General features: G+C 43.3%; 1 protein-coding gene, 1 long non-coding RNA gene and 1 other non-coding gene across 4 annotated transcripts; 1 reads left to right on the forward strand and 2 right to left on the reverse strand.

Annotated features, from left to right (window-relative positions):
- Positions 1 to 9228: 9228 nt before the first annotated feature.
- USP31 (ubiquitin specific peptidase 31) lies at positions 9229 to 88833 on the reverse strand. Of its 2 annotated transcripts, none has more exons than XM_043914512.1 (16): positions 88064 to 88833; positions 51109 to 51246; positions 49753 to 49841; positions 49565 to 49657; positions 48758 to 48893; positions 46333 to 46477; positions 40759 to 40939; positions 37753 to 37864; positions 37055 to 37149; positions 35606 to 35683; positions 34893 to 35022; positions 28914 to 29033; positions 26270 to 26495; positions 21206 to 21364; positions 19527 to 19679; positions 9229 to 17429 (listed from the first exon to the last, which is right to left on the reverse strand). In XM_043914512.1, the coding sequence occupies exons 1-16, from the start codon at positions 88685 to 88687 to the stop codon at positions 15862 to 15864; spliced, it is 4047 nt and encodes a 1348-aa protein (XP_043770447.1). In that variant the 5' UTR covers positions 88688 to 88833; the 3' UTR covers positions 9229 to 15861. The 2 variants fall into 2 exon arrangements, with proteins under 2 accessions (XP_043770447.1, XP_043770448.1); XM_043914513.1 differs by lacking the exon at positions 88064 to 88833 and adding an exon at positions 56399 to 57564.
- On the forward strand, positions 32464 to 32595 carry LOC122702357. The gene has a single exon (XR_006343225.1). It is a non-coding gene; the product is annotated as a small nucleolar RNA SNORA22 (small nucleolar RNA).
- LOC122701511 lies at positions 44192 to 46313 on the reverse strand. The gene is made up of 2 exons (XR_006343089.1): positions 44874 to 46313; positions 44192 to 44784 (listed from the first exon to the last, which is right to left on the reverse strand). It is a non-coding gene; the product is annotated as an uncharacterized LOC122701511 (long non-coding RNA).
- Positions 88834 to 116000: the final 27167 nt, after the last annotated feature.

A 116000-nucleotide genomic window follows, 5' to 3' on the forward strand; every position in this document is an offset into this window, starting at 1 on the left:
CTTCTGATCGCATGTTTATCTTCATTTGAACCATCCTGGGTAGATGTGTTTTAATTGCAAGCCACTTCCATTCTTTTTCTGGAAGCAGGCAGGGCATAAATTATAAAATAAATAAATGATTAAGAAACATCTAATTATTGTTATTAGTTTCTTACTTGAAGGTACTTCTAAGCTGCTTCTTATTAAAGTCATTCATCAAGGAGCCACTGTGCCCTTTCTGGAGGCGCTGCTCCCAGGACCAACTCGAGGCTCGCTGCCTCCCGAAACCCGCGTTGCTTAATAAACACGGGAATATTGATGGCTGTGAATTCCTCCCTCAGCCTAAACTCCAGCTTGATGGATTGATGCTTCCTAAACATGGCGACTATTTCTCCGGCCATTCATCAGCCCCACCACAAACACAGGTGTCAGCCCAAACAGACGTCAGCCTCTAACTGCCTCCCCCAGAGCAGACGAGGAGAGAAAGCCTGCGTTTTCCCACACAGGGACCTCATCCATTTTTCATGTGCTGCAGTCCCTTGACTTATTAAATATTTATAACAATGTCATTATTTACCAAACAAGCTACCAGGCTGTGTCCGAGGTCCCCAGGGCTTGGCCCCTGCGTGTTCAGAGCAGGGCTACCCCCCCGCCCCAGCACCCCTTTTCCTCTGGAGAACCTTCTCAGTAGAGGACATTGGGTCTGGCAGACAGGTTTCTCTGCCTTCTTGCATGAATGCCTTTGTAGGTTCTCCCCAGGCTTGCCTGGACGGGACCGAGGGGCTGGAGGTGTGTGACCCTGCTGGAGACCGATGCGTGAAGAAGCTAAGGCGCTCTGAGCCGGGGACTCCCACCCGGCCCCCCTTGCCATTCCGCCATCCTTGCCATGCTGAATTCCCCAATCCCCTGATCCACTCTCCATGTCACTCTCTTCTGTCTGGGGCCCCCGTCCCAAGCTCTAATGCTTCCAGGTCATGGCAGATTGTGTCTGCAGCCGTGAGACAAAGAACTCACAGGCTCCACAAGGACTGACCGAGTGCCTGCAGGTGTGGGGCGTTGCCTTAGATGCCGGGGACAGTGCAGCGCGGCCGACACGGGGCTCTCTCCACAGCGCTCACCACCTCCCCTAAGTTTCTTCTCTGCTGGAGCCCGCCCTCCCACACCTCCTCCCAACACTGGCTAGAAATGGTGGCTAGTCACTTCCTTCGCTTTCCTTGTAGCTTGGCCGCGGGCAGGTAACCAAGATCCTGGTCAATGGATCCGAGGGGAGGGTTTCAGAAAATGGTGAGGGGTGGGGGGCAGATCTGAGAAACATTCCCCTCCCTGGTCAAGACACTCTGGTAGAGAAAGGCCCCATCTTTCTCAGCTGGATGTCGTCACTGAAGGCCAAATCTGAGGACCTGCTGAGAATGGCAGAGAGAAGAGCCTTGGTCCAGGCTGAGGCACTGAGCCAGCCCTGCACTTCCCTGCTTCTGACCTTCTTATTAAGTGAGGTTTTTACCATGTCTTTCTTTCACCACTAGAACACCCCCATGGACCTCGCTGGGAGCTCAGTGGTGAAGATTCCACCTGCCAACGCAGGAGATGTGGGTGCCGTCCCTGGTCTGGGAAGATCCCACAGGCTATGGAGCAACTAAACCTGTGTGCCACAACTACTGAGCCTGTGCTCTAGAGACCAGGAGCCACTTAACTACTGAAGCCTGCACGCCCCACAGCCTTGCTCCCCAGCAAGAGAAGCCACCGCAGTAAGAAGCCTGTGCACCACACCGAGAGAGTAGCCCCTGCTCACTGCAACCAGAAAAAAGCCCACACAGCAGGAAAGACCCAGTACAGCCAAAAAATAAAAAAGTTAAAAAAAAAAAAAAAAAAACTTCCTTACGAAAAAGAAAAAGAATACCTCTGCAATAAAAAAAACTTGTTGCAGGCAAAATCCACTGGTGGATGCTGAAATTAATGGGCAACAGGAGGAGAGATGGGACAGTTGCATGATCTAACGTTACCTCCCCAAGACATTTATTAAGTCCATAGGGAAAAACAGCACCTTTACAGTGGAGACACCCAGAAGATATCACCTTAACCAAATGGCCAAGGTTTTAACAACACCAGTAAAAGGACGTATCAGTCACCTTCTCCCTCTGATATGTTGCTTTTGGAATATTCTTGCCAAACAATGCAAAATCTCAATCTGACCATGAGAAAGCATGAAATAAATCCAAACTGAGACACATGCTATATAATAACTGGTTAATGCTCTTCAAAATTGCTAAAGTTGTGAAAGAGTGAAAGTGAAAGTCGCTCAGTTGCATCCAACTCTTTGCGACCCCATAGACTATACAGTCCATGGAATTCTCTAGGCCAGAATACTGGAGTGGGTAGCCTATCCCTTCTCCAGTGGATCCTCCTGACCCAGGAATAGAACTCGGGTCTCCTGCATTGCAGGTGGATTCTTCACCAACTAAGTTATCAGGGAAACCCCCTGTGAAAGAGTGAGGTCTGTCAGTTTGGAGGAGACATGTCACTTTAACATAACATGGGGTCTGGAATTGGTTTCTGGAGCAGAAAAAAAAAAATACATTAGTGGAAAAACTGGTAAAATTAAGATAAAGTCTGTAGTTTAGTTGATAATATTAAACCAATATTAATTTTGAGTTTTAATAAGTATTATGGTTCCATAGTATGCTGACGTTAGGGGAAGCTAGGGAGGAATACATGGGAATCCTCTGAGCTATTTTTGCAAGTTTTCTATGAGTGTAAAATTAAGTTTTAAGTTTCAAAAAATTAAGCCAAGAACACTCTTCTAAATTGTGTTTCCAAAAAGTAGCAATTTCCTCACTTCTGGAATTTGCTGTAGTAAAAATTTACTCAGAGACTCCATGCACAAGAGGACTTTATACAGTGTACGATTCCTCTTCTAGTAACTGCATTACTAAATGCAGATGTATAGGTTGATTATTAAATTTCCTTATTTAATAACAGTATAGGGTATTGGAGTAATAATTAAAAAAAAAAAAAAAGACAAGTTTTGAAGTAGTGGGCCTAGGTCTGTATCCAAGAAATACCACTTAGACTGGTGTGATTGTTAGGTAAGTTATTCACTCTCTCTGCACCTCAGCATGCATGCATGTAACACTGAAATAGCAGAGTCTAATTTGGTTGTACATCTTGTTCCTTAGAGCTGAAAACATACAAAATGACATAAGTAACAAAGCAAAGACAAAGACTCAGCTTTCAGTTCATTTCAGAATATGGTAAACCACATTCTGGTGGGGAAGACTCATGATAAATTAGTGCCAGTGAAGAAATAAGTAAGAATATCAGAGACTGGAATGTGCTATGAAAATACAATAGGGTAATAAAGAGTGAAAAGAATTAAAGAATTGAAAATAAAAAATCACTTTAAAAAGTCACTTAAAAAAATGACTGCAGAGTCAGGTGACAATGACTCTGGATATGGGACTCCATCTGGGATGAGAAAGAACTTGCCACATGGACATGCAAGGGAAGAGCATTCCTGGCAAAGGAAACAGCCAGTGCCAAGGCCTTGTGGTCAAGACACTCAGGTGGCTTCTATGCCTGCAGTGAAGGAGAGTGACATAGGACAGGATTGGAGAAGTGGACAGATTTATTTAAGAGGCTGATGCAGAAGCTCAGTCAGGAGACTATAGTGACCTGAAAGCAGGTGTCATCGGTGGAAAGAAAGGCGGGCAGATTCAGTACATAATTGTGGGATCATGGTAGACGGTGACTGCAGCCATGAAATCAAAAGATGCTTGCTCCTTGGAAGAAAAGCTATGTCAAACCTAGACAGCATGTTAAAAGCAGAGACATCACTTTGCCAACAAAGATCTGCATAGTCAAAGTTAAGGTTTTTCCAGTAGTCATGTATGGATGTGAGAGTTGGACCATAAAGACTAAGCACCAAAGAATTGATGCTTTCAAACTGTGGTGTTGGAGAAGACTCTTGAGAGTCCCTTGGACAGCAAGGAGATCAAACCAGTTAATCCTAAAGGAAATCAACTCTGGATATTCATTGAAAGGACTGATGTTGAAGCTGGAGTTCCAATACTCTGGCCACATGATGCAAAGAGCCAACTCATTGGAGAATACCCTGATGCTAGGAAAGACTGAGGACAGGAGAAGGGGAAGACAGAGGTTAAGATGGTTGGATGGCATCACTGACTCAATGGACATGAGTTTGAGCAAACTTTGGGAGATGGTGAAGGACAGGGAAGCCTGGCGTGCTGCAGTCCATGGTCGCAAAGAGTCAGACACGACTTAGCAACTGAAAACAACAACAAGGCTTAGACAGGGTTTGCAGATGGATTAGATGTAAAGATAGGGTCTCAGTGGAAAAGCAGAGTAAAGGATGGATCCCTGGTTTCTGGACAAATCACCTGGAGTGGATGGTGATGCCATTTACTGAGCCCTAGAAGCAGATGGAAAAATGGGTCAGAAGCAATATTTAAAGATAATGGCTGAAAACTTTCCCAAGTCTGATTCATGAAGTGCAGGATAGAAACAAACCAAAAAGTAATCCCACACCAGACCCATCATGATGAAACTGAAGAAAAACAAAGAGAGGCATCTTCAAAGCATTTAGAAAATAAATACACACCTTCAAAGGAACTGACTTATCTACAGAAATAATAAAAAGCAAAAGACCATGGAAAGAAAATGAAAGAAAATAACTTCCAACACAGAATTCTATTCCCACTGAAAATACCCTTCAAAAGCAAAGGCAAAATAAAGACATTTCCAATCAGGTAAAAACTAAGAGAATGCATCATTAGCGTGGGCTTAAAAAAGAAACACGAAAGGAATTCTTCAGGAAGAAGGGAACTGACCACAGAAGGAACACTGAAACGCACGAAGGAAAGAGGAGTGACGGACAGTAAATATCTTGGTAAGTCTACGTGAATACTGGCTTCTAATATCAATTATGATCATGTCGGTTAGGACTTCCTTGGTGGCACAGTGGATGAGAATCCACCTGCCAATGCAAGGAACACAGGTTCGATCCCTGATCTGGGAAGATCCCACAAGCCAAGGAGCAGCTGAGCCAGTGAGCCACAGCTGCTAAGCCTGTGCTCTGGAGCCCAGGGGGCCGCAACTACTGAGCCTGCAGCTAGAGAGCAGCCCCTGCTCCCTGCTACTGGAGGAAAGTCCACGCGAAAGCAACAAAGACCCAGCACAGCCAAAAATAAATGAATGCAAAAACAGGATAGGACAAAATAAAACAATAGTAATGTTAGTTGTATAAGTTGTATGTACAGCCATCCCTCAGTATCACGGGAGACTGGTTCCAGGACCCCTACTCCCACCTCGTGAATACCAAAATCCGAGGATGCTCAAGTCCAAGGATGGCATAGTACTGTCAGTCCTCCATATTCACAGGTCGCCCCAGCTGTGGAGTCAACCAATCACGGGGTAGAACCCACAGAAGGGAGGGCTGACTGCATATAGATGCTGAATACACATTGAATCTGAATACACAGCAAACAGCAAGTGGCAGAAAGGGTAAAATGGAATTAAAGTGTTCTAAAACCCTGAAGGGGTAAAAATTACTAGTTTTTCTTACACTCTTAAAAATCAAGAATGCATACTGAAATCACAAGGATAACCAATGAAAGAAGGGCAAAAGAATGAATAACAGAAGTGAAAAACTGGAATTTAAAAAATGGTTGATTGATCTAAAAGAAGAGAAAAAGAAACACAAAACAGATGGGGTAAAACTAAACACATTAGTGATCATACTAAATGTAAATAAACCAAGAACACCAATTAAGCCAGCCTACCATCATATAGATACTGTTAGCCATAGCTACAGGTAAAGAATTCGAGGCACAGAGAAGTGAGCAGCCCAAGACTGTCCAGCTAGGAAGTCATGGTACCAGGGTTCAAACCTAGCAGCCTGCCCCCGAGGCCCAAGCATGCCACCTCCTGTCCGTTCACCCAACACTGTTTTAGGTCAGCCCTTCCACAGGACTCTACCCAGATTCCTGCAACAAGTCCCTATCCAGGGCTTGCTGGTGCCACACCGTTGCCATGGTGACCACGCTAAGTCACAAACTGGATCTCATCTCTCTTCCAAATTAAAATCTCTTCCTGGATTCTCATTTACTTCAGGACAAATGTGTATGGTCATAACAGGTCCTTCCAGATGAAGCCTCTGGCAACCTCCCTCCCCCTTCATCCACCGCCTCCCGCCTTCCTGTCCTACATTCCAGGAAGCAGTTTCCCCAGCCTGGGATGCGCAAGTTATGCTCTGATGCCCGCTCCTCCGTAGAGGTCCCATGAAGGTCAGGGTCAGCCCCGCCTCCCCATCCCCTGAGCCCTTCCTCTGTGCCACGCCCTGTGCTGAATGCTGAGGGCATCTTTCCATTTAACTCCATGAAGTACCATCACTCTTCATCTTCTAGATAGAAAGCCAAATGCAGAAAGGCTAAGAGGATTACCCAAGCAAATCCACTCATCCAGTTGGTAAATATTTACTTAGTAACTACTTAGTAGTTACTTACTTGTGCCTGGCACTCTCCTAAGTGGGGGGAAAAGAACAGAACAAACAGCCCTGCCCTCCTGTGAGCACACAAACCATTTTAGGTATACACACTGTATCCCACACATAGCTCTAGTGGTGAAGAACCCGCCTGCCAACGCAGGAGATGCCAGGTTCAATGCCTGGGTGGGGAAGATCCCCTGGAGGAGGGCATGGCAACCCACTCCAGTATTCTTGCCAGGAGAATCCACGTGGACAGAAGAGCCTGGTGGGCTACAGTCCATGGGGCCACAGAGTTGGACACGACTGGAGCGACCCAGCACACACACACGACTGTGTGTCACCAGAGAGTGACTGTTGGTACTAAGTGACATGAAGCAAAGCGGGGAGGAGGGAGAGAATGTGAAGCTGGCTGCAGTGTTTTAAAAGGTGGCCAGGGCAGGTCTAGCTGAGAGGCTGACATCTGATCAAAGACATTAGGAGATAAGGGAGTGAGCCGTGGGGCACCTGAAGAGAAAAGGCTTCTGAGCACAACAGCTGGAAGTGGCTGGAGGTGGGGTGGGAATGCGGGGGTGCCTTGAGGGAGGAAAAGCAGAAAGCACACACTGAAATCTTCATTATCTATCCACCAACCTGATCCCAACTAGACAGCGAGCTCCTCAGAGAATGGTCCTATCTCCAGACAGACAGGAGGCGTTGCTAAACAAAGAAAAGTGAAAGTGAAGTCGCTCAGTTATGTCTGACCCTTTGGGACTCCATGGGCCGTAGACTGCCAGGCTCCTCCATCCATGGGATTTTCCAGGCAAGAATACTGGAGTGGCTTGTCGTCTCTTTCTCCAGGGGATCTTCCCAACCCAGGAATCGAACCTGTGTCTCCCGCACTGCAGGCAGACTCTACCATCTGAGCCACCAGGGAAGCTTGGGCTTTAATTTTGAATCAGACAAAGGGGCACCTCCCCCAACACACCCTTTTATGGATTTGGAACCCTGAGGCTGGCACTGACAAGGCATCATTGCCCACCCCGTGCCTTCTGTTCCCTGCTCTCTGGAGAGATGAGGACTCTGACACGACGCCCCTGTGTCCTAGGAACTGGATCTGTACACTGCAGGCCTCTGTGAAATCTTCCTAAACCAAGGAAAGCTACAGGAGAGCCTGCCAGCAGCAGGCAGGCCCGATTCTGACCGCAACACTGGTTTCACTCACGTTGTCTTCCCATTTTCTTAAAGAAAAACTGAGCTGTTATAAATCCAAAGAGCAAGTCAAATTAATGTCAGCCTACTGCACGTGCTAAGAAAGGGGGTACCAAGCTGATGGGTTATGCAGCATCAGGCAAAAACCTGTCTGGGAGAGAAGGGCTCTGGTCCTCTGTGAGGAAATGTGGGGAGGGGGTGAGAAACATGGCCGAGGCCAGACCCAGGCAGGACTGGGCTGCAGAGGGTTCTAAATGAGGCAGACCCAACCCACCCAGAGAGGGCACACCTACCAGATGACCCGTCTCAGACAGAACAGAGCCACAAAAAGAAAACCCAAGACGTGGGAGAATTCAGGAGGTGCCAGGGAAGGAGAAAGGGCATCCTGGGGGCTGAGGGTGGCTTCAAGCCACACCCTGTGGAGTGACAGTAACCTGGAATCAGTCACAGGACCCACAGGAATACACGCTCCAGGGAGAGGGGATTTATCAGGCCTTTGCTTCTTCCAGGCAGACCGATAGAGAGGGGAAACATGTGTGGGGAGATACTGATCATTCAAATACTTGAAAATCATCTTCCAAATTCTAAGGAGAGAGTGATCTTTCAATACTCACCTTATTATTAAAATGACTACGGTATCTATGTATTTTACAACACGTGAACATTTTCAGACATAAAGACACCTCTCAAATGATCAGTGTACTACATGGTTACATTCTCTCATACAACCTAAAGCACAATCTTACCAGTTAAAATTAGGTTTATGGTGCTGTACTTTTAGGTTTTATGGTTCACTCATCCTTGGTTAGGAATGGCCTCCCAGCCCTAACCCTAAACCATAATGCTATGCCGTACGAGAATAAGATCTGTCCTGTGATCTGTATCCAACAATTCTCAGGAAGAATGATGGCTGGTGGTACTTATGTAAACTGAAACCCCTATCCACTTATAATGCTCCTCAACTCATATGGAATAAGCATTCCCACATAGGTTAAGAACTTGAAGGACGGACTTGTAAGACACCTTTGATAATGGTGATCTCTAGTGCCCCCAAGTGGTCATAAGTGATGTGACATCCTCAATAGGGAGTCATCCTGAGAGGTGGCAAAACCTGGAAATTTTTATCACAACGGGATGGCTGAAAACGAGGATATCAGGGGCAAAAGAGGGTCCAGAAAAGATGGCTCCTTTTATACCGCTGTTGCTTCCCATCATAAAATCTTGGTAGAAGAGAGAAATAATACAAAAGTTTGAAAGCCCACTGGAATTGAGTTAAAATGTGAATTTTTGTCTACTTCCATGGCCCAGGAAAAACTGCCTCTTGAAGAAAATGGCTGCATTTATTTTTCATTATGAAAATTTAATAAGCATGGATGTGATTTTTTTTTGCTTTAAAATGTTACTTACAAAATGTATGTATCCTTCTGTAACTTGTTTTCACTTAATACTACAACTTTAAAGCATTTTGTATACATCAGTGTAGTACAAGTACCTGTTTAATTTCCAATGTTAGTTAACACCAAAAATATGAAGGTTGGCAAGGGGAGAAAGAGGAATATGGCTTGAAGAGGGCATCATGTAATAAATTTATTATATTTTATTACATTTTTCCACTTTTCTCTTAAATTCCAACTGTATACTATATAATCAACTGCTGTTCCAGAAATAAAACATTTTAAACATAAAAATATAAATTCTGCTTCTTAAAAGTGCATACACTTTGAATAATAAAACATACAAATAAATAACAGAAGTCAGTGACACATCTCATGCACTTGTTCTAAAATAATTTAAAATGTATGATACACTTTGTTTCCAGCCTCAAGGAAAGACATCCTGCCTTCCATATTACTGTACAACTAAAAAAGAAAATTATACACAAATCACTATGAATGGTGCATGACCACCACCAAAGCATTTTGTTATACAGTGATATGACATGCAGCTTTTATGACGACTATAGAAATTCCACTGTAAAAACTTAAAAGAGTTCAATCAATAAACTACTTTTGTAATGGGGCTTGAATTCAATTTTAACCAGTGGTGAGAGGCACAGTTGGTGAGCAAAACCAAAGGGAACATAAATGCATATTTGAAAGGCCGACAAAGAGAACTTCAGCTCCAGAAACACGGTAACTGCCTCCCCATTTGGTATAATGACACCTCACCATTTAGAATAGCACCTAGGGGATTTCATATTGCATTCTCACCATTACAACAGGTATCACTGCTCAGGGCAGCCTTTCTAAAGGAGCATTTCCAACTTGGGTTTTTACTTCTAACTTATTCCTTGAAGTGTTGAAAAACTCCGGTAAATTGTGTTTTCTTTTTCTGCAGGCAGCATCATGCTTAACAGGAAGAAACCACCTGAGAAGCACAGCATCTTATTTTGAATATATTTGGAGTGCATTCAGCTCACCACAGATTAAAACTAAATTTCATTCGCCTCCACAGGTAACATGTTTTGCCAAATTTTTGGATCAATATTCATTTTTTTAGTTACATGAAAAAAATACTGAGGGTACCCACACCCCCCCCCCCAAAAAACCCAAATAAAATGCTTCACATTCATTTTTAAACTTAAAAAAAGGAAAAAAAAAATTCCTGAAACTACATCCGGGATAGTAGAGAGTGAGCTAAATGTTCCTAAACAGGAAACTGTGCAGCAGCCTAGGGTTTGCTACTATAATTATTGCAAGGTGACCATGGTCTATCAGAATCAGGGACAGTGTTTTCAAAGCCACTGGAGGTTTTACTTTAGCATTTTCTAACTCAGAGTGACCGCCCTGCTCCCTGCCAGGGTCTGGCCTTGCTGTGGCCTCCGGCGGAGAGGCTGTGGGAAGGAGGCAAGCCCCACGGGACACCGACTGCTCCAGCGAACTAAAGACCCCCGGCTCCCGCCAGACAGGCAAGTGCTGAGGTACACAGTGTTCCGAGCTCCTCACATCAGAAAGGCCCCCCCCCTTATTACAAACGGGAGGTTGATCAGTAACTCTTATTTTTTTCCTTGTCTCTCCAAAGCAACAGAGGACTCTGAGTCATTTGTGAGTACCTCACACGGCAGTGATTCTTGCCACAGTTCTCAGCAAAGGGAAGGTGTATCACAGTGCTTCTCAATTCTGCAAATTAGAAACACTTCAGAGCTTTAAATACATTGATGGTAGTTCCTGGGACCTGCCGCTACACTAATTAGATCAAAAGCTGAGGAGTGGGACCGAGGCATTTTTAAAAGTTCCCCAGACGATTCTAGTGAGCGCTGGGTATCCGAACCTCAGACAAGTTCTTCACAAGAGGCTTGATGGAATCCGGGAAAATACGTGAGATCTGAAAAGAGCCTCCCAAGTCTGGATCTCCCTTCTCCCTCAACTGGGAAACACCAGTCTTAGATGACTGTGAGCAGCTCTAGAACCTAACCCGCTGTGGACGCTACTGTACATCTCAGTCTCATTATGACCAGTGGTGGGGAGGCGCCAAAGCTTTCCAGAACAGCTCTAAGTCTCTACAAAAGTGTCTGAAAATTGTTAGCACTGTTAGGAGTCACATTCTTTCCTTGTGACCACGATAGAACCCTAGAAGATATAAAAAATTAAGATCTATAGAAAATGGCAGGTTATTTTTAGAACAAAATACTTTAGGAAAGTCTTCTGGCTAAATACAGTATATAAACCACTGTGTGTTCAACACACCCATTTCCACTCCTGCTTGTAAAATACTTATTTTACACACAATCTTGCCAATGATTAAAAAAAAAAAAAATCAGCAAAGAGAAACACATGCAAAGCAAAACAAAACATCACATTCATGCTTTTCAATACTGATTATAGAATTACAAATTCAAAAATAGAGCTCCATAATCTAAGAGATGTCTTTTTTTTTTCAAACTTACATTGAGTGTAAGTAGTCTGCATTTTTTCTTAGTTGCTTGCATAGGTAGTAAGAGCATGCTTTCTGGGTTAGATGGAGGCCATGCAAAATTATTTCCATTACTTGGGGGGAAAAATGATTCGGTCATGCTCAAAGTGCAGATGCAAAAACACTTTGAGAGTTGATCAAAAGGCAGTATGGACTGACTGTTCATTTAAATAAAAGCATGGGATCCCCCCCCAAATATGGAGTTAGCAATAAAATTACTCTTTAAGAAGCTGAAGACATACAGCCTGCACAGTCACAGCTATTTCTCGTGTTTATGTTTATGATATAGGCACTGGTTTGTCAGCAACTTTTGCTCTTCTCAATTCCAAGTAATACAAAGTTCAGTGCGCCTCACAGAATATGTGTTTTTTATTGAAGCTGTGCTTGTGATTTACATACTATCTCAGAAATCCAACCCGGAAACACTATTAATCTTTGCATCAATAATTATTATAACCTACACAGGAAAGCAGCATCTCCAGCTGCTCAGAAATTTGTCAGAACGAAATTTAATGTCGGATGTCAATCTACTTTTTAAAACACCTTTATTTGACACAAATGAGCCTTGTTCACACCTCTTCTGTTCCTTTTTTCGTAAAGGCTGTCACCTGTTTCTGTCCTGTTTTCTTCATGATAGGTTATTTCAGAGGGATGACCATTTTTCTCCCCACCCACCCACAGAAATCCCCACATCCACCTCACACAAATGCAGATGACCAAATTCTAATGAAGAGTGACTTCGGATCGGATTTCCAACCTCTAAGCAGTAGAGACAGCACAGTCTGAAACAGAGGATGTGACAGTAAATGTCTCCAAAGATGAAGAAGGGCACTTTTGGTTTCCAGAACAGAACAGACTTGTTCAAGAGGCCCACAAGCCTCAGCCGATCACCAGGATCCACTTGATCTTTCTGCTTGGGAGGACTGTCGCCCTGTCTAGGACGTCACTGGCACCCCTGATTCATCAGCTGTGCTCCCAGGGCTCCTCAGCTACAGCAAACTCCCGAAGCTCTCAGCTTGCCTTTACAAGCAAAGCAGGCCCTCAACAAATGTTTGCAGAGTGAATGATGAAAGAAGGATTACAGAAGAGGTCAGGGCAGCCTCACAGACAATAAGAGTATTTTGCTATACCACAAACACTCCCACACCCATTTCTATTGGTCCAGTGGAGCATTCCTTACTTTCAGTTAGGCTGCTTTTAGGATGAGAAAATACACAAAAAAGGTGGGAGACAGCCTTGAGGTGTCATGAGATTAAGTTTCTTTGTGCTTCCACATTACATTAGGGGTTACAAAGGCAAGGTGCAGGGCTGTCGGAAGGAATGATGAAGACTCAGTGCACTCGATGTTCACAGGACAAGAAATCAAGAATAAAGGTTTTAAAAAGCAAAAAAACATTACAGATGCAACGCTACTATTGGTGATTATTTTGTGCCTATCAGGAAATATGACTGCTCTAATCAGGCCCACCTGGTTGTCAACTAGGAACCCAGGTCTACCATCTTCAGCAGATGATTTTTAACCCCAAAACACATATAAGCTCATGGTGCCAAACATCACTAAGAGAGAAAACAGAACACCAAGTCCCTAACTCTACCAGAGAACCAAACTGAACCAAGTATAATTTTTCTGTAAGATACTTCACACCAAAAAGAGCATCTCCAAACTTTTGGGCAAAATATTCTTTTTCTGTGGCTTAGGTTGCAACCTAATAATTAAGGATGAAATTTTCATTGCTTACCAAGATGCCTAGACAGTTCCATAATACTTCCTGATTTTTTTACCATTTAAATCTGAAACAGGAACTAAATTCCATAGACATACAGTTTATAGATATGCAAAGTTTATTTCTAGATCCCATGGAACTTTAATAGTTTTCATAGATTTGGGTATTTTTTTTAATTATTATAAAGACACTAAACACAACAGAAAATCCATTCTTGGAGAACTCTGGAATAAAAATATTTACCACTGGGAAAATAAAATTACATTCTATTAATGCTTAACTGTTTATATTCCCCACCCCCCAAAAAAGTGTTATTAAAACAGTGAGTAGTCCAACTATGATTCTAAGACTGTTTCAGAGCTTCAGATAAAAAGATTTCAAATGAGATTTACCTATTAAAGAAAGATGAGAGGTTCTAATTAGACAAACACTCAATTGCAAATATTGACAACCCCACATCTGGTGCAATCTTTTAAGGAAATAGAAGTGATACAGGAAAACTCACGGTGGCTAAACACTGATGGAGCTGTCAATGTGCTGCCCGGAGCAACAAGATCAAGACGGAAGGCAGTCAGCCCGGCAGCGGAGAGTGAGGCCGCTCTGGGGAGCCAGACGCCTGCACGGTGAGATGAAGACTCCTGGCAGAGTGGGAGAGTCAGGATCAAGCACAAGAGGCTCAGAGGAAGTGGATTTCACGGAGCACTAGCATAAGTCTCACAAGGCCCGGTGTGCTGTCTTAAACGTCGCAGGGGTCTAAAATTCCAGCTTACCCTCAACACACATGGCCTCCAGACTTGCAAGTTAACCTGCTAGTGCTCAAATTAGCAGCAAAATAAAGTAACCTACTAGAGGCAGTTCCCTAGAGGTATTCAAAGAAAACAAAGGGGAAAAAAAGAAAAACAGGGCAGCTCAGAATTCATAGCTATGCATGTAATGTATGTTCTAGTTACTTCACACACAGCAATACTGAAAAGGGAGACTATATAAATGGATCTGTGTACAAGGTGTTCAGGAAGAACCTGAAGAGTCCATGACTTAAAAAAAAAAAGTTAATATGTAAAAGCATATAAACTTAGCATGCTATATTTCACAGCAAAGTGACAAATGCTATTCAAAGAGAATCAGAACCATGACTCTCTTTGACATTTTAAAAAATGGAAAAAAAAAACCACTAAAAATCCCAGAACACCTCCTAAAAACTTGAAATAATCTATATACATATCTTGCTTATCTGTGAATTTCTTGAGGTTCCCTTTTACTCGAAACAAGAAACACAATTTTCACTGACAATGCCAGATGAAACAGGCTCCATCCTGCTTGTGAGTTTCTGGGTTAGGGATTAAATCTTCAGCACAAAGAAGAAATAAATGCATTCCTGAAAAACAATCACAACGAGGCCTGACAGGCAGGACCCGAGTGTGCAGGTGACACTGTCACACATCGCTCGAAAATACCATCACTGGTTGCTGGCGTCAGGCAGCTTCTTTCCTCTCCCAGTTACAAGATGAGGAAACACGGGTGTGCGTACTCGGGGCAGCATGGAGCTTTCAATTTCTAACATAGAAAAAAAAGCAACACCAGAGAAGGAAATGGCACAGATTTATGCATCCAGTCTAGAATTCATTTCTTTTTTTCCAGGAATCTTCTCTAGTCCATTTCAAAACCCTAATGACCTTAGTGAGCAAATTTACAAGGGAAAAAAAAAATAATTTAACTACTAGTGACTGGCTTTCTGGCTATCCGACTTGCCATCTCTTAGGACACATCCCACAGGTCAAGACAGCTTCTGGCAACGCACGTCTTTGCAGATAGGAAGGTGGTGAAAGACTTCACTTCTACCTCTAAAAACTTCTCTCTGTGGCAGGAGGAGAAATAAGAGCCACCCACAGGCCACCTTCTTCTTTGATCCTTTCACAGATGTGCAACCGTCCTCCACTCGCTGAGAATATACCTGAGAAACATTAGTGTTAAAATATCGCCCTTGACAAAGACAGGTAAGATGGGGCCAAAGTGCAGAAAGCGACAGTTCTTCCCTCGGTCTGTTTCACTGTTAGCGTCACAGTTTATAAGAGTTCCTGGTGCCACATGACAATCCACAGTCGACGACAAATTCCGCTCAGATGAAACCCAAGCCAAGTAATTCATTCTTCTACAGAGCACATTAGTGATAGCTTAACTGGTTTCACAGGTTTCAAATCCCCAGTGTCCAATGAGAGTCACTGAGTTCTCTAGAAAGAAGTATGTACAGTTGCTAAAGGGACCGTCCAGGGTATCGTCTATAATTATTTCAGTTAGCTTGGTGTCAATGCTTTGCCTATGGCTGTTATTTGGTTCAATGGCAGAATAAGGCGACGCTTTTAACAATTTGCAATTGAATTCTCCACATACACACACACACACACACGCGCGCGCGCGCGCACACACACACACACACACACACACGGCAGGCACGTGACCCCAAAAAAATACAAAACAGAAGCATAAAGGGCTTTGGTGGGAGGGAAGGGGTTCTAAATAAATTACCATCTTTACAGACAAAACACTTGGACTGCAGGAGTATCACTGAGGTTTCTGAGAAGGCCGTGCAGAGGTTTGCATGCTAGAAGGTAACTTTTTGGAGGATTTCTCAGCAGACTGCCTGCACCCAGGAGATGAGGGTGCCATGGAATCGAGCTGGGAAGTCTTGGACTTGCGAGCGGACAGCAGGGAATGTTTAGCAGAAGCGGGGTCCTTGGAGGCAAGCGGCTCTTTCCCAACCGCACTGGCATTTGGCTGCTGGGCGCCTGGCACCTGGGAGCCCTTCTCTGCCTTGTCATCCACTGTGCTCTTACACACCGACTTGACGGAGCCCCCGCCCGGCTTCTTGGACAGCAAGGTGGTCTTGCCCAGATCTGTCGACCGCCGGGTCTCCTTCTGTCTCAAGGCCGACTTGAAGAAGGACAGCCCCTTGTCCTCGGACTTGCTGTCCCTCTTCAGACCGGCCTTCACACTCATGCTGGGGGAGCGCAGGCTGGCCATGGAGGAGCTCCGCACGTGCTTGCCGTCCGCCCGGCCGTCCCCGGCCCTGGCCTGGCTCACACGCGGGGAGTTGGGTTTGGAGCTGGAGGTGACGCTGGCCCTGTCGGAAACCAGGCTGTGTCTGGAACCCTCTCGGCTTAAGCTCCTGTCTGAAGTCCTGCTCTTCCCAGGAGGGAAGGGGCCCCTTGGGGCGGGGCCTGAGGCTTTCTTGGCAGATGTGGAGGAAGCAGTGTAAGCGAGGGAAGAGGCCGACTTCTGCTTCTGGAGCGAAGGGGATGACACGGACTCGTGGGATTTGGGGGAGGACTCCTTCTTTGGGGTGGGGGCAGGGGAGGAATGCCGTCCGCTGGCCCTGGAGGAAGACTCGGCTTTGCTTCGGGAGCGGGAGGGCTTTCCGGACACTTTCACGGGAACGGGAGAAGAAGGGGACGTACTGGAAAGAGAGGACTCCTGGCTGGCCAAGGCTGGTCTCCCCTTGCGCAAGCTTCTGTCTGGCTCAGGAGCGCCTCTGGTGCCGGGGGATCTCTTGGTTGTGCTCTCTGGTTTCTTTGCAAGGGAGCCTGGGTGGCTTGGGGGTTTCACCTCTTTGACTGGAGAGCTGTCTACAGAATCACTCTGGTCCACGTAAGCAATCTGGTTATTGTTATCAAATGGATCAGAGACGGGGGGCAAGTGGTCCCCGTGTGCCGAGCTTCTGCTCTGGGCGTCCGCCACACTGGAGTTCAACTTGCGGGAGTCCGACTCGTCTCTGAACACACCTTCCATGACGGCCAGAGGGGCCCGACCCACAGCCTTGTGCTCCCGCCGACTGTGACTGTCGCTCGAGTCCTGGTGGCTGCTGGACAGGTTCCTCAAGCTACCGAAGCAGGAGATGGAGACCTTGTCATCCACGGCCTCCCCGATCTTCTCCAGGGTAGACGCAGAGGTGTGAATTGGAGAGTCCCCTGAGAAGCGGGAAGGGGAACTGGAGCGCATTTGCAGCTTGGCAGACAGGGACCAGGAAGGCCGGATGCAACTTTCATTGACGGCCAAGGGGCTGGTGACAGACGGTCTGGATGACAAGCTCTGGCGCTGGACACTTCTCACAAACGGACGAGTTGAGAAGCCTCCTGAATGCAGCAAAGAGATTACCATTAAGCCAAGCCAACAAGACGTGCTGGTAACATCTACACACCAAAGGAAGGCCAGCCTCAGGGGACGACGGGAGCGTGACCTTCAGAGCCAGTGCGTCTGGGGTCAGTGAGTCGTCATGCGAGTTTAACTTCTCTAAGCCTTTACCTATAAAATAGGGGCGTTCTAACTTGGGGATCAGCAGACCATCTTCTTGCTCGACATCAGGGCTCAGCAGACTTTTCCGCTAACGGCCAAGACAGTAAATATTTTAGGCTTTGTGGGGCAGCTGTTCAACTCTGCCACCCTAGTGCAAAAGCAGCCACAGGCGACACACAGGCGGGCTGTATTCCAACAAAACTTTTCTTGTTAACAAATAAAGACAAGGACCATATTTGGCCTGTGGGCCGTAATTTCCTGACCCTTGTAACTCACAGAGCTACTAGGAGAATTAAATAAAATCTTCAAAGTCCTGTGCCCGGCAAGGCACCTGACATTGCATACTACTCAATAAATGTGAGCTACTTCATTTATGGCTTCTTCATCTTACTAACGACACTGGGGCCCACAGCAGCGAGGTCCGTGGCCATGACCACACAGGTAAATAGAGGTAGAGCCAACACCAGAACCACAACCTCTTGCCCCAACTCAACATCACAGGCAGTGGGCCTGTGATCGCTGACTGTGAAAGCCATCAGTGGAAAGAACTAGAGACAATACGCTTCTACCCTGAGTGCCTTAAAATCTTCAAGAAAAATATTCATAATTAGAGCAGTAAGTGACTTTAAACTTTCAAAGAAAATATCCTAAATGAAATTCTCCACACACTTGCTACTGGAGCTGTGGTATTAAAACAACTTCATCTGGATGAGACCCTGAGATCTAGGCCCTGATCCATGGGCACCACCCAACACAACTGTATGATGACCCTAAAGAGGATACCAATTCCCCCAACTCTGCCATTTAAAACAGGCTGGGGGCAAACCATATCTAGGCTCACTGTTGAAACAACAGTGAACTCGAAGTTTAAAGGCTGTGCTGAAAACCACCTCTAAATAATAAACAAGCCAAGGGGCTCAGTCAGTTTTTTATAAAATGTCAGGAGCGCCAGCCAGGAGCTTGGTGGTTACAGCCCAAGACTCTAAGGCCACAAATGAAGAAGCAACAGTCAGAAGAAGGGGCAGAGCTGGAGGTGGGTCGGAGTTCTCCATGTTGGGCCTTCTACAGACTCCTGCTTTCTTCCTGCAGTTCATGTTCTCAGATTTACCCATCACCACTAGCAAGTAGCGGTTTACTGGAAGCGATGGAAATGCAGGCTGCAGACTGAGACCTGCTGGGGGTGTCACCGAGCTCATGGTATTCCATAGAGGCTGAGCGCACTCTCTCCCGCTCCCAACGCTCAGGACTCCAGCTGCCTGACCACCTCCCCCCAGCCTGGGGTCCTGGGTGGAGCGGAGGGCTGTGTTGCCACTAGTCCAGCAGGAGCTGAAGGCAAAAACACCAGAGCTCAATTTTTATCAGCTTTTCCAAGCTTGTATACTCTGACTGTTTTCAAAATTCCCCCAAAGAGCTTTACGCAAAGGCAAAGGCTCTTCTTCTAGCTGCTTCTGTACTCCCCAAGCACGCACCACAAGTCCCTCCAGGGAGACAGCGTGGTGGGAAGGTGAGAAGCCGAGCAAGTTGGGGGCCCCCACACCAGGCCCCACACAGCAGCTCATCCCCAGGCGGCCTCCCGCAAAGCCCTCGGCCAATCACAAGCTCACTGAGTCCCCTCACAGCTAACTCTGAAGAGTTTAAAAAGCAGTTTGATTAAACTGTACCCATTACCGTACAGTTAAAACTCTAACCTCCACATTTAGACTTTAAAAGTGGAAAATGACAAAGTGGAAGGAAAAAGTCCTGAATCCCAGAGGAAAAGCAAAAGGCCCTGTGATATAAAAGGTTACGTACGATGCTGACCACAGCCACGCAACTCCCTGTCACCCCCTTTTATGTTCTCCCACCTCCTTCTTGGGACTTGGCTCCTCAAAATGAGGGAGCCTGAGCGCGTCCACGAGTGGCCATTTTGGAAATCTGTCACCGAAACCCAGACCCACCGTCGTCTTCACTCCTCTCCCCCGTCATCTCCACGGACTCGGACAGCGAGGCCAGGGAAGTGCGTCTGGAGGAAGCCGCAGAGGTCACGCTGGCTTGCTTGCTCCCTGGGAGTCGGCTAACCCAGTGTTCACACAAGGAGGAACTCGTGGAGCCTGCAGGAAACGAAGTGGGCACCAAGGTCAGGCCAGAAGCCCAGGGACCTCACTGCCGGGCCAGTGCTAACTCCCAGACCCCACACCGTGCCTGCTCGAATGCCCCCTGTGAGGAGCAAAAAGAGGGCAGACTCCCACACACGCCTGCAGCCGTAAAATCCAAGTACAGGGACGGACACTTCATAAAGCAAAGTCTTAAGTGCCGGCAACAGAATGGAACAGACAGAACTGTTCATACCTTCCATCTACCCTACAAATGTTTACTGAGCACTACCCCCCAGGCACTGTTCTAAGTACTTGCAGTAATCCTCCAGACAGAGAGACGAAAGCAAGCAGCGGTGTACTGTTACTTTCCTGGCCTATTTGGTGAAATTTTTAAATCATTTAAACCACAGTATTAATATACCACAAACACACACACACAGGGCCACGTGCCGTTCTGTCTTGTCTGTTCCAGGAAGGCCCTTAAATATGAGAACAACAGAAACCACTCCTGAGACGGAGAATGTGCAGCAGCATGAGCATCTTGAGGAGACCTCAAGGGGGTGTCAGGTCCGAGCACATCTCAGACTCTGGAAAGCATGGAGGGCTGGCACTGGAGTCCTGGAGTTCCCACCTTCTGTGAACTGAGAGTGCAGCTACAGACTGAGAGCTGCCCTGCATGGGGCGTGAGGCCCCAGGGGTCTCTCTGCTGCAGCGCTGCTTCCTCTGAGCGGCTTCCAGCTTACCCCTCACAAGCTTCGAGGGGCGCAGGGATGAAAAACTGATCACACACTGCCACGTCCCAGTCCTCTGTCCTATTCTCTCAACTCCAACTTGGCATTGAGATGCATTCTCCCCGTTTGGATTGTGTGTGGCTGCATCAATATCAAGTGTGGATATTGCTTCTTGTGTTTGTTAAAACACTACAGACTAGATCTCATCAAACTAAACCCAAGCCTTCTAAGATTATTACAGCCTTCAATCCTTCCCCTAACAGAATAGGCCAATCTTACTGGAAGAAAAAGAATAATTTCTAACAGTGCTTTACCCTTTACAAAAGGCTTTAATGCAAGTTTACCTGATCTGCTGCACACAACGACCCCATGAGGTAGGTAGTATTATTACACTCATGTTACGGATGACAAATAAGGTGGCTTAAATGGGACATGCTCCAAGATAAGCCGAGCAAAGGGTGGCAAATCCACGCCTGGTTCTATTTCCAAATCGCTTGGCCCCTTGACTCTGAGAGCACCTGGTGGTGCTCCTTCTCAGCTCCCTCGCTCATTGACTTGACAAGTAAATACACGACCCTGCCCTGAGCAGGGCTCCACTCCACTCCATGGGAACTCCTGGCTCACAGCGGCTCGTACATTCCAGCCCCGTTTCCCTGACTGCAACCATTCTGCCTTCCAGATTAAACGCCAGTGTGACAATTCACCCGATCCAACCAGCAGAATCAGGGGACCCTCTGGAGAAGTCCTCTGGGTCATCAAGTACCCCCTTCTGTTCTCAGAAAAACCACCCCTGGAGTGGAATGGCCTTACCCGCCACCGAGCTGTTGGCCGACCATGATGGTATAGCCGTCCGCCTCTGGTAGAAGAGGATGTACGCCGTCTGCGTGCAGACCTCATCTTCCGACAGCTGCTGCACGTCGCTGTCGTCGAAGCAGTACCAGAGGCCGTCCACGGAGTTCTTGCAGAACGCTGCCAAAGAGAGCCCACGAGCCGTCAGCACTGGGGTGGCCACCCTGGCCGCGCCACTCCACCCACAGACACCGTTTCCCTGCCTCACATAATTCAAGAACTTTTTAAGGTCGCAGGCAGTAACGCAGAGAAGGGGTAACAACAACAAAAAAAGCCAAATTCCAAATCATACACAGGCAAGATGCTTCAAGAAATTCCAACCTATTCCAAATGGATAAAATTCTACTTAATCTTAGAAAATGAGTATTTAATTAAACGAGTGGCTTTCAACCAGAGATGATTTTGCCCCAGGGGACATCTGGTAATGAACGGAGACATTTTTGACTGTCAAAACTTGGGGGGCGGCGGGCAGGTAGGATACTAGTGATGACTGGGGGGTAGAGACCAGGGCTGCTGCTAAACATGCTACCGTGCACAGGATGGCCCCCACAACGAAGAGTTACCAGGAAACATGCTAACGTGCCAGGGCTGAGAAGCCCTGTTTTAAGGATGCCGTAGCATTTTAGTGTTTCAAGAACTAGAAATAATGATATTAATAACAACAGCAGCTAACATTTGTTTAACACTTGTTATGTACATCTCACTTGAGTCTATGAAATTTGTTCTATTATCACTCCCATTTTATAGAGGCTCAAAATGATTAATCAGCTTGCCCAAGGTCACAGAGCTGGTACAGCACAGGGTCCAGTTCGTTTCAGAATTATCTAGTCCTCGAGCTTGGTTTTAAACCCCCACCCTACCCTGTCTCCCTCAGAGGCAGCACAAACGGTGCCTCATGGAAGTCCCCCGGCAAATTGAGAACAGGGGCTCATGAATGCATGCGGCCTTCTCTCCAGATCAAATTCTAAGCCTGAGATAAGAATAAAGAGTGTTGAAGCACCAGCAAGAATAGACAGACACAGCTTAATGTGCAGTGAATCGATCAGGGAGTGTGATAAGCTTGATCCAGAAAGTTACATGCGTACCATTACTTTCTAAAAAGATCCATTTATTGGGGCGAACATAAATGAGTGCTACAATATTTGGCTGAATGCTGGGACAGACTCAGTAGGGCCCCGGGGGCAGGACACATAAGGTCCCCGAGTAGCACCAGGAGTGACAGGCTTGACAGGCCACAACCACTGGGTAAGTATGGATTCTGAGATGAAAGGGACCAGGCGTGGCAGGGCTACACCAGAGAGGTGTAAGACAAAGAGGAGCAGGCGAAAAATCTATGACTGCAGGGCAGGAAGTCGTCTGCAGCTGTGGACGCACTGGAACCAGAGGGGAAAGGGCCAGTGGAGGCGGTCAAACAGCAACTGTCTAGTCAGTAGCATGGTCAGGCTTGCACTACGGCCCAGCTGGAGAGGGGGTGCCGTCCGGGAGTGGGAGAAGGGGTGGGAGGAAAACCGTTAAGGAGGAACGTGCCCAAGAGAAGGTGGCAGAGCAACCGTGTACGAGCTCCAGCCTGCTTCCGCTCGGGATGCTCCGTCCTCAGCCACAGCATGGAAACTCTCAGGGGCTCGTCAACGGGCTAATGACGTATTTATAAGATAAGTCTGTGTGCTTTTCTTCCCAGCACCATTTTCTAAATTGTTTTCTAGACCAGTGCTATGCAAATTGGGTTTCACAGACTGGGGCCAGTCCACAAGAGAAGCACCAAAATGGGGTAAGCCTTTAAAAACATTCTTAGTAGTCTGATATTTTTATTGTGTTTTTGCATAAGTTCTGGCTTGCGAAGGACTGGAAATTTTTTAAAAGGTTTACGAAATCTTTTAAAAGATTCTTCATCGCAGATGGTTTGAGAAGCACTGCTCTGGAATCATTACAAGTCAGCCATACATATACCATGTAACTATAGGTAGAACCAGTGCAAAATAAAGAACACATTAAACATCCCAAGTGAAAGCTTAGAAATAAGGTATTTTTAACTTAACAATGCTCAAGTACTTAAATGTTCTTATGAGAGAAGCAATGGTATGGTCTAAGCATGGGAAAGGGGAAATAAATGCAGAATATATCTGAGTCACTCCTAGGTAACAGGCCCCAAGAAGCAGACATGAACACCTTCAGCTCCCTGCATGGCCACCAGGTTAAAATAGGGTTATTTGCCTTACGTCACAGAGCTAGGAAGATGTGTCTAGCTTCTAGCCCACATTCCTCTAACTAATTGTACTGCCTCCAAGGTAGTTATGGGTTTCCAGGCATTCTCCAGTCTATTCTATAAAAAGAGCAACATGATAGGCTAGCACTGTCCTATTTTCCCCAACAGTTTCTAGCTAGAAACCACACAACATGCTTGTCCATATTTTCTTGAGAAACAGTGTTCTGCATGGAAGACTCTTTACCAAAGCTGAAGCTACACAAACACCACCAGAGATGCTGGAGAAGGTGTTACTTCACCAGCTAATGAGTGAAATTAAATTCCCTCTAAGTCCCTTTCAATTCTCAGGATCCCTGAGTATATAACTCTGTGACTTAGTATCAAAGAATGGAGATATGACCAGGAATGCCACAAGAGGAAAAATCCAACTAGATACACAAAGTGGTTCCCACAGAATATAAATATAAAATATGTAAGATACAAAATCTATTATTAAAATTTGTCTTTAATAGATTTTTCAGTAGATCCTCTATCTCCTTTTTCTCCTAGAAAGTGCTTCTGAGGGCAAGTAGAAGCCATCCAAAGCGCTCCACTATGAGATACACTCTATGACATACACCCCAAGTTGGATCATTCCTTTCACAAGTGACTGCAGCTTGCAGCATCTAAATATTGAAAGAATTTGAACTTAATGGGTTTTAAGAACAAAAGGTCGTGTCCAGTCACACTCAAGCTCTTGCCTCCTGGAGGAACAGCAAGTTAAGAGAGGACGTACGCAAGGCCAAGGAGGGGTTCTGGGACCCAAGGCTCGTTCACCATGTTATGGGGCTAACTGCCAGGGAAGAGTCTCAGAATGCCTGAAAGACCAACCGGCAGGCCAACCCTCCTCTATCTCCCCCTGCGTTTATGAACCAATAGCACCCTGGGGTAGAAACCATTGAATTGAGGACACAGGAAAGTCCCAGAGAAGTGTTTCTGCCAAACGGACTGAGTGGGAAGGACGCAGAAACCGCGCTGATTGGGAAGGACGCAGAAACCCAAGTCCTGACCACCCACACATCAAGTTTCCCCCACACACAGATGTCCAGGCAAGAAGCCCCCAATATACGTGCCTACCCAGCATGCATGCATGCCCTGAACCCCATCACTCCATTTCTGAGACTCAATCTCAAAGAGATACAGAATTAATACACAGAAAAGGGGACTATGCACAAAGATGTTCACCAGTATCATCTTCAAAGTTAAAAACCAGAAATAATGTATGTGTTCAACAACAGGAAATGGTTATATATCACATTTGAGTTTCATCATCAGAATATCCTGCAGTCATTAAAAATAATGTTTACAAAAAGTAAGCATCTGCCCCATTAGTCTGGAAGGATTTCACGTGTAGGTAGCAGGTTACTAATCACAGCTTCCCCTGACCCTCCAGGAATGGGGTGCTCCGGCCACTCTCTCCTCCCGGCTCCTGTTCTACCCACAGTCCACACTTCAATCACAGAATCTAATACACACTTCCGCTCTTTCATATTATGTGTGCCTATGCTGTCCCAACCACTTGCTTACATTCTTGGAAGACAGAGGCTGAGATTGTTTTTCGTTTCCAACATGTCTCTGATATGTTGTGGCCTATGGCAAGCAAGAGACAGAGGAGGTGCTCCACAGAGGTTCACCTGAACAGAGCACATCAGTACAAATCACAACAGTATAAAGTAATGGCTGAAACTTACAGGAAAACATTGGAAGTAAATACCACTCATCAAAATGTGACCTACTTACAATGGGATATTATTCAGCCTTAAAAAAGAAGGAAATTGTTACACACGGTACAACATGGGTGAATCCTGAATACATTACGCCAAGTGAAAAGCCAGACACAAAAGGACGCATATTGTATGATTCACTGACACGAGGTACCCAGAGTAATCAGTTTCAGAGAAAGAAGGGTGGCAGACACGGATGGGGGAGGGGTCAACAGGGAGTTACTGCTTAATGGATGCGGAGTTTCAATTTGGGAAGATGAAAGAAACTCGAGATGGACAGTGGTCATGACTGCACGAAGATATAAATGAACTTAATGACACTGAACCATATGCTTAAAAATAGTTAAAAAGGAAAATTCCGTTGTGTGTTATTTATGACAGTTTCTAAAAACTATTACTATTTTTTTTCTTTTAAAGTTTTCGGCTGTGCCACACAGCATGTGGGCTCTGAGTTCCCTGACCAGGGACTGAGCCCTCACCCCCTAGAGTGGAAGTGCAAAGTCTTAGTCACTGGACTCCAGGGAATTCCCACCATTTTCTGAGTAATAATCTCACAGATTATTTTGGAGTGATATCCTCATGGGTTGATGGCACTATTCTTTCTGTCTCTTTCTAGTCTCTAAATTTCATGATGAGTGCTACTGCTTTGACAAATAAAAAAAATAAACTTGAACACAAAGCAAAAAGAAAAACCCTCACAAGTCACTTTAAAGACACCATTAAAAAAAATGGTCCACAACCACTCCAAATCAGGGAGATGCTAGGCCCTCACGGAAGCAGAGAGAACCTTAAACAGGGCTGTTCAGGTGAGGTCAACAAGGCAAGTCCTGGGTGAGCCAGATGAGGCACCCCTCTGCACAGGCCACCACTCCCCGCTCGGGTCAGAGCCTGGCCAGATGAGGCCAGGGGACAGAGAACCGGAAGGTGAAAGCCGCCCTCGTGGTCGGCACACGTCCCGCTGGAAGAGAAAGCAAGGTTCTAAAAGCACAGCCACCCTGTCGCAAGCACAACACGTCGGGGGACCGTCAGCACAGGCGCCCGGCCTCTCGCGCTGCAGACCTGTGTAGTGCCCCCCTTGCATGGTGCCATGATGATTGCACACGGCATACAGGTCATAGATGTAGTCCTCAGGGTCCCGCCCGAGTCCGTAGGGCCGTCTCCACGGAGACCAGTGCGATGGCAGGCTCCAGCTGCTCTGGCTTCGCTTAACCACGTGAGGTGTCATGTCCAGGCCAGTCAAAGGGAACTTGACCATGTTCTGAAGTTTCATACGCTTGTCTCCTTCCTGTTGCAAGAAGAAAAACAAGTCCTGATGGGATGTTCATGCGAGCAGAGGGTAGGTGAGTTCAGCGTGAAAGGCAGACTCTATCAGCTGAAGTAGGCTTAAGTTTCCTATCTGATGTTTCCAAAGACATAAGACACAGGTAACAGCTTAACACTGTTAACTACTGGGGTTGGCCAAAAAGTTCATTCACGTTTTTCCGTCAGATGCTATAGAAAAACCTGAACGAACTTTTCCAGGACTAACAAACTTGTTCCTCCAATACCTGGAGGAACAGGTTTTAATATCACCAAAAATGGAACCAGCGATTAACTAAGGGGATAATGAGCCTTCTGGTCCTTATCTAATAAAGGTTTTTAACTTGCAAAATGACAATTTCCAGTGGTTGATCCAGAGGCGTGAAAAGGAATGGAGTAACAACATGTGTCAAGGGGAAGCATGGTGCTGGCACCAAACTCACGGATCAGGGCCTCTTCCTGCCCCACCTCCTCCAGCAAGCACACTCAAAGCTTACTATGTTCACTGAGCTGACAACCTTAGGCAATCTGGAAATCTGGCCATCAGTTGAATAGATATGTACTGAATGTTTCCTGTATCTATAGTGAAAGTCGCTCAGTCGTGTCCGATTCTTTGCAACCTCATGGACTACACAGTCCATGGAATTCTCCAGGCCAGAATACTGGAGTGGGTAGCCTTTCCCTTCTCCAGGGGATCTTCCCAACCCAGGGATTGAACCCAGGTCTCCCGCATTGCAGGTGGATTCTTTACCAGCTGAGCCACAAGGGAAGCCCTCCTGTGTCTATGGCTTTAAAAAAAATGAATCATGTACAGATAATGCCCATTCTAAGGGGAAAAAAAAAGTTCCTAAGAGAAAGGCAGGTGAGTCCGGCATGCTCAGGCTAAAGAACCTGGATCCTGCTCCGTAGTCAAGGGGGAAGCACTGAGGCAGGGGGTGATGTCATCAAAGCTGTCACGAGTAGTGCCCAAAACGTGCTCGAGAGGGAAGAGCAGTGTAGGTTACAAAACCAAGAAAAAAACACTGCAACTGCAACCTGCTAGGAAGGAGCGGAAAGTTGGAAGTGGCGGGATGACAGCAAGAACGGGGAGAAGGGGACACATACAGGAGGAAGTGGGGAGGAACAACCAAGTCTAGGTGTCAGGGACAAGAAACAGTCAAAGATGACACTACAATTTTGAGCTGGGGCACTGCAGGGGTGACTATACGTCTTCAAAAGAAACAGAAAGCAAAGGACATCAGTCTGTGTGTGTGGAAAGAGACAGAGGGCTTGGACACACCCCCAACAGGCCGGCCACCCACAGACCCCAGTGGAGGCGTGCAGCTGGGACACTCAGGCAAATGCTCATCCTCACTAGCACAGAGGCTGGACTCCAAACCTCCGTGTGCAAGCCCTGCCCCGGCGAACACGTGTGCGCCCCCAACATCGTCACTTCAGCAGCGAGTCCTAGACATCTCCCAGATCTATCCACTGCCTCAACTCAAATGCCAGCCATCAGCCGGGCCTGCCCTGGATAAACGGCCTCCTTTAGACCTCCCCGTCTGCGTCCTCGTAGCCTCTAGTTCTCCACACAGCAGCCTGACCGGTCTCTTCAAATCACGCCTTTGGTCACGTTGCCTCACTGGTTCAGAATTCCACTCTGCCTACAAGGGCTGGACGACCAGCCACCGCCAGCCTCTTCTACTTGACTCACGCCTTTCTCCCCGACCCCCTGGACCTCCAGCCACACTGGCCTCAGCTCTCAGCCTCCTGCCCTGGGCTCTGCACCCACTGTGCCCACGCACGATACACAGGCCCCTCCCTTACTTGCTGCAGGCCTCCTCCTAATCTTTCAGATCCACACCTTCTTGCAGCCAGGCTCAGAGACTCCCCCAGCGTTCACCTCTCATTTACCTCCCTTACAAGGGGGCCACCCGGGACAGCTCTAACCTCAGGAACAGACAGCCTTTTTGGGAAAACTGACTCACAAAGCCATACAATGCAAAGCAGATTTTCTTCGTATACATGTATGACTCATCTCCCCAACTGTACAACAGCTCCTTGGAAGCAGGACAACAACTGTTATTAATTGAGGTAGAAACAGAATTCTTCTCGCCCCCAGAAAAGAGCTCAAGTTTTTTTTTTAATCCCAAAGCACACTTACTTGAGCATAACATTTACAAATCTAAAGCAAATCCTCAGGAACAAAGTAAAATATCTGCCGTATGAACTAAAATGGTTAGGATCACAGGACGCTTGAACTTTGCTTTGGGAAAGAACAAAACAGGGCCCCAAACACAGGGGAAAATGTGGGTCTGTAACAATTCAAAATCGTGGGCTCACACGGGCACACCCCCAACAGCCCGCCCGCAGGGGGCGTAAGACACCTGGTCACAGCGCTCTTCCCTGGGACAGAGGATCTTACCTGTCGAAACCTCTTCAGATGTATGATCAGCACGTCGGGCAGAGTCCAGAGGCTCAACGTAATGCTGCCCTGCTGCAGCTGCTTACAGTGCGGGCACCGCCAGGCGTCGTCAGGGGCGAGCTGGAAATAAGGAGCACGACGCTGTTAGCACCGCTTAAGACAGGCCCCCTACAGGAGACAGCTTTGCGTCCTCACTTCTGGGCCAAGGCATGGCTCAACTCTGAATCCCTCCACAAACTACGTTTAACGGGAGTCAATGGAAAAACACAATCAAAGGGCTAGGGTTGGCACCCAAACACTGGCCGAATAGCTGTTGTTGTTGTTCACTCGCCAAGCTGTGTCCGACTCTGCGACCCCGCGGACTACAGCACGCCAGGGTTCCCTGTCCTTCACTAGCTCCCAGAGTTTGCGCAAACTCATGTCCATTGAGGCGGTGATGCTATCTAACCATCTCGTCCTCTGCAGCCCTCTTTTTTTGCCTTCAATCTTTCCCATCATCAGGGTCTTTTCCAATGATTGCTGAATACTCTCTCTCAAAAAGGAATGACCAGTGAGGTAAATAAATACTGTATAAAGATAAATGTCACAGAAGCTCGTCATACTCCCAAACTCAACTCATTGCCTTTCTGTCAATACAGTTCCCTTTTCTCTTCCTCCTGTATGTCCTTCCCCAGCAAATATCACTACCACCTGTTAAGAGCACAACACAGGGGTCATCCCAAAGCCTCAAATCCTTCCCTCTTCCTCCATTCCACGTCCATCCAAGATAACACCCCTCTAACATTCCTCACACCTGTCTCCTTCCCTCTCCATCCCCTCAACCCAGCTTAATTCAAAGTCCTCACTCACTCCGACCTCTACTTCCTCCAGTCTCGTAATTGCTCTTCCTCCCCAAACATCAAACTGCTCCAGACAATCCTCCCCCTCCTGCTACCACCAAGACCTTTCTCAACACCAGTCTGAGGCCTCAAATCCCTGGGTGTCCCTTCTGTAGGCAAGGGTTTCACGAAGGAGACATAAAAATACTAACAGGACATGTCTGGTGAAAGAGGTTTTTAAAATTCATTCTGGATTTCAGGAGATGCGTCAGATCTGGGACCATTAACCTGATGAAGTGAGGGAGGCCATGGGAACCGAATGGAAAGCCATGCCCTCTGAGATGTTAGAGAAGCCAAGGGCAGAACCTGGGGGGATGCAGATTCTTAAGGGAAACAAAGATTGAGAGACCACCGGAAGCTGAGGATGCACAGTCAGAAACAGGCAGGTCAGAAGCATTCCTTTCATGCAGACCAAGAAGAGAGTGGCAAGAGCAGGCTGGTTTATCAGAACCACATCCCATGGAGAGGGCGAACACAGGCTGAGCAAAGACCACTGACCTGAGACCAGGAGGGGCCCCGAGAGCTCTGGACAGCTGTCAGAAACCCAAGTCAGACAGATGACGAGAGGTCTGGGAGGGAGGAAGGAGAATACGCTGAAACCACTAATGATCAAGTTAGGCAGAAAAGAAGAGAAAGATTGGCATGACAGCTTGAAAGGGAAGCAGAACTGAGGGAATTTTTTTTCATGACAGGAAGACCCACGTGTGTGTGCAGGAAAGATGGGGAGTGACAGGGGTCTGGGTGGATGGAACGAGTGACAACATTAGACGGGAGGGACCTACACTGTCATCTGGCGAGTCCACATCTTGGCAACATGCCAACTGTCCACCTAAGTATGTGGCCACCCAGCCCAGCGCTTCTGGTAAAGAAGCAGGCCGTTTGTTTTTTCATTTTCAACACATCATGAACAGACACTGTTTTATAAGATACAGTAAGAATGTCATGATGACAATGTCTGGTAGTTTTGACAGTTTCTCCAACAATGCTCTATTCCTCTGAGCTCGGCAGGAACTGCCGCAGAGCTGCCGGGTCTCTGCGTGCCTGCGGCACAGCCGGCCTCGCGAACGCCTGGCAGGGAAGGCGCTGGCTCAGGAGGCAGCTGCCCCATCTTCAGTCTGTTACAGAGTTCTTCCTCATATTAAGGTGAAATTACCCTCCCTGCCATTTCCAGTCTCTAATTCTGCTTTTTAGTGAAAAGAAGTCCAAGCCCTCATCCACAAGATGAAATGGATGAAAATACCTATCAGATCTTCACTTAAGGTCTCCTTTGTCAAAACACATTCAGCCGTGCCAGGATTTCCAGACGCACCATCCATGACCCACACTCTCTGCCTGTGCCCTGGGATGTCAGTCTCTTAACAGTGAACATCCAAGGTGATGAGGAGAGAAGGGCTGTCACCACCTGAGATCTGGACACTGTTTCTGAAGCATCCTTAGGCAGCCAACAGGACTGACACTCGCACAACACTGCTGACCATCACTGAGCTTGCAGACAGCTTGACCCCAAAATTATCACCATGCAGCCTAAGTTTGACCTTTTCCTCTTTCCTATCTGAACTGTTATTTCTGGACCTAATGACCAAGCTTCCCAAGGAACACTCACTCATTCATTGCAGGATATATTTACTGAAAGCCCTCTATGGAAGGGCTGGACACTGCAGTACTTGCTAGGGTTATTTTATGACCAGGACAAAGTCTCTCACCTGCCATGCCCTACCACATCGGTCTCATTTCTGTTTCCCAACCTTTCTTCTACCCCAGGACCTTTGCTTCTTCATTCACTTGTTTATCCCCACTACACTATAACAGCCTGAGGGAAAAAATGCTGTCTGTCTTGGCCCCTGCTATAACCCCAGGCCAAGCACAGTACCTAGCATATAGTATGTACTCAACAAACAGGTACTGAATGAACAAATCCCAATTACAAGATAAGTGAGATGTTTTGTAGACTACCAATGTTGTCATCTGGGCTTCCCTGATAGCTCAGTTGATAAAGAATCTGCCTGCAATGCAGGAGACCCCAGTTTGATTCATTGTCCTCTAGTAGATCTGCCCAACTTTAAGCTTTGAACATCTCCCAAATCAAAAAAAAAAAAACAAAAGCTAAATAGGATAAGGGGCTACACAGAGCATATAATCATCAGTCAGATTTAATGTCAGTTGTTTTATATAAGCACGAGATTAGAAAAATATATCGAATGAAAAACTAGTAAAGGAACTAGCTATTAACTGAGTGGAGGAGAAAAGGCTTAGTGAGAAGATTTTCAAACATTTGAAGGATAAACAAGTAGCAGAAAACGAAGACCTGTTCTCAATTGTTCTTAATGACCTGAGAGTTTGCCTGTGGGTTGTAGCAACTGAGGACGTATTTCAGGGTTAACATCAGTCACCATCAGAGGTATCCAAAGAGGAAATGGTGTCTTTGACAAACAGCAGCTGGACAATCATCTATGTGAAATTAGGTAGAAGAACTCAATCATTAGAAAAAAGCTTTAAAGTCCCCTCCAACTCTGAAATTCCATGATTGCTTACATGCAAGAATGAGTAGTAACAATCAGTAGTTGGAATTATGATCTTAAACATCAATTCAAAATCAGATGAACTCTAAGTGCTCTCATCAAGGTTTCTCAAGGTGTCTAAACCTGAAAAGGCTTAAAAACCACACAGGCCTATAGCACAGTGAGCACCAAGAGTGCTTTAGTTCCTTGGTTCTGACTCTGCTACTGTAATGTCTGTTCTTTTCCTCTACACTGAAAGGGCTATTTATTTATCCTTTTAAAAGTATTGAGAAAGTCAGCACATTATATTAGCTCCATGAAAGGGTATGAATGATTCAGAATATCCCTCCATAAATTTGCTTTATCACGAACTATAGTCACATCTAACTAAAGATCTTCAAGTTAGCGGTAGTTTTCTAACTGTGTGTTTAATACACGGTTTTCATCTCAGAATAATAACAGAAGGATTTTAACAAAACTGTAAAGGAAAAGGCACTTTAGCTTTGTCAACAAATCAAAATACGCAAAGAGATGGACAGGAAAACACTTACTGACATAGCCAAAACATCTCTACATACTAAAATTCATGCTAAACTTGCTGATGTTTTAACAGAAGTGGCAGTAGATTCTATCTCAGTCATTAACAAAAAAGATAAACATAGTGACCCCTTCATGGTTGAGATCATGGAGATGAAACATAAATCTGAAACTATAAGCTTAATCAGAGGTCTTGTTTTGGATGATGGGACATGCCATCCTGACATGGAAAAAAATAAAGCAAAGATGCATATATCCTTATATGTAATGTGCCATTAGAATACAAAAAAAACAGAAGTGAATTCTGGCTTTTTTAAAATAAGAGTGCAGGGGAGAGAGAGAGAGAAATTAGTAAAGGCTGAAAGAAAATTCACTAAAGATGGAGTTTTAAAAGTAATAAAACTTTACAAAATAAAGTGTGACTGTGACTTAAAGGATGTGCTACTGTTAATCAAAAGGGAACTGACTCCTTTGCCTTAAATGCTCTTGCAAAGGAAGGCCTAGTAGCTCTGCACAGCGCTAAGAGCAAGGTGGAAAAGCTGACTCTGGCCTACAGTGGGGTAGCTCTAAATTCTTTTGATGACCTGAATTCTGACTGTTTGGGACATGCTGAACTTGTCCATGAGTACACACTGGGAGAAGAGAAGTTCGCCTTTATTGAGAAATGCAACATCTGTGACATTACTGGTCAAAGGACAAAATAAGTACACACTCATGCAAACCAAAGAGGCAATAAAAGATGGCTTGAAGGCTGTTACAAACGTATGGATGATGGCTGTGTCATCCCCCAGTGCTGGTGCAGGGGGCATGGCAAGGATAGCCTTGATTGTATACAAGTCCAGTGTCTAAGGGGCACGGCCCAACTTGGGAGTCCAAGTATTGCTAATGAATTGCTCACTATTCACAAGGTTCCTGTTCAGAACTTGGGTTTTGACCTTCAGGAAACACCAGTTTAACTTCAAACAGAATATTCAGAATCAGATCAGCTTGTGGGTATGGGCTTGAACGCAGCTGAGCCAATGGAAGGCACACGAGATGACCACTATGTGAAGAATCAGCTTCATCACTCCTGCACTGTAACTGCCACCACCATTCTCCCGGTTGATGAGTTTATGAGAGCTGGGATGTCTCCTCTAAAAGGAAAGTTGAATTGAAGCTTCCCTTGTATCATCTGAATCATGAAGACTCTACAGAGTGATCCTAAGACTACAGGTATGGAATTTTGATCCAAGCCTCAGATGATTTTCAAAGGAATTTTCTTTTCTCGTATGAAAAAATGAGACAACACTGGCACCTATTCAAATTCTGAAGTTTTGAAATTACAGTGTATTTTAAACTGCTCTGAATTATACACACATACAGCAGGCTATATTTATCCAATGAACAGGATGTTTTGCTTTAGCTTAGCTATATAAAAATATGTTAGATAAGCATATGTTATCTACCTTGCTATTAAATATTCCTGTTGAAAAAACACACACAGGCAAGGGCCCCAATCACTATCTTAATTACCGAATCCCTACAACCTGCAAAGGACCATGCTAAGTGGTCTAAACCAGGTTGTCCTACACAGTACAGATTTATATCTATATCTACACTGTCCAAAACAGGAGCAACCAGCCACAGTGTCTCCTGAGCCCTTGAAATGTGGCTAATGCAACTAAGGAACTGAATTTTCAATTTTAGTTAATTTTAGTAAGTCCTGGCATCTATGTTCTCACTACCAAAAAGTTGAGAACCAATGACCTAGTTACAAGGGAAAATAATTTAATCTCTAAGTTAAAACAAATAACTTAATCATTAACAATTAAAAAGGAGGAAAAAAAAGAACTATTCAAAGATTGGTGTCTAGAGCATTTTTTTTTCAGAAATTCCAGAAACTTAAACTGCTTTTTGTTAAAGTCCTAAAAGGATTAACACTAAGACGTACATCACGTGTGCAGAACCTACATAAATGCAACCAATCCTTGGGTTCTTCTGGGGCATAATCTGCTCTTCTCCATGGTCATCCGACCCTGATGCCTCCCTACTACCCTCACCAGCCAATAATCACTGCCCACCCTTACCCGCTCCTCTTTGGTGTAGAGTTGGAAACACTGGGATAAAGTGCAAGTTTGAGGCTGATGGTGACGCTCCCTCTGCAGCCGGACACTTTCTGCATCAGGGATATACTCATCTTCAGTATTTACAAACAAGCTGCAATGAGGGGCAGAAAAGCATGTATCAGAGACGGTCTTGCAAAACTGACACAGGAATAAAATTAGCGGCTTCACAACATGACTATAAATTCATAACTGAAAAGATCAATATGTAAGAGAGCAAAAGGGGCAATCCAACTTTTCTAGGATCCAAAATGTTCTTGAAAAGTTCTCAATCTAAAAAGTCACTTTCAAGAAAAAATTTGGAGTTGGTTTTTTCTAGGACTGGCCACACACTATGCTGATTAATTCATATATTCTTATCCTTTTGTATTAAAGGGCATGCTTTTGGCGTAACTTGGGAGGGTTAATGGGCCTGTAATAATAATCAAAATAATTTGAATACATAGCTGCTGTCTCGTTAGCAGCAAACAAATGTTCTAAGATTTTGGGATCCAGACAACAGTATGTATAGGAGAGAAATAATACATTGCTTAAATAAAGGATTAGCAACACACTTGGATAGTTAGCTAAAGAAAAGAGAGGTTTGTGTTTCAGCTAAGTTGAAACATCAAACGTATGCTATTAAAATAACCATCAAGACAACTGACTATATAAACACTAAGTAAGAAAATACTTACAAATCTTTTGTCTCCTTGTCCCATTCTACTACTAACTTCACATGAGCAGTACCGCCTGGTCCACAAGATTTCAGTGCCCTATGGGATAGAGAAGAGTCACATATTACTTTCTAAATAAATGATTTTACTTAAATATGCAAACCATCTGAAATCACAGTGTGATTGCTGAAAACCTTCATCACTGGTCCCCATCAGAAAAGGTTTCTGACCATTATAACCTCATGTTTAATGATTTGATTACAACTGGACTGAAAAATCCTTAAAGTATTCAACATGGAAATAAAGATATGGTAAGAAATTTAGTACCACACTATAAGGCTATCCATGTAACTCTTAGAGGGTATCACTTTCCAATTTTTGTCTAATTTCTCACCAAACCAGAGACCAGACGACAATCTCTTTGAGAACAAAGTCTGCCTCTCTGCACCTCCCTCCATACACCATGCCTGGTCCGTGGACTGCGCCCACACCAACGTAACCTGTGCCTTCCTGCGAGGGACCCTCAAGCTTTACCTCATTTATTGCTTCTGAGCTCCTTGGCCTCTCGGGCACCTTCTGAAACACTCAGCATTAATAGTCAGTATTACTTACCAAATACTTCTTACTTTTTGTGATGTTTTAGATCATTATCTAATCTATTAACTCTAATTTCTAAAGCCAAACAGTGAATTCCTTTCGAACAGAACTATGTTGTATAATTCTTTGGAATCCTGAAATGCAGGCACTTCAACATTTATTGGAAAAGGCATTATAATAGAGGCAATACAGTGTTTTATATGTATCCATATATGTGTAGTGTGTCTATGGACACATGTCTATTATTTATCAATACAGTAGAGTGTTGCAAGAGAACAGAAGTGTGTAGAAAGCACAGAAGTAGCATAGGGGAGAGACTAATTCTGGGGGCAGATGGGGGAGGGGACAGTGTGAAGAGAGGCTCAAAGGGAAGGAATTATCAACAGAGGAAGCTGCACATGGGAAGGCGCATGTAAACCCCTGCTGTTATGTTCAAACAACCCTCAGAACTTTGATGCTGCTGAAGGTCTGAGACAGTGGGGAGAAGATATGAGGCCTGACAGAAAAGAAGCAGTCGGGATTGAAACTGTAGAGAAACTGGGCTTATCATTTAAGGATTTCAAGAAGTAAAGTGTTATGATTAGAATTCTACTTTGGAAAACTTCAATCTTGGTGAATATGCAAGTGTAATTCATCTATCATCCTGAGACATAGACCAATTTAGTTTCCTAACATAAGTACTCTAGGTTTTCCTGATTCCAAAAATGATCATAAAACATATCCCACTCCAATATGAATCAAAAGTAAAGTAAGGGTTTACTTTCTAAATGAGCCTGAAGAACCTACCACTCATATGGAAATTACATCAGACATCACTAGAAATTACACACAGGCATACATGAAATCCTAGAAGGTGATTTTTTTTTTTTTTACCTTTCTACTGTCGGGTGGCACAGAGGCTGCTCCTCCTGGGGCAGCAAGTACGTTATTCCCACAACACTGACCACACGCAAACTGAATGGACACACCTGCATCAAATGGCAAAGGCAAATCAGGTTCGGTTTCTCTTCCAGGGCACGTGGCTCACAGGGGCACTTCCCAACCAGGTTAGTGGGAAAGCAAACTGTTTACAAAATGCTTCTCTGCAATATTCCGTGAGGTTGCCAAGCCACTATAACACACTTTAAATATGACTGACCCAAATGCAATTTACATATCAAATATGTTATGCAAGACAAGTAACATGTTGCTTTAGCTTAACATTAAGTTTTCCATGGATACCTTAACAAAGTAGTCAGAATTTTGAAAATATATAGTTTGTCCACAAAATCTCTCTCTCTACAAAAGCTGATCATGTGCCCAATTTATTAGACAAACATAAAGGAATACCCGGCAGTTCACAGAAAACCTTGCAAGAGCCAGCTCCCTTCATAAAATAAGGAATAAGTTTTCAGTCTGGAAAACCTGAATGCATATTCTGCTAAGAAGCCTTTCTCTGGGGCTCCCCAACACTCCAGCACAGTGTCTAGTCTTTCCTAAGGTCAAAGGTCTGAACTTCCCATCTCACTGTGGTGACTGTTTCTGCATGGGGTATACACGTGCTATTCTGGAGTATCAGAAGGCTTACACACCTGAATGCAAACTGTGGGCCTCAAGAAGTACTTCATCTTCTCCAAGATTTCCTTCTGCAGAAGGTCCCATGCTATTGTCTTCTCTAAGTGCAGCACAAAAGGTAGTCCAAATCTAACATACACAAATAACTGTCATCACCTTAAAAAGTACGATAGTTTCTTCAATACTGTAACTCCTTTTTCACAATCTTTTTAAATAGAATCACAATACAATTAGTTTTAGGGCAGTTTTCAAAAGAAAGCAAATAGGAAATTTAATACTCCTAAGTGGATGAAAAGAGTCAGAAGAGAAACTGAGATTTATAAATGAAATTTAAAAACTTATATACCAAAATGGCTTCCAATAAAGTATGGTACCATGATATTATGTGTAAGATCACAGAATTAGTGGAGACAGTGAGGAAAGCAGGTGGGAGTGGGCATGAGTTTAGCAAATAACATGGATCAAACACGTAAGGGGTTAGGGGCCAGAGGAATAGACAGAGAGGGCTGGGAGGTCTAGCAGGGAGGCGGCCATATCCTGGTGGTCTGACAAGCAAGACACTGGCAAGCAAGTAACACTAAAAGTCAGCTCTAGTCAAGCAGAGAAGCCATGTGGCCCCTGCCAGGTTTTCTAGCTCATGCTGAGCTCACAGGTGTTAGAGAATGAGAGACAGAGCTGTGGTTCTCAGCCACGGATACAGGCTGATATCAGCAAGGGAGCTTTAAAATACAGTGATGCCCATGAGGTTCTGCTGTGATCCCCCTGGCCTGTGGTTTGAGCACTGAGACTGTTTTAAGAGCCCTCCAGGTGGTTCTAAGACGCAGCCACAGTAGGGAGCTCTGGTCTAGCCTTAACGCTCACCCAAGCCCCAGCCACCCAGACCTACTTGCTGTTGCCCTGAATGCATCCAACTCACACCCTCAACAGGCAGCCAGTTCTCTCAGCCCGGAAAAGCCTTGTCACTCTTAAGCTATTTCCTACCCGACCATATAAGGGCCCAGTGGCACCCAGGGGATGCGCTCCCTGAGCCTGGCGGACCAAGCACTACTGCACCACGCATACCACCTGCTCATTCTGCCTCCACCACCAGACTGCGTTACCTGACAGCAGGCACTGTGACTGACTATCTTACTAGTCCAAAGAGCCGGTGCCGAGAAAACAGATGCTGAATGAATGAATGAATGAACAAATGAAGACACAAACCAACCCTGACTCAGGCCAAAGGAGAGGTGCTAATGTCACCAAGAAACCCGCTCCTAACAAGTACCAGCTTACTCACAGTAGTATTCAACAGTAAAAGCCTGCCTGCCTAAAACAACCGTGATGTGAAATACGTTACAAGCATAATGCGTAAATCAGTGGCCATATTTTTTCATGTGATGATGTCTTTACTTTTAAGAGACCAGCATCATGAAAGGGATTCCATAAGTTCTTTATTTTATAGAAATCTGATGAGCTGCCTTTCCTTCTGTCCTTAAACATGCCAAGCTCCTTCTAATCTCAGCATCTTTTTAAAAAAAATTTTTATTCTAGTATAGTTAATTAACAATGTTGTGTTAGTTTCAGGTGTATAGCAAAGTGAATCAGTTTTACATATACATATATCCACTCGTTTCTGGATTCTTTTCCCACGTAGGCTACAGAGTAGAGCGTGTTGTACAGCAGGTCCTTACCAGCTATCTATTTTACATACATACTGGTAGTCGTAGGTGTATGTCAAGCCTGATCTCCCACTTTATCCCTCCCCTTCCCTTTCAGCCAGTAACACCTGGAGAAAACCTAATCCAAAAAAGATGCATGCACCCCAATATTCACTGCAGCACATTTACAACAGCCAAGAATGGAAGCAACCGAAATGTCCATGGACAGGGGACTGGATGAAGATGTAGTGTATGCATACAATGGAATATTACTCGGCCATAACCTCAGCACCTTTGTACTTGATGTCCCCTCTTCATACGATCCTTTCCCCAGAGGCTCACACAGCTCACAACTTCTCACTTGGCTTGGCCCGGCTACCACCTCCTCAGGGAGGCCCTCCCTCACCTTCCTCGTTAATGTAGTTTGCCAGACCCCCACCAGTGCATTCTATCATAACAGCATATTTTAATATCTTCAAAGTAACAATGACTGTCTGAAATTAAATGTTTACTTGTCTTCAGTGGCTCTGATCTAACTAGGTTGCAAGCACCAAGAGAACACAGATCCTGCTGTACCCCTAGTGTTTAGAACAGTTCCCAACACACTCTAAACACTCGCTAATGAACATGATAAATATACAAATCAACACATTTTGCATTTATGTTATTTACCACTCTTAAATAAAAACTTATTTCAAAGCCACATTTTAAAAGGTTAATATAAATGCTACTGTAATATTAGAAACACTGTATCCTTCCTCCCTGAAATACATCCATATGTTGTTTTTACTCAAGTAACATTACTAGTGTAATAAAGTTACTTTAAAAGACAGTCTAAAACTCCCATAAATTCTTAAGAGAGGGAAACAGATTTAAGAGAGATTTCTAAGTCCCAAATGTCTGACTAAATACAGCTGAATGAATAGTGGGGCCCTTTGCCGAGTCAGGAAATGATGGGAGGGTCAGGTTTACAGGGAAAGACAATGAGTTCAGTTTGGAACACAAGACTGAGGGGCACATGCCATCCAGGCAGCTTTGTTAAGATTTTTTTTTTTTAAAGCTGTAAAGAAAGTAGCTGGATACAGGTCTAGAAGTCTAGAGCTCCAGGAGGATCCCGAGCTGAAAATACAGATAAGAAATGTGCCTCTGAAAACTACATGAGCTTGAGAGCCATCCTAGCTCAGACCCTATCATCCTAATTTTATATTCTCCCCGCGTCAACCCCTCAAATCAGGTCAACTTACACACATGCTCTTTCTAAATATCAGAATCAAAAATTCAGTACTCAGGAGTAAGGATTTTTTAATCCCTGATTTGTACAACATTTGGAAGCGTTAGACTTGTGATGTCTCAATACGTATTGGAAAGTAAGCCGCTGGTCACCTTCTCCCCTGCTGCCCAGCGCAGGCTCGGTTACACACCAACAGAACGATCTTGTCACTTCCTGCTCGTGAGGGCGGCAAGTCCGCCTTCCCCTGCTTTGCTGCTGCTTGTGCAGGAGAAGACAGTCTGTAATGATCCAAGCCAAACTTCAAGTGGTTTAGGTTGTTGTTTAAGTGAATTCCTAAAATAAAATGAAAACTTACTTTATCTCTTCAAATGTCTTTATTCTTTCATTATAAAAAATATACCCATCAGAGAAGTTAAGTTGTCATTATGTTATTTACACTGCAACTGAATGAGGTACAAATGATTGACTTTGAGATTACTCATCCAGGCCTTAAAAAAATTCTTGGCACCCGTTATATCATTTAAACTAGCCTTACCTACCTTAAAAACTGAAAATTAAAACGATTCACTCCAATGAATATTGGTTTTAGAATGGCAAGTCTGAAGGATGACCCTCCAGGACAGACTTAAAGCGAGTACATACAACCAGCAACCAAATTTTTTTAATAAACAATAAAGACCAGTATATGTGGAACAATCTTCAATATTCCAAAGGCAGCTCCTTTTCTTTGATTTAGACCCAGGCGTCTAAGATACTCACAGCCATTACAGAATTTTAATCAACTAGACTGGACTGATCTACAATAAAGTGAACAAAAACGTATGTTTGACAGGCACAGTGCTGGCAGCTAAAATCCAGGTCTTTGAACATGCCCCAAAGCAGAGATATCTGTCAATCAGAGGTACTAAGGAATTCAGCATCTAGCGCAAGGTCTTACACTTAGCTCAATAAGTGCTTGACCAAATAACTGCTCATTTCCTTAATCCTTTGGAAGGACAGCCTAAGGAAATGATACTGCGACTGGATAGAAGCCCTCCATCACCACCACACCAAAGAAATAACAACAGTATTACCAGAAGAAGAAGAAAATAAAAGCTGGTTTACACAAAAGTATTCATAGCAAAACTCCAGCAATAAGTGAAATACCCAGCAACAGGTATTCAACAAATTTATTTTGGTATTAACCATGCATCTGTTGAATCTAGTTAATACCAAAATAAATTCCATATTAATTAGAGTCTAAAAATGAGAACACAGAAACTAGAAATAAGGAAGAATTGAATCTTCACCAAGCTAGTAGAGGAAAGAAAGCTTTTTAAGCTTAAATACCATAAAGAAATCACAAAAGAGCAGGAGGTTTCACTTCATAACCATTTTAAACTTTGGTATGAGAAAATACTGAATTTGAGACAATTAATAGGCTCATTTCCTAGGTTCTTAGCAGAGGTAAGGCTGGAAAGACCTGTTCTGCTAAAAGTGATCAGGATTCCTAATGAGATGAGAGGATACACTCAGTTGCTCAAAAATCAAGCTCCACATTCAAAGTCTCGGCCCACCATTACCAGCTGTGTGACCTGGGCCCCTGACCTAACCTCTCTAAGTCTCAGCTCCCTCCGCTGTAAAACGGAGAAAAGAATAGCCTCGCAGGCATCAACGAAATACTGATGAGGCCTTTGTAAAGAGCAGAGGCTTACACATATTCGCTAAGTGGTATATTCTTTCAACAAAAGCACTTATATAACCATGGACCTCACCAAATTCACTTATAAATAGAAACATAGTGTTAACCCTAAGCAACTGGGATATGAAGGGGGATTTGGGGAAAGGCTCTGACCGTGTATTAGGAATTATACTCATCTTTCTGGGTACAGAAAGATGAAACAAAATGGAGTCCCAGCTACAAAGAATTTCACAGTGTGGTAGGAAGGACAGAGAAGAAACCAGCATTTCCACACAACATGCCGGTGTCAGAGATCAGCAGAAGCCACACCGGAACACGGAAGAGCAGGAGTCAGCCAGCCAGTTTGGGGTTGGGGAAGTGAGGACAGGCTTCTGGCCTTTTATTATAATGCAATTAAAATTAGAAAACAACTTTTGAAAAAAACAAAAGCAAATGCCTGAAAATAAAGAAAGAAAACTGAATCCTAAGGAAGCAGTGGGGAAAGCTGACCAACCCACAGTACAGAATTACCACAGGTTCAGAGACCAAAAGCACCAGAGACCTGTGGAAGTAGAGGTGAAGGAAAAGAGGAACAAGAGAAGAACTGTCAACAGGGGCACCAAGGCCATTCAACGAGGAAAGAAAAAATCCCTTCAACAAAACGGTACTGGGACTACTGAACATTCACATGCAAAAGAATGGTACTTCACACCACACACAAAGATTAACTTCAAAAGAATCTAAGACCTAAATCTAAGAGCTAAAACTTATAGCTTTCTTAGAAGAAAACAGATAAATCTTTATGGTCTTGACTTTAGTGATAGATTCTTGGAAACGACATCAAAAGCAAAAGCAACAAAAGAAGGAAAAGATAAACTAGACTTCATCAAAATTAAGGACTTTTATGCATCAAAAGACAGTATCAAGGAAGCGAAAAGATAATCCACAGAATGGGAGGAAGTATCTGCATCATATATCTGACAAGGGTCTAGTACCCAGCAAACATAAAGAACACATAACTCAAAACAAAAAGATAAGCAACCCAAGTTTAAAGGAGGGAAAGGTCTTGAATAGACATTTCTCTAAAGAAGAAATGGCCTAAAACTGCATGAAAAGATGACCAACATCATTTATCATTAGGAAAATGCAAATAAAAATCACAATGACATATCACTTCACACTCACTAGGATGGCTAAAATAACAACTATTGGCAAGAATGTGGAGAAACTGTAACCTTCATATATTGCTGGTGGGAATGAAAAAATGACACAGTTTCTATTAAAAACAGTCTGGCAATTTCTCAGAAAGTTAAACATAGAATTATCATATGACCCAGCATTTACACTTCTAGGTATATACTCAAAAAAAACTGAAAATAGGTATTCAAACAAATACTTGCACATGAATGGTCACAGCAGCACTATTTCATAATAGACAAAAGGTGGAAGTTCAAATGCTCATCAACAGACAAATGGATAAAGAAAATGTGGTATATACATGTAACAGAATAATACTCAGCCATAAAAAGAACTGAAGGACTGATACATGCTATAATGGATGAACCTGGAAACATTATGCTAAGTGAAAGAAACAAGTCACAAAAGGCCACGTATTATATGGTTCCACTCATATGAACATCTAGACTAGAAAAATCTACAGAGACAGAAAGCAGAATAGTGGCTGCTTAGGATGAGTGGGATGAGGAAATTGGAAGGTGTGCTTAGGGGAGACAGAGTAGGTGTTAATGAGACCTGGAGAAATGAATTTTCAGCAGAGCAAACAGGAGGGAAAGTATAAAAGCATGTGGCATATTCAAGAAATAAAGAGCAAATCTGAATAGGGTACACGGGAAAGAAGATGGAATACATTAGGTTGGTGCAAACATAATTAAGGGTTTGGAGCATGAATTTTAAGTCATCATAACTAGGCTCAAACACACCTTTATTAATCAAATAAGAACCATTATAATCAACACATTTTTGCCAACAAGAAATAAGTTTATTCCTATAGCATAAAAATCAGTGCTTCAGGATTCAACAAACTCTCGGAAGGCATTTTCTGCATCCTGTTGGTTGTGGAAGCATTTTCCCTGCAAACAGCTGTCAAGATGCTTGTCGGGTGGTAGCTGGTTGGCGAGAGGTCAGGTGAATATGGTGGATGAGGCAAAAGTTCATAGACAACTCGTTCAACTTTTGAAGCATTGGTTGTGCCAAGTGTGGTCAGGTGTTGTTGTGGAGAAGAACTGGGCCCTTTCTGTTGACCCATACTGGCTGCCGGCATTGTTTTATCAACTTGCTGGGCATACTTCTCAGATGTAATGGTTTCGCTGGGATTCAGAAAGCTCAAGTGGCTCAGATGGGCAGCAGACCACCAAACAGTGACCGTGACCTTTTTTTGGAGCAAGTTTGGCCTTGGGAAGTGCTTTGGAGTGTCTGCTCAGTCCAACCACCAAGCTGGTCGTTTACAATCCACTTGTTGCCGTATGTCACAATCTGATCAAGAAGTGGCTCGCTGCTGCTGTGTAGAATAAGAGAAGACAACACTTCAAAACGACATTTTTGATTTCTAGTCAGCTCCTGAGGTACCCACTTATCACACTTCTTCACCTTTCCAATTTGCTTCATATGCTGAATGACCACAGAATGGTCGACACTGAGTTCTTCAGCAACTTCTCATGTAGTCGTAAGAAGATCTGCCTTGATGATGGCTCTCAGTCGTCATTGTCAACTTCCGATGGCTGACCAGTAGGCTCATCTTCTAGGCTCTCATCCTCTTTGCAAAACGTCTTGAACCACTACTGCACTGTACATTTGTTAGCAGTTCCTGGGTCAAATGTGTTGCTGGTGTTGCAAATTGTCTCCGCTGCTTTACAACCCATTTTGAACTCAAATAAGAAAATCACTTGAATTTGCTTTTTGTCTAACATCATTTCCATAGTCTAAAATAAATATAAACAGCAAACAAAAAAACACAAAGCAAGAAACGCACATTAAAATGATGTATCAAGTATCCACCACATTTATTTAGAATGTATTCCAGTTTATCAAATGGCCAATTTCAACAATGCAAAAACTGTGATTACTGTTGCACCAACCTAATAGTAGATAGGCTAGAAAAAAAGCAAGGCATTCATCCAAGGTATTTAGATTTAAACGCAGACAAAAGGGGCCAGGCATTCTTCCAAGGTGTTTAGATTTAACTGCAGACAAAAGGGAACCACTGGGACATCAATAAGCATGTAACATGCTCAGAACTCTATGTAAGAATAAGCCTAGTAAGCACTGTGAAGAAATAACTGAACAGGAGAAAGCCCAAGGGTAAAGAAATTACTAGAAAAGCCCAGTTGAAACTGATCTGCACCGTGTCAGAAGCAGTAGAATGAAGAGGGAAACAACAGAGTGTTTGATCAGTTGTGAATTTCAGTCAAAATCCACGAGAAAAGTGCTTGGGCCAAGCCTGGGTGAGAAGAAGGACAGTGATGCTCCACAGAAGAAACACAGGAGCAAGAAAGGAATGCTCAGTGTGAGATGGCTGCGGGGCTCTAAGCAGAGATTCCAGTGGGCCGCTGAAAGTCAGGGTACACAACCAGAAGAAAAGTAGGGGCTAGAGGAGAGTTTAGTTCTAAAAATGACCAGTGCAAAAAACCGGTAAGACTGGGCAGAGCAGCAGTTCTCAAACTTTCACCTGCATCAGAATCACCTGTCAATTGACTGTTGGGCTCTGCCCCCCAAATTTCTCACTCAGTAGGTCTGGAGGGGCACCTAAGAATTTATATTTCTCATCAGTTCCCAGGGGACACTGATGCCTTGACAACCACTGGAGTGGAGTAAAAAGAACAGAAGCCCTAGGAGCTGAAGAACCTAAGGCCAGGAACAAAGTTCTTTTCAAAGATTACCTTCTTCCAGGGAAATATGTTACCTAAAATGGATACCATCATAAAAAGATATGTTAAGTGTATTTCACCACAATTTCAAAAAATTATACCATCATACAATAAGCTAAAAGAGTAGACAGTTGTTAAACCTGCAAACCCAGGTGGTATTACGGAAACAGACGCTCATTTACCTCTTTGACTGAGAATTCCTTCAGGCCTAAATATTTCTGGAGTCTCAAAGGCAAAAATGCAGTCACTTTCATGGACTGTTTCCAGGTCGTCTGTGTCACAAAAGGAACGATGGAACCCATCATAGTACATTTCTGTTAACACAATCTAAAAATGGGAAAAATGCAAATAGTTGGGTAACTGGAAAGTCAGTAAGAATTGATCTCCTAATCCAGCTGTGAACTTCTCCAGATCAGCAGGCCTGCAGGGGAGTTGAGGGCTTGGAAACACCTCATCACTCCCGGGGAATCTGCCTTTAATAAGAGAGTCTTGGAAGCACAATATCCTTTCTGGTTTATAACAACAACCTCTGATTTCAGAGTGCTGGGGCACTAAATCCAGAGTTCCTTTAAGCTTTGGTGAAGACAGTCAGCACTTACAAAGTCTAAAGCCCTTGTTTCACAGGGAGAAGAAACTAAAGAGAGATGGAGCGACTTGCCTAAGGTTATACACCTATCCAGCCTCATAGCAATGGTAAGAGTCTACATCTGATTCTGAGATTTTCTACCATTAAATTTTCTTTTCAGATTAAAAAATGTCAAATAACCATGGAGATCTGTACTGGAAAAAAAAGTAAACTGACTCAAATGCCCAACAATAGAAACTAGTTAACTATACTATAGTTCTACTGGAATTATAAAGGTCTTGCGAAGAGTAAGCTACATATATTTGCACTAACATGGAAAGATCTCCTAAGTAAATATTAAAAGTCAGAAAAGAAAAGTATGAGTACACGGTTCCATTTTCATAAAATAGTAAATAAAGTATATGCACAAGACAAAATATAAATGAGCATACAACACAGTATTAAATTTAATAAGCCTTAGTTCTAAGATACTTAGATACAAGGTACTTTCACTTTTACTAACTTTTATTAAGTTTCTGAAATGGTTGACTACTTTATAAAGAAAGAAAAATAAAAGATGGGGAAAAAGACAATGGAGACATGTAGAGACCTCATTACATGCTCAGCAGCACCGTCCAGTGAAAAAGTACTGGACCCTGAAGAGGTTCCAGTTCCGGCCTGCCACCAACCAGCCCCATGACCCTGAACAAGTCACATAGTTTCTCTAGGCCTCCTTCAGATGAGGAGGTTGGACTGGGCTCCTAAGGTCCCCTCTACTATCACAAATATACTATGAGTCAATGAGGTGAAAGGGGCTTGGTGGCACAGTCCACAAACAATCCAAGAATAACAGTCCTCTCACATTTTTCTTCTAATGATTTAATGAACACATTGTCTTCCTGCAGGTGAACATGTAAGTATACGTCACTTTCTCCAGCAAACTGAGGTAAAAAACAAACCCGTAATTATATCACTCACTTAATGCAAAAAGAGCCAAACAGCACTGGAGGCTTTAAAGATACAACCAGATTAGCCTCAGACACACACCAAAGCCTTCCTCTCTCTACCTTTCCCCTCATCTTGAATTTACAAAAAGAGAAAGAATGAATGAGCGAAGTAAGGAAAATCATGAACATTTTATCAATCTGCAAGTACCTGGCCTATGAAAATATGAAATACTTGCTGCATCAGGGCAACACTGCTGGTGGTATTTGTTTTACTGCAATACTTCCCAGATGAGATCACAGGAGGTCAAAGTACAAAACACCTTCATTATTTACATGATTACATAGCAGCATTTAGCAGTTATCTAGGGATAAGTCATTCAGACACTGAATCATCTTTCCTTGGTAAATTTTAAATAGGGAATTTTTTCCCAAATAAAACTCTAACAGTGAATTGAGTAAAAGAGGTGTGTAAAAGTATGTCAAGTCACAAACAGGCCAAAATTATTCTGGGTCAATACAACTGTGTATCAAATATTTACCCAAAAAAGAAAGGTGGGGGGGTCGAGGGGGTTACAACTTTCCTTTCTCTCATCTAAACAAGGTAAAACACTCTAATCAGAAAATAAACCACACTGAGCCCCTGTATGTACAGTACTAGCAATATGCTCATTCTTTTCACCATAATGGGAAGGAATTTTCAAGAACAACTGGTTGGGTTTTCTAAGCCTCCCTGACCTTCAAATACCACAGGATGCTCTTCCTGTGGCCCACATGAGCATCCACAGAATGATTTAAGGTGGTGGTGGTTTAATTAATTATACCTATAAACAAAGCTGAAAGAAGGTCTTGGTGTAAAGTCACAGCTTTTCCTTTTAAATATACATACACACAATTAAATGAAGCATGAAAAGTTTTTATGTATATTTTTCTCCTTTGGATCTTGATGTTTTTATCTTTCCTTTAACAGTAAAAGCAACTAATTTTAAATTTCTATCCAACCATGTCTGACTGAGAACTGTTAAAAAAAAAAATCCAGAAGAAGAGAAAGCAACATTTTTGTGGCTCATGTGTCATCGGTCTTAGCAAGCTTATTACCTGATCAGTGGGGATCTTTGTTTCCACGGACACTGCTTCCCGAAGTCTGGCGACAGTCCCAGACAGAGGCACGGCCACGCCAACCCGCATGCAGTGAGAGCATTTCCCCTGATACACTACAGTGACATAGAGGGGCCTGTGCAGATCAAAGTCAGATCTTCTCATTAGTCACTCACTTCAACTAAAATGAATGAGTAAAACAACTCTGACATGAAGTCAACAACACGGAAGCAAACGCACACCTTCATTTGGACCTATGCAGAACTATCAGGCAATAATCAGTAAGTCTTTCGAGAGGACGAGCTCAAGATGGCAGAGGAGATGGACGTGTGCTCACGGACTCCGGTGAGAGCACCAAAGAACGCTTTGGAAAGGGCGGTATTTATAAAACAAACACACAGCGCACCAGTACTTGGTCCCGTGCTTGTGTTTTCTTTGAAACAGTGTAACTCCGAGAAATTTTGAGGAACAGTTCAAAGAAAATAGCTAATTTAAAAGTGTAATGCAAGGTCTCTAGAGGCTCTAGCAGGCACTCGACAACCTTCTCCAGCTCCCACACCACAGGTGGACGACCAGCTGAAGAGAATACAACCAGACCAACCAAAAAAGACTTGCCCGCCCCATGTACCTGCCAACCCTACAGGCTCAGACTGGCATTTATAAATTTCTGTAAGGCCTTATGCCTGTATTCAATTTATCAGTAATCCTATTACTTGTCTAAATATGTAAGAAGCCCCAATAGAGGAACCTACAGAAGAAAAGGAGCATATAGGAACACAGTTTTAGTTTTATTAACTCTGTTCTTACCTTGTGTGGGGTAGAGGAATTGGCAAAGAAATGCAGAGGAAAGGATCAAAAGTGTTGCTCTGCTTCTGACAATGAGGACACGTCAAAGAAGATCTTCAAAAATAAGAATGTAAGACACTCACATTAAGATCACCTAGAACTATATAAATATAAGCAGACAACATAACGGAAATTTAATTTGCTCATACCTGTATTGGGCTTGAAAAAGTTCTTGTACAAAAGTGCTACAGACAGGAAAAGATGGTCCCTCAGGCATCATATCAGTTTCTGATGGTGGCTAAAAAAAAAATAAAGTACAACTTCACAAACTAGAAGTGCCAGGTCTTGACTGACGATGAGCCTAAAGATGTCACAAACGTCCCAGACCTCCTCTACCAGATCTGCATCAGACCCAGATGTTTCGGGGAAAGGCATCTGCTAAAGGAACCAGAACACAGCTGCCAGGACGTGGGTCACACGGACTCATGGCCTCACCGGCTCTCCTAGACACAGCGCCTGCCCGTCTCTCCACACCGCCCAGGCCCTTGGGCAGTCCTTCCCGGGCGCTGCAATCCTCCTCCGGCTCTCAACAGGCCCCCTCCAACCTCTTCCAGGGAATCATCTCAACCATCCAAAAGTACCAATTCCTGCCTACAGGGAATTTACTCTCTAGCATCTATTAGCTCTGCTGCCTACTTGGGCCTAATCATTCTACTCACATTTTACCTAACCTTTTCATCCCCGCTGTCCCCCCACCACAGTGAGTTACTGAGCATCGGGTACCACGTGCAGAGAGCGCTGCAAAAGGCATAAAGACACAGAGAGGTAAGACACAGCACCTGATCCTGAGTATGTCTCAGTCTGCAGGGAGTCAGCCACAGGCGTACAGTCATGTGACAGTACAGAATGCTCAGGGACAAAGGACCTTGAGTCAGAGTAATTTAACAGCTTACCAAAACTAGAAATTTAAAATCTGAGGTACAGAATAGAATTATCAAAATATTTTAAAGCTATGAGAGGAGAACAACACTTTATTTCCATTACATAAATCATTTTGTCTGTCATATTAAGACTACATAAAAAAAAAAAAAAAAACTGATAATGAATCACTGATTTTCAGTAAGAATATTCTAAGGGTTCAGTTCCTACACTCAAATCTAATCCTAACAGCAGAGACATCCATACATTTCCTCTTTGATTGTGTAGATCACATTCCAGTGATCTACAGACTATGTCTCATTGGAATAGAAGGCAAATTTTTGCTTTAAAGACAGTTCACTGAGTCTAATGTCAGTCTAAAGGTACACAGGCACATGCGTCCCCTCTCGTGAGTGTAACCTCCTTGGAGACAGCGACTCTTGTTCCTGACAACTGCCAGCACAGTGGTGGCGGCAGCCCAGGGGGAGACAGCCTCTAAGTATGCACGAAACTCACTTAGTCAACTTCACAGTATTAACTAACTGCAAACTGCAACAACTACTCAGAGGAGGTTTGGAAGAATCTACTCTCACTCCTTCCTCCATTCAGCTCAGCACTCCCTGACTGCCCTAGGGGCGTGCCCTTACCTTCAGAGGAGGCTGGCCACTCTGCTTCACAGCATGATTGAGGTCTTCGTGAACTCGGTCCAAAAGCCACAGCAGAAACTCCTGGGCATCGTGCTGGGAATTTCCCCGATACTGCAGTGCATTCTTTGACACAATACTCTACACGGGCAGATAAATCAGCATGAATAGTCAGTTTCTGGCTTTAAAGATAAACCATCCATAATCCCAAAGAGGAATGCAAGATCTCAAGGGAGTTAGTGAGTACTTCCTGGGAAGACAGCAAATGTGAAACCAGATGCTCATGAAAGCCCCACCTGTGCACCAAAAACTTTTAAATGCACCGACCCAACAATCCTACTTTTAGGAATATGGATCTAAAGGAAACCATCAAAACAGCATGCCAAGACTTCTAATAGAAAAAAAACTCACTTCTAATTCACTAATAGAAAAAAAAAAACCTGGTAATAACTTGAACATCTTAAATATAAGAACTGTTACAAATACCAAATCATTGTGTTAACCTGCAACTAATATGTTATATGCCAATTATAACTTCAATTTTTTAAAAAGTAAAAGAAAAAATGAGAATTGGTAAAAGTAAGTATTACAGTGTTGGATGATAAGCCAAAGTATAAAATAAGTCCACATAAAGTAAATGACTGAGTGAGTAAATAAGTAGGAAGAGACAAATCTCCCTTAAAGAAGAATTCTAAATAATGTGTCAAGAATCTCTCCTCCAGGAGCTGGAACTTAACCCCCACAACCCCAACCCTACCACCCTGAATATGGACTGAGACAGTGACCTGCTTCCAAAGATTCTAGTCTTTGCAAAGAGAAGCAGCCAGTGAAAGGCTGCAGGTGAAGCGATGAATTAAAATTAAGATCACAGGCTCTGAAGCATATAGCCTGAATTCAAATCTCTGCCCTGCTGCTTACTATTGGTGAGGCCTGGCCTACTCTGCTCCAAAGTAAAAAGGATAAAAAATGTTTAGCGTGATGGTTACGTGTAAATGCATGCAAAACATTTCACATATAAGTGACATATAATAAGCACTCAAATTTGAGCTATCAGGAATGGATTTGAAAGCAGGAAGAAAGAAGGGGAGACAACTGCACAAAGGAAGCACAGTTAGGGGACAAATGAAACGACGAGATGAGAAGAGGGTCTAAGCTAAGTGTGTGAGGGCGAATTTGGGAGAGATTTCAAAACTGGGGCAGCAGAAGTGATAAGATTTGTGACCTAATGAGCGTTTCCCAGGTGGTGCAAGTGGTAAAGAACCCACCTGCCAATGCAGGAGACATAAGAGTCGTGGGCTTTGATCCCTGGGTCAGGAAGATCCCCTGGAGGAGAGCATAGCAACCCACTCCAGGATTCTTGCCTGGAGAATCCTCATGGACAGAGAAGCCTGGAGACCTATAGTCCACAGGGTCACAAAGAGTTGGACATGACTGAAGCGACTTAGCACACACATGAACATGATCTAACGAATGTGGAAAGTGAGGAAGAAGGCATTAGCGTCATTCATGTGTCTTTATCTGGATGACGGGCCACTGCTGGTTCCCTTCATCAAGACAAGATTAAAAAAAAAAAGGAAGAAGTCTGGAAAAGAGAGTGATGCGCTCCTATTAGAATCCACTATATCTGAAGTTCTGTAGACCCTCCAAATGGACATACCTGCTAAGCAACTGAAAAAAACAGGTCTTGCACTCAATGAAAGAGTCTGTGCTCAGGACAAGGATTTCGGGGTGAAGGGATGAGTGGTCCTTGAAATCATGAGTATGACTAGCACTGTCCAGACAAGATCATGAGAGATCCATTCACCAGAGGACAGAATCCAGAGGACTGCTCTATTTAGGAGGACCTTAAAGATGACCAAGAAAAGGCCATCAAAGATGTGGCAAGAAAATCAAGATGATGAAGTCCCAAGAGTCAAGAGCTAAGGAGAGTGTGATCATCAGTGTTACAAGTTGAATGACAAAGTAAGCCAAAGAACTAACATCTGTCCACTGTATTTTCCAATTAAGATAATGATAACAAAGATGAAAAGGGATAAATCTTTAATTGGGAGAAGAACCATCACAAACTGATGATCAAATTCAATGTAAGTAACAAAAAGATGATTTACAAAATTCAAATTTAAGGAGGAAAAAAGTTAAGGGACACAAATGAGAGAAAATATGGAGGTGGCATTGGTAAAACTCACTAACTGAATAATGTGAACAAGGAAGAGGAAGGACCCTGGTAACAAACAAGAATTTGAGTGACCTGAAGGATACCATGCGGACACCGCCTCAGAAGCAGGTGTAAAAAAGGGGGAGTGGGTGTGGGTAAAGAGACCACCACACTACAGAACTCACCCAGAGGTCCGACACCACCCAATCACCGAATCTAATTCCTTCCTTCTCAGTCTTCATTTTCCTCAATCCCCCCATTTCATATACTTGACATCTAAACTCCATTTTGAAATGGTCTGGTTTGTGGCCATAAATTATTTTCGCATTTAGGAAAATCAAAACTAGAGCCATTGTGATGGACAGTGGAAGAATGTGACCCACAGAAGAAAAAGACCTCCTAGCAAAGAAAAATGAATCAGTTAAAAAAAAAAGAAAGAAAGAAAAGAAATCAGCAGCACTAGCAGGTGAACCTGCAGCTGATTCAGGCTGGGAGAGAAACCCATGAGTGATGACGCTATACTGAGTGATATACAGAAAAAATCTGGATAACACCACGGTTCTTAGTTTCTGACTTCAGTGGACAAAGAATTGGGAACAGAGGAAGAGATGGGGGACTGCAGAACTCTGAACAGGTCAAAGTATGAGGGACTCACAGGATCCCAAGTGAGAGAGGCCTGGTGCTCAGGGAAAACATCTGAACTGGCAAGTTCAATCAGAGCACATACACCTATCCTGTGAAAGTGTCAGTCACTCAGTTGTGTCCGACTCTTTGTGACCCCCATGAACTGTAGCCCACCAGGCTCCTCTATCCATGGGATTCTCCAGGCAAGAATACTGGAGCAGGCTGCTATTCCCTTCTCCAGGGGGATCTTCCTAACCCAGGGATCGAACCTGGGTCTCCCATGTTGCAGGCATGTTCTTTACCATCTGAGCCACAGGGAAGACAGCCTATCCTATGAGCATGGAGGAAATAACCCAGGGAACATTTAACGAGAAAAGGTGGGCAGCTGGGACCGAATCTTATAGAATGGACAAGTCCCAGAAAAGAAGCCCAAGAAGACGATCAGAGGGAGCAGCCCGAAGAGAGTGGCACCCCACAAGCTGAGGGAGGAGAAACCTTAAAGGAGATGGAAACGCCGACTCAAAGCACCACAGCAAGGTCAAGTACGACAAGCATGGAGGTGGGTACTTCAGAAGAGCAAATTAAGAGACTGACTCCTGCTCCATTTCAGTGACACAGACCAGAGAGGGTGAAGGAGAAGAAGAGGTAAGGCAACTGAATGGTATCAAGAATACCACTCTTCGTATCCCAGAAGCTTCGTTACAAAAGGAAGGAGGAAAGATGCTCTAATCCTGCAGAGGCAGCACTTACAGGACAGAGGGGCTTCAGTGGTGAGGGAAGAAGCTAACAGAAAGGACATACTGGAAGAAAGGTCCTCCAGTAAGGGGAGAAGGCAGGATTCAGAAAAGAGGCAAGGAACCGCCTTAAGCAGGAGCGGGGAAAGAAGCAGAGGAGGTAAGGATAGTCATGGATTCAGAGAGGTTATAGACAGGGAGGCAGGGAACGTTGTTTTTGTTTTGTGGAGGAAGCAGAGGCCAACTGCCAAGAGGAACTTTTAGGTTCAGCAGGGATAAAGACAAGCCTCCTGGCATACAGATGAGTCACACAAAATGCTGGAAGCATAACCAGCTTCTGCTCAAGAATCTCTCCTTTATTTACTTCCAAAGTAGAGGAGGGATAGTTCTCAGCATATGCGTCCTAAGAAACAAAGTAGCTGAAATAAAATGATTCTCTTTGTGTCAAAACAGGTATTTTATGCAGTGTCCATCAAATTCAGGGTGGGGACAACATTCAATTCTTTATCAAGGTTGCATGAAACTTGATTTATGCTTCCTGCCATTATCACTTCAACTCATCCAGCATTTCTCCTCCAATCACTGCATAAAAGGTGCTGTGCTGAAGCTGCTCAGCAAGATTCTTGTTGGGCACGACTGGACAAGCAACAGGACTTCCACAGCCCTCTGTAACTACAGCCAAAACTGCTCTAGGGCCAAGCCCATCCTAAATCACTGCCTCTCAAATTAAAGGAGATGTTACAGGAAACCTCACTGAACAAACACAACACAAAAGCTCCTCTCCCCCTTCACAGTGGTGACTTCTTCCCACTGCAGAGACCCAAGGGACTACTGCGACCATTTCACTTCTTCCCCAGACAAACCAAAACACAGAATAATCTAGTAACCATCCTTTAATGTGTGTTACAGAAGAAGAAACATAACAGGAGTCAAGAAGCCTGGGCTCCACCGTGGCTCTGCCCCACACCGCTGGTTATCTCGGGGAACTCACTGAACCTGATTGGTGGTCACACAATGAAGCAGTTGAGCTGGACCATCATAGAGTCCCTGGCATCTCACAGCTTTACCCAAACTCTGCCCCTAGAATACCAGCAAGTGATTTGGTTTTTCTTTGGGGCCTCATCGGACACTCTTTTGGTTTGCCTTTTATCATTTTTTTTCCTAATTAAATCTTAAGTTTATTTGATGTTGTAAAATTAATCCTTCTCTAGTTTTGCAGGTTTTTTAAAAGCTGATTATCACTAGAACATGTCATCTGTAAATATTTCTACCATCTGAGAAATCATATAAATTTGTCACTTGTCATGACAGAGCATGAACCTTCTTAAAATTAACCTTACACATTTGTGTCTACTTTGCAGAGTCTGGGTATGAGGCTGATTTGTAAAAACATTAAACTGGAAACTGCTACTTTAAATACTACTATAAATAAATCTAACCATCACTCCAATTTTTCATTCAAGATGATCCCTAACATCTAGTTACTAAACAATGAGTAAAAGCCAAAACACATTTTTAGGGGCTTCAATCCTCTTAAAATTTCTCTTCACCCTTCAAATAAAACCTTAAGGTCAAGAACTACAGAGAATTTTTTTCTCCCTTAAAGGGAAAAAAAAAAGAGTTGGAAGCATGGCCCAGAAAAGAAAAAGAATGACGTCTATCTAACTGGAGTTAAAAAAAAAAAAAAAAATTAGACAGGTTCTTTCATTCCATAGAGCCCAAAGCAGCAGAATCCTGGGCTCCAGAGAAAAGACAGTAACTGGTTCAAGACATCCTTTACCTGACTCCAAAAAGATGACAAAGCAGTGGCTATTGGTGATTTCCTTCCATGGGGAATGGATGTGGCAATATCTGACATGAACGATCAGGAGTTGGCTTACGCTTTTGGAGAAAAGGTAGCTTGCCAAAACTCATCAAACCAAATCACCACTCACTTTCCTTGGTTCTATGCCAGAAGGAATGTAGAATTTACTTTCAGTGATTCTGGAAAAGAACAGAAGAACTTGGGAGGACAATATATTTACATTTTAAGAGAAAGTTCTAAAACTGAAACTTGGTTTCTGGGCTGTGCTGGAAAGAACAGAATGATAAGCACTTGTCCTGAGAAAAGTTTCATCTCTTATATCTGACCTCCTGGACACTTAAGCTGATGAAGAATAATTAACTAAAAACATAGGGGATGCAATTGGTACAAATCGATGAAAACCCTAAAAGCAGATACGACCCATAAAACAGTGACAGAGAAAGTGTAAAACAGAATTCCATGCCAAGGTACAGGACACAGCCACCCTCAACAGGGCTCTCTGTGACCTTCATCTAGCCCTTCCTCCTTGTATTCCCACCTGTGGTGGGAAAGTCTATTCACACAACAGCACAAACGAGGCAGAGAGGCCCTCAGGACTAAGCCAGCCGTAGCAACTACCGCCCTTGGAAAGAGACTGTACGGCTTCCACGGTCCCTACGCCTGGAATGCCCTCCACTCCCATTCCCCAAGTTCTCTGCTCCCTCTCCTTCCTCAGAAAGATGGAGCTGGGACCCTAGGGGGAGAGGAACAAGACAGGAGGAAGGAGGCAACAGGAAAGGCGCTTCCTTCTAGGATGGAAAGACAATTCAGGGAGAACTATAGAGACTGTCACACACCACTGTTCATGTGTTCACGTTTGGCCACAAGGAAGAGTGAGTCGTTCTGGTACAGAGCTCCTTGATCCTTCCGGACTGAGAGCCAAACAAAGGGTAGCTCAAGCACAGGTGTCCCCTGTGTCCAAGTTCTCAAGTTCCAAATTTAGAAACTAAAACAGATTTGGACAGCAAGGGATATTTATAGTTACTAGTTTTCAATGTTAAATTAATATAATACCAGAACAACTTGGCAGGGTCTCACTGATGAAATAAAAATAGGAAAGGGCATCAGTTCAGTTCAGTCACTCAGTCGTGTCCGACTCTTTGCAACCCCATGAACCGCAGCATGCCAGGCCTCCCTGTCCAACACCAACTCCCACAGTCCACCCAAACTCATGTCCATTGAGTCGGTGATGCCATCCAACCATCTCATCCTCTGTCATCTCCTTCTCTTCCTGCCCTCAATCTTTCCCAGCATCAGGGTCTTTTCAAATGAGTCAGCTCTTCACATCAGGTGGCCAAAGTACTGGAGTTTCAGCTTCAGCATCAGTCCTTCCAATGAATATTCAGGACTGACTTCCTTTAGGATGGACTGGTTGGATCTCCTTGCAGTCCAAGGGACTCTCAAGAGTCTTCTCCAACACCACAGTTCAAAAGCATCAGTTCTTCTACACTCAGTTTTCTTTACAGTCCAACTCTCACATCCATACATGGCCACTGGAAAAACCATAGCCTTGACTAGACAGACCTTTGTTGACAAAGTAATGTCTCTGCTTTTCAATATGCTGTCCAGGTTGGTTATAACTTTCCTTCCAAGAAGTAAGCATCTTTTAATTTCATGGCTGCAATCACCATCCGCAGTGATTTTGGAGCCCAGAAAAATAAAGTCAGCCACTGTTTCCCCATCTCTTCGCCATGAAGTTGATGGGACCAGATGCCATGATCTTAGTTTTCTGAATGTTGAGCTTTAAGCCAACTTTTTCACTCTCCTCTTTCACTTCCATCAAGAGGCTCTTTATAAAAGAAAAAGTTGTAATAGAAGGACTGAGAAATGGCTAGTGCATTTCAAGAAATTATAGCTAAGGGTGGAAGTATGGTCAACAGCATTAGAGCCAGAATAAAAGAAATAGACCACAAGTGGTTCAGCTAGATGAACAATGAGCAAGATTTTTCAACAGGTCATAAAGCTGTATCAGCAGAAAACACAGCAACAAAAGAAGACCTCCAAGTATTTAAACACTGGTTGAATAGTTCTGGTAGAAATGCAGTAGAAACAGAAAGACTGGATTCTTAATACCTGGGTTTAAGCCCAACTGTTACTTAACGTGTAGTTTTTCTGAGCCTTGGCTATCTTTTCTGCAAAATGGGGATGATAATACTTTTTAAAATTTATCATTGTGAGGCTTTCATGAAATCACAAAAGCATTTTAAACTCTAAATACCTGTCATCATGTAAGTTTCAAAAGTCAAGAAAAAAGCAAGGAATTAGCCTATGGTATAGTATAATCCTGGAAAATGCCAAAGAAAACGAGAAGAAAATATCTAAGGCACTGGCTCTCAACCCATGGTGGTACAATAGAATCACCTGGGAAATTTTATTTTACAAATGAAAACCGTAAGTGGCAGCAGCCATGGGATACTGACTTAATTAGGTCTATGGTGGGGCCAGTTCATCAACAGTTTTGTTTTTCAAATGTTATTTAACAATTCTATTTCTAATGTGAAGCCAAGACTGAGAAAAAGCATGCCATGCTAAAAAAAAAACCACTAAATTTTCAGTTCCAAAAACATTAAAAATTTACAGGAGGCTCTTTTGTCATAACTGCATTACATCAACTACTACATTTTATTCACTCACCAGGATACATAATCTCATATCTGTCTCTATCACTAGACTGATCGGGGATGTCTTATTCAATATTATTTCCTAGAAACCTAGCAAATACAGTATGTGACACAAAGAATAATAATAAGTTAATATTAGAGTACCTTTAATGTATCAGGCTTTGTACTAATTGTTTTATAGGTGTTATTTCCTATAAAAGTTAATCCCCAGAAATCCCCTAGGCTGTTAAGTACAATATTAACATCATTATTTACAGAGAAAAAACCTTGGGCTCAGTAAAGTGAAGTAACTTGCCCAATGTTATCATTATTCTCCAACCTCATCTGATTCAAGTGAAAGTGAAAGCCGCTCAGTTGTGTCCGACTCTTTGCAAGCCCATTGGCTATACAGTCCATGGAATTCTCCAGGCCAGAATACTGGAGTGGGTAATCTTTCCCTTCTCCAGCACATCTTCCCAACCCAGAGACTAAACCCAGGTCTCCCGCATGGCAGGCAGATTCTTAATAGCTGAGCCACCAGGGAAGCCCTCATCTGATTAAAATGGCCTTGAAACATTTTTGCCCATAATTATTTTTTTCAATGAATGGTTTTTTCCTTTATACAACTCAGGATCATGTAGGGCTTGTGGTTCTTTCTGAGCGCCAGTCTCAATGCAGACACAAAACATGTGCTGGAGACTGAGCTACAGTTGCACCAAGCCTGAGGCTTCAGGGAGCTTCTTTGCTTTTAAATAAATCTGTGTTAATAAAGTGTCTGTTTTGTTCTAATTAGCATTTTTTTCCTATGACTGAGATATGGCCCAGAAACAAAAATGCAGTCTCTCTAATTGAAATGTTATTATTCAAAGAGTGAGGAGGAATTCGGACTATGTCAGCAGATCAGCTTGCAGCATGTGAAGAAATATGCCCTGCCTGAGTGTCCCCGGTTGCTACAGAAAGCAAACCAGAGTCTACCATCTGCCCCGGGAGAGCTGCATCTGTCTGTCAACAGCAAATACAAAGGGGAGCGCTCACCTTATAATGCTCAGGCTGGTCTGCTGGTGGAGATGATTCTGATCTCGTCTTTCCATCCTTCCTAGGACCCTCTACCTGGCCAAGCCAAGCCAACTCCAAAGTCAACTTGGGTCACCAAAATGTGTTTATGCACCCAGTCAACTAACTCAAGAAACTCAAGTGTCTTCTTTCTAGTCTCCTCAACATTTTCCTACACAATCTAAGATTCTTCCCAACTGTAGTAAAATAGAGCTTTTTAAAAAACTTAACAAAAAAAAAAGAAGGAAGAGGGAGAATTTTAGCTAACTATCAACACAATCAAAAAAGGAAATACCCAAGCCCTGATGTGACTAAAAGGTCATCATATGGGAAGTGCAATAATCTTCAACAGCTAAAATTCTTCCCTGGTGGTAGAGTGGAGGCGAGCCCATCTGCCAATGCAGAGGACACAGGTTTGATCTCTGGTCTGGGAAGATTCCGTATGCCATGGGCAACTACACCAGGCAAGCCAGAACTACTGAGCCCCTGTGCCGACAACTATGGAAGCTCACAAGCCCTAGAGTCCATGCTCCACAGTAAGAGAAGCAATGAGAAGCCTGCTCACTGCAACTAGAGAGGAGCGCCCGCTCAGAACTAGAGAAAGCCCTCAGCAACAAAGACAAAGACAACCAAAAATAAACAAACACACTCAAAACAAAAACTGGAAAAGCCATCTAAATATCCAAGAAGTTACTATATATTCTTACCACAGAACATTACAAACGTTTGAAAGTTTTAGAAAATACAAAAAAATTAAGTGAAGATACAAAACTACATATGAATTTGATTTCAAACTTTGAAAAAACATTTTTAAAAGACCTTTTAGCTTTTTATCCTTGTAAAGATACACCAAAACATTAATAATCGTTACCTTAAAGGGGCAAGTTTGGAATGATTTTTCCTTTACATATTTCACCGTTTTCCATATTTTCTAAATGAATTTGTTGATAATGATAACCAAGCGGTACATAGGGTGATTTTATGATAGTACACCCTAGTATTTTGGCCAAGGAACCAAATCTCATTCACAGAAAGGGCTGGCAAAAAAAAAAAAACAACAACAACAACAAAACAAACACAGACCTTACTTCTAGCTGAGGTTTTGGCCCCAAATCCCTGAGAGGCAGGCTGTACTATGCTAAGAATTTTTTGCTCTGCTAGACAGATCTTGGGAGTTTTAAATCAAAGTCTGCTGCCTTATTAACCATAAACTCAAAACCTAAATCAACCTTTGGACCTTACCATTGGGGGAAAAAGCAACCAGGATCAAAGAAAAATGAGGGAAAGAGAGAGGGAAAAACGAGTTTATGCCTCCAGCCACCCACCAGCGGCCTTTTAAGGCCTTCCCGGCTTGCCAGGTGGGAGGTGAAAGCTCAGCTCTAGGAAGAGAAAAAAAAAAAGCAGCAGCCTCAGCTTCCTGATGAAGAGGTGGGAAGACAAGGGGCAAACAGGGGCGTGGCTTATGAACCCAGCACATGGCTCTGCTCACCTCTAGAGGCCAGTGATGTCCTCGGCTGAGGGTCACTCCCCTTTGGGGTGGAAGTAGAGACCTATGGGTTTCCCTAGTGGCTCAGTGGTAAGGAATCCACCTGTCAATGCAGGAGACGTGGGTTCGATCCCTGACCCAGGAAGATCCCCCGGAGAAGGAATTGGTGACCCATTCTAGTATCTTGCCTGGAAATCCCCATGAACAGAGAAATATTCTTGAACATTCCAGTACTCTTATAACCTGGTATGCTATATGGTTCATGGGGTCATGAGCATCGGATGTGACTTAGTGACTGAACAACAACAGAGGGACCTACACATAACTGGAGGTGGAATAGTGTGGGAAAGATAAGAGTGGGGGAGGCATGAGGCCCTGAACTACTCCAAGGCCAAATAAACGTCTTCTATAATCAGTGTGTGTGTTCACTGGCAAAGTAAACGTCCTCTTGATTTTGAATATGCTGGTATCTGATGATAATCAGATCTAAAATGTTTGTGACCAAACAGACAATTTTATAAAGGGATTCAAATTATTCTGGAAATAATCTTGCTTTGAATCAATATTCTGTGATTGCATTTTGATAACTAAAACATAAATTACTAGTAATCAAGAGATGTTATTCATAAGCAGAGACCCAGTAAATTTCACTATGAATTACACATTCATATTGCCATAAACCCAGAGCACTCCAAATAAATTTTAACTGGCTAAAGCAGCTTTCAAGTCACAGACCTGCCATATCACTCTTCTCCACACCCAGCACTGGGCATGCCTGACAGCTAAGCCAGGCTGACTAGTAAGCCAAACACGGCTGTAGTCTCCAAATCTGGCCAGCCTCCACGGGTTCCTTCAACCCTCACGTCGGGGAGCAGGCAGCACACAACCACCACAGGGGCAGCCTCCAGCTTATCTGGGCTCTGTGCTTCCCCGGGGAAAGTGCTAGAACCTTTCCAGTCTAGGCCTGGTCTGACATGCCTCAATTTCAGCCAGTGCTAGTCAGTACAGGGAGGCTTCCCCACCTGCCAATGCAGGAGATGCCAGAGACAAGGGTTGATCCCTGGGTCGAGAAGATTCCTCTAGAGGAGGGCATGGCAACCCACTCCAGTATGCTTTCCTGGAGAATCCCAAGGACAGAGGAGTCTGGCAGGCTATAGTCTATGGGGTCGCAGAGAGTCAGACATGACGGAAGCGACTTAGCACACATGCACGCACACACAGTCGGTACAGGACTTGTTCATCCGCCTGTAGAACATGAAAGCTAACTCAGAGAGTATGTGAAGACACAGAGAGCAAACAAAAAGAAGTCTGTGAAATCCAAACCAGGTAATTCCCTGAATTATCTCAATGCCACTCTCATACAGGCGTCCTCCCACTTTAAAGAACAGATGAAGCTGGGTGGCCTTCACTATCAATGAAGAAATGCAAATTAAAACAATAAAATGCTTCTTCTCACTTATCAACTTCAGGATTTCTTTCCTGCAAGTGGGGTATGACAGCCATTCTTACACTGCTAATGGCACAACCCTTCCAAAAATGAAGTAACAACATGATTTAAGGACCTTCAAAATAGATAATCTCTGACAGGAATTTCACTTCTAAATATCCTGAAGAAAAAAGTTAAAACGAAAATTTATGTTAAAAATATGTTCACTGCAACCAGAAACTATCCAAAAACAGGTACTAGAACCTTCATCTACAGAGTTGTTTTAAAAAAAATGACTCATATAATACAATATAAAGGCAATCACACAATGCAAAATTAAACAGTTTGATCTCAATTATGTTAACACACACAAAAAAGGGGAAAAAGTAACATGCTAAACAACTTTTATACATTTTCAATTTTCCTTTTTCAACTGTCACATATTTTCCAAGTTTTCTACAATATTTTAGATATTACACTTACCAGAAGAGATGTGATTCATAATGAATTTTGGCAAAAGAAACCAGACACAAAAGACTCCCTACTGCAAATAAAAGTCACATGAGATACCACTTCACCCCCACTAAGATAGCTATAATAGAAGACAGACAATAACAAATATTGACAAGGATGTAGAGAAGTTGGACCCCTCATACAAAGGATGGTGGAAATACAAAATGGTGCAGATGCTGTGGGAACAGTTGGGTAGTTGCTCAAAAAGTTAAACATGGAGTTGCCATATGACCCTGAGATTTTATTCCCAGGTATACATCCAAGAGAAATGAAAACTATTTCCACACAAAAATTTGTAGTTGAGTATTTGTGTGTGTGTGTGTGTGTGTGTGTGTGCTCAGTCGCTCAGTTGTGTCCAACTCTCTGTGACCCTGTGGACTGCAGCCCACCAGGCTCCTCTGTCCATGGGATTCTCCAGGCAAGAATACTGAAATAGGTTGCCATTTCCTACTTCAGGGGATCTTCCTGGCCCGGGGGTCAAACTCAAGTCTCCTGTGTCTCCTGCACTGGCAGGTGGATTCTTTACCACTGCACCACATGGGATGAATGTTCACAGCCTCATTATTCATTAACAGTCAGAGAAGAGACAATCCAAATGTCAATAAACAGAACATGGTGTATTCATGTAACAGAGTATTTTTCAGCCATCATAGGGAATGAAGTTATGATTCATGGTACAACATAACCTTGAAAAACATCAGGTTAGGTGAAAGAAGTCAAATGCAAGGGCCATGTGTTGAATGATTCCACTTCTATGAAATGTTCAGAATAGGAAAATCTACAGAAACCAGAAGTAGATTAGTGAACATTTAGCACTGGGAAGTTGGGGGCAATGAACAATGACTGCTAATTGATATGGGGTTTCTTTGGGGATAATAAAAATGTCCTAAAATTGAGTGTTGGATGCACAACTCAGTGAAAATATTCAAAATCACTGAATTCTACATACACTTTATGGGTCAAGTACACAGTATATAAATTATATCTCAGTAAAGCTGTGTTTTAAAATAACATTTTTATTTCACTTTTAGTAAAATTCAAAATCAGGCAAAACTAATCAATGATGTTAGAAGCCAGGAAAGTGGTTACCTTCGGGGAAGAGGGAGGGGATATGTTTTAGGAAGGGCCAAAAAAGGGAGCTTCTGGAGAGCTAGTGACAACCCATTTCTTGATCTGGTTGATAATATCACTTTCAGTTCAGTCAGTTCAGTCGCTCAGTCGTGTCCGACTCTTTATGACCCCATAGACTGCAGCACATGAGGCTTCCCTGTCCATCACCAACTTCCAGAACTTGCTCAAACTCATGTCCATCCAGTCGCTGATGCCATCCAACCATCTCATCCTCTGTCGTCCCCTTCTCCTCCCACCTTCAGTCTTTCCCAGCATCAGGATCTTTTCAAATGAGTCAGTTCTTCGCAACAGGTGGCCAAAGTACTGGAGTTTCAGCCACAACGTTAGTCCTTCCAATGAATATTCAGGACTGATTCCCTTTAGGATTGACTGGTTTGATCTCCTTGCAGTCCAAGGGACTCTCAAAGAGTCTTCTCCAACATGACAGTTCAAAAGCATCAATTCTTCTGTGCTCAGCTTCCTTATGGTCCAACTCTCACATCCATACATGACTACTGGAAAAACCATAGCTTTGACTAGATGGACCTTGGTCGGTAAGGTAATGTGTCTGCTTTTTAATATGCTGTCTAGGTTGGTCATAGCTTTTCTTTCAAGGAGCAAGCGTCTTTTAAATTCATGGCTGCAGTCACCATCTGCAGTGATTTTGGAGCCCAAGAAATAAAGTCTCTCACTGTTTCCCCATCTACTTGCCATGAAGCGATGGAACCGGATGCCATGATCTTCATTTTTGGTATGCTAAGTTTTAAGTCAACTTTTTCATTCTCCTCTTTCACTTTCATCAAGAGGCTCTTCAGTTCCTCTTCGCTTTCTGCCATAAGGGTGATGTCATCTGCATATCTGAGCTTATTGATATTTCTCCTGGCAATCTTGATTCCAGCTTGTGCTTCATCCAGCCTGGCATTTCGAAAGATGTACTCTGCATATAAGTTAAATAAGCAAAGTAACAATATACAACCTTGACATCCTCCTTTCCAATCTGGAACCAGTCTGCTGTTCCACGTCCTGTTCTAACTGTTGCTTCTTGGCCTGCACACAGATTTCTCAGGAGGCAGGTAAGGTGGTCTTGTATTCCCATCTCTTGAAGAATTTTCCACAGTTTGTTGTGATCCACATGGTCAAAGGCTTTAGCGTAGTCAATGAAGCAGATGTTTTTCTGGAACTCTTGCTTTTTTGATAATCCAATGGATGCTGGCAATTTGATCTCTGGTTCCTCTGCTTTTTCTAAATCCAGCTTGAACATCTGGAAATTCTTGGTTCACATACTGTTAAAGCCTAGCTTGGAGAATTTTCAGCATGACTTTGCTAGCGTGTGAAATGAGGGCAATTGTGTGGTAGTTTGAACACTGTTTGGCATTGCCTTTCTTTGGGATTGGAATGAAAACTGACATTTTCCAGTTCTGTGGGCACTGCTGAGTTTTCCTAATTTGCTGGCATATTGAGTGCAGCACCGTCACAGCATCATCTTTTAGGATTTGAAATAGTTCACCTGGAATTTCATCACCTCCACTAGCTTTTTTCATAGTGGTGCTTCCTAAGGCCCACTTGACTTCGTACTTCAGGATGTCTGGCTCTAGGGGAGTGATCACACCACCATGGTTATCTGAGTCATTAAGATCTTTTTTGTATAGTTCTTCTATGTATTCTTGCCACCTCTTAATATCTTCTGCTTCTGTTAGGTCCATACCATTTCTGTCTTTCAATATCACTTTAGGATTTAATATTCATTGAGTTGTACACTAATGATGTTATGCATTTTTCTGTATGTATGCCACACTTCACTAAAAAGTTTTTTTAAATGACTTCAAAAAGGAAATACTAAAGTTTCTTAATTTAGCCAGATCCCAGGCCCTAATGCAGAATATTTAGTGTTATTTGAATCCATTCTATTTATCTGGTTAGTTAACTAGAAGCAGATTAGAAACTGCAAGATACACGAATGAGGAAGGGGGATGTACAGATGCCCAGGATAAAGTAAAACCGGATAAAGCAAGAAAAAACTAAGGAAGGGCCGTGACAGAGGATGGATGGGCGAGAGCAAGAAGGAGTATTACCAAAAGAGGAAGAAAGAATTCAAACAATCTAAGTAATTCAAGACCATTTATTAAGTCCTGCACAGTCCCAATGTCCCCAAAGATATCTCCATAGTACAGAAGAAGAGTGCAATAGATGAAGCTCAAAATACTCTAAATCACCAGAGACAGTAAACTATGTCCAGGATTCCCTCCCTGAAAAAAGTGAGTGTGTAAACTATGTTATTAAGCCATCTATCAAACAGGGAAAAAGTCAAACTTTTAAAGACTTGATATTTAAATAATTATCTAGGAAATAACATATAAAAGACTTATTCCCTCGAAAAGCCAGATGAATGGGTCATTACTGTTATTCAAAAAAGATCACAGGGTGATAACAAAATGACCCAGAATATATCACAGTGAGAGACTCCCTCTGCAGCAGACACATCAGGGAATCATCTAGCATTGTTACAATGGAAATTTAAATACCACGCCTTCAAAAACAACCTACAATTTAAGAGGTCAGCGTACATTCATCAAAGGTGAGCTCAAAACAATCAGAATCACAAGGCCAGAACCTGAGAAAATTTTATGTGGAAGACATGTATTTTTCCTCAGCACTTAACTATAGTGGCCTTTCGTAGAAGTCTCCACTTCTTCCGTGTTATTGTTCAGTCACTCAGTTGCATCCGACTCTTTTCCACCCCCTGGACTGCAGGACGCCAGGCTTCCCTGTCTTTCACTATTTCCTGGAGTTTGCTCAAACTCATGTCCACTGAATCAGAGATGCCATCCAACCATCTCATCCTCTGTCATCCCCTTCTCCTCATGCCATCAATCTTTCCCAGCATACAGGTCTTTTCTAATGAGTTGGCTCTTCACATCAGGTGGCCAAAGTATTCTGGCTGAATGTTCAGAGCTGACTTCCTTTAGGATTGACTGATTTGATCTCCTTACTGTCCAAGGGACTTTCAAAAGTCTTCTCCAGATCACAGTTGGAAAGCATCAACATCTTCCTACCAAGCTCCCTTTCCCATGTTCCAGGCTTGCTTTCACAAGCTGGGTTGGTGCGGTTTTCCTGCTAAAGTGTTTCCATCACTCAGGTGTGTAAAGGAACCAAAGGCTGTTAAACACCACAGTCTGTGAGGCTGATACTATCACATGGCAATGAAAAGGAAAATAAGGAAGCTGAGGCTCAGTGATTTACCCCAACATCTCAACCATACCAGGATTCTGACTAAACTCAAAATTCATGGGTTCACGGATTTTTCAAAAGGAAAGGAGTAGGGACTTCCCTGGCAATCCAGTGGTTAAGACTTCATGCTTCCAATGCAGGGAGCACAGGTTTGATTCCTGGTTGGAAAACTGAAAAAAAAAGAAAGGAGCAGACCTGTACCCTGGCTGCCCTCACCCTCCTCCCAGCACTGACCTCGGACACGGAGGCCTGAGAGAGACCTCAGCATCATCAGAAAGTGAACTACAGCCTAACCAGCTGCCTGACGTCACAATAAAGGCTCAAAGGGCAGCAACCAACAGGTCTCTAACTCAGCTAACCCTTCCTCCTGCTGGATATGAGGTAAAAAGCTGCCAATGCTCCTCGTTCTCTCCTGCCTGCAGGGAAATGAGGCTACCCTCCTTCCTTCCTGTCACTTAAAATCCTGAAGTCATTAACTAGTAGCTATTTCCCATGAGCTGTTGCTTTTAAAGGCGTTTCCTTTAGCTATCCTATTTTATTTTAACTTTCATAAAAGACTCTAAAATGAGGGAGATTTACCAAGCTGTCACTGCACTGTCAAAAAAGAACTCTTATTTTAGGGTAACATTAAAGAATATTTCAAGTAAATGTATCATTATAATTGCTGGGACCACCTCTGATCAGGAAAAAGGTTCTTTCTACAATGTGTTCTTATCCAGCTATAGAGAGCTATCGACCGCAAAGAAAAGGCTGAGTTTCCTTCCCTACAGTTTAAAACCAGTGCTCTGCTCCCATCACTGCTCAAAGCAGAGGAGGTACAAAAGTGAGTTCCCCCCCAAAAAAACCAAAACAAAAGTGAGTTCCCTGCTCATTCACTCGCTCATGAATATGCACATAAAGGACAGCACCCGACACTATGGGAATAACAAGAATTCGAGAATGAAGGTCTGGAGAAATGCCTGTTTCTTCATCCACAAAACAGAAAAAATAAAAAATGTATATCCACTTTACACTGTTACAAAAGAATACACAAAACAACCCGCTATGCAGGGCAACTGCTAAGCACCCATGTTACCTGCAAGAAAAAAACAAGATAAAGAAAATCATGTATGTATGTGTGTTAACATTTATTTAAGTCAGAGAGAGATTATGAACACACGTATTTGCTTCTACTAAAACAATGAAAGAATAAATCATAAAATTTACAGAGAAAGGGAATAGAATACAGTAATCAGAAACTAGAGTTCTTTGAACAGATCTTGTTTTGTATATCTGACTTCAGGCAAATGAATTTTATTTTTTATATAATTACACAACAAAACTAAATTCTAAAAAACAATTCCTCAAAACCAAAAGCAGAAAGAACAAATGAATGTATATATCACACTGGTGACTAAGTCACACTTGAGAACTATTCCAAGAGACTTTAAAACAAAAACATGACTGCACAGTCCTAGTAGGACATATCCTAGAGGCAAAAATTAATCTTAAACTTTTAAATATTCATCCTGTTGGTGCTAATATTGAGATTACTGTGATGAGACTATAAAATGCATTTTGAGATAATGTAAAACAAGAATTTACACTAGTGTTAAGAATAGGATTGTCAGCATAGGAGAAATATAGATGTAAGATCAATGAGGTTAAATAAAAACCCTGAATTCCTAAATGAAATTATCAATATGAATTCTTGACTTATAAATCACACGTTTCCTCACTCTGTCTACTGAGACCCAGGAAACCAGGTACACCCATATGGCCTCGACTGTGGCCTCTCAGAACCATCTGCTACCAAAAGTAACTAAGTCTCCTTAAAGAAATGACTGATTCCACATCTGGAGCAGGAAACATATAAGATAAGCCTGGAAAATCTTAACTTCCTGCATTTTATGTTGACCTCACAGACTACTAGTATAGTGCCAAAAGGACTTGGTAGCCAACTTATCCCAATGGTCAAAAATAGGACAAGTTGGGCATAATAAGGTTAATAAGTGACTCAGTCCAGTTCAGTTGCTCAGTTGTGTCCAACTCTTTGTGACCCCATGGTCTGCAGCACGCCAGCTTCCCTATCCATCCACAACTCCTGGAGCTTGCTCAAACTCATGTCCATCCAGTCGGTGATGCCACCCAACCATCTTATCCTCTGTCATCCCCTTCTCCTCCTGCCTTCAGTCTTTCCCAGCCTCAGAGTCTCTTCCAATGAGTCAGCCCTTCGCATCAGATGGCAGAAGTATTGGAGCTTCAGTTTCAGCATCAGTCCTTCCAGTGAATATCCAGGACTGATCTCCTTTAGGATTGACTGGTTTGATCTCCTTGCTGCCCAAGAGACTCTCAAGAGCCTCCAATACCAGAGTTCAAAAGCATCAATTTTTCTGGCACTCAGCTTTCTTTATGGTCCAACTCTCACATCTGTACATGACTACTGGAAAAACCATAGCTTTGACTATATACACCTTTCAAACATGCATCTAAATCTGTAGGTTCATATAGTTACAACAAAAAACTCACTAACTATATTTGGAAATCAAGTAATTATTTTGAAAACTATAAAATGGCGGGGGGGAACCCACCAAATATTTATCTTGTCTTTCTTCTCAAAATTTACTTTGCGGTAACCAAACCACTGACAAGGGCAAGAGTCTCTACAGAAGTATTCCAGCTAGTAAGTGAGGAGACATGTTAAAATTAAAACCGCCATTTTCCAACCCTTAATGAACTAATGCATCAAGGACTAACCATCAATGGCTGCTAAAATTGAGAGTGACACAACCAGACAGGACAGACTTCCTGATGAAGCTGACAGCACTTTTCAGAAACTGGCTTTACCAGAAAAAAAACAAGAGGGCTTAAAAAAAAAAAACTCAACCCTCAATCTCATTAAGCCTCTAGATCTAACTACCATTTTACAGGAAAAGCACAGACAGAAAAATATTCTCACTGGAACTAAAGGAATAAATAAAATCAGACCATGAGAAGCTGCTCAGCAGTGCTCTTCAAAGTGTGGCCCACAGACCACACTGTGAATTCACACTGTGAAATTGTTTCACCAGCCCAAGATGAGATAAGTACAGAACTCAAAGTAAGCATTAGAAACATTTAGAGCAAATTAACATGACTGTATGTCTACTGAGTAATAGTTTTTTATGGGCCTGGTATGCCTTTTTCCTGGAAAAGAAACTTACACATTTTGTATACAAAAGAAAAACTAAAGGCAACTTTTGAAAACAGAAATAATGTAATTCAAGATAACCTTTAAGATTAATCTGGCAGCAAGATAAACTGTCCATAGGACAGAATTTAGAAATGGGAAAGGGTAATTTGGGTGTCCATAGACTTGGAATGAGCACCTTCTATTTCTGGAATACTTACAATACTTACTTTACATCTTCTCCTTTAACTTCATAAAAACCACCCAAGGCTTGAGTCCTGGCTCTGCTACTTACTAGCACTGAAGCCCTGTATCCTCATTTTTTAAATGGAATAGCAATGCTCCTTTCCCAGGGCTGTCACGAAGATTAAATGAAAAAACTGTAGGGACTTCCCTGCCAGTTCAGTGGTTAAACACACAATCTGTGAGGCTGATATTATCACATGGCAATGAAAAGGAAAATCAGGAAACTGAGGCTCAGTGACCACCCCAAGATCTCAGCCATACCAGGCTTCTGACTGAATTCAAAATTCATGGGTTCACAGATTTTTCAAAAGGAAAGGAGCAGGGACTTCCCTGACGGCCCAGTGGTTAACACATCACATTCTCAATGCAGGGGGAACTAAGATTCCATATGCCAGGTGGTGTGGCCAAAAAAAAAAAAAAGTTGTATATGAAGGTACCTTGTAAATAATATGGCTCCACACAAATGGTATTTCCATGATTATGATTATTATCGTTTCTTAAATTCCTGAGAACCAGACAGCTCTGCCTTGCTCTTAAAGTCGAAGAATTTACAAAACCCCCCCCCAAAAAAAAATAATAAGAGAGAGAGAGAATTTAAAAAAGAAAGAAAAAAAGAATTTACTAAGCTGGTAAGGAGCTTACAAAGGTTCCTAACAGTAGAAGCAACAAAGGCATTTCCTGACCGGTCCTATGCAGTCTTCTGAAGCGTGAACTGTTTGTTTGTGGACACACTGTTTGCTACCATCCAAGCTCAACAACTGGAGGGAAGAAGCAACAGATGTTGGGTGACTGGCCAGTTCCTCTAGGAACTGCCACAGTTCGTGGCATAAAACAATGGTTTTTAAACAAAGAAAGATCACAATCAAACAAAAAACAAGATACCCCGATGTGCTCCACTGCAAACATTCTGTTTGGGAAACATAAAAGGTCATTTGAGGAACAGCCAATGAACGACTAATTAGCAGAACAAACAAGAATAACTTTGAGGGAAAAAGCTACAGAGGACAGAACTTTAAATTACTCTGTTTTGAATGATTTCTTTTCCATGACTATATATAAAAGGTTTTTTTGTGGAAATCATGAGGTCATTGTTTTCCAGTCTTCACTATAGGAAACAGCTGTGCAGAACTGCACAAACAGAGAACACTGCCCCATTTAGAGCCCCTCACTGTGACCGAGCGTATAGATGGCAACAGGAAGAATCCACCAAACCACACACCAGTAACAAAACAAAAGTGGCAGAGTCGACCTAAAAACTTCACACCCCACAAAGGAAGACAGAAAACAACTAGCTCCGGACAAGCATCTGCATTATTACATCTGTATCAATTTCAGAGAGGTTTCCACTTCAGACCAGATCAGCGCCTTTCTACATGGGTCACTGAAAACTTAAGGTGATTCATTTTATAGTCCCTGCCCGATAGATGGGGCTTCCCTCCCTGTTGGCTCAGACGGTAAAGCGTCTGCCTGCAATGCGGGAGACCCGGGTTTGATCCCTGGGTCGGGAAGATCCCCTGGAGAAGGACATGGCAACCCCACTCCAGTATTCCTGCCTGGAGAATCCCATGGATGGAGGAGCCTGGTGGGCTATATATATAGTCCATGGGGTCACAGAGAGTCCGATAGATGAGAGACGTTCAACATAAAAACAACACCACACAAGTTTTCCTAGGGCTCTTATGCTCATATACTACGTGAGCTGTCTAAAACTGAACTTACCCAGCCAGCTGCAGAATTCTTTTCCATTCTGTGCTTTCAGTCTTGAAAAGCGCCATCCTGAGGCACCCTGTTTCAAAACATCCAAATTATCTTCATCTCTATATCTCACTACCCTTCATGTTAAGCTGCCAAACATTGTCAACTCTGCTTTAAATGCATTTTTTAAATATGTTCAAACGTTAGAGGGAAGGAGCAGGAGACAAGGAATAAGAAATAAACTGAATGCAGCCCAGTCTATTATGGGATATGGAACTCTCCCTTACAAGACCACCCAGGACTCTGATGAAACTTGTCCAATGATAAAAATACACTGAGGTGAGGCAGTTCATTCCATTTTCAGACAACTTGTTCAAAAAATTCTGTATACTGAGGCATACCACTCCCTTCTCCAATGTCTCCCCTCCTCTCTCAAGGCTTAAAGCCTCAGCGTCAATTCATAGCCCTCAGGGAGGTCTGGCCCATCTGTGTACAACAGAAGGGGCCCATCACCGGCACATCAATGTTTACAACGGAGGCGGGTCTGCAAGCTGTGCTTCCTTGCTGGGGCACCTTCAGTTCAGATTAACCAAGCACCTCCAACAGAAGAGTGCTGGGCAAGACAGACTCGCTGCCCTAGAGGGTCTCGCAGTGGCGTGGAGGAGACAGACGTGAACAGGTTTAGGAAACAGAATCCTCTTGCCTCTGAGAGGAAATTTTTCTACCCTTTTGACAGTTATGTAATACGAGGATTATCTGATCCTTGGAAGAATGTATGACTAAATTCATCCAATTCTGTTATCTTCTGGAGGAACAGGCAGTTCTTTTAATAACTATTTCAATTTCTCCCTCAGTTATCAGTCAGCCAGGTTTTCTTACTGTAACATTATTATTAGTTTGTTTTGTTTAAAGTTGTGGATTTTATCAGTGACAGGCAGACATTCAGCAAAGACGGTTATTTTTCCCAAATTAATGTAGATATTTAACCTTAAAATTCACACAGGATCAGTTTCTGAAACCTGACAAAAATGATTCCAAACTCTTTCCAGAGAACTTGTAAAGAAGAGCAAGATAACACTTCTTACCCAATAAACTCAGTAGTTCTCTGCACTGGTCTTAATCACGTCTATTATTGCAGAACAAAAATAAATGCTTCACAGTGGGAGGAAAAAGAGAATAGCATGAAAAGAACACGAGGCAACAATGCCATGTGGAACCAATAAAAGTACTGATGAAACAGAATACAAAATTCAAAAACAGACCATAAAACTCTAAATATGGAGACTTCCATAAATAAGCACGGTGATAATGAGGTTGGGGTAACAATACCAGTTAACACTCACTAGCACTGATGATATGTCAGGCCCTCAGCCAAGTTTTTCTCTTGTTTAAAGAAAAAGGAAAAATGAGGTAGATATATTCTCATCCACGTTTTACAATGAGAAAACTAAGCCGAGTTAAGTGCTCAAGGTCCCTCGGCTAGTAAGTGGTGCAGCCACGGCTGAAACACAGGTTCTCAGCTACTCACTATACAAGATGGGAAATCCCAAACCTTAAAGTAAATCCCCACTTTTCACATGCACTAAACTAAACCAAACTCTAAACTACTGGAAAGAGAAATATTTTAGAACATAATGGGAAAAACTAACAAAAAATAAAATAGAAAAACTATCCTGTATGAAAGCGTAACTTTTCAGCTATACAGTAACAAAAACAATAAGGAAAAGGGATGGGTTCAAAAACAGTAAAACCTTCTGTAATACACAAAAGTAACAAAACTAAAAGAGCCATAGACTGAGAGAAGTATCCATACCAAATGTCTCAAGGCTTATGAAGGTGTTGCCTTACACACATCTACATTATTCTATAAAGAGCTATTATAAAGTTTCCAAAAAGAAAAGAACCTTCAAAATCCCAAGGGACACCATGACCATAAAGTAGGATTTATTTCTGGAATGAGGGGGAGTTCAACATACGAAAATCAATGTAATATGCCACATCAATAGCTCAGTTGGTAAAGAATCCACCTGCAATGCAGGAGACCCTGGTTCGATTATGGGTCAGGAAGACCCTCTGGAGAAGGGATAGGCTACCCACTCCAGTATTCTTGGGCTTTCGTTATGTCTCAGCTGGTAAAGAATCTGCCTGCAACGCGGGAGACCTGGGTTCAATCCCTGGGTTGGGAAGATCCCGTGGAGAAGGGAAAGGCTACCCACTCCAATATTCTGGCCTAGAGAATTCCATGGACACTATAGTCCATGGGATCACAAAGAGTTGGACACTACTGAGCAACTTCACTTCACTTCAATATGCCACATCAATAGAATAAAAGAAAACTACCACACAATCATCTCAATTGATTCAGAGAAAGCACATGACAAAATTCAACACTCTACCATGACAAAGATACTCTAACAAGAAAACTTAATGTGATAAAAGCAGTATCTGAAAAGTGCACAGCTAACGTCACACTCAATTGTGAAATACTGAAAGCTTTCCCCTAAGATGAAGAAACAAGACAAGGATGCCCATTTTCACCACCTCTATGAAACAGAATATAGGAATTTCTAGCCAGAACAATTAGGCAAGAAAGTGGAAGGGGGAGGGGGAATAAATGAAGAGCTTGGGATTAGCAGTTACAAGATCCTACTGTATAGCACAGAGAACTATGTTCAATATCTTGTAGTAAACTATAATGGAAAAGAATATGAAAAAGAATATACATATGTAACAACCACTTTGTTGTACACCAGAAACTAACACAACATTGTAAATCAACTAAGCTTTATTTTAAAAAAAAAAAAAAAAAGGTAAAAGGTATCCTAACTGGAGAGCATGATACAAAATTTTGTTTGCAAAAAAAAAATGATCTTGTATGTAGAAAACCCTGAGGATTCACAGAAAATTGAGACAGCTAATAGATGAATTCAGCAAAGTGCAGGATATAATATCAACATACAAAAAAAAATCAGTTCCATTTCTATATACTAGCAATGAACAATCCAAAAAGGAAACTATGAAAACAGTTTCAAGTATATAACAACATCAAAAAGGATAAAATAATTAGGAATAAATTTAACCAAGGAGGTGAAAAACTTATACATTGAAACCTATGAAACTTAAGTGACAAAAATTAAAGACAACACATTTATAAAAGACACTCCAGTTCATGGACTGAAAGAATAGTGTTGCAATATTGATTCTACACAAAGCAACCTACAGACTTCAGTGCAATCCCTATAACAATTCCACTGCCATTTTCTGCAAAAATAAAAACCTATTCTGAAGTTCACATGGAATCTTCAGGGACTCCAAAGCCAAAACAATCTTGAAAAAGAAGAACAAATCTGAAGGACTCAAACCTCTGATTTCAAAACCTACTACACAGCTACAGTAAACAAGTGTGCTGAAACACTGACGGGAAACAAAGACAGACATACAGACCAATGGGACAGAATAGAGCCCAGAAGTAAACCCTCATATATAAACTGATTTTTAACAAGGGCACCAAGACCATTCAACAAAAAACAGTAGTCTTTCCCAGAGTGGTGCTGGGAAAACTAAATACTCACATACAAAAGAACCTTACACCATATACAAAGGTTAATTCAAAAGCATCAAAGATCTAAATATAAGAGCTAAAATATCCAATTTTTAGTAAAAAACAGAGGGAAAACTTCATGACATTAAACTTGGCAATGATTACTCAGATATGATGCCAAAAGCAAAGGCAACAAAAGAAAAAACAAAGATGAATTGGGCTTCATCACAATTAAAAACTTTGTACAGTTATTAAGAGAGTGAAACAACCCACAGAATGAGAGAAAATACTTGCTAGTCATATATCATGAGGGACTAACATGCATAATATATAAAGAACTCCTACAACTCAACAACAACAAAATCCAATTCAAAAATGAGGAAAGTCCTTGGATAGACATTTCTCCAAAGAAGATCTACAAATGCCAATAAGCACTTGATAAGATAATCTAAGTCAATAGTTAAGTCATTAATGACTAATGATCATTAGTCACCAGAGAAATGCAAATCAAAACCACAATGAGTTAACACTTCACACATGCTAACATTGTTACTATTTGAAAAGAATGGAAAACAAAAAGTGTTCACAAGGATGTGGAGAAATTGGAACCCTCATGCTTTGCTGGTGGGAATGTACAAAGGTGTGGTTACTGTGGGAAACAGCTTTACAGTTTCTCAAAAAGGGGGTCGCAGAGTCAGACACGGCTGAGCGACTTTCACTTTCACGGGGCAAATTGCCCAATAAAAGAGGACTGGATGATTAAATTATCATTTAGCAGTATGATAATGTATGTACCATTAAACATTAAACAGTATAATGATTATAATTTAGAAACATGGCAAAAAGTTTTATAGGTTGCCTGAAAAAAAATCATTAATCCAAAGCAGCTTGGCCAGAATAATGGCAACTACGTAAAATGTGTACCATATATGCGGACAAATACAAAACTGTAAACTGATGGCACTTCAAGGCAATGTGTTCAGCAGAGTGAGAACATGAATGTTACCATCACACCTGAGTTGAAGTTCAAGCTCTGTCCCTGGGAATGTTTAGAGAACCAAACTAGATCAAGGTCAGAGATCTAACCTTGCCCAAAGCATTACTCAGTGACCTGCTCCCCACCCCATCCACCACACTACCCTTCTGCTCCAACCACACTAGACCTTGAACTTGAAATTTTCTGAATAAACCAAGTTGTTTGAGGCTCTAACCCTGTGAACATGATGGGCTTTCCACCCTGTTTCCAACAGGCCTTTCCCACCTCTCCCTTTATCCACCGAGAGGATTCCTGCCAAAGCCTTCCAGACTCAGCCCAGGGGGGCACGTCTCCAGTCCCCCACCAGTCTCCCATTCCCCCTTTAGGTTTGCAGGGCACTTCTGTACACACCTCTAACACAGCACTCATCCTAGCGAAAGTGAAGTGAAGTCGCTCAGTCGTGTCCGACTCTTTGTGACTCCATGGACTGTATCCTACCAGGAACCTCAGTCCATGGGATTTTCCAGGCAAGAATACTGGAGTGGGTTGCCAGTTCCTTCTCCAGGGGATCTACCCGACCCAGGGATCGAACCTGGGTCTCCCGCATTGTAGGCAGACGCTTTACCATCTGAGCTACATCCTGCTGCTGCTGCTAAGTTGCTTCAGTCGTGTCCGATTCTGTGCGACCCCATAGACGGCAGCCCACCAGGCTCCGCCATCCCTGGGATTCTCCAGGCAAGAACACTGGAGGGGGTTGCCATTTCCTTCTCCAATGCATGAAAGTGAAAAGTGAAAGTGAAGTCGCTCAGTCGTGTCCGACTCTTCAAGACCCCAAGGACTGCAGCCTAGCAGGCTCCTCCGTCCATGGGATTTTCCAGGCAAGAGGACTGGAGTGGGGTGCCAGTGCCTTCTCCGAGCTACATCCTACCCTACTGCAATTGATTCTTTACCCCTGCCTTCCCTTCTAGACCCAGAATTCCTTACGGGCATGGACCATCTCACTCATCTTCATACAGCCTGGTGCCTCCCAACACGGGACCAGCACAAGCAATGTGCTCAATAAATCTGTAGACTTAATGAATTATGTCCACAATTCTTCAACCTGAATTTGACTCTTAATGGATATAAACTGATGTTTCTGCAGCTCCACACTGTATTCAGGGCTAAGAGCAGGAAGTCAATCAAAATAAGACAAGCTTCATGACTCAGCTTTCTTGGTTTTCTGCCTATCTCTCTGCCCCTTGAACAAGTCCAACAAGTCCTCCCCTCCTCCTATCCCTTTATTTTCAGTTTCCCCCAAGGGGCTGGCCTTGGGCTTCTGACTACACACTCAATGCTCCTGGCTTTGGTTATCACCTCTATGCAGCTGAACTCAAGCTATTAAGATTCCTTCTTAAATATCCCATAACCCCTGATCCCACATGTTCAAATTACAGCCATGATCTTCTCTGCCCTCAGTGCCCCTTTCTGGACTGCTCCATCTCAGTCAGCTCTCCCCTTATTTACTGTCTCCATCACCCATGGCTGACCCTGCTGTTGCCTTTACCTCTCCATCTCTTAGCTGCTGTTAATCGCTCAGTCGTGTCAGACTCTGCGTTCCCAAGAACTGGAGCCCACCAGGCTCCTCTGTCCATGGAATTCTCTAGGCAAGAATACTGGAGAGGGCAGCCAGTCCCTTCTCCAGGGGATCTTCTGGACCCAGGGATCAAACCCGGGTCTCCTGCATTGCAGGTGGATTCTTTACCGTTTGAGCCACCAGGGAAGCCCTAATGGAGTCTCCTTAATGATGTCACGACATCCTCCAACATGTCTCTGGAGTCACCCTTTCCTCCTCCTCCTCATGTTGCTCCTGTGACCGCCCTTTCCAAACCCTTACTTTCTCCTCCATCGGATTCGTTTTTGCTCACCATCAGACCCATTTTTCTGAAACATCTTTTTTCATCAAACCAGAGTCTGCCCAGCTCAAGCAGCCTCCACTAAACCACTGCTGACTACTGCCTCAAGGCTAAATAGTTGTGGCAGGCTTTCACGGCCACACCTAATCTGTCCCCTTTCACCTCCTCAGCCATCTACATTTAACTCCCCTTCTCACCAAATCTGTGGTTCTCAACCAGGGGCAATTTTGCCCCCCAGGGGACATCTGGCAAAGTCTGGAAACAGTTTAGATTGTCATGACTGGGGTGGGGGCAGGAGAGAACCACCCGCACCTAGCGGGGAGAGGACAGGAGCGCTGCTCAGCGTCCTACACCACCAGGACAGCCCCCAGAGCAGACTCACCCAGCCAATAATGCCAGGTATGTCAACAGGCCAAGGCTGGAAAAACCGCTCCAAATCCCAGACGCCCCCAGCAGAGAGCCCAGGGCCTCCTGACCCCAGACGCTGTGCCTTTACTCAGATTATTCCCCAAAAGTCTGAAATGGCATCTCTCTCTCCTTTAATGGCCCAAGCCTTATTTATCCTCAAATCCCATTTCTAAGCTACTTCCCACAGTTTTAAATATCACCTGTAAACCAATGAGTCCCAAATCTTTAACTTTAGCCAGTTCCGATCTGAACGCCAGACTCCCTTATCCACCTGCCAACTAGACACCTCTCGAGTGTTCCATTTAACACATCTGAAACTGGACTCCGATGCTGCTGCTCCTCAAGCGACTGCACAGGACCAGTCATCACCCTGCTGCTCAAAACACTGGGGACTTACTCTGACTGCTCCCCTCTGCCTCAGGGCCTTCCCTGGAATCAATCCTTAAGCAAGTCCTGCCGAGTCTACCTCAAATCCATCTGCTTCTCCATCCCGTGCACCACCTGTAGGTAGCTTTACCTTTGCAAAGCCTCCTAACTGGCCTCCCTGCTCCCAGTCTGTGTTCGCTATTCAGACTCAGAATGTGATCACTTCATGTTTCAAGATCATGCCAGAACTCTGCTTAAAATCTGCAATAGCTCCCCACTGCTCTTAGGATCAAATCTAATCCCTTCATCTTGCCCTACAAGGGGGTCCTATAGGCCCCACCTCTGCACACCCAGCCCCCTTTTCCAGCTTCATCTATCAGATGCCCCACCGAGCTCTCTAAGCCATGAAAAAGTCCTGTCAAGACTTTCAAAGGTACCCCAGCCCTGACCCTGCAGAGCCTTTTGAATACATTTTAATCTCCCTACCTGGTCATTATTCTCTCTCATACACCTTAGCTTTTTCTTCTTCACTCTAATTATCTTATTTTTGTATTTATTTTTGGTTGTGCTTGGTCCATGCTGCTGCGTGAGAGCTCTCTCTAGCTGCAGTGCGCAGGGGTCACTCTCTAGAGTGACTGGGCTGCCTCTCCCATTGCAGAGGCTCTGGAGCACAAGGCTTCTGGACCTGCAGCTCCCAGGCTCCAGAGCAGAGACGCAACAGTCATGCCGCAAAGGCACAGTTGCTCCGCTGCATGTGGGATCTTCCTGCAACAGGGATCGAACCTGTATCCTCTGCATTGACAGGTGGACTCTTAACCACTGAACCACCAGGGAAGTCCTCTAATAAATTTTAAATTTCACATTTACCAGTGTGTGTTGACGAATACATCTGCCTCCCCTGTAACAATAAAAGTTTCAGGAAGGAATGGACCGTGGGATTCAGCACTATTTTTTACATCACCATGCTGTCTGGTTTACCGCTATATACCCAATGACCAGGGCCTCCCAGGTGGCTCAGTGATAAAGAATCTGCCTGCTAATGCAGGATACGAGGGTTCCATCACTGGGTCAGGAAGATCCCCTGAAGAAAGAAACGGCAACCCACACCAGTATTCTTGCCTGGATAATCCCATGGACAGAGGAGCCTGGCTATGGAGTCACAAAGAGTCAGACACAACTGAACATACACATGTACCCAATGACTAGCACAGCATGTGATATGGAGTTAGGAGCTCCATAAATTCATACCTTTGTAGAAGCTTAACGGCCAACAATGAATGAATGAGTCTTCCACTTACACTTGCGCTCATCACAATTTCACCATTCTCTGAACCACCACCCCCCCCGGCCCCGAACTTTACCAGTCAATACAGTTTTTTAAAAATTTCCCTGTAATACTGGTAAGTTCTCTGATGGCTAGATCTCTGTCCCAGAATCCTCACACTTAATCCTCTATTCCGACCCCTCCCCTAAACCAGTCCCTTTGTACACAATAACTGCTCAGTAAAAGTGGTATAAGTCAGCAAACACGCGAATCCACAATGGCCCTGTGTATCTCTGTTCCCCAACTAGTCTTCTTTATGCTTTTCTTGCACTTTCTCATGAAGCTGCACACACCAGCTGGGCATGTACTGGACAGAGAGCCACATGCTGCAGAAGTGTGGAGAAGAGGCACACCTAGAGGAACAAGCCTGACCCAGTGAAAGAAAACAAGTTTGAAAACTGGTGAATAGGGCAGCCACTTGTAAGAGGAAGCCTACGTCAGGGGCGAGGCCCTAGCATGCAGCGTGGATGGGTCAGAGTCTTGTCCTACACAGGCTCTGGCTGGGCAGTCTGGAGAGGCCCATCAACAGTGTAAACTTACGTTCCCTCTGACTCAGCAACACTACAGCCAAGACCTACTCCTTAGAAAAGGAGACTAGATACATGGTGAAGGATTGGTTAGACTGGTTAAAAACTATACAACCAAAACACCATGAGTGGTGTGTGCCTATTGTGTGTGCCAGCCACGAAGTCATGTCTGGCTCTTTTCAACCCCATGGACTGTAGCAGGCCAGGCTCCTGTCCATGGAATTCTCCAGGCAAGAATACTGGAGTGGATTGCTGTGCCCCCCCTCCAGGGGATCTTCCTGACCCAGAGATTGAACTCAGGTCTCCCGCACTGCAGGCAGATTTTTTACCATCTGAGCCACCAGGGCATCTATACAACCGTTAAAAAGAATGACAAGGACCTGGATGTTATTAACAAAAAACAATGAAAGCTATGCTAACTGTGATATAATTTCAAGTCCAGGATAGGGACATAGAGGAAAGCAAGCTGCAGGACTCTACGGGGAGTACGAGCCCATCAATGCAGAAGACGTGTCTGTTATACGCATTTAAAAGGTCTGAAAGGACGATTTTTTAAGGAAGACTTCCAGCAGTACCTAAGCCTCAGGAGCAACAGCACGTGCATGAAGCTAGCTGCAGCTGACCTTATTTTCATTGTGATTTGGCACTGCAAACTGAGAGGGAAAAAATGCTACATGTGTCAGCACAGTCCACCCGGCCTGTTGATACATTTTCCCTTGAGACAGTGGCCATGCTGATAAGGAGACCACAGAACCAGAGCTCCGTGTGTGCACTGGCATCGGGAGGCTGGTGACAAACACGCAGTCAGAACCCTCCCTCAGCCTCTAGCCAGCAGGTGAACCTCAGTTTCCTCACCCAGAAAGGCTGAGGATCACTCACACCTCACACCTCATCCCAGTCTTCTTCCAAGTCTACAATTTGATGACATTCCCACTGCCTTTCTCCTTGAAAGGTTTGGAACTCATAAACAGAAGTGACCACGTTTGACAGACAAGGAAACAGACCAGGAAGAGACAGTCCTTCTATTTAAGACTGTCATAAATCGGAAGGTGATCAACACAATTTCATTTTGTTTCCTACTTTTCAAATCAATTTGAGGGACACCCTGAAGTCAGATTACTTCTTAGGAACCACTGTGAGATGTCCAGGTACTAAACCGCTTCATACAAACCAGGAAAACTTTCACCATGGGACTGTAGCATAAAATCAGAGCTCCCCAGTATAAGTCCATGACAAAGTAAGTTGTGAATCTGAGCCAGTGGAAGCCTGATTGCTAGCTTGTCTGCCACCACTCATTTATACACATATACTCCCTTTGTAACCATTTATACACATATACCCCCTTTGTAACCCAAGAACTCTCACTAATAAATAAGCACCACCAGGCACCAAAGTTCAAGGAAAAAAATGTAGGAGAGAAAATTCGATTCATCAATTACTTTTTGTTTTACAGCAGATTTGGAAGGAGTCCCCATAGTTCTTTTATCAGTAGATCACTCTGTTCCAGTTGTTCTCTGGAAGTACAGTTTGAAAACTGCTGCTATAAAACCTATCTTTGTTACTTGAAAGATGACCATCCGCCTTTCACTTACTGCAAAAGGGCAGTGAGTACTAGAAATCAGAGAGCATGTGTACAAACCTGGAACACCCAAGTGAGCATCCTATGAAAGTCAGGACAATACACTTATTTTCTCTTAGAACACTGAGCACTCAAGTTTCAAAATGATTTACTTACCCTCACAGTTTTACTAATAAGACAGTGATCCAAGGATCCTGCCAGTAAAGTCTAACTTTTACTCTAGAGCTGCAGCAAACAGGGAAGAAAAAGTCAAGACAACATCAAAGGCTGGGAAAGGAAGGAAAACTTGCACTAGGGAAATTCAAAACACTCTTCCAACAGTTTCTTAACCTCGGCACTATTAACATTTGGGGTTGGATAATCCTTTTTGAGGGACACTGTCCTGCCTGTTGAATGATGTGTGTGTGCTCAGTCATGTCTAACTTTTTGCCATCCCACGGACTGTAGCCCGCCAGACTCCTCTATCCACAGAATTTTTCAAGCAAGAATACAGGAGTGGTTGCTGCTTCCTACTCCAGGGTTTCCTTCTGATCCGTGGATTGAACCTGTCTCTCTCCTGTCTCCTGCACTGGCAGGCGGATTCTTTACCACTGAGCGACCTGGGGAACCCATGTAGTATGACAGCCCCAAACCTGGAGTCACCCCATTAGTTGCCAGCAGCAGCCCAACCCCAGCTGTGACACCCAAGTATGGGTCTCCAGACATCAAATGTCCCCAGGACTGGGGGGACAGGGGAGGCAGAAGTGCCCTGGCTGAGAACCACTATTCTAAGAGCAGGAGAAAACTGTCTGCGCAAAAAGAGAAAAAGATATAAGTGGCTGCTAGAGAAATGTCTTAAAGCTTACCAAGATTGGACCACTCAACTTCTCTCATTCTAGAAAATGAAAATCCAACCTTAACAACCATCCAGCTTAACCAAAACCAAAAATCTTTTTCCTGGCAAGCTCCTAAGGCTGAAATCAATGTAGTTAAGACTCCTAATTGAAAATCTTACAAACAAAATTGTTAGTAACTAGAAGTCGTAAGTCAATGAAAATACATTCAAAGACATACTAAGCATTTTTTTTTTTTTTGAGATCGCAAGGCAAATTACTCTAAGGTGATAAATTGTTTTTTATCTCCTCTGCCAACTGGCAGTGGCTGCCTGGAGCCCAGAATTCAGCAGGATTCTGAATGTGAGCTTGAGAATATCACTGTCTGCCACCAACAGGTGCAGGGGGTATGGTGACCAGTATGTTACCATCCACTGGCTTCCCGTTCAGCATTGTTTTCACAGGCGCAGTGTCTTCCCCAAGTGAGCGTGCCTAGCACAAGGCAGGCGAGGCACTTCGGTGGGCCTCCTATGAGGCAACCCCCTCCTTTACTATCTCTTCTATTAAGGCAAGAAAATCACATTCCACCTTCCTGCCTCCATGGCAGCCAGGGGCAGTCCAGCAACAGGATTCTAGTTAATGAGATGTCAGCAGAGGCCTGTGGAGGGGGCTTCTGGAGGAACTTTTATTTCCCTAATGACTTCCTGCCTTGCCTGGGTAGAATGCCCTGAGGTGACTAACATGGAAAAACAGCCAGTAATAGCTAAGAACAACAGAATGGAAACACAGAAATGGTCTGGGTTCTAAGTGGGCCCAGAAACTCACTGCACCACCTGAGAACCACCTATTTCTAGACTTCTCACAGATGAGCTAATTCAACAATTTTATTGCATAAGGCAAGGGCTTCCCTGGTAGCTCAACTGGTAAAGAATCCACCGGCAGTGCAGGAGACCCTGGTTCGATTTGTAGGTCGGGAAGATCCCCTTGTGAAGGGATAGGCTACCCACTCTAGTAGTCTTGGGCTTGCCTGGTGACTCAGATGGTCAAGAATCCGCCTGCAATGCAGGAGACCTGGGTTCGATCCCTGGGTTGGGAAGATCCCCTAGACATGGGCATGGCAACCCACTCCGGTATTCTTATCTGGAGAATCCCCATGGACACGAGTTTGTGCAAGCTCCAGGAGTTGCTGATGGACAAGGAAGCCTGGAGGGTGACAGTCCATGGGGCAGCAAAGAATCAAATAGGACTGGGCAACTAAGCAGAGCACACAATGCTTAAGGAACCCTCACCGGGGTTCGCTCCTTCCAGGCCAAATGCATTCCTCACTGAACAAACCTGCAAAAGACGGAATGAACGAAGGCAAAGTGAAATCTACTAAGGGTTCAGAAGATTACATTTTTTAAAAACAGGGCCTCTAAGAATCTGTTCAACTTTGCCAAAGCATACTTTTCTAGAATTATTGACCCATTTCTGTGACAGCTTTTTAATGGATAAAAAAGTGAACACAACCTCTTAAAAAGCAATGAAAATGTTCACATACAAAAACTCTGTAGAAATTGATTTTCACATTTTGGAATAGAAAACCAAATTTAAAACACTGGGCGTGACCTTGCAAAGCTGGCAACTGCTGTGGCTACTTTAAGGCACATGCAAAAAGACTGATAGTAGCTGGTGGGCTGGCATTCTCTCCTACTCTCTTATTTTGATATCTCTGACATGAATCTTTTTTTTTTTTCCAGTTCCTATCCCTGTCAACTATTTCCATTCAAATTTCCAAGATCAAATAGCGACCACTTTTTTCTTTTTAAGAAAAACAGGGTACAGCAACATAAATAAAATGTAAGTAAAATGTATTAAAAGAAGAGAATGTTGTTCCAAAGCAAGAAAGTAGGTCCTCAACCAAGACTGATTCCTTAGATAGCTGACCCTTTTATATTTTAATCAAACCATTTGCTTAAATAGATGTATTTTAGAAAGACACTTCATAGCACCAACGGAAAGCCAGTACCATCTGCCATAAATAGAAGACAAATGTAGAAACAAATCCAATGAAAACATATTAAATTCTAGCTACTGTTGCCTACTCAAGTCTCTAAACTGGAAGCTTGTTCTCTCTGCTATTAAAAAAAAAAAAAATGATGGGGGAGTGAGCAAGAACTGTTAAAGACATGCTATAATGAAGCTGAGACTTTCTCTTCGGCATAATCAAAAAAGAGAGACAACAGAAAAGGAATTAACTTTCTTACTGTATGCTTTCCTTCTATTTATATCCACTTCCCACCTGAATCCCAAATCATCCCAACAATCCCAAATCATCTTCCCTTTTGATTAGAATAAGAGCCCATTTCCTATTACAGTCTAAATGATCCTACACCATCTGGCCCCAGCCCTCCACTCACTCTGCTCGCCTCTCACACACCCACAACAAGGATCCAAGGGCCACATCGAGCCCACTGCCTGTTTCTGTACAGCCCACCAGCGAAGAATAGTTTGTAGAGATGAATACTTGCCATCAATTTGATGACAGGGAACATTAATTTTGAACTCCAATTAAGCTAATCATTGTCCTCTCCGGGAAAAAAAAAAAAAGTCCCATTCTTCTCCTTGGTAGAGCTGTATCACAAAATACTGTATTCAATTATCACATTTTTATTTTAGGCAGTAAAAAAAAAAAAAAAGGAGTAGAAATGTGTTTTCTGTTGTTATGTAAGTAACTACCTTCTATCCCCGAGTTTGCATTTTGACCAGCAGACCCTAAAACATTTGCTATACAGCCCTTTACAGAAAGAATGCGCCCATCCCAGAGCTACCCTGTGGATCATGTGCACCAAGTTCTTTCCACCTCAGGGCGTCCGCACTTTCCTTACTCCTGGGAACCGCTCCCCCCAGAGCTCCTCAAGGAGGGCTCTCCCTGTGGTTACTCAAGTCTCAGAAAGTCACTTCCTCCTAGAAGTCGCCCTAATCCTTTCCCCTTCCCATGTAATGTACCCCGCCAGCACATGAGTCACATCGCCAGCTTGTACCTCCTTCAAACCACTACCTGACATTACCTCGTTAACTTATTAAAGTTTTTAATAATACAAATAATAATGGCAGCAAACACTCATAGTACTACACACAATGGAAACACTTTACGTACCAGGCTGAACCCTATAAAACTACCAATCTGTAAGACAGAACGGTCAACAAAGGGTAACTTCATAGGGTTCAACCCAACATACCAACTTGTAAGCAGCTCACAACCCAACATATCAACTTGTAAGCAGCTCACAACCCAACATATCAACTTGTAAGCAGCTCACGACCACCTATGAAGTAGGTACCAAAGCAGAAAACTGGCACAGAGGCTGAGAAACCTGCCCGAGGTCACACCGCTTGTTAAGTGGCAAAACAAGGATCTGAACCCAAGCTCAACACTCCCATCCCCAAGAATGTAAGTTCCAGGAAAGCGGACAGTCTTGCCCATTGTTCCATCCTTCCCCTGTGCCCACCGCACGCAGCAAGACCTTAACGCGCGCTCAACGAGGGAACGACTCTCCTTGCAATCTGCACCATATGCCCGGACTCGGCGCCCACTCCCCTCTCTTTAGGCACCCAGTGCATCAGTCCTTCCGGCCGCGACGGAAGCGGGGAAGGAAGCCCTGGGCAGGCGGCTGCCCAAGGGCTCACCTTGAAGTCGCGGCTGTGCTGCGGAGTGTACTCCAAGGTCCAGAGGGCCCGCACCAGGTGGGCCAGCTGCTCGGTGACCTCGCCCTGGCCCTGCGCGCCGCGGCCCGCGGGCTGCTCGGGGTCAGGCGAGGGCTCGGGCCGCCCCGCCCGGTACTGGCCGAGCGCCAGGTACTCGGCGAAGAGCTCCGTGTTGCTGAGACACTGCAGCGTGGCGTTCATGAAGCACGTGTTGCCGTGGTTCCGGAGCCCCGCCACCCCGGGCACCGGCTCCGAAGCGCAGGCGGGCGGAGCGGGCGAGGCGGGCGGCGGCGGGCACGGCGGTGGCGGCGTGGGCGCGGCGGCCGGCCCGGGCGGGAAGCAGCTGCGGAGGCCGCCGCGGTCTGGGGCGGCGCCCTCGGAGCTAAGGTGCGAGAGCGTGGACAGCGTCTTGAGGACGCGGCTCATGAAGCTGCCCACCGAGCGCGCCGACGAGGGCGAGGAGGGCGCGGCCGGCCCGGGGCCCCCGGCGCCGCCGCTGCCGCCCGCGCGGCCGCTCCGGAACAGCCGCTTGCTGAAGGAGCGCTTCTCCTTCCCGCCCGCCGCCGCTGCCGGCGGCCCGGGCCCGGGCGCCGTTACCTGGGACATGGCGGTGGCCGCCGACGCTCATCACCGCGCCCGCCCTCCCGGCCCGCGGCCCCGCCACGGCCGCCGCCGCATCCCGCCGCGCCGCGCCTCACCGGGCCGGGGGGCTCGACGCCCCACACACCTCAGAGCGCCGCCGAGCGAGCCAGCAAGCCAGCGAGCCAGCCGCGGCCGGCGGGGCGGGCGGGTGCGCGCGAGATCCGCCCAGCTGGGTCGCTCACGTGACCCGCCTCCAGCGCTGCCCGCCCTGCGCTGAAGCCGCCGCGGCCGCCATGTTGACTGCGGGAACGGAGCTGCCTCCTCAGTCGAACGCGATGACTGGCGGCTCCGGGCGCGGTCCTGCTGCGTGAAGCCCGAGAGAAGCCATGTCTAGTGTGGGCAAGGTCCAGGCGCTGCCGGGGAGCGCTCGGCTCGCTCAGGGTGGTGGACCCCCGGGGCGGGTCTCGGTCTTGGCTGCTGTGATGGTGAAGGCCTTGGGAAAGTGCAAGAATGAGAATGCCGCTTCTTAACTAGATCCTGGAAGAGCTGATGGACGTGGTCCTGACAGATCCTGGGCAAGCCAGCCCCGCCCGGCTCCCGAGGGACCCCGACCGTCTGCGCGCCCCTCGAACGCCATCGCAGAGCCTGACACCTTTCGGCAGGCGTGTCTTCAGGCGCCACTTACCTTTCTTCTCAGACCCCTTTGAGCTCTATATGCCAGGCACCGTGCTAGACACTGGGAGTACGATGTGTGAAGCTAACAGGGCTTCTTCCTGCTCTCTTATTAGAGGATGCTGAGAGTAGCTGCTGTTACCAGCATTGTGCTAAGCAGTGCAGTAGCTCCTTCAACCTTCCATTCAGTTGCTTTGAGATTGTTGTTGTTCAGTCAGTAAATCGTGTCTATGTGACCCCATGGACTGCAACAGGGGCCAGACTTCCCTGTCTTTCACTATCTCCCGAAGTTGCTCAAATTCATGTCCATTGATTGGATGGTGTTGCCATCCAACCATCTCATCCTCTGTTGTCCCCGTTGAGTTTGGTAGAGTCTTAACCCATTTCAAACCCAAGTATGTTCCAAAGCCCCTAGACTTGACCTCTAAACACAAGGTCACAGACACAGAAATATCAGAAGGGCACATCAGTGAGTAGAGAATTTTGGTGTTTCAATCATCATATTGATCATTACTACTTTAAGTGACGTAACTCAGTGTTGGAGAGAATTTAAGAAATGGTGGGGACACTGGCAAATTGCAAATCAACATCCTTCTAAAGGGGTGAGTGCCCCTCAGGTCCAGCTAGTTGTTTCCATGCAGAGATGAGGGCTCAGATCGTATGGTTCTTTAAAGGAAGATGAAAAGTCTGTTTTTAAAATTTAAAACAAAAAGAGCCATTACTTTGCCAACAAAGTATCATCTAGTCAAAGCTATGATTTTTCTAGTAGTCATATATGGATGAGAGTTGGACTATAAAGAAAGCTGAGCCCCAAAGAATTGATGCTTTAGAACTGTGGTGTTGGAGAAGACTCTTGAGAGTCCCTTGGACAGCAAGGAAATCAAACCAGTCAATCCTAAAGGAAATCTGTCCTAAGCATTCATTGGAAGGACTGATGCTGAAGTTGAAACTCCAATCCTTTGGCCACCTGATGTGAAGAACTGACTCACTGGAAAAGACCCTGATGATGCTGAAGGCAGGAGGTGACAGGGATGACAGAAGATGAGATGATTGGATGGCATCACTGACTTGATGGACATGGGTTTCAGCAAGCTCCGGAAGTTGGTGATGGACAGGGAAGCCTGGCGTGCTGCAGTTCTTGGGGTTGCAAAGAGTCAGACATGACTGAGTGACTGAACTGAACTGAATAATAGTACTATGAATAATCATACACAGGTTTTTGTGTGAACACTTGTTTTCATTTCTCTGGGATAATATCCAGGAATGCATTTTCTGGATCACATAAGTATGTTTAGCTTTTTTCCCAGAGTGACTATACCATTTTACCTGCACACCAGCAATATATGAGAACAAGTTTTTCCACATCCTTGCCAGCATTTGGTACTGTCACTGTTTTTCATTTTAACTGTTGTAGTAGGTGTGTAAAGTGTAATGTTATTTTCCTACTGGCTGGTACTGCTGAATATCTTTTCAGGTGCTTATTTGCCATCCTGGGTGAAATGTTTCCATGTGTCTTATCCATTTTCTATGTAGATTGTTTTTTGACTTAAAAATAAAAAGGAAAAAAACAATGCCAAAAAAAAAAAAAATACATCTTTGTGCTGCCCAGTTCACTGGTTTGTGACCTCTCTAGATTCTCCTCTGTGCTAACTCTTCGCCTGAGTCCTGGTTACTGCAGAAGGGAGAAATCAGGAAAAGGAGAGCCTGTCCCCTTCTTAAAACCTAAATCTCACCTTACACCATGTTTTGGAGTAAATGGCTTTCGCCTCTGACCTCCCACTAGTATTAAGCAGGACTCTTATGGTGACACTCAGTGGGTTCTTTGCACTAGTCCCCAGATCACCTCCATTCCCATTGCATCTTGAGCTCATCTGGACATCAGGAAGAAAGCAGTCACTATAGCCCTCAAACCTTGCAGACATGTTTGAATTTTTTCAAATATGAAATTGAGAAGCAGGGAGGGACCAAAAAAGAAGGGGGGGAGTAGCTTTTGGTGGAATTTCAAGCAGTTTGACAACATTGTATCACAATATTCGGCCATTATGTTGAAGGTTTGTTTGCTTGCTTGCTTGTTTCTAGTATATGGGAGTGGTCTTGGTGCTGTGACCTCTGTAGATTTCAATCTAACTTGGAAGTTAGGTTTGCTTCCCTATGCTGCTGCTTTATTTCATTTTAAAGCCATTTTGAACTCACGTCCATAGCACGAATCACACTTGCTCAAAATTTACAAAAGACTGTCAGCTTTTAAGGCAGAGACTAGCTCTGTTTTACTGACCATAGATACCCAGCACTGACCATGGTTCTAATAAATGTTTGGTTGAATGAATAAACTGCTTTAGAATGAAATTGAGCATAGCAACAGCTTTTCATCCCTCACATCTTTTGCCCTAAGCCCAGGTCTAATTTCAGCCACAGCTATAAACTGTGTAAGTCATTGCCATGTGACAGCACACGCACACACACCCCCACCACACTTCAGACACCTGCTGTTTCTTTGTTTGTCTGCTTGAGAGTTCTCCCTAAAGCCAGGGAACTCGCAAGGTGGAGCTGAATTAATAAGCCTTCTTCCCCTGAGCAGGGGCAACCTTCAACCGGTGGGAACTACCTGCTGGTGGGAAAACTCCCCAGCCTCCCATCCTTTGAATGGGCAGCTGTGGGGTGCACCCAACAGAGTTCTTCAGAGTCTCCAGCAAGACTGAGCCCAATTGTCCTCCATATTAACTGGTTCAGTAAGGCACCCTTTTCTGAATTTGTTTACTTCCCCGTCTCACTCTTCCTAATCCCGCAGTCCTGCTTCCGGGATCAGCTCCCAAACAGACTATTTGCACCCAGGTCTTTGTCTCAGGCTGTGATCTAAGGGGAACCTGAACTGAGACGTTGAATTACTTTAAACAGAGCTGGAGAATTCATACCCAAGACAGCTCTGGAATTGGTCCAGAATGGATTGCTGCAAACAACTGTTGGCCTTCTCCACCAATGAAATTTGTCCACGTGACTGTCCTGAGAGTTGCTTTCCAGAGCATCATTCCTTCCTTTACTGCCATGCATGCCTAGCAGACAGTAAGTACTAACAAGAGTTCTTTTTTCAATGTATAAAACTGAGAGTAGTCAAAGACTAGAGGAAGTTTACCACCCTGTCCCTCTTCTTTATGCCGCATTTTTGGGCAAAATGTGACACCATTGCCTGGGCTCTCCTTTCGGTTTTCCTTGCTTGTCTGAGCCAACCACTTGGAATCCCATGGCTATCATGTGCTTTGAAGAAATTAGGGAACCATAGAACCTCCTTCGGAGAAGGCAATGGCAACCCACTCCAGTACTCTTGCCTGGAAAATCCCATGGACGGAGGAGCCTGGTAGGCTGCAGTCCATGGTGTCCCGAAGAGACGGACACGACTGAGCGACTTCACTTTCACTTTTCATTTTCATGCCTTGGAGAAGGAAATGGCAACCCCCTCGAGTGTTCTTGCCTGGAGAATCCCAGGGATGGCGGAGCCTGGTGGGCTGCCGTCTATGGGGTTGCACAGAGTCGGACACGACTGAAGCGACTTAGCAGCAGCAGCAGCGGCTCTATAGTCTACAAAAGATCTGGTGATGGCAGTGCCTGGAATGGTGGCGGTGAGTGTCCAACTGACTGCTCTAGTGGCAAGTTCTTACTGGTATCTGCCTCCCTGCATTTCTGCCCAAGCCTGTTTCTCCAGTTTTGTTGATTGTGTAAGCTAAGCTGATAGGCTTCGTATAAATTTCTTCCTTGCTGAAACTAACCATTGTCAGCTTCCGTTGTTTGCAGCCAAAAAATGAGTAGTTGTGCCTTTTTATCAGCAATTTGTATTTTTGCTGCTGTGATTTACCTGGATGCATTTTTTGCCTACTTTTCCTTTGGTGTTTTCCTTTTATAAATAGTCATTAATGAAAGCCCTTTGTATATGAGTTATTCCTCAGTCTATGCAGTTTCATTTGGTTATTTACCTTTCACCATCTTTGCAGTGTTTTTATATCAAATAGTGAATTTAAATTACTTTATCTAAGTCAGATTGATCAGTTTTTTCTATAAAGATTTCTAATTTTTTTACCTGCTTAGGAACACTCAGATCAAAAGATTACTCATCTATGTTTTCATTTAGTACTGTTATGGTTTCTGTTTTTTTCCTTTTTCTTACTTTTAATGTTGGCTCCATCTGGAATTTATTTTTGTATAAGAAATGAGGTAAGGATCTTGCCTTTTCTCCCACCCACATGGCTAGCCAGTCGTCCCAGCACCACTTTTTTTTTTTTTTATGATCTAACCTTTTCCCACTGCTTTAAAATATCACTTTTTATCACATGTCAAACTCCACATACATGTAGAGTTTTAAAAAAAATTCTCTTCTCAGGACATCCTTAGTGGTCCAGTGGCTAGGCCTCCATGCTCCCAATGCAGGTTCAATTCCCAGTCAGGGAACTAGCTCTCACATGCCACACTAAGAATTTGCATGCTGCAACTAAAACAAAATTCTCACATACCACAACAGAGACCCAGTGTATTTAAATTTTTAAAATTCTCTTCTTGTTGAGATGTCTTTATATTCCATGATAATATAGATACAGAATGTATTGAAATATTTGGTAGAGTAATATCTCCTAGTGTTTTATTGTTTGTTCACTTATTCTCTCAGATGAATTTAATTGTTTGGGAGGTTAATTTATATAGATTAATTTAGAGGGAAATTGACATCATCATAATATTTATCATCTTTCCTGAGAATAAAATATATCTTTTAAAAGTTAGACAAGGGCTCTCAAGAGTACTAGTTTCCTTCCATAGTACATAACATTAAAAAGTTTGTTCCTGTTTGTTGCTATTATGAATAGGATATTTTTGTGCCATTGAATTTTCTGCTTTTTATCTGTAGGGAAAAATTATTTTTGTAACCATCCACCTGGATGTACTTTAGTTGTCTCTGATAATTTTCAACTGATTCTCTTGGGCTTTTCAGGAATTCATATCAGTGCATGAAATAATAACCTGGCCTCTTCCTTTAAAATATTTGTACCTCATCTTTTCCTTTCTCTTGTCTAATTGCCCTATTAAAACTCTGTTAAGTAATAGCAATGAGAGTGGGAAAGCCTGCATTGTTCCTGACATTATGCTTCACCATTACTCATGATGCTTGCTTTTGGTTTGAGATATATATTATTTATTGCATTAAAGTGGTATCCATTTATTTCTACTTCAGAAAAAGTTATTATCAGAAATGGGTCTTGAAGCTTATCAAATGTCTCTGGGCATCAACAGAAATGAGCATGTGCTGTTTTTTTCCTTTGACCTGTATACCCATCGAAAGTTCTTGGTAGCAAACAACACAAACTACTTTCAGCTAACTTAAAAAAGAGGGGCTTCCCTGGTAGCTCAGCTGGTAAAGAATCTGCCTGCAATGCAGGAGACCCCAGTTCAATTCCTGGGTCAGGAAGATCTGCTGGAGAAGGGTAGGCTACCCACTCCAGTATTCTTGGGCTTTCCTGGTGGCTCAGCTGGTAAAGAATCGGCCTGCAATGCAGGAGACCTGGGTTCAATCCCTGGGTTGGGAAGATCCCCTGGAGAAGGGAAAGGCTAACTACTCCAGTATTCTGGCCTGGAGAATTCCATGGACTGTATGGTCCATGGGGTCACAAAGAGTTGGACACAACTGAACTACTTTCACTCACTCACTCAAAAAGAAAGGGAGTTTATTGGAAGGATGGATATCAAGCTGCTCACAGAACTATTGGAAGAGCTTCAGAATCAAACCTGGGAAACCAAGGAAAACAGTATGTAGGACCCTGCAGCAGAAAATGCTGCCTTAAACATCTTACACATCATTGTTGGCACCACTGGTGAGGCTGAACGCACTGCTGCCACCAAAGCTTGCACCACCATTGGACAGTGGCAGCTACACTTCTGGACCCTTGATTCTGCTGTGGGCATGTGGGCTCAGTTGGGTCAGACACTGCGACTCCATGGGCTGTAGCCTGCTAGTCTCCCCTGTCCATGGGAATTCCCAGGCAAGAATATTGGAGTGGGTTGCCATGCCCTCCTCCGGGGGATCTTCCCGACCCAGGGATTGAAACTGCGTCTCTCGCATCTCCTGAATTGACAGGTGGATTCTTTACCCTCTGAGCCACCTGGGAAACCCTGGTTCTGCTATACCAGATACAAATAATCCTGAATAATTTCTGACTGTCTTGAACTTTTGCTGTCATATCTTGAAAATTCCAAGCCTGAAGTGAAAGCATCATTTGGTTGAGTTAAATCCTAGGTCTGATTACTAGCTGCTGTGAATTAGGAAGAGGACCATATCTTTCCACAACTTCCATAGTGGGATAAAGAGCTGCCTCTTGCTCATCTAGAGATTTCCTCCAAAAGGAGGACTACTCAAAGCTAGGCAGCAAAAGTGACAGATGTCCACTGTAACCTACTCACGGTGTGTCTTGCCGACAGCATTAAATATCTTGCTTTATCTATTTGCTACTATTTTACGTAGAATTTTAAATCTATTTTTGTAAGAAAGCCAGCCTGCAGTCTGTGTATGTGTGTGTGCGGACCATCCTGGTCAGGTTTCATCTTTACCAGCTTAAAAAAAGAAAAAAGAAAAAACCGTGAAGCATCTTTGCTTTCCTTAGGCTCTGAAGCAATTTAAATGATGTGTTTGTTTTCAAAGGTCTTAAGAATTCTCCTATTTACTCTCTGGATCTAGTAGGGCGGAGAGTTCTTTGAAATAGTTCATAGTTTCCATCCATTAATATTGGCCTGTGTAGATGAATGGATAAAGAAGATGTGGTGCATACATACACACCCATAAAAAAAAGAACAAAACAATGCCATTTGCAGCAACATGGAGGCAGCCAGATATTATCATATGAAGGGAAGTAAGCAGAAAGAGAAAGACAAATACCATATGATATCACTTATAAGTGGAATCTAAAATATGATACAAATAAACCTATCTATTAAACAGAAACAGAATCACAGACATTGAGAACAGACTGATGGTTGCTAAGTGTGAGGGGGTTGGGGAAGGATGGAGTGAGATATTGAAATTAGCAGATGTAAGCTTTTATATATAGAATGGATAAACAACAAGATCATACTGTAAAGCACACAGAACTATATTCAATATCTATAATAAACCATTTGAAAATGAATATTTTGAAAAGAATGTATATATCCATATAACCGAATGACTGGCTGTACAGCGGTAATTAACATAGCGTTGTAAATCAACTATACTTCAACAAAAATATTGGTCTGTCTAAGTTTTCTTCTCTTGAATAATGAATTTTAGTCATTTTATTTTGCTAGAAAATCACACATGTTTTCCAATTTCCTAGCATAGTCTTACAAGGATTATCTTAAGAGTCTTTTTTTTTTTTTTTCCTTGACTCAGAACCATGGAACCTCCATTTGCGACTCTCTTATCACTGGTGTGTGGCAACAGCCTCCACTGCCCCCAGTCCTCCTTTGCCCGGACTTTTACTAAGCTCCAGGATTGTGGCAGGCACTATTAGTGCCCCACCAAGATGCATGGGATCCTTTGGCCCTTTCTGTGTGCCAGTCCCCCAGCTGTGGGCTCTGCTCCGAATGGCTGCACCTGGGACTCTCTTCTGACCTCTGCCTTCGGTTACTGTCACTGCCCCATCTGCATGTATAGAGAGAGGAAGTGCCTGGAGCTGGGATGGCCCTTAGCCAGTGACTGTTGAGTGCAGGAGAATGGAAGCCAGCTTTTCTGCCTTCATCATCACAACTCCCGAGACATAACTTACATCCATAGTTCCCTGCAGGATTGTTTTTTTAAAGTCACTAATTCTGACACTTTTGCAACTCCATTGTCTGTAGAACACAAGGCTCCTCTGTCCATTTGGCTGACCCAGGCCACAATACTGGGGTGGGTTGTCATTTCCTCCTCCGGGAGATCTTCCCAACTCAGGGATCCAACCTGCGTCTCCTGCATTGGTAGGTGGATTCTTTACCACTGAGCCACCACGGAAGCCCACCCTTTCCAAGACCATGCTCCAAATCCCATCTTTGCTCAATGTCTTCCTTTTCCATGACCTGATCCCCTCATACCTTATGAGTTTCTTGTAAGAGCCCTTCCTCAAAAACCTTACAAGTGAGTTCTCATCCCTGGTCTGGTTCTGGGGAACTGGCTTAAAGCAAAGATAATTTGACTTATTCCCTGCCTTTAAAGACTGACATACCATCCAATAAATTATACTATAACACCTGGACATTGTCATGGACGTACCAATGAAATCCTGTGAAAGCTCAGAGAGGAAGTTAATAATTCAATCGGGAGGAGAAAGTAAACACTGCAATAGAAAGTGTTAGTCAATCTGGGTTGTTTGTTGTTGTTGTTGTTGTTACGCCCACAGCCTGTGGGGTCTTAGTTATCCAACGAGGGATTCAACCTGCACCCCCTGCATTGGAAGCATGGAGCCATAACCACTGGACTGCCAGGGAAGTCCCACAACCTGGGTTTTTAAGGATGAATAGGAATTGGACAGATAGGAAATATAGGGTGAAAATGGGGTGTTACAAGCAGAGATAAAAATGGCCAAAAACCTACAATTACAAGCAACACATGGCTCCTATGCTTTAGGAATTCAAAATGTAGTGAATGAAGTTGGGAAGCCAAACATGTCACAGAGAAAATGCTGAGGAGGGTGTGGTGAAAAGGATTGCTGCTGTTGGTGAGAATGTAAATTGGTACAATCACTATGGAGAACAGTATGCAGGTTCCTTAAAAAACTAAAAATAGAGCTACCATATGACCCGGCAATCCCATTCCTAAACATGTATCTGGAGAAAAATCATAATTTGAAGGTTGCATTCATCCTGATAGTTCATTGCAGCAGTATTTACAATACCCAGGACATGGAAGTAACCTAAATGTCTATTGACAGAGAAATGGATAAAGAAGCTGTGGTGTATATGTGATATGTGATGTGTATATATATGTGTGTGTGTGTATATATAAATATATAGTGGAATATTACTGAGCCATAAAAAGGAATGAAATAATGCCATTTGCAGAGACACAGATAGATATAGAAATTGTCATACAGAGTGAAGTATTAGATTGGTGCCTTGCTATGAACAAAGCTAGTGGAAGTGATGGAATTCCTGCTGAGCTATTTAAAATCCCAAAAGATGATGCTCTTAAAGTGCTGCACTCAATATGTTAGCAAATCTGGAAAATTCAGCAATGTCCACAAGACTGGAAAAGTTCAGTTCTCATTTCAATCCCAAAGAAGGGCAATGCCAAAGAATATTCAGACTACCATGCAGTTGTGTTCATTTGATGTGCTAGCTAGGTAATGCTAGCTAGGTAATCCTTCAAGATAGAATGCAACAGTACATGAACTGAGAACTTCCAAATGTACAAGTTGGATTTATAAAAGACAGAGGAACCTGGGGTCAAATTGCCAACATCTGCTGGGTCATAGAAAAAGCCAGGGAATTCTAGAACAACATCTACTTCTGCTTCATTGACTATGTTAAAGCCTTTGACTGTGTGGATCACAACAAACTGTGGAAAAATCTTAAAGAGATGGGAATACCAGACCACCTTACCTGCATCCTGATAAACGTGCATGCAGGTCAGAAGCAACAGTTAGAACCGGCCATGGAACAATGGACTGCTTCAAAATTGGGAAAGGAGTACATCAAGGTTGTATATCGTCACTCTGCTTATTTAACTTATATGCAGAGTACACCATGGGAAATGCCAGGCTGGTTGAAGCACAAGCTGGAATCAAGATTGACAGGAGAAATATCAATAACCTCAGATATACAGATGATACCACCCTAATGGCAGAAAGTAAGGAGGAATGAAAAGCTTCTTGATGAAGGTGAAAGAGGAGAGTTAAAAAGCTGACTTAAAAGTCAACATTCAAAAAACTAAGATCACAGCATCCAGTCCCATCACTTCATGGCAAATAAATGGGGGGAAAAATGGAAACAGTGGCAGATTTTATTTTCTTGGGCTCCAAAATCACTGCAGGCGGTGACTGCAGCCATGAAATCAAAAGATGCTTGCTCCTTGAAAGGAAAACTGTGACAAACCTAGAAAGTGTATGAAAAAGCAGAGACATCATTTTGTCAGCAAAGGTCTGTAGAGTCAAAGTGATGGTTTTTCCAATAATCATGTATGGATGTGAGAACTGGACCATGAAGAAGGCTGAGCCCCAAAGAACTGGTGCTTTTGAATTGTTGTGCTGCAGAAGATGCTAGAGAGTCCCTTGGACTGCAAGGAGATCAAACCAGTCAATCCTAAAGGAAATCAACCCTGAATATTCATTGGAAGCACCGATGCTGAAGCTGAAGCTCTAGCTTTGGTCACCCAGGTGAAGAGTCAATTCATTAGAAAAGACTGTGATGCTGGGAAAGATTGAGGGCAGGAGGAAAAGGGGGTGACAGAGGATGAGATGGTTGCATGGCATCATCGACTCAATGGACGTGAGTTTGAGCAAACTCCAGGAGATAGTGAGAGGTTGCAAAGAGTCTGACACGACTCAGCGACTGAACAACAACAACAAACATAATTATGGTTTTCGACAGTGAAGTTTAAATCATTGTAACTAGACTCAAACACATCTTTATTAATTAAAAAAGGTCATGGTCACATGTGTAATGACATAAAGACATGAAAAGTCTTCATGTGTCAAGGAAATGCACGTTCAAGGTAGCTCTACTGACTCAGAAATACATGATAAGCAAAGTATGTTCCTGTCGTTCATTTCCTTTTGAAAGGAAAAGTCTCCATGTGGTATTAGTACATTTTGTAAACCCCTCCACCATTTTCTAATCTCTTTCTTTCTCTCCCTTTTAAAACAGGTTCAGAGCCTTCAGCAGGCAGCACAGTTCGGGTAGTTTGTGGTTCTTATTCCAAATGCTCTTTCAGAACCTTGCTATTCCCCATCAAGGGTAGAATCTACGTCCTCCCCCCTCTTTTGAAACTTGGTAACTTTTGTGACTGCCTTGACTAACAGAATTCAGCAGAAGTGAAACTATGTGACTCTGAGGCCATATCATAAAAGCTGTATACCTTCCACTTGTCTCTCTCTCTCTCTCAGAATGCTCACCCTGGGAACCCAGCCACCATGCTGTGAGGAAGCCCAAGCCATACTGGCAAGGTCACAGGGAAAGTGATCACGCCTGAGACCCTGAGCCCTGGGCCTTGGCTGAACTCCAGCTGGCAACCAGCACCAATTTGCCAGCCACGTAAGTGAACCCTCAGAAAAGGGTCCCCTACCCTTCTGTCCATCCACCCCAGTGATGCACATGGAACAAAGACAAGTCTTACCTGCCAAGCCCTGCCCAGACTACAGATTCACAAACAAAATAGTGTGGTTTTAATCCTTAAGTTGTGGAGTGATTTGTTATGATTGGATAACTGAACACTTGTCTAGATAGATGTCAATTACATTGTTTTGTTTTCCTCTGTTCGTTTTTACATTCACTTTCTGTTTGTGGCAACACTAATTTTCTACTTGCTGCAATGATATGAGGTTTTCTTTTTAAGCACATTTACTTCTTGAGTGTGGGCTAGACTTAATGACTTGCTTCCAAAGAACAAAATGTGGGAAGGGGGAAATAGTAAATTTGTGATGGAGAGACCCGGCAGACACTTCCTAAACCAAGTGATGAAGGTTAACACCACTCAGAGATAAGTCATGTTGCTATCAAGCAATGCTTTGTATTAGTCAGGATACTAGAGAATCATAACCAATAAGTAGGATATGTGCGTGTGCGTTTGTGTGTGTGTGTGTGGAGGGAGGTGAGGGGAGAGAGAAGGAATAAAAAAATAAAAAAGATATAAACCTACAAAAGAGAGGTTAAGATATGTTAAGATATGTAAATATATAGCTTATTCACTTTGCTGTACAGCAGAAACTAACGCAATATTGTAATGCAATTATACTCTAACTAGACAAAAAACAAGAGCATATAGTCAGTGATAGACTGTAAATCAAAGTCCCATCAGAAGGACAGAAGCCACTCTGAGTGTTTTGATTGGGAAGTGGAAATGTAGCGCTTACCCCACCAATGCAAGGCTGGGGAACACAGGACACGCAAGCCCTTGTCATCAATCTCACCCCTTGGCACAAGAGTGAGTGAATCTCTGGGGCAATCTGACAGCTCTGTGCATCCCAAGGGCAGGGCTGGGCATAGGGTGAAACTAGTGAGACAGTCACCTTGGGCACCAACTTTAACAGGGTACCAAAACTCTCATGTATGGGGGGGTCTCCAGAGAAACAGAACCAACAGAAGAGATATGTGTATATAAGGAGATTTATTGTAGCATTTGCCTGACATGTTTGCGGAGGCTGAAAAGTCCTGCAATCTGCTGTCTGTGAGCCAGAGAACCAGGTAAGTTGGTGGCATGATTCAGTCTGAGTCCAGAGGCTGGAGAATCTCAGGGGCCAATGGTTTAGCTCCCAGTCTAAATCTGAAGGCCTGAGAAACATGATGCTGATGTTCAAGGGCAGGAAACAGTGAAGAGCCTGGAAGCTAAAAAAGATCCAGGTTACCCTTCCTCTGCCTTTTTGTTCCAGTCAGGTTCTTGATGGAGCAGGTGATGCCCAACTGCCCTGATAAGGTGGATCTTTACTCAGTCTACTGATCCAAATGCTTACAGGCACACCCAGAAATCATGTTTTACCAGCTACCTGGGCAGCTCTTAGCCCAGTCAACTTGACACTTAAAATTAACCATCACAACTCATTTATCAAAATGAAGAATGTTTTATTACCATATTTTTTTAAAAGCCAAACAATGCAAGAAAAAAAAATCCATCATGAATAAAATGTCAAAATTTCACAACGGAATTTTTTTTTATTTACTTTTTTTTTCATTAAAAAAGTTTTAACAGAAAACGTCTGGTCCTGCCTTTACACAATCCTGCCTTGCCCACTTCACCCTCTTTCCAGCCCTGCTCAGTAGCTCTGGGAGGACCTGCGGTCTGCTCAGCTACCCATAATATTAAGAGGAATGATTTATTGTCCCCACCAGGAAGATACTGAGAACTTCATGTTTACTGTCTGCTCACCCATCTGCCCATAATTGTTGACAGAGGATAGCAATTTCTCTTTTATCTTCTGAATTCTTTGTTGGTACCTCTCGTGAGCAAATAGTAAGAAAGAGATTCTTGGAAATATCATTCTAGGTTTCTTCCCTGTGGTGCAAAGGAAACCATAAAAGAGAGGTGGTGCTGTCAAATTACTAACAGATAACCCAGCAGAGAGATGTCAGGCTGTTTCAAAAGCTGTAAATCAGGTAAAGCTATTCGCAGAACTGAGAAATACCGTGGAGCTAGTGATAAAGAAGTGAAAGTGAAGTCACTCAGTCGTGTCTGACTCTTTGCAACCCCATAGATTGTAGCTTACCGGGTTTCTCCATCCATGGGATTTTCTAGGCAAGAATACTAGAGTGGGTTGCCATCTCCTTTTTCAAGTGGTAAAGAACCCACCTGCCAATGCAGGAGATGGGAGAGACAGGAGAGATGCAGGTTCAATCCCTGGGTCGGGAAGATCCCCTGGAGAAGGGATTGGCAACCCACTCCAGTATTCTTGCCTGGAAAATCCCTTGAACAGAAGAGCGTAGCGGATTACAGGCCATGGGGTCACTAAAAGTCAGACACAACTGAACACACACACATTAAAGAGAGGAAGAAAACAATAAGCAAATGAAATTGTAGAATCTTAGAGATTCTACAATTCTACAAGCTCAGTGTTATGGGTTGAATTGCGTCCTGCCCCTCCCCTCACTTCCTAAGTCCTAACCCCAGGACTTCAGAATGTGACTGTACTTAGAGAGAGGATCTTTAAAGAGGTAATTAAGTGAGAATGAGGTCTTTAGGGCTAGCCCTAGTCCAATACAGCTGATATCTTTGTAAGAAGAGATTAGGACACAGACACACAAAGGGAAGACCACGTGAAGACAGAGGGAGGAGACAGCCACCTACAAGCCAAGGAGAGAGACCTCAGAGGAAACCAACCCTGCCAACACCTTGATCCTGGACTTCCAGCCTCCAGAAATGTGAGAAAATAAATGTCTGTTGTTCAAGCCCTCCAGCCTGGGGTAATTTATTATACCAGCCCTAGCAAACTAATAGAGTTAGAATGAGAGGCATCAGACATAGCAAAAGATGGGATAAAGCATGGGGCTTAAGGACGTCCCTGGTAGCTCAGGTGGTAAAAAATCCGCCTGCAATGTGGAAGACCTGGGTTCAGTCCCTGGGTTGGGAAGATCCTCTGGAGAAGGGAACGTCAACCCACTCCAGTATTCTGGTCTGGAGAATTCCATGGCCTGTTCCATGGGATCACAGAGTTGGACACGACTGAGTGACTTTCACATGGGGCTTAAAACCAGAGAGCCTGGTTGAGAGTCTGTGTATTTAGATCCTTAGGGACCCTCACTTATCACACACAGTCAAAGCAAAGATGCTTCTAGCTCCAGCTTTCAGCATGAAGTATATTTGACAAAGACATTAAACAAGAGAGATTCCAAATTCAGAGAAACAAGGCCTGGTACAGGGTGGGCAAGAGGAGCTCTTCTGAGAAGGAGGGAACCACGTAAGAGACGGCCACCTAAAAACTGTGAAACCATCCTTAACCCAACCCACCCTTGGTCCCAGACTGGTACAGAGGACCATCAGCAGGAAATTGGCATTCTTTTCTAGAGAAGAAGGGCTCTGAAAAAGCTCTGCACGCAGTGAAATTTGGGAGTCCGACACAAAGGGCTGGTAGATTCCTACTGAACATGGAAGCCCTCTGAGTTGAAAAGTCACACCTCACATCCACAACTTTTTAATACCTCACTGTTAAAGGTAAATAGCTCAGGGACTTCCCTAGTGGTATAGTGAATAAGAATCTGTCTGCCAATGCAGGGGATGCGGGTTTGATCCCTGGTCCAGGAGGATTCCACATGCCACAGAGCAACTGAGTACGTGCACCATAACATTTTTAAAAAAGATAAATAATTCACGATCATCAGACACATAAGTAGGATATTTTCCTTCCTTTGAAGAAAATTGAGACAGAGCAGAGAGCTAAAGAAAAAATGTTTAAATTGTACTTAACATACTCAAAGAGATAAGAAAATATATTGCATCTATGAAACAATAACATGATTTTTTTTAAAAAATTAGAATATAAATTACTTTGGGGAATTAAAGTTTTGATGGAATAATTTTAAAACTGAACATAAGTGTTGGAAGATAAAGTTACAGAAATCTCCTGGGAAGTTGAATTGTTACGAAGCAAGACTCTGTGGGGCCTTCTTGAGACAAACCCTTCCCCCGTATTCTCTGCTTTAGCTCCTTTCTGAAGTAGCTAGATAATAGTATTAATATCAGATGCCAATTTCCTGAATTGTTTTACAGAGGTGGAAACCCCCACCAAATAGAAGATGTTAATTTCTTGATAACCATGAGCACGTAGCCTCCTGAAGCCTAAGGACTGATAATATTTACCCCTGTGACATCACCCAGTGACATCATCCCACCATTAACCAATCAGAGAATTGTGCATGAGCTGATCACAGATTCTGGGACATCCTTCCCTCACGTGGTCTTTAAAAATGCTTTGCTGATATCCTTTAAGGAGTTTGGGGGGCTAGTTCAGAAGGAATAAAATTACAGGTCAGTATGGAGTAATATTTACATAAGTCAAATAACACAAAACACTGAGTTAAACTGTCCCTTAGAAGGAAATCCTAAAAAGTGTGAATATATGTATACGAATAACTGACATACTTCGCTGTTCAGCAGAAATTCACAAACACTGTAAAGCAACTATACACCAATAAAATTTTTTTTTAAAAAAAAGGACTGTACCTTAAGCCATATTGAGAGGCTGGTAAGAATACACAGTGATTTAGCATGAAGATGTTAAATATATGGTTGTCAGTGCTAGTTGACTACCTAATATCTATTCTCCCCTTATGAGTTTTTCTCCTTTAAATTTTTTATTTATTTATTTATTTCGGCTATCCTGGATCTCCATTGCTGCATGTGGGCTTTCTCTGGTTGGCTTGAGCAGCGGCTACCCTCTAGCTGTGGTGCACAGGCTTCTCACTGTGGTGTCTTCTCTTGTTGCAGAACACAGGCTCTAGGGTGTGGGCCTTCGGTAGTTGCAGCTCATGGGCTCTAGAGCACAGGCTTAATAGTTATGGTGCAAGGGCTTAGTTGCTCCATGGCAAGTGGGATCTTCCTGGATCAGGGATTGAATCCACACCAGCAGGCAGATTTTTTTTTTTTAACCACTAAGTAACCAGGGAAGCCCTCCCTTTATGATATAACAATAAAACTCTGATTTTTGTTGGGGGTAGCTATGAACCTAGTTTAAAATTTCCATTTTCACCTCCAGAAAGTAGCCAGACAGAGTTCTAATGCCTAACATCTCTGTAGAGATTTCTTGGAAAATTTTTCTCTCCCAGTCTAGGTGCTCTCCCTTCCACATTGTCATTTACTTCTTCTGCCCAGGAAAGTATATTCCAGACCAAGAGATGAAGAGGTCATCTTTCAACCCTGAGATCCTAAAGATGATGGAGTCAAAGAAAACAGAAGACTGGACCTTGACACCCTTGAGAAGTTGTATGAACTCCTAGGTACTGGTAACACAAGCAGAAAATGAAATTTAAAATAAAATCACTTATGACAAAACTCACCAAATATCTGGGAATCAATCAGATAAGAAACATAAGACCGGGGGGGAGGAGCCAAGATGGCGGAGGAGTAGGACGGGGAGACCACTTTCTCTCCTACAAATTCATCAAAAGAATAACTGAACGCAGAGCAAACTTCGCAAAACAACTTCTGACCACTAGCTGAGGTCATCAGGCGCCCAGAAAAGCAGCCCATTGTCTTCAAAAGGAGGTAGGACAAAATATAAAAGATTAAAAGTGAGACAAAAGAGCTAAGGACGGAGATCCGTCCCGGGAAGGGAATCTTAGGCGCATTGCTTGGAGTAGGGTCCGGGCCTGAGTGCCCTGAGGGCAATCGGAGGGAGCTTCTGTGAGGTGCCAACTTGAACTGTGGGAGACCAAAGGAGAGAGTAAATTAAACGGCCGGAACACACTGCCGGCCGCTCGCAGAACAAAGAGACCGAGAAAATCCAGAGAAGAGGTCGCAGGCTGCGGACCGGCCCAGCCCCGCCGGAGGCAGGAGGCAGGGGGGAGGGGAAGGTCGCGGCGAGACACAGGGCGCAGGCCCCTGACCGGCGCGGGCGGGGACTGGGGCTGGGGACGCGGAGGGCGGAAGGCGCGTGCATCTGATTGGCGCCAGCGGAAACTGAGTCTGGGTCCGCAGCAGGGAGTGGGCGCGCCACACCTGGGGAGAGTGCGCTCATCAAGCTGCTGGCTGCCTGGACCGCTCTGACGGGGAAGGCACAGAGAGAAGGCACAGCTTTTCGTTCCGCGCTTTTGTGGAACACCCGCTGGAACCTCGCGCAGCGCGGGCCGCGCTCCATATAGAATAGCCGGGAGCCTGAGCAGCGCAGACGGAGAAAGCAGCGTCAGCCCCTCCCGGCAGCGCCAGCCCGTCCCCGCGGCGCAAGCCCCTCCCGGCAGCGCAAGCCCCTCCCTGCCCCGCAGAGCGACGGAACTAGCTACCTGAATAAGAGTCCACCTCCGCCCGCCTGTGTCAGGGCGGAAATGAGGCTCTGAAGAGACCGGCAAACAGAAGCCAAATAAACAAAGGGAACCGCCTCAGAAGGGACTGGTGCAACAGATTAAAATCCCTCTAGAAAACACTGACTACACCGGAAGGGGCCTGTAGATATCGAGAAGTGTAAGCTGGAACGAGGAGCTATCTGAAACTGAGCTGAACCCACACTGACCGCAACAGCTCCAGAGAAACTCCTGGATATAATTTTACTTTTTTTTTCTTTTTTCTTTTTTATTATTTTTTCTTTTTTATTTTTTCTGTTTTATTTTCCTTTAAAATTCCCTATTACTCCGCCATTACTCCTTAACTTTCATTTCCATAGATTTTTATGATTTTTTTTAATTAGGGGGGAAAAATTTTTTTTTTCTTTCTTTTTTCTTTTTTTTTCTTTTTCCTTTTTTTTTCTTCTTCTTCTTTTGTCTTTCCTTTTTCTCTTCTATTTTCTATTTTTCTTTTTCTCTTATTTCTTTTAAAGTCCTCTAGTACTCCTCTACTCCTTAATTTCATTTTCAATACACTATAACCTTACCAAAAAAAAAAAAAAAAAAGAGAAGCCCTATTTTTAAACCGAAGATTATTCTCTCCCAATCTTGACTCTCTGTTTTCTACCTCAGAACACCTCTATTTCCTCCTTTCCCCTTCTGTTCCCAATCCAATTCTGTGAATCTTTGTAGGTGACTGGGCTACAGAGAACACTCTGGGAACAGACAGCTGCGTAGATCTGTCTCTCTCCTCTTGAGTCCCCCTTTTTCTCTTCCTGCTCATCTCTATCTCCCTCCTCCCTCTCCTCTTCTTCATGTAACTCTGTGAACCTCTCTGGGTGTCCCTAACGGGGGAGAATCTTTTCGCCATTAACCTAGAAGTTTTCTTATCAGTGCTGTATAGTTGGAGAAGTCCTGAGACTACAGGAAGAATAAAACTGAAATCCAGAGGCAGGAGACTTAAGCCCAAAACCTGAGAACACCAGAAAATTCCTGACTACATGGAACCTTAAGTAATAAGTGACTGTCCAAAAGCCTCCATACCTACACTGAAACCAACCACCACCCAAGAGCCAATAAGTTTTAGAGCAAGACATACCACGCAAATTCTCCAGCAACACAGGAACATAGTCGTGAACGTCAACATACAGGTGGCCCAAGGACACACCTAACACATAGACCCATCTCAAAACTCATTACTGGGCACTCCATTGCTCTCCAAAGAGAAGAAATCAAATTGCACGCACCAGTACACTGACGCAAGCTTCCCTAACCAGGAAACCTTGACAAGCCAATCGTCTAACCCCACCCACGGGGTAAATCCTCCACAATAAAAAGGAACCACAGACCTCCAGAATACAGAAAGCCCACTCCAGACACAGCAATCTAAACAAGATGAAAAGGCAAAGAAATACACAACAGGTAAAGGAACATGAAAAATGCCCATCAAGTCAAACAAAAGAGGAGGAGATAGGGAATCTACCTGAAAAAGAATTTAGAATAATGATAATAAAAATGATCCAAAATCTTGAAAACAAAATGGAGTTACAGATAAATAGCCTGGAGACAAAGATTGAAAAGATACAAGAAATGTTTAATAAAGACCTAGAAGAAATAAAAAAGAGTCAATTAAAAATGAATAATGCAATGAATGAGATCAAAAACACTTTGGAGGGAACCAAGAGTAGACTAACGGAAGCAGAAGATAGGATAAGTGAGGTAGAAGATAAAATGGTGGAAATAAATGAAGCAGAGAGGAAAAAAGAAAAAAGGATCAAAAGAAATGAGGACAACCTCAGGGACCTCTGGGACAATGTGAAACGCCCCAATATTCGAATCATAGGAGTTCCAGAAGAAGAAGACAAAAAGAAAGGCCATGAGAAAATACTTGAGGAGATAATAGTTGAAAACTTCCCTAAAATGGGGAAGGAAATAGCCACCCAAGTCCAAGAAGCCCAGAGAGTCCCAAACAGGATAAACCCAAGGCGAAACACCCCAAGACACATATTAATCAAATTAACAAAGATCAAACACAAAGAACAAATATTAAAAGCAACAAGGGAGAAACAACAAATAACACACAAAGGGATCCCCATAAGGATAACAGCTGACCTATCAATAGAAACCCTCCAGGCCAGAAGGGAATGGCAGGACGTACTGAAAGTAATGAAAGAGAATAACCTACAACCTAGATTACTGTATCCAGCAAGGATCTCATTCAGATATGAAGGAGAATTCAAAAGCTTTACAGATAAGCAAAAGCTGAGAGAATTCAGCACCACCAAACCAGCTCTTCAACAAATGCTAAAGGATCTTCTCTAGACAGGAAATGCAGAAAGGTTGTATAAACGTGAACCCAAAACAACAAAGTAAATGGCAACGGGACCACACCTATCAATAATTACCCTAAATGTAAATGGGTTGAATGCCCCAACCAAAAGACAAAGATTGGCTGAATGGATACAAAAACAAGACCCCTATATATGCTGTCTACAAGAGACCCACCTCAAAACAAGAGACACATACAGACTAAAAGTGAAGGGCTGGAAAAAAATATTTCATGCAAACGGAGACCAAAAGAAAGCAGGAGTCGCAATACTCATATCAGATGAAATAGACTTTCAAATAAAGGATGTGAAAAGAGACAAAGAAGGACACTACATAATGATCAAAGGATCAATCCAAGAAGAAGATATAACAATTATAAATATATATGCACCCAACATAGGAGCACCGCAATATGTACGGCAAACACTAACGAGTATGAAAGAGGAAATTAATAGTAACACAATAATAGTGGGAGACTTTAATACCCCACTCACAACTATGGACAGATCAACTAAACAGAAAATTAACAAGGAAACACAAACCTTAAATGACACAATGGACCAGCTAGACCTAATTGATATCTATAGGACATTTCACCCCAAAACAATCAACTTCACCTTTTTCTCAAGTGCACACGGAACCTTCTCCAGAATAGATCACATCCTGGGCCATAAATCTGGTCTTGGAAAATTCAAAAAAATTGAAATCATTCCAGTCATCTTTTCTGACCACAGTGCAGTAAGATTAGATCTCAATTACAGGAAAAAATTGTTAAAAATTCAAATATATGGAGGCTAAATAACACGCTTCTGAATAACCAACAAATCATAGAAGAAATCAAAAAAGAAATCAAAATATGTATAGAAATGAATGATAATGAAAACACAACAACCCAAAACCTATGGGACACTGTAAAAGCAGTGCTAAGGGGAAGGTTCATAGCATTACAGGCTTACATCAAGAAACAAGAAAAAAACCAAATAAATAACCTAACTCTACACCTAAAGCAACTAGAGAAGGAAGAAATGAAGAACCCCAGGGTTAGTAGAAGGAAAGAAATCTTAAAAATCAGGGCAGAAATAAATGCAAAAGAAACTAAAGAGACCATAGCAAAAATCAACAAAGCTAAAAGCTGGTTTTTTGAAAAAATAAACAAAATTGACAAGCCATTAGCAAGACTCATTAAGAAACAAAGAGAGAAGAACCAAATTAACAAAATTAGAAATGAAAATGGAGAGATCACAACAGACAACACTGAAATACAAAGGATCATAAGAGACTACTACCAGCAGCTCTATTCCAATAAAATGGACAACTTGGATGAAATGGACAAATTCTTAGAAAAGTATAACTTTCCAAAACTGAACCAGGAAGAAATAGAAGATCTTAACAGACCCATCACAAGCAAGGAAATCGAAACTGTAATCAAAAATATTCCAGCAAACAAAAGCCCAGGACCAGATGGCTTCACAGCTGAATTCTACCAAAAATTTAGAGAAGAGCTAACACCTATCTTACTCAAACTCTTCCAGAAAATTGCAGAGGAAGGTAAGCTTCCAAACTCATTCTATGAGGCCACCATCACCCTAATTCCAAAACCAGACAAAGATGCCACAAAAAAAGAAAACTACAGGCCAATATCACTGATGAACATAGATGCAAAAATCCTTAACAAAATTCTAGCAAACAGAATCCAAGCAACATATTAAAAAAATCATACACCATGACCAAGTGGGCTTTATCCCAGGAATGCAAGGATTCTTTAATAGCCGCAAATCAATCAATGTAATACACCACATTAACAAATTGAAAGATAAAAACCATATGATTATCTCAATAGATGCAGAGAAAGCCTTTGACAAAATTCAACACTCATTTATGATTAAAACTCTCCAAAAAGCAGGAATAGAAGGACCATACCTCAACATAATAAAAGCTATATATGACAAACCCACAGCAAGCATCACCCTCAATGGTGAAAAATTGAAAGCATTTCCCCTGAAATCAGGAACAAGACAAGGGTGCCCACTCTCACCACTACTATTCAACATAGTGTTGGAAGTTTTGGCCACGGCAATCAGAGCAGAAAAAGAAGTAAAAGGAATCCAGATAGGAAAAGAAGAAGTGAAACTCTCACTGTTTGCAGATGACATGATCCTCTACATAGAAAACCCTAAAGACTCTACCAGAAAATTACTAGAGCTAATCAATGAATATAGTAAAGTTGCAGGATATAAAATTAACACACAGAAATCCCTTGCATTCCTATATACTAACAATGAAAAAACAGAAAGAGAAATTAAGGAAACAATACCATTCACCATTGCAACAAAAAGAATAAAATACTTAGGAGTATATCTACCTAAAGAAACAAAAGACCTATACATAGAAAGCTATAAAACACTGATGAAAGAAATCAAAGAGGACACAAACAGATGGAGAAACATACCGTGTTCATGGATTGGAAGAATCAATATTGTCAAAATGGCTATTCTACCTAAAGCAATCTATAGATTCAATGCAATCCCTATCAAGTTACCAACGGTGTTTTTCACAGAACTAGACCAAAGAATTTCACAATTTGTATGGAAATACAAAAAACCTCGAATAGCCAAAGTAATCTTGAGAAAGAAGAATGGAACTGGAGGAATCAACCTGCCTGACTTCAGACTCTACTACAAAGCCACAGTCATCAAGACAGTATGGTACTGGCACAAAGACAGAAATATAGATCAGTGGAACAGAATAGAAAGCCCAGAGATAAATCCACGAACCTATGGACACCTTATCTTTGACAAAGGAGGCAAGGATATACAATGGAAAAAAGACAACCTCTTTAACAAGTGGTGCTGGGATAACTGGTCAACCACTTGTAAAAGAATGAAACTAGAACACTTTCTAACACCATACACAAAAATAAACTCAAAATGGATTAAAGATCTAAATGTAAGACCAGAAACTATAAAACTCCTAGAGGAGAACATAGGCAAAACACTCTCCGACATAAATCACAGCAAGATCCTCTATGACCCACCTCCCAGAATATTGGAAATAAAAGCAAAACTAAACAAATGGGACCTAATGAAACTTAAAAGCTTTTGCACTACAAAGGAAACTATAAGTAAGGTGAAAAGACAGCCCTCAGATTGGGAGAAAATAATAGCAAATGAAGAAACAGACAAAGGATTAATCTAAAAAATATACAAGCAACTCCTGCAGCTCAATTCCAGAAAAATAAATGACCCAATCAAAACATGGGCCAAAGAACTAAACAGACATTTCTCCAAAGAAGACATACAGATGGCTAACAAACACATGAAAAGATGCTCAACATCACTCATTATCAGAGAAATGCAAATCAAAACCACAATGAGGTACCATTACACGCCAGTCAGGATGGCTGCTATCCAAAAGTCTACAAGCAATAAATGCTGGAGAGGGTGTGGAGAAAAGGGAACCCTCTCACACTGTTGGTGGGAATGCAAACTAGTACAGCCGCTATGGAGAACAGTGTGGAGATTTCTTAAAAAACTGGAAATAGAACTGCCATATGACCCAGCAATCCCACTTCTGGGCATACACACTGAGGAAACCAGATCTGAAAGAGACACATGCACCCCAATGTTCATCACAGCACTGTTTATAATAGCCAGGACATGGAAGCAACCTAGATGCCCATCAGCAGATGAATGGATAAGGAAGCTGTGGTACATATACACCATGGAATATTACTCAGCCGTTAAAAAGAATTCATTTGAATCAGTCCTAATGAGATGGATGAAACTGGAGCCCCTTATACAGAGTGAAGTAAGCCAGAAAGATAAAGAACATTACAGCATACTAACACATATATATGGAATTTAGAAAGATGGTAATGATAACCCTATATGCAAAACGGAAAAAGAGACACAGAAATACAGAACAGACTTTTGAACTCTGTGGGAGAATGTGAGGGTGGGATATTTCAAAAGAACAGCATGTATACTATTTATGGTGAAACAGATCACCAGCCCAGGTGGGATGCATGAGACAAGTGCTCGGGCCTGGTGCACTGGGAAGACCCAGAGGAATCGGGTGGAGAGGGAGGTGGGAGGGGGGATCAGGATGGGGAATACGTGTAAATCTATGGCTGATTCATATCAATGTATGACAAAAAAAAATAAATTAAAAAAAAATAAAAAAAAAAAAAAAAGAAACATAAGACCTCTACACTAAAAACTACAAAATACAGTTGAAAGAAATTAAGAAAATCCAAATAAACAAAAGGATATACCAAATTCACAGTTAGAAGACTCAATATTGTATTGTCAATTCTCATAAAATTGGTCTATAGATTCAACACTTTCCCTATGAAAATCACAACTAGATTTCTTCATAGAATTTGACAAGCTAATTCTGAATTTTATAAGAACATGCAAAAACCTAGAATTACCAAAATCACTTTGAAGAATGAGGCTTTATACTAACAGAGTAATGATGCAACTTTCTATAATTAGCTTATTTGTATTACTTCATTGTTACCTGCTCTTTATCATTCTTTCCTTCTACTTTCTTTGGGTTTTACTTTGCAGTTCTTGTTCTAACTTCTTGAGATGGTAGCTTAGAGTGTTGATTTTCAAATTTTTTTGAATTTTTACTTTGAAATAATAATACAAGGGACTTCCCTGGTGATCCGGTGGCTAAGACTCTGTACCCCCAGTGAAGGCAGTGAGGTTTGATCCCTGGTCAGGGAACTAGATCTTCCATGTTGCAACTAAAGATCTCACGTGCTGACACGAAGATTGACAATTCCATGAGCCGCAACTAAGACCCAACACAGCCAAATAAATAAATATATTTATATTTTCTAAAAGAAATAATAGTACAAGACTCACATGGAGTTGTAAAACTAGTACATAGAGTTCCTTGAACCCTTCGGTCAGCTTCTACCTATGATGATGTCTTATAAAACTAAAGTGCAATATCAAAACCGGGAAACTGACATTAGTACAACATCGTTGAATGACCACAAACCTCATTTGGTTTTCAATGAGCTTCAAATGTGCTCATTTGTATATGTGAGAGGAGGGAATTCTGTGCAGTTCAGTCCCATGGACAGACTTAAGTGACCACGCTACAATAAAGATACAGAACTGGTCTACCACCACAGAGCAATTCGCTCCTGCTGCCCATCTATATCCCCACTCACCCTCTCTTACCCCTGTCCCTGCTTCTTAGCCACCATCAGTCTGTCCTCCAGTTCCATAGTTTTGTCAATTGAGAACGCTATATAAATGGGATCCTCTAATGTATGATCTTTTGAAATTAGATTTGTGCATTAAACATCATGCCCTTGACATCCACCCATGTTGTTACATTTGCCAACATTCATTCTTTTATTACTGAGTGGTATTCCCCTGTATGGATGTATCACTTCATTTAACCATTTACTTATTGAAGAACTTTTGAGCTAGTCCCAGTTTTTGACTCTTACCAATAGAGCTGTAATGAATATTCCCATTAAGATATTTGTCTGGACATAAGCTTTCATTTCTCTGTGGAAAATGCCCAAGGATGTGATTGCTAAGCTTTATGGTAAATGCACATTTGGTTTTATAAGGAACTGCCAAACTGTTTTCCAGAGTACCAGTTTACATTGCCACCAGCAATGATGAGAGATACAGTTTCTCTGCATCCTTGCCAAGAAGTATTCTTTTAAAATACTTGCTTAGAGCTATACATTTCCATCTGAGCACTGCTTTGGTTGGATTTTCTAGACTCGGTTGTTTAAGTCACTGTTAATCAGTTCTTCTAAAACTCAGAGCTAAATGAAATCTTAATCAGTTGTGCCCTGTGCAACTCCAAGGGGCCATTATTAACCTCATGGTCTAGAGTTTCGTAAAACAAAATCTGAAAGCTTCTATTAGGTATCTAGAATTCAATTAGGAGAAACAAGCCTGATTTAAATAGACTAGTCATGAAAGATTTTCTGGAAAGGTGAATTTTGAGAAAAGCTCTGGAAGTGGTGAAACAGTGAGCTAGGAAAAATTAGGAAGACAGACATTTTAGGCAGAGGGGAGCTCAAATGCAAAGGCTTTGAGATATGTGTGTGTGTGGGGGGTGGGGGTGGGGGGTTGTTTGAGAAATAGTGACAATGAGGGCAGTTTGGAAGTGAGTGAATGACCGGAAAGTAGTAGGATATGAGGTTAGTGTGGTAACGGGTTTAGGGGCACAAAATCATATAGGGATCCAGGTTAGACTATATGGGAGGCTGTAAAGCTGACCTCAATGTATTTAAAAGGATTGAAATCATATATCGTATGTTCTCCGACCACAATTGAGTGAAATTAGAAATCAGTAACAGAAAGAAATGTTAGAAATTCACACATGAATTGTGGAAGATGAAATGTGGAAATTAAACAAGACACTTAAAAATTTTTTTTCTTCTATTTGGCTGTGCCGGGTCTTAGTTGCAATATGTGGGATCTTTAGTTGTGGCATGGGAACTCTTAGTTGCAGCCTGTGGTATCTAATTCCCTGACTAGAAATTGAAACCAGGCCCCCTGCATTGGAAGCACAGAGTCTTAGCCACTGCACCATTAGGAAGTCCCAACAAGTCACTTCTAAATAACTAATGATCAAGAAGAAACCACAAGGAAAATTAGAAAGTACTTTGATGAGTGAAAATGAAGACACA

Source organism: Cervus elaphus, chromosome 10 (assembly GCF_910594005.1).
Source record: "Cervus elaphus chromosome 10, mCerEla1.1, whole genome shotgun sequence".
Lineage (NCBI taxonomy): Eukaryota > Metazoa > Chordata > Mammalia > Artiodactyla > Cervidae > Cervus > Cervus elaphus.

What these genes read in the sequence shown, in the direction of transcription:
- USP31 (XM_043914512.1), bottom strand. Translation starts at nt 88,687, where the DNA reads ATGTCCCAGGTAACGGCGCCCGGGCCCGGGCCGCCGGCAGCGGCGGCG. An exon ending in AGGAATTCTCAGTCAAAGAG is followed by an intron (nt 40,940 to 46,332) that starts GTAAATGAGCGT and finishes ATTTTATTTTAG; the next exon opens with GAATTCACTTAAACAACAAC. An exon ending in GCTGGGCAGCAGGGGAGAAG is followed by an intron (nt 37,865 to 40,758) that starts GTGACCAGCGGC and finishes TGTGTATGTTAG; the next exon opens with ATTTGGACTACCTTTTGTGC.